General features: G+C 35.3%; 5 protein-coding genes across 10 annotated transcripts in view; 2 read left to right on the top strand and 3 right to left on the bottom strand.

The window, feature by feature from the left end:
* Positions 1–9,399, bottom strand: part of LOC125681486 (anaphase-promoting complex subunit 2-like) — a 20,102-nt gene extending 10,703 nt beyond the window's left edge. Inside the window, exons 1-4 of the mRNA XM_048921620.2 lie at positions 9,185–9,399; positions 4,836–5,277; positions 3,710–3,803; positions 2,944–3,076 (exon numbers count right to left, since the gene is read on the bottom strand). Coding sequence (XP_048777577.2) covers positions 2,944–3,076; positions 3,710–3,803; positions 4,836–5,277; positions 9,185–9,265 — 750 coding nt within the window. The 5' untranslated portion in view covers positions 9,266–9,399. The remainder of the gene's footprint in view (positions 1–2,943; positions 3,077–3,709; positions 3,804–4,835; positions 5,278–9,184) is intronic.
* A 4,238-nt stretch (positions 9,400–13,637) lies between these two features.
* LOC125681488 (uncharacterized) lies at positions 13,638–20,516 on the bottom strand. The gene is made up of 9 exons (XM_048921622.2): positions 20,362–20,516; positions 17,058–17,227; positions 16,664–16,711; positions 16,452–16,477; positions 16,131–16,256; positions 15,628–15,757; positions 14,956–15,054; positions 14,091–14,195; positions 13,638–13,946 (listed from the first exon to the last, which is right to left on the bottom strand). The coding sequence occupies exons 2-9, from the start codon at positions 17,214–17,216 to the stop codon at positions 13,659–13,661; spliced, it is 981 nt and encodes a 326-aa protein (XP_048777579.1). The 5' UTR covers positions 17,217–17,227; positions 20,362–20,516; the 3' UTR covers positions 13,638–13,658.
* Positions 20,517–25,076: 4,560 nt separating this feature from the next.
* Positions 25,077–67,746, bottom strand: LOC125681483 (NEDD4-binding protein 2-like). Of its 2 annotated transcripts, XM_056154188.1 has the most exons (16): positions 67,430–67,746; positions 62,470–64,300; positions 57,806–57,921; positions 55,043–55,131; positions 54,298–54,374; positions 51,723–51,833; positions 47,693–50,592; positions 45,675–45,791; positions 44,312–44,466; positions 42,399–42,523; positions 41,513–41,657; positions 41,224–41,406; positions 36,411–36,478; positions 34,576–34,676; positions 29,944–30,070; positions 25,077–27,571 (listed from the first exon to the last, which is right to left on the bottom strand). In XM_056154188.1, exons 1-16 carry the CDS (start codon positions 67,605–67,607, stop codon positions 27,526–27,528), a joined length of 6,369 nt encoding a protein of 2,122 aa, XP_056010163.1. In that variant the 5' UTR covers positions 67,608–67,746; the 3' UTR covers positions 25,077–27,525. The 2 variants fall into 2 exon arrangements, with proteins under 2 accessions (XP_056010163.1, XP_056010164.1); XM_056154189.1 differs by lacking the exons at positions 25,077–27,571; positions 29,944–30,070; positions 34,576–34,676; ... (1 more) ...; positions 41,224–41,406; positions 41,513–41,657 and having other exon boundaries at positions 42,420–42,523; positions 44,262–44,466.
* A 245-nt stretch (positions 67,747–67,991) lies between these two features.
* LOC125681484 (sister chromatid cohesion protein PDS5 homolog B-like) lies at positions 67,992–111,853 on the top strand. 5 transcript variants are annotated; one of them, XM_048921613.2, is made up of 34 exons: positions 67,992–68,037; positions 68,135–68,210; positions 70,494–70,611; positions 72,058–72,252; positions 76,919–77,005; positions 77,358–77,455; positions 79,947–80,073; positions 80,798–80,878; positions 81,030–81,170; positions 83,145–83,260; positions 83,804–84,044; positions 84,155–84,306; positions 85,615–85,728; positions 85,875–85,907; positions 86,282–86,379; positions 86,659–86,798; positions 89,119–89,334; positions 89,545–89,635; positions 95,374–95,443; positions 95,533–95,656; positions 95,775–95,930; positions 96,072–96,140; positions 97,385–97,521; positions 97,610–97,733; positions 100,689–100,893; positions 101,053–101,167; positions 103,763–103,895; positions 105,016–105,138; positions 105,228–105,284; positions 106,991–107,136; positions 107,955–108,485; positions 108,692–108,811; positions 108,925–109,062; positions 111,162–111,853. In XM_048921613.2, exons 3-34 carry the CDS (start codon positions 70,516–70,518, stop codon positions 111,268–111,270), a joined length of 4,383 nt encoding a protein of 1,460 aa, XP_048777570.2. In that variant the 5' UTR covers positions 67,992–68,037; positions 68,135–68,210; positions 70,494–70,515; the 3' UTR covers positions 111,271–111,853. The 5 variants fall into 5 exon arrangements, with proteins under 5 accessions (XP_048777570.2, XP_048777571.2, XP_048777574.1 ...); XM_048921614.2 differs by lacking the exon at positions 68,135–68,210; XM_048921615.2 differs by lacking the exon at positions 68,135–68,210 and having other exon boundaries at positions 68,029–68,088.
* Positions 111,854–140,337: 28,484 nt separating this feature from the next.
* LOC125681487 (actin-related protein 5-like) overlaps positions 140,338–144,179 on the top strand; it is a 25,319-nt gene continuing 21,477 nt past the window's right edge. The window contains exons 1-2 of the mRNA XM_048921621.2: positions 140,338–140,577; positions 142,416–142,504. Coding sequence (XP_048777578.1) covers positions 140,451–140,577; positions 142,416–142,504 — 216 coding nt within the window. The 5' untranslated portion in view covers positions 140,338–140,450. The remainder of the gene's footprint in view (positions 140,578–142,415; positions 142,505–144,179) is intronic.

Below are 144,179 nucleotides of genomic sequence, written 5' to 3'. Positions count from 1 at the left end.
TATAATATATTCCTACATAAAACTTCACATAAGTCATAAGCTCTCTTATGGTTTTCCTTCGCTCTAGGGGTCACGGTATGAACAAGCTTGGATCTACATTACATATATCAATGTATTGTAACCTTGTGGTTCTTTAAAAGTTTTTTCTTTTTCATTTCTTTTAAATACCTATGTAAAACATTAAACCCCTCTTGTGGAATCAACAAGACCCCAGGGGTTATGATGTGAACAAACTTGAATCTACACTACACGAAGATGTTTGCATATTAATTTGACATATTGCACCCCTGTGATTTTCAAGACAAAGATTTTTTTAAAAGTTTTCTACATATTATATTCTTATATTACATTTAAAACCCCAATGTGAGCCCACCCTGCCTCCAGGGATATTGAATGGAAGAAACTTGAATCTTCATTATATAAGGATGTTATGGCTCTGGTTCTTCAAAATATTTTTTAAAACATCCCACCTTATCATACTATTGTTTCATTATTTACTCTTGGAATGAGGCATGGTCCTTCATTTTAACAAACTTGAATCCACTTCACCCAAGGATGTTTTGTGACAAGTTTGGTTGAAATTTTGATCAGAAACATTTGACATTTTAGCTCAGGTAACCTAAAAAGTGAATTGAACATGGTCTGCAGAATCAATTTAAACTGTGAAAATCATATGGTAGAATAGTGCAAGAAAGCCAAGTCCGACAGACAGACAAAAATCTCTGTACCATAATACATCCTGTCTAAAGATGGGTGTATAAGAACACATTGCTGGACTTCTAGCACACAGTATGTCATGATGAAATGTTTTAGCATTGTAGGTGAAGAAGAATGTCATAGTGTGAACTGAATCTATACTACTGGATAAACACATTGATTTTACATATTGTGGTTCAATCTTGAGGATCATTGTTTTAAAGAGTTTTCCTATACAAGTAACTTTCCATATCACAAACACAGATATGTCTAATACAGTAAATGTACACAATCACTGTCCTCTTGAAAGTTCAGTCAACAAACCATGTGCATTTAGAAAAAAACAACATGAAAAGAAAGAAAGTGTTTAACAAAACAGTTATTGACTGTGTACTTGGACAACAGCTGTTTTGTTTGACCCTTGAACGATCTGTCTGCCTACGGCTTTGGGCAACAGATCCGTCCTCGGGTCAAACAAAACAGCTGTTGTCCTCGAACCCAGTCAATAACTGTATAATATCGATGTTGTATATTGCGTGTACATGCATAACACAACATCATAATAATTACTGTGTTGACAGTCCAAGCCAGTTTTAGTATTTGTTTTGTCCTTTTACAAATGTTACTCAAGTCATGTGCACACAATCTTTTATCAATGATAAACTGTTTCCGTAAAACCTATGGGTTTATGTGTACCAAGTTTGATGATCCTAACATTAGAAGTACCATTTTTATCTGACCCACAAGGTGCTGACACACAGACACACTGTGTCATACCATAATATAACCTGTCTATGACATGCACATAACAATATCAAAATCTTAAGTTAAAACGCTAGTTTTTGTTTATGTTTTTCTTTCAGAGTGCTCCACTGGACAAATAAAATTTTCCTATCACATGTGCATTGGAAAGATAAATCTATGACATAAAGTTCAACCATTCCTGCATTTGCTGTTTTCTTAAAAGAAAAACTGCTTGAAAAAGACATTTTATGTCAAAATACATGTACTAAACATAGCAGCAAAATGTCATTTCTTTAATGTCGTAATTCCAATTCATTATCATTTTGATTAAATTGAGTTACATTGGAATTTTTGCACAAAATACATTTAATTTTGAAACAAAAGCATAAAGGTCAAGTTTTGGGGAAAATACGGAATATCGGAACTATCAGAACCATTATTTCGTCTCCGATTCCGTTGCAGTTTTAATATTTAGTATGCCCAACGAGATCATGTTTTCTGCGTTAACTTGGGCAACTTTTCAGTAGACAAGTACTTAGTTACTTAGTATCATTCAGACATAGTGAGTTCTTGCACAGTTTAGCGTCGCTTTTGAAAGTTGAGGGGTGGAAAGCAAACGGAGAAAAGGGTGCCATAATATTTGTAGGAAAAAAAATCTTACTTAGCAAGAAAAGCAGTTCTGACAAAACCCCAAAAATCGAAAGGAGGATCCTTCAGTACATGTATGAGTTCAATTCATCAGTTCTACCTTGCATTTCCACTACCTTTCACCGCCACTATAACAAGTGACCAGCTAATAAAGCAATCTTTTCATGTACTAATAACAAACAATATATATGATAACAACGTCACTCATATAGCAAGAAAACGGGAGGGGGGCAGAAGTATGTGAGGGGGAGGGGGAGCTACATGTTGCTGCATATATGTGTCTGGAGATTGATGCATAAATTGTGATTATTCATATCATTTCATAGCAGTCAGTTGTTTTAATGACTTGAGAAAATCTCATTAATAAATACACGGTAGAAGAAATAAAACTTTTTTTTTGTGTGTTTTATCTTCGCTACCAAACATCAGAAATTTAATCCAATAACTCATGTTTTTGGTACTATGGCATTCACTTGCAACATTCTGAAAAATAATCTTCAAACCAGGCAGATATTTTTGAATCAGAAATAAGTTGTCTTTGGCCATCACTAATTTGTATGTACAAGAGTTGTCCAAGTGACGCATAATTTTTGTAATTTCTTTTTCTGAAGAGTTCCAAAAATTTCTAGTTCTGATATCCTGTATAAGAGTCTTTTTTTTACAGTCCTTTTATTTTGTCAGTATACATCATCATAGTTTATGCACAGGGGCTCATCACGAATTGACCCTCTGTATTCTATATTTACAAATATAGAATAGACGATGGCCCCATGTGGTTTATGTCTCTTTTTGCGCTAAAAATTTTACGAACTCAAGTTTTATAGTACATATTGTCAATTCTTTTGGAGCACTAACCTCTTCTAGACTTTTTAGATATGATGTCTCAAAGTTGCCTTTACATGTGTTTTCAATGTGATTCTTTATCCTTTCATGTACAATGGAGGTCACAGCCATGCTAGACACTCTCTCCAAAATACCAATATCATCACTGCAAAAGAGAATTTAGCAAGCTAAAAAATCTATAGCTTAAATTGCAAAGAAGTTACAACTGTATCTTGGCTTAAAAATGTCAAGAAGGTAAAATGGTAAAAGAGGGATTTTGAAAAGTTGAAGATACAATGTGTATAAATCACCGCATTTTCTCATGAAAAAGTAATCTACCAATTGATTATGACGTGATAACTGTGTCAGTTACAACATAATTTTAACAAAACTGATTTTTTTTCCCACTAGAAACTGCACACATTAAACATAAAGAGACCTTTACCTGCATATGTTTATAACATATATTGATATCAATTTCTGCTCTTTTTTCCTAATGCAAAACCTCTGTTGATAAGAAGATTCCCATGGCCATTGGGTCAGAGTATACACAGATTATATGAGGATTTAGTTAACCTGAATTTATTCCATTTCTAGGATCAAATTTAGGCACAAGAAACAGAATAGGATTTTGAATTCACAAACATTACCTTATTCAAACACATTGATTGAGTAAATTGCATGTATACTTCAAACATGTGAATCATGAGCAATCAGTACCTACTTTGAATTACTACAGGGGGGGGGGGGGGGGGGGGGGGGGTCTGTGTAATTTTGCCCTCTATTATCTAGTACTTACAGCTGCCTGTTGATGGTGTGAAAATTGTCCAGAATATCTTTACACACACATTCTTCTTGCTCTTTGTCACATCCCTTACACTCCTCTTCCTCGTCTGCAAAATTTCACATCACATATATTCATGGACATTTCAAATCCATTCCTAAATACTATACATATATTCATGTTTATTTCACACGATCAATTTAATGAATTACCTACACACAACTTCCACCAAAACACACATTCTTAGAAATCATTCCATTAATTTAAGAACTAAATTTCTTTTTTGAAAATACATGAGGGCATGTACTGCAATGCTTCATGCCAGCGTATTTTATGAAATGTGTTCGCACTTCATGAAAATATGCATGCCTGAAGCCTTGTAATTCATATCCTCATGTATTTTCAACAAGAGGCCCGTGGGCTGCATCACTACCCGAGTCACTTTGGCCAACATCTAAAGATTTTCCCTATATATTTGCATGTAAAACTTTGATCCCCTATTGTGGCCCCACCCCATGATTTTAACAAATTTGAATCTGCACTGTCAGAATTCAAAGCTTCCGTGGTTCTTGAGAAGATGTTTAAATGACCCTACCCTACTTTTGTGTATTAACTCCCCTTTCAAGGCTTTGAAGGGAGCATGGCCCTTCATTTGACCCCTTCACCCAAGGATAATTTGTATTAAGTTTGAATGAAATTGCCCTGCTGGTTCTGGTGAAGAAGATTTTTAAAATTTGTCAGAGTATTTTTGCTATTTTGCTGTTACTTCCCCTTGGAGAAGGGCATTGCCCCTCATTTGAACAACTTGAACCCCCTTCACCAAAGGATGATTTGTGCCAAGTTTGGTTAAAATTTGCCAAGTGGTTCTGGAAAAGATGAAACTGAAAAGTTTATGACAACAGCGACGTCAGACAACAGAAAGCTTTGATCAGAAAAGCTCACTTGAGCGTTCGGCTCAGGTGAGCTAAAAATCAAATTTATTTCTTATATATATACTTTCTACTTTGATTCTGTCAAAATTCCTAGTCATGAAAATAGACAGATTCACAGCACATTGTTCACAACATTCATGAGGAAATGACTATCATTACAATTTGTAAGATATCAAAGGCAAAAATATTGAAAAAGTAAATAAATGTACCTTGTTCTTCGTCCTCTGATGTGCTGTGGTGAAACACTTTGAAAGCTTGTGAATAAAACATTTCCACTGCAGTACAAAATTTGGCAGGCAAAACAAAGAATATGATTGATTTAATCAACAGTATGTATGCCTCTGACAAATTGTTTGTGTTAAATATTGTGGAACGTTTCCTGTTTTCCAGTATCACTGACATAGTGTTTAATCTATCTAAACAAGGCATATACCCCATTGTAATCTCATGCAGGTAATTCACAGCTATACCCAGCTGTTTGGGTAAAATGTCACACTCCTCCACATCAAAAAATTTCCAGAAGGTTTTTGCCACATTTCTTCTCAGATGCTGTTGTAGACATTCAACAAACCACTCCTCAATCATGTAGGACAACCCATTTTGTGTTAGAACATCAACAGCATTCTGAAATTCTGTTTCATTGTGTTTTCTCTATAGAAAAAATAAAATGGAAATGTGTCAAATGCCTTTTGTTTCTTCTATGTTTTCAATTATTTTATCAATTCAGTATTTGCTGCTCTACAACAGATCAATATTATTTGTAAAGTTAATACTTTATCAAAATTATTTTTTTTTCTGCTGAAAATGTAAATTAAGTTCCTGAAATGTGACAAATTGGGTTTTAATTGATGCTAATAGGTCCAAGGCCTCAGTATTTGCTAAAAGTTTGCAAGAAAATACCTTCATTGAAGGAACCTGCAAATGAGCTTCAATTTAATAGATTTTTCCAGGTTTAAAGTAATTTATCATAGTACAGAGTTTCTTCATAATAAAATTAATATTGTTTTGATAATCAATTCACAACCAAAGTTTCTGAAATTTTTTGTGATTTGTCAAAGATTTTGACCAATAGCACCTATAATCATATATATGCACATATCAAAGGTGCTCCTATTTTCAGGAATAGAACTCATATTTTTGGAATCAAGATGGAGGCCATTGATATAATATATTATGCATGATCGTTGACACCTTTTCTACGAGTTATATACAGACAACCATTGGGCAACATTCTGAAAATTTCTATTCACACAATTTAAACTGTTGCAAATGGTCATTTTATACAGGGCCCATTATCCATGAGATGATCTCTGATTTGAGGAAGATTATAAACATAGGTTATATTGTGTAATATAATAATTATTATATGCAATTGCTGCCAAGTATAGGCACCTAGGCCTAATACCGTATAACATGCCCACTGTTGTCTTGACTAAAATCAGGGCAGCAGAGTTAGACTAATTATAGTAAAATATACTGAAATATCAAACTGCCCATCCTTTTCCACATGTCCATATGTTAAAAAGAACAATACCCAAAAAAGTACATGTAAATATTCTACAGACAGGCATGAAGATTACATTCCCTTAACCTCTCTATAAGATAGATTAAATCAAATCAAAATTCAGAATCTTTTCAGGATCATAACATTCAGTAATTATGAAAAATATTAGTTTTGTTTCGTTTGTTGTTTACATCCAATTAAAGAATTTATCACAAATATAGAGATGTCATGACGTCATCAGCTTTAGATGAAATGCCATAAATTTTAACCTAAATTGATTTTCTCTTATACTTTAATATAAACTTGAATTAAACTTAAACAAGAGGTACTGTGAGCAATGCTCACTAAGAATACCCCCCGCTTACCCCAATCTCCCAAAGGGTGTTGGTAATAGGTATAAACTATCTCTTTTCTGAGTGTAAAAAACAAATGGCATGACAAACCGAACCATATTGCTACTTCGATGTCCAGTGCGCTTGACCTTTGACCTTTTGACCCCAAAATCAATAGGGAACATCTTCATCCCATGGGTAGTCCATATGTATGATATGGTGACTGTAGGTGGAAAGGATAACGCTTTAGAGTCTGGAAACCATATTGCTACTTCGATGTCCAGTGTGCTTGACCTTTGACCTTTTGACCCCAAAATCGATAGGGAACATCTTCATCCCATGGGTAGTCCATATATATGATATGGTGACGGTAGGTGTAAAGGATAATGCTTTAGAGTCTGGAAACCATTGCGTCTACAGACGGACGGACGGACGGACAGACAGACGGACAACCTGATTCCAGTATACCCCCCCCCCCCCCACAACTTGTTGCGGGGGGTATAAAAATAGTACCTTTTATTAATTTACATGAATATGATCGAGTCATGATAGAGTATATGTAAAGTCACTGAATACATTTGGCACATCCATGCATCATTTTACCCCATAGTGCAAATATATGGTGGTGGATTTAACAGATAACATTTTTTTCTATGTAATCTGCATCCCAACATATTCTCATATTCCAGGGTTTCGATCTCGACGTAGATTAGACTCAGGTATGCAGCCATGCCACCAGCAATACTTAGTTTTATTTGAACATTTGTCAAACAGATGAAACTTGGGTTTTTTCAATATCTAAAGATAGCAAACTGCTCATGTGATCACTCAGTCATTCACTATCTGGTTTTGGTCTTTATACTGCAGTGGTAGGGACTACTTGTTGCAGTTGCTGGGGTATGCAACAGTCAGCTTGTGCCAAATAATTTGCAGGCTTTAGCATCTTCAATCACACACTCCAACCATGTACTTCATAAGCCTGCCCCCAACCTCTGCTAATAAGTCATAAGGGACTTCGTATTTTGGTCTAGCTCCAGAGATCAATCTGACATACATTGTCATTGCATGGGAGCCCTTGAAGGTCTGGTGTCTTTGACTCTGAGGATTTGTTACTATGGAGCAATGGTAGACCGGAAACATGTGGAGAATTATTTCACAGGTCTTCCATAACTTCTTGAACATGCCACACAACATCTAGAGGTAATTCCTAGTTCACACCCCCTCCAGCACCGAGTATGTAACTGAGATAGCAAAAGCCAATTATGACATCCAAAGATATACCATCCATGTCAACATCACAGACTAACCTGCTGTTGATAGGACAAAAAAATTGACACATCTAGGGCAAATGTATTCATAAAAGGGACCTGCTAGTGAGGCCACTGTGCTGAACTGGCAACTTAAGCACAAAATTGAATTAGCTCCCACCCCTCTTTGACATATTGCACATGGGAATGTGCCAGTCATGCATCCCAGAAATCAGGAACTTAATTTTCTTCTTCTTGGCTCAGAGTGCTTGGTTTTCCATAGTCATCCAGGCCATCAACTTGGCCATATGCTCATCCATTGCAATAATTACAAGGTCTCCAGAACGAGGATGAAGAAAAGCTGGCCAAGGACTGACCAACTCCTACTCCATATTCCTCATTGTATTGACCATTCATACTCACATGACTCCTGGTATTGCAGTACCTTTATTACGTACTCTTTGACTTCCAGACTTCTCATGGTCCATCAAAGAACTTTTCTGGAGACCCAGTCAAATACCATCTCCAGGTCAACAACGGGAACGTAGAGAAGTTTTACTGCAATTTCTTTGCAACTGTTACACCCAATGGACAATGAGGATGAAATCTGTGTTGTATCTACCAAGCCCAAAGCTGAATAGCATCTCATTGATGTTAACCATTTTCCTGATGTAAGAGTTCAATATTTGCTTAACATGCTTCAAGACTTGGTAAGTGAGTTTAAAACCTCTGTCCAAGGCTTCATTATGCAACTCTTCACCCTTTCCCTTGGAATCTTACCTGAGTCGACTTCAACATTAGGCTTTGCAGCATTTCAACTTGCTGATCGCTTTGCAAGCTGGGCCTACATTATGATGAACTGATCTGAATGGGAAATTTATTCTGGTTGTGTAAAGTTTAGCCAGTTGACTCTTGTTTCAAGTAGTTTAAAGCAGCTGGTCAACTAAAAAGTTGCCCAGATAGCTGATAAATTTAAAGTGAGTACATGGAAAACAATGAGATAAAAAATCATCTGGTGAACTAACCATTCATTGAAAGAGTTTAATTTTGCATTAACATACTTATTAGTGAGGTAAGTTTTCTGACATTTTTGTTTCTGTTTGCACGGTGATACAATAAACTGTTTTACTGCGGAAGTTACGGTTCAGTCTAAAAAATTTGAGAACAAAATACATGAACTGAAATGAATGCAATTTATTAGATGTTGTTTGAAAAGAAGATTACATAAATTTTGTTCCCGCAAGGCAAACCGGGTAAAAAAAAATGAGAACCAAGTCGTCGCCCGGTGCGCCCAGTATGAAATAAAGGCCTAGGTTGACGACGGTCGGGTGAATACACATCTATGACTGGGCCTAGTATGAGGCACTACGTTTCTGTACAAAAATTGACTCAAACTACATTGATAGAATATCTAAACACAGTTTTACCAGGATGCAGTGGTGAAATACTAATGGGCTATATCTTGATTATCTTACATTGGCACTATTCGGCGATAAAACTTCTGTGATGATAATCCAAGCCTTGCTTACATCTTCGCTGTTGATTTTTGCCGCCATGATGGATGTATAAACCCAGAAACTTAAGACGCTCTGAAAAATTCCGGATGACAATGAAATCTATCTATGACCTAAATTCAAATGAATGTCTGGTGGGTGGACATGTTTTTTTGGTTGTTTTTTTTTTTGGTTTTTTTTGTTGTTTTTTTTTTGTTTTTTTTGTTTGTTTTTTTGGTTTACAATGGCGGATTTAAGGGGACAATCTCTACCCAATAATCCACGTTTCAACCCAAATCAATGCTTCTTGTGTCACAAAAAGACTTGACATCTGCTCATTATTTATTTATTTACGTATATTTTAGTAACTGAAGTGAAAACCATACTTTATTTGAGCATATGTGCCATTTTACAAAAATCTTGTAAAACCCTTCAGATGTTGACAGAGGTGTAAGTGAGTGTAAGGAACGATAACTCTGGGTAGGGATTGTTAAGGGGGGCGTTGAAACTTTATATATTCCCAAATTAGAATGCAGCATGTTTACTTGAAAATTCTGTTAGGTTTACACCAGATTTCATGGAAATGTAAAAATTAAGATACTGTTAAGGGGGGTTTTGACGCCCCCAACCCCCAACCCCCATCAGGGCGAACTGTGGACCTAAAAAGCGACCAACGGACCCCTTGTCTCTCAGGTATTTTTTCCACGCCCCTCTAAACTGAAATCCTATATCTAAGGCAATTTGCATTGAAGAACTCGAAGCTAGATTGATTAATGAAATGTTGAAGTACTACCGATATCATGTCGTTTCACGCTTCTTATACGCTTTAGAGATTGGCCTTCTACCGGTATACAAAAAAGCGTGAAACGATTACATGAATCGAAAGAGGGTCAGAAAGACCGGGAATTCACACATTTCAGAGAAATTATTGCCACCTAAAAAAAATATAAAGGGGGGGGGGGGTAGTAACATCCATACTTCAGGTACCTGTGCTATATTTTACACACTGCCATTACGGAGAGTACTTGTTCATAATTGTTTAATATTGATTACAGTAATCAAGACAGGGGATGCTTACTCCTCCTAGGCACCTGATCCCACCTCTGGTGTGTCCTGGGGTCCGTGTTTGCCCTACTATCTATTTTGTATTGCTTATAAGAGTTATGAGATTGATCACTGTTCGTTATCTTCGCCTTTCATACTTATATATTTTGTAAAATCTTTTATTCATGCAGAACTAAGGAAAATAGACAAGAGGCCCATGGGCCACATCGCTCACCCGAGTCACTTTGGTCTTGTCATTATTTTTAAAAGGTCTTTTTTAACAATTTTTTTTCCCATGAAAAATGTTGACCCCATATTGTGGCCCCAACCTAGCCCCAACAGATCACAACATATAAACTGAAAATGAATTCACATAGCACAGAGATGCCTCAACACCAATATATGATCTCGCTGTTCTGGATAAGACCAATGTCACAAGGTCATAGATCATGGTAAGATATATATATATGAAAACATTGTCTTAAGAAATCTCCATACAGAATATGATTGATTGATTGTATCTTGCTTAACGTCGCACTCGAGAATTTTTCACCCATATGGAGACGTCACCAAGACTGGTGAAGGGCTTCAAATTTAGGCCTATGCTCGGCGCTTACGGTCATTGAGCAGTGAGGTTTCTTAAATAGCGTGCCACACATACTGTGACACGGGACATCCGTTTTTAAGGTAATCTCCGAGGACCCGTGACATTCACACCTGATGCCGAGCGTTTGGCGCGGAGCGAATATTTGACGTTGTTGACGCTATTTCTTAATTTGTTTTCGTACTAAATTGGTGCATTTTTAAAATTTTATGGAAAGAAATGATCTTCAATTCGTATTTTTCTAAATCCCAATAACTTCATACTATGCATGAATTCGACACATCTACTTTACTTAATACTATACCTAATTGTGAACCAACTTGACATTTTACTATCTTTCTCGATATATATATATATATGTGTGTGTGTGTGTGTGTGTGTGTGTGTGTGTGTGTGTGTGTGTGTGTGTGTGTTAAAATATGACAACACGTTGTAAGACGTAAGCGCTTTCATTTTTAAAAAAATTTCTGACGTTTTACATAATTATGTTGTTATGACTCATATATATGTTATAGTCATAACAACATAATTACGTAAAACATCTGAAGATTTTTTAAAAATGAAAGCGCTTACGTTTTAAAACGTGTTGTCATATTTTATTCAATATTTTACCTATTGATTACCGGACACTGAGGCAATTTTTCACATTTGGATATATATATATATATATATATATATATATATATATAAGTACTAAAGTTCCAACAACACCCTATACCTCAAAGTGTCGGATCCGCAACATGGATACAAGGTCAAATACAAAAAAATTATACAAAGCACTAAAATGACCAACGACATGAACAACCAGATTGTCAAATTTTCGGGATGACCCGTCCCTTCTTCGGGACAAACGAAAAGAATTACATAGTGTGGCCAATATCAAGAGAGAATAATAACAAAAACTACATATAAATACATCTAGCACTACAACTACACTAATCTACAAACGTATTTACAACGCAGACTACATTTTCCTAGGCTGCTTATTCTTTGTTTTTGTTTGGAGTTGGTCCCCTTTTTTTTACGTATTCAAACTTGTTATTTACATTATCTTTCTCTCAAATTTTGTTCATTTCTTACTTCATTTACATAGTTTATTTTTATTTATTATTATTTTTTTTTTTGGTTTTTTATACACACACACACACACACACACACACACACACACACACACACACATATATATATATATATATATATATATATATATATATATATATATAGTGGAGCCTCGGTAATTCGGACGCTTCACTTTCCGGACAATTTTTCTATGGAACGGAATTTTTATACGTTATTTTGCATCATTAATCCGGAAATTCGCGTTCCGGATCCGGACGGTCATCTTTTACTATAAAACTTTAATTAATATGTACCGTTAATCCGGACGGTATTTTTTTTGAGGAAAGGTCTATGGAACATAAACTCAAATAATTGAAGATATCTTCAATTATTTGAAGATATCATCAATTCAATTATTGCGCTCAACATGCAATCAACACATCCACAATTGAATTAATGATCTCTTTAATTGAATTGTTGCTCTCTTTAAAAGAATTGATGCGCGCATTAATTCCCTTATACAAAAGCATTGTAAATAATTAAAGATATCTTCAATTAAATTAAAGAGGTCATCAAATTAATTATTTATACCGAGCTCTAAATTAATTATCGCGAGCAATATTTCCACGAAATTGATGCTCTGATCATTTGAATTGAATTAATGCGCGCATCCAATCTATTATTGCTTTCATTAATTGAATTAATGTGCGCATCAATTGAATTAATGAGAGCAATAATTGATTTAATGCGCGCATTGATGAGAGCAATAATTGAATTGAAGCGCGCATTAATTCATTGGATGAGAGCAATAATTGATTTAATGCGCGCATTAATTCAATTAAAGAGAGCAATAATTGAATTGATGATATCTTCAAATAATTGAAGATATCTTCAATTATTTGAGTTTATGTTAATTTGGCGCTCCATACACGTGAGCCTTCGGCTCAGGTGAGCTAAAAATCTCATGACATAATGATAAGTGAACACGAAATAATGAGAAAAGCACATGACAAAATGACATAAAAATGCACATGACATAATGATTAGTGTACGTCACATGAATAAAGAAGCACATGACATAGTCTTAAATGCACATGACATAATGATGAATGCACATGACCTAACGATAGTACACATGACATAATGAGAGAAGCACATGATGTAATGAGAGAAGTACATCACATAATGATGTATACATATCAATAGATAACATCAGAAGGCAGTTAAGGCTTCCATAGATTTACATCAATTACTAATATAATTAATTCAGTTGGAGAGAGCAATAGTTGAATTATTGCACGATTTAATTGAACTGATGCGCGCAATTTAATTCAGTTGAAGAAAGCAACTATTCAATTAATGTGTGCATTAATTGAATTATTGTTCTCTTTATTAAATAATTTAATTGTGCATGCATCAATTCAATTGTTGATATCATTGATTTATTTGATGAGAGCAATAATTCAATTATTACGCGCATCGATTCAGAATAAACAATGCTGTCAATAATCACAGTAATTCATAATTGAAGATAGCATTAACTATAAAGACATCTTTAATTGGATTGTTGTGCGCATCAAACGAATTGATGATATTTTCAAATGATTAAAGACATCTTCAGTTATTGGAGTTTATGTTAATTTGGCGTTCTATATATACCTATATTCACGCAGGTAAATCACACCTCCTGGAGGTGTTTCCACAAATGAAATACACCCATCAACAAAAGAATTTTGATAACCCTTTATTTCATTTAAATTTGGAACAATGAACAATCCCTTTCATCAACAGTGGTCCTTTGTCATTCAGAAACACAATCGGCCAAACTAAATAATCCACACTTGGAGCAGGCGCATTACGGGGAATCATGACATCCGGATAAAATGGCGACCCCGGTCTCACTCTGAAGGTCACTGACAATGGTCTATCTTGAACACTAGAAATCCATGCACACTTAAGACAAAGTTTAATAAACGGATGAAGTTTGACAGTCTTTAAATGAGCCTTCAAATGAGCTTTTTCTGACACAAAAAACAACTGAAAAAAAGGAGAGCTGTATGGTAAAAAATTACAGAATACATGAATACTCCCAATATTGTTTATATTTTCCACGTGGCACTTTAACAATTACTAGTATTCCAGACAAATTATTGTATTCCGTTTAGTTTTAATACAATGTACCTGTTCAATTATTGGGAATATTTGTTGGTTTGCAGATCTTCTTATCTTTGTCAGTTCCATTGATATATGGTGGCTGGTTTCTTCTGGAGGTTGTGGCACATGGATCTGTAAAAAAAAAAAAGGGGGGGGGGGCATTATAATTCGTCACATCGTTCACCTGAGTAATTGTATTTTCAACATTCATTGTGGCCCCGTCATTGTCGAGTTCATGGAGTGATGACACTCTATCTACATTACCTGGAGTTGCTTGCATATTTCTTTGACAAATTCTTCCCTTGCCGTTCGTAATTTTTAAAAAAGAATTCTTACTATCTATTCCCTTTTTCCTCTTATACAAAATTTAATCCCGTTTGTTGTGGTAATGACCAAACTGGATTCTACACTATTTGAGGATCCAGACTGGTATAGCATCAATTAGACAAATTGTACTCTTGTGTTTCTCGAGTAAAAGAAGGATGCTTTCTGACGTGTACGGTTATAATGGACCTCGTGATTCATGAGAAAATGTAGAAAGTATATAAAGTCAAGATAGATTTGATCAGGGAAACTCACTTGAGGTTTTGGTTTAGATGAGTTAATAATAAATACCTAATTATTATTGATAACGTTATCCATTGCTGTTATAGCAAGGCTTTTAGAGTAGTAATTCAAGTTAATTAAAAAAAACAACAACACTTTCATCTTTAGATCATCAGGTTGCCAAAAAAAAACACCAAACAACCCACCAACAAACAAACAAAAAACAAAAAACAACAACAAAAAACCATACCAGTATATGAACAGTCCAACTCCCACCCTTTCCCAGTAAATGTTGCCAGCGGTGCCCCACCCTAATCAGTGAACGTATCATGTGGGTGATAAATACCTTTTTTAGTAGCTGCTGGTTTGAGGTGGGGACAAACAAGGCGTCAGTCAGATCCTTCAGATGTTCCTGGGACAGGTTCTCACAAAACTCAAAACAGTCCTGTAAACACACATTTATGAATACTGGATATATTGTTGCAATTTCTATTACTCTATTCATTTTTAAGTAATAGCTTTTAAAAGAATTCCATTTGGATGCTCTCATGAGAGGAAAATTAAAAGAAAGTAATTTCTTCGTCACTCCGTGGATTGCCTTCCCTTTTTGCCATCAATTTTTTTTCTTTTAAGGCCATTTTTAATAATAGTAAATTGATAATATTTGTTAAGAAAAATGCAATAAATTAGCATTAAGTACCGAGATAATATATTTAGGTACGAAAAAAAATTTATGCGTTCATTCTACCAACTTCGCACACAACAGCAGGACTTGCTTTTGCTCATTTGCGCCTACTCAAAACTAGGTACAAGTTTGCTTGATGCAGTATGTTTTGCTTATCATACAGGCTAATGCAAGTACTTTCATACAGCGATATATTTTCACAGACTAGAACAAAGTTTTGCATACGAATACAGCTAATTTGTCATTTTTACTGTTTGCACTAAATCCATGCATATATATAAAAGTGGTAAAAGGTCTTAACAAATGAAACATTTTAGACTGTTGAATGACAACCTTCAAAATCTTCAGCAACTCCTCTATGGCCTCTCTTTCTCGGACCTTTTTCTTGTAGATGAAATATTCAAAAGCAGACTGCCACTCGGTATCGTATGTTTCTGAAAGCAATTCAGCTATATTTTCTGGTCTAAAAGACAAAATTAAATAATTAACTGCAATGCACCTAAAAACCAGGTTTTTAAAAACGAACAAACCAAACATAGATATCGAATGCCCCCCCCCCCCCCCCCCCCCCACCGCCCCCTCTAATTCCCTTAATCAAAATAAAACGTAACTGTGGTGTTCTTAGTTTCGAATTGGTAGTAAATACAAATACATGTATTGTAATTACAGATAATCTTAATTTTGCGATGTCATTTTTAAAAATTCAAGAATTAGAGCATGCCAAATGTCTTAATAAATTCGATTGCGAATCCTGTGACATAGATAGGTGAATTTCATTATGGCCACCTAGGTTACTATGTTTTAAAGTTGCGATGTAAAGTATACAGTGGTCATACCTGGCGGTGGAAACTTCCGGTGAGTGGGGAACGAGAGGATATCGAACACTCCTATCTCTTTCTAGGTCACGATTTTCAACTCGAAGTCTTTCGATTTCTGACTCTAGTTCTAGAATTTGTTCTTCGCTACAAGTATAGGAATATGCAATAAAGCAACATCTCTCTGTAGGTGTCGGGAGCATATCAAAACCACTATTATTAAATCATTTAACAGAGGAATTTATTTTCAGTATTTCGCTGTTTAAGCATTAATTGAGAAACGTGTAAAAATCTACAATATTACAATTCGCGGTTTGTGATAACTTTTCTAGATCATCTAACCTTTGGTATGTGTCTTTGTCTGTTCTCTGTTGAAAATGGAAAGTAAAGGACATTAATATTGTCAAGGTGAAAATGATTTCTAGACAACAAAATACGTGTATAGCATAGTGGTATAGTTCATGTGTAAATAATACATCTTGTTATCATGCTATTTGATTTCACTGTAAAACTGATTTTCAAAAGGGTAATAAAACAGAAAATCAGAAACTTGCGTGCTGTTTTTCCTCTTCAGTCTTGTAGTCTATGTTTTCTTCTACCCACTGTAATAAAATCACATCTTTATTTACACCGACTTGTACTCGTACTCTCTCTCTCTTTCTCTCTCTCTTGGCCTTTAAAAAGCAAAAAGCACTGTCAAAATGAGTTTGCAACAGAAGGTGTAGGTAGTAAAACGTACTCTTACACAAGTTATCATATTTCCTACATAAATTTCATTAAATTCAAAAGCTTGGGGACAGCTAGGGTGTGTGTATTACATGCTTTGCGCATTCATCACTAAGTCATCTACGTTTACCAATCATTCCCTTAGGCATTCATCACTAAGTTATTTACGTTTACCAATCGTTCCCTTGCGAATATAAGTTGTCAAACTATACGAGAACATACTATTCGCTCTGCTTCCAGAAGAGCTTCTTTGAATGGTGCGCTGTTCACAATGAGGGTGCCACCTTTGAAATTTCTCACACAGGCTACGATGGGCGTTGCCCAGGGTGCAAAGGCGTCATCTGGGCTTGCACTCTGTAAAGAGCGCAGATCGTCGCTCATTCTTCAGCTTTCTACAAAACAAGATATTTTAAAAGAGGGTTCATCATATTTTGCCATTTAGTCACGATAAACTTACTACAAACACGTTCTTGGATGAAACTGCAAATTTCGAAGTGGCAAAAAAATAAAAGTTGCCATAAAATACACTAACAGACACTAGATATGAAAGTCGATAATCAATAGACAGATGAACACATCAATCATATACAATAAGTGAAATACTCTCTGTATAACAATGTTACCAGGCATACGAAAAGCCGTATAGAAATAGCTAGAAATGTGACGGGTGACAGACCCTTGAAATGGGAAAATGACGAAAAACTTTCTTCACAAATCAAAATATTAGTTGATGCACGCGGCATTAGAAGTGAAAGTCATAGGTCTTTCGGATACAAATATGACAGAGATAGCCTAGTAGGTAGGATGACGGAGATAGCCCAGTAGGTAGGATGACGGAGATAGCCTAGTAGTATGATGACGGAGATAGCCTAGTAGTATGATGACGGAGATAGCCTAGTAGTATGATGACGGAGATAGCCTAGTAGATAGGATGACTGGAGATAGCCTAGTAGGTATGATGACGGAGATAGCCTAGTAGGTAGGATGACTGGAGATAGCCTAGTAGGTATGATGACGAAGATAGCCTAGTAGGTAGGATGACGGAGATAGCCTAGTAGGTAGGATGACGGAGATAGCCTAGTAGGTAGGATGACGGAGATAGCCTAGTAGGTAGGATGACGGAGATAGCCTAGTAGGTAGGATGACTGGAGATAGCCTAGTAGGTATGATGACGAAGATAGCCTAGTAGGTAGGATGACGGAGATAGCCTAGTAGGTAGGATGACGGAGATAGCCTAGTAGGTAGGATGACGGAGATAGCCTAGTAGGTAGGATGACGGAGATAGCCTAGTAGGTAGGATGACGGAGATAGCCTAGTAGGTAGGATGACGGAGATAGCCTAGTAGGTAAGATGACGGAGATAGCCTAGTAGGTAGGATGACGGAGATAGCCTAGTAGGTAAGATGACGGAGATAGCCTAGTAGATAGGATGACTGGAGATGGCCTAGTAGGTAGGATGACGGAGCAATCTAATTAAAATCAGATCCTAGGATACGCTTATAATCGCTACTTACGCAGAGTATACGGCGCGGATCTAAGAAGTATGATTTTAATTAGATAGGATGACTGGAGATAGCATAGTAGTAAGATGATGGAGATGGCCCAGTAGGTAGAATGACGGAGATAGCCTAGTAGATAGGATGACGGAGATAGCCTAGTAGGTAGGATGATGGAGATAGCCTAGTAGGTAGGATGACGGAGATAGCCTAGTAGATAGGATGACGGAGATAGCCTAGTAGGTAGGATGACGGAGATAGCCTAGTAGTATGATGACGGAGATAGCCTAGTAGATAGGATGACTGGAGATAGCCTAGTAGGTAGGATGACTGGAGATAGCCTAGTAGGTAGGATGACTGGAGATAGCCTAGTAGATAGGATGACTGGAGATAGCCTAGTAGGTAGGATGACGGAGATAGCCTAGTAGGTAGGATGACTGGAGATAGCCTAGTAGGTAGGATGACTGGAGATAGCCTAGTAGGTAGGATGATGGAGATATCCTAGTAGGTAGGATGACGGAGATAGCCTAGTAGGTAGGATGACGGAGATAGCCTAGTAGGTAGGGTGCTTGATTCGCAACCGAGAACTCTCAGATTCGATTCTCAATCCCAGCGCCGCATTAAACCTACGACGTCTGACAATGATCGTGACCGTGTCTTTGCCAAGCACCTGGTATTACATGTACAAGGTAGTGAAAGTAAATGACCTTAAAAACGGAGGCCCCGTGTCGTATAAATACAAACAGAAATAGACTGATGACATTGTACAAACAGAAATAGACTGATGACATTATACAAACAGAAATAGACTGATGACATCATACAAACAGAAATAGACTGATGACATTACACAAACAGAAATAGACTGATGACATTATACAAAAAGGAACAGACTGATGACATTATACAAATATAAACAAACTGGTGACATCATACAAACAGACTGATGACATTATACAAACAGACTGATGACAGTATACAAACAGAAATAGACTGGTGACATCATACAAACAGACTGATGACATTATACAAACAGAAATAGACTGATGACATTATACAAACAGAAATAGACTGATGACATCATACAAACAGAAATAGACTGATGACATTACACAAACAGATTGATGACATTATAGAAATAGACTGATGGCATTATACAAAGAGAAACAGACTGATGACATTATACAAACAGACTGATGACATCATACAAGATGGCAATATACAAATACTGATTACATCATACAAACAGAAACAGACTGATGACATTATACAAACAGAAACAGACTGATGACATTATACAAACGGAAACAGGCTGATGATATATTTTGTACACACTTTCTTCATATTTTGTAAATTACAAACGCAAAATTTAATGTGACAGTTATACTAGTCCGATGGGCCACGTGATCTGTTGTACAACTTGCTTTCGTAAAGTTGGACATAGTTTCCAAGGAATACCTTTGATATGACTTCGGGGCCATAAAACTTAGACGAACCCACTTTTAATTCTAAAGTCTCACTTTCACAGAAGGAACATATGAAAAGGTGAGCTACATTCAACCGACTTCTAAATGCACTAAATTCACGTGACGTCGCAGGTTGCAGATGACGTGATTATTCATTTTACACAGAACTACTAGTATGCACAAGTATAACTTTTAACATTTCTTATAGTGTGTGTGTGTATGAATTTAAAGAGAGATACGTCCGTTTGTATATGTTATGCGTTTTTTCCCCCTGATCATGTATCTGTAAACAATTTAAATTCCTGGGACTTACAAATGCGCATTTCTTGCCACCGTGGATAGGTTTTTAATTTTAAAAATAAAAAATACTTGCATATTTTTTTCAGGTGTTTTAAGGCTAAACCTACGTCCATATTTTCAGCTTAATATAGCTATCACATTTCACAATGTATACAGCGTTTTGCACATTTTCACAATTTTTCGTTTCATTTTCTTGGAATGAAAAGCGTACATGTATACATAATAACAAACAAACAAACAACAACAAAAGGCTATAATCTACTACCTTGATTAAGCTGATCCAGCCTTGTTGCACAAGAACACACCCTCGTATCTTCGTTAATCACGATGGCTGCCCTGGATCAGTGGGTTTTCATGCTTGATGCGTTTGTCTCTTTTCAAGACGAAATGCGGAACTTTATCTACCCCCGTCAGTAATTTGACACACCAAAAATGATAATTTAAACTGAAAGCACAATGACATGTTTACGTACACAAGGTCTGTGATTTTAATCAGACTGAATGAACGGAGTAGGGGGGAGGCGTTCTTCAGTGTCATGGAATATACCTGACCATTGGCAACTGAAACAATTTTTGTATATTCCTATGAAATGCTTTAAAATTGAATATTGCACGCGCCAACCCACACAAAAATAAAATGAACATTAATAAGACGAAAGTTGTTTGCAATCAATAGACGCTCCTTATAATGTATACCTCGTTATGAGACAATTAAAACAAGTATAATGAAATAATGCGCATAATATTTAGTTTATTCGACAATTTTTGCAAGGTACTAGATGCGGTCCTGACTATTCTCACTATGGATCCCATAGTGAGAATAGTCAGGACCGCATCTAGTACCTTGCAAAAATTGTCGAATAAACTAAATATTATGCGCATTATTTCATTATACTTGTTTTAATTGTCTCATAACGAGGTATACATTATAAGGAGCGTCTATTGATTGCAAACAACTTTCGTCTTATTAATGTTCATTTTATTTTTGTGTGGGTTGGTGAATCTCTTTCTGAATAGGAAAACATGAATAAATATCAGCAATGTTTGTCTACTCATTTCCATATATCATTACCTAGCCGAGTAGCTCAGTAGGTTAGCACGTCGAATGCTGAACTGTAGATCGCGGGTTTGAGAGAAGCAGGGATTTTAAACAATTTCAGATTGTTTTCTACTAAAACTGTATTTTTTGTCTAAATAGAGTAAATTTCAAAAGTTTTCAATTTCAAATTATTGTTGTACATATATTCCACTGATCCAGGGTCCACGAATTTCACATTTTTGGTAAAGTAAACCCTGAAAGTACATGTACATGGCCATTTTGATCGTATCACTTGTTATGAAACATCTTTGGGGTAAGAGGAGCTAAAATTTTGAAATCTGTTATTCTGGGACATCTAACAGACAAACTGTGTATAGTCATGGCGAGCAAGGAATATGAAAATCACTACCTCTGGTTCAAGGGTTTCCAACGTTAGGATGGTCAGGTAAATTACATTTCAAAAGTTTATATATCTTATAGGGGCACGATGGGCAGCGAATTCTCGAATGATTTCACTACTTTAAACCTGTACTCAGGTAAACTTCGATACGCACGAATAACATTTTACAACCAATCAGGAATTGGCTGTAAAAATATAAACGCTGACATTCAAAAACAAACGCACGTGTTACCTGTAACGTTTATAAATATATTTATGTCTGACATCTTTAAAAATCTGGCAACATATATATTTTCTTTGGTTATTGATTAAATTAACCTATATACAGGGTCAGATTCAGGAATTGCAATTAGAGGGCGCAACTTTATGAGGCAGTGGGCAGGGGCGGATCCAGGAATTGCGGTTAGAGGGGGCGCAACTTTATGAGGCTGGGGGCCTGGATTTTACAGATTTTATAGGGCTTGAAATATGTCTCCTATGAAGTAATTTTTACTATTTTCTGTCATTTTTAATGAGGTGAAATTAATAAAATGACGCAAAATTTAAGGGTTTTTGGAAAAGTTCTCCCAATAAAAGTAATTCAATATATCAAAAGATTTTGACATTATTTCCCCGAGAGTGGAAGAAATTATTGCTTCTTTTATCGTTTACATTTTTCTAAACAAGAGACCACAATTTACCTTAAATTTGAAAATTTTAGGGGGGGGGGGGGCGGGGCTGCGCCCCCTTTAAATCCGCCACTGGTGGGTCCAAGACAAAGCCCTGGTGGGGGTCCAGGGGGCGAAGCCCCCGGATTTTACAGATTTTTTAGGGCTTGAAATGTCTCCTTTGTAGTCATTTTCATTATTTTCTGTCATTTAGAGTGAAATAAATAAAATGACGCAAATTTTAAGGGTTTTGGGAAAAAATGTAAGTTCTTCCAATAAAAGTAATTCAATAAATCAAAATATTTTATCATTTATTGCTCTGAGAGTGGAAGAAATTATTGCTTCTTTTATTGTTTACATTTTTCTAAACAAGAGACCACGATTTACCTTAAATTTGAAAATCTTAAGGGAGGGGGGCTACGCACCCCCTTAAATCCGCCACTGACTGAGCTTTTAAAAGAGTATATCAGTACAGTTTTTCTATTTTGAACCATACATTTTGATAAGTCACACGGGGTTGGAGCAACCTTATATGACTTAGCATCGTTGCAAACCATGCCTATTGTCTCCACTTTTAATACTCATAGGGTGGGTACTCCCGGACTCAGTAAGCGTGGTCAGTGGCAGATTAAGTGGGGGAGGGGCGCAGCCTCTAGGCTGCCCCCTGCCTCATAAACTTGCCCCCCCCCCTAACCGCAATTCCTGGGTCCACCCCTGGTAGCTGGTTACAAATATGAACTAGTTGACTTGAAAAAATTCATGATTCTTCACATTGATTTTGAGGTGGCTTAATTTAGACACAGTTGCATCTTGGGATTATTATCTAATAACTGTTTTGAATTGGGGGGGGGGGGGGGGGGCTCATTTCAGTATATTTACATTTCCAAAGCGATTGCCTTTGATATATTTACAAATTGTAATGATAGACTCGTGAACACATTGCATTTGTTAACAATACACTTATAAATCTTGATATACAAGAAATAAATTTCATTTTTGAAAATACATGTGGGTATGACTGCAATGCTTCAGATGGTATACTTCATGAAGCACATTAATGCTATATGAAAAGTATGCCGCCAGCTTGAAACGTCACAGTTCATACCCCAAGGTATTTTCGAAAATGAAATTTATTTCTTAAGAATCTTTATTATCATCAGTTCAATGAATTTTATAATGATATTACAAGAACCATAAAATAATATGGAAATCTATTAAATGAAAGGATGTAGATGAAGCAGGGGGATTCACTATTCCCCTGTTTTGTTTTTATTATATCCAAGATTTGCATTAAAGCTAGAAAGTAAAGATAAAATAACTGAACTTAGAACTGGAAATACAAAGCACCATTATAGTGTCATAGTTTGCTGATATTGTTGATAGAAATTTATTTAGTTTGGTATGTTTTGTTTGAAATATAGTATTTTGATAATCCCGAGGATCATGATTGTGTTGTTAAACATCCTTTGAGAATATATCACTATAAGAAGTCATCACCTTTCCTATGATGAAGAGAAGCTTCAGACATTTACCTTTCCTATGATGAAGAGAAGCTTCAGACATTTACCTTTCCTATGATGAAGAGAAGCTTCAGACATTTACTTTGAGCAGTGAGGGTTCTCCTACAGACTACAGCTATTGCATCATGAAACAGAATCAAAGAACACCTGTACAAGAATAACCTTGACCTTGCTCAAAAAGTATGGACTTCTATCATCTCTCCAATAGCAGGTATTAGCCTCGACAAAATTTTATTTTCTATGATGACATTAACCTTGATAAAATAACATTGAATAATGGACATAACAAAGTCGCTTCACTAAAAGCAGTCATTGTACAGAAACCAGTCGCACAAAGACAAGCTAAGTTTAACTGACAGTTAACATCATCTAGTTAACACTATATAAATGTAAGTGTTAATGGGAAGTTAACTGTTAGTTAAAGTTAACTAATCGTTGTGCTACTGGGTCCAGGTGTAGTATCAACTTCTAATGTCTCTGCTTGACAGTTATTTCCAAGAATTTTTCCTTGCAATTTTACTTTTACCCCTAAAGTAGGTCATGGTGCACCAATCCAGCTGAAATGCAAAGTGAACATATATTCCTCCAAAAGGAAGCCCGTCAATAAATTTCAAGGCAATGTCTGTATCCGTAACTAAAACAAGGTTTTTCTACTAAGTGATTTATGACCTTGACCTTTAACTTTGAAAAACAATAGGCATCCACCACTTGGCCTAAAGAGTGCAAGTGTACTACGTTTGATGGTCCTAGCCCAAATAGTTCAGTCTGTATTCTGCCTACAAGGTTTTCCTACAAACATATACTACGACCTTGACCTTGAAAAACAATAGGCATCTTCCTCTCATCATGGCGATTGAAAGATCTTGGAGCTTACGGACAGATGGACGCCATACCATAATACATCCCATCTTTGACGGGCATACAAAAATAGCAATATTCTATGGCGACCTTGACTATTTGTTCCTATATAAACAGTGATGAATTTTGTGCCCTTATTGTGGCCTCAGGGGTCCTGGTAAAAGCAACCCTGAATGTACATTATATGATCATGCTTGTATATTAATTTGAAAATCTGTGGTGGTTCTTGAGATTTTCAAAGAACTTTCCCCGCATATTCTGAAGAAAAATTGAGGGTCATGGTATGAACATACTTGAGTATACAAGCAATATCATGTCTTGCAGCATTTAGCTTTCCTGGTTTCTTTTTAAACACCCAATCCCTTTTTTACCAGTTCTTAATTATCTCCCCTTAAAAAGGAGCACAACCCTTTGTACTCAGTGCCTGTGAGATCACATAGGGAGTTAGAAGTGCATCATTTGCAACACTCAACACTGTAGGACTCCATCCAAAAGTTCAATAAGATTAAGATATAGTACTCATGCATTCTAATTGTTTATTGAACAATTGTGCGTAGTTAAATATACATATTTTTTGTTTAGAAAAACAGTAATCACATAATTATCAATAAAGTTATGTTATATAATATGTTGTTTAACCCTTTTTTATACATGTTTTAACACTACCATTAGAAGAATAAGAGATCACAGTTACCTGATTAAAAAAGCTACCATTTCATAAAAAAAAAAATATAAAGCTTAGTTTTCAATTTGTTTTGACGTTGATTCAAATATCACTTCAAATAACAATCACAAGACTCAACAACCATTAACTTGATTTCACTCCATGTACATTCAAAAACTAATCTGACATGAAAAGTATAAATGTGTTTGTGTAAATATGAGAAACATAGAATAGAATGTGCATAACAAAAGATAACCGATGGAAGATGAAGTTGAGCCAATTCAGAATTCAGCACCTGACAATAATTATGACACTCAGTTCAAATATTACAATATACATTTATTGCATGAAGATCTTCAGTGAATACAAGTGACTACATCTTCATATCTCCCAAACATTCATGCAATAAATTGTTTATTATACAGAAACAAAGCAAGACTACAAAACTGACATTTGAAATTGGAGTCCACTCATTTATACATTGTATGTAGCCGAGATCGCCCTTATGGTAACGCCACGCCGTGAACGTATTAGAAGATAAAAACAACAAAATACAGTGATATGATGACCATTTCTCCTTGAATGCTGATTTACTTGCTTGTTTTTGTATCAACCAAAATCAGGTGATTCAACTGTGTACCAGAAACCCAAGTAAAAAATAAATATTCATTTTGTGCCTTACGAACTATGAACTATGAAAGTAATGACTCGGACTAATTGTGATATCACAATAAACTATGTTTACCTTGATGTAAAATTTACGTAAAATGCATGAGACTGCTGAAGGGGTGAAATATGATAGGGAGATTTATCCTCCCTAATGATAAAAAAGAAAGCAATCATTGTCTAATGACGTGTATAAAATGTACATATCGCTCATGCACACGCTACTTATGCTCTTCGCATAACTTGTTTATTATAAAATGAAATGCTTTGAGCATTTTGTTTTACAACTTTTATAATATGAATATCTATATCATTCGAAATATGTACATGTAACTATGCATACAATCAACATAGCCATCAACATATTTTATAATACAGGGCATGTGGTGATGTAAAAAATGTAGCAAAAGGGGGGGGGAAAAAAGCTCAAAACAACTTTTTCTCTCCAACTTTTCTATCTTTTAACACATGTATAAATGAAAGTGTCAGTTTACCACATGTCTGGTAAATTCACTGACCTGTTATTGACATGCAAGATCCAGCTACACCAAATCAGACCATTCCATATGCTTGAACAAAGCATGGATAGTTTTGAAACTCTTACCACAATTTATAGAAATACATGCACATCTTATATATATGTTAGATAATATGACACAGCATTGTGTATATACATGTATAGTACCGGGTAAACAAATATTTCACACATCTTTTACATCCACATAAAACACAATAAAAAAATCCATATAACTGGTTCTTCTAGAACAATTACTTTCTGAGTCGTATGCAATATGTACTCACTAGCAGAATGGTAATATGCACATACTAGCAGAATGGTAATATGTACATACTAGCAGAATGATAATATGTATATACTGGCAGAATGGCAATTACTTTCTAATAATTGAAGCTTCACATATTTGACTGCTTTGCATCAAAATAAAAAAAATAAATCATTTTCATTACTGCTTCTTTTCATACTACAAGAAATTAGAATCTGCCAGATCTAATACAAGATATTTTGCTTATCTCTTAAAATATCACATTGCACATGAATCATCAAAAACACTGACATCTGACTAAGTCAAATCAACATTTAAACTTTCAGTGTCAAATTTCCTGTTATAACTGTATTACAATATCATTATTTATAGTACAACCAAAGATTGACTCATTTTCCTTTTATTCATATACACATGCTCTTATTCTTATACACAGTAATACAAAACCACACCTACAACACGAGTGTACTTGTATAGTTTGTAAACACCAACAACAAATCCCAGAAAAGTTACAAATAATACCTGGTAGTTAATGTTTATAGTATACGAATAAAGTGTCAACTTTAAACAATTTATATTCATGATGCTTTGAAATCAACAATTTATGATCATGCTTTGAAATTGATACGGGTATACATGTATAATGTTTTCGAAAAGTATAATTCTTCAAGAATATCAATCATATCCATGAACTTATCTAAAATACAGGTAAAAAATAAACATAAACACATCCTACATGCATTTCATGCATGTTTTCAATGTTTATCAAACAATTTACTGATAGGTGAAAAATACAAACAAATGCAAACAGCTATCTAAGTTCTCGTCACTTGGTACAAATCAATTAATGTTCCTAAGGCAGACGCAGTTTTAACAGACCCTCACGGACCTCAGCAAAGCTACAAGCAAATATACAGTAATATTAAAATCTCACTAGGGACAAAATAAGACTCAATTTTGGTATTTCCTTGAAAACCTTTACATTTGTGAATTAAGATAAGAGGCCCACAGGCCTTACTGGTCACCTGAGTATTAGTTAAAAGTGTCACTAGCCCCAAGAACTATGAAACAATAGTTTTTTACCATATGGACCCTGCCTTTGACTTGGAAGTTGTGAAATTCACAATTTTGGTACATTCCTTTCTGCTATTACTGAACATGCATTTAATTTTTATAAATTTACATTCACTGAATCTTTTCTCTTATATTTCTTTTGAAATTGACATTACTTTCATCATTGACAATGAATTCATGTTTGTTGCAAACTAGTTCGATCCAGTTTTTTTTAGTACCACCTGTCTTCGTTATCATTACCAAATATGGAGAGTCATCAAAGTCAAAGGGTGCATTGGCTGTTCCATTTAACATAACGAATAGACCAATCATATGTTATCTTAGTACTTAAATCTAGTTTATATTTTTAGAAAATATATAAAAAATAGTTTATTCAGGTGACCTAAAAATAAAAGTGTTGCTGAAGCGGATGCAAACCATGGCAAAATATAATCACAGCATATACTACCAGCACTGCTGCTTACTAAGCTGTATTTGTGTAAATATGAACCAGGTTTTCAAAAACAGTACCTCTAATGTTTTGTTGGTTTTTCGTGAATTTTAACCCCAAGGCAGGGTTGCTCCTAAAAATACTATTGTAAATTGTTCTTAAGATTGTAATCTATCAAAACAAAAAAACCCCTTAGGAACAGGTTTGCCTAGAAGGACTTAAAAAGAAATTCATGTCAAAATGGGTGCTTTATGGGGAAAATGTTGTTTAGGCCAACTTTGAAGGTTAATTAAGTAAAATGCTTTGAGCATTTTCTTTTACAACTTTTATAATATGAACGTTAATTTCAACATTGTAGATAATGAATTATAGGTTCGAAATGAAAATACGAAAATTTCATATATATGTATGACAGAAAACAACTAAAAAAACTCAATATAAGAATGCGACTTCTACAGGAAAATTGTTCTCCTCTATAGGTATTTTCTTTTGTTACCCTGAATAGTTCTCCCCTATAGGTCTTTTCTTTTGTTACCCTGAATTGTTCTCCCCTATAGGTCTTTTCTTTTGTTACCCTGAATTGATCCTTTGACATAATTGGAAGGATAGTTATCAAGAACAAGTTAAAATGTTCAATGCATGACACAGGATGCCGACCAATAGTAATAGTTCACCCGAGCGATTCAGGTGACCAAATGAAAGGTTAAATCATTGAATTGTGAAAATTCATTTTTACTACTAATAGAAGTGAAGCTACTGAGACAGTGAGTCTACTTTATATTACTCATATAGAACTTCTTCAAGCCAAAATACATATGATACTGAAGTTTTACAAATGAAAATCTAATAAACAAGAGACCCATGTCCCAAATCATTCATCTAGAGACAAGAAACAAATCAAATGGAGTTTACACTATACTATCTTGTTTGCGTATCAATTAAACAACAAGCATTCTGAAAGTACTGCATATAAGCAATACATGTCCCCTACCGGCGCCCCCATTAATTGACGACTGTACTTAATATTCGAGGAAATGTACATCTGATGTTGTTTGACCTTAATCTGTGATCCGATACATTGGTACCAAGTCAATACCTTGTAGTTCTTGAGAAGATTTTCCCCATATATAACCAATGTTAAACTTTGAATCCATCTGTTCCCATGTTTCTTGAGAAGATTTTCTTAAGTATTGTTATAACCAATTTTAATCTTAGAACCCCTATTGCGGTCCCACTTTGGCCCAAGGGGTCATGGAATGAACAAATTTGAATTTTCAGTATATAAGTAATATTTCATAAATTTCAGCTTGTCTGCTTTCTTCATTCTTGAAAAGATTTCTTAAACATAACACCCCAATTTTAATACAGTTGAACTTCAGTATCTCGAACATAGATATCTCGAATACATGGATATATCAAAGTGAGTTGAAAGTCCAAACTACATTTTCTTTAAGTATTTTAACCTCAATATCTCAAATCCTCAGATATCTCAAATTTTTTTTCTTGGCACCATGAAGTTCAAGATAATGAAGTTTGACTGTATTTATCAATTACCTCCCCTCACCTCTTTCAATATTAAACTTTCATTTGAACTAACTTGAAACCCCTTCACCTATAAAGAATGCATTACAACCAGTTTGGTTGCAAATGGCTTGGTGGTTCTAGAGAAGTTGAAAATGTTTACAGACACCAGATGACTTGAGAAATTTTATGAGGAAAACTCATTTGAGCCTTCAGCTCATGTGACCTAAAAATCAATATATTTACTTGTAGCCTTTTTGTTTGAGCCATCGCATAACAGCTGGTCGGATTCTTGCTACACCACCCCTGCTATGGCTGCCCCTTCCTGTTATGATGAAGAGATCTTTCTTTCTATACACACTACTGGATAGATCTGCAAAACAAAGAAGATGGGGGCAATTAAATAGCAATTTTTTCCTAAATATTTTTAAAAAGTCTTTAATCACGAAGAAATAATGCTTTCCATTCTCAGAGGTGAGGCAAGTTTTAAAACTAATGCAAGACCATAAAGATGATCAAAAACAAGAGCCTAATGGCCCACATCACTCACCTGAGTCACATTGGCCCATATTTAAAGATTTTCTCTATATATTCACATGTGAAACTTTGATCCCTATTGTGGCCCCAACCTAGCTCAGGTGAGCAATGATTTTTACAAACTTGAATCTGCACTATGCCAGGAAGTTCTCATGTAAAGGTAAACTTCTTTGGCCCAATGGTTCTTGAGAAGATTTTCTCTATATATTTATATGTAAAATTTTGATCCCCTGTTGCGGACCCATCCTACCCCCAGGGGTCATGATTTAAAAAAAAAAATTGAATCTGCACTATGTCAGAAAGCTTTCATCTAAATTTGTAATTTCCTAGCCCAGTGGTTCTTGAGAAGATTTTTAAAGATTTTCCCTATATATTTGTATGTAAAACTTTGATCCCCTATTGTGGCCCCATCCTACCTCCAAGGGTCATGATTTGAACAAACTTTAATCTGCACTATGTCAGGAAGCTTTCATGTAAATTTCCGCTCTTCTGTCTCAGTGATTCTTGAGAAAAAGATCTTTAAATGACCCCTACCTATTTTTGCATTTTCGTGATTATCTCCCCTTTGAAGGGGGCATGGCCCTTCATTTGAACAAACATGAAAGCCCTTCACTCAAGGATGCTTTTGGCCAAGTTTGGTTGAAATTGGCCACATGGTTCTGGAGAAGAAGTCAAAAATGTGAAAAATTTACAGACGGACAGATGACAGACAACAGGCGATCAGAAAAGCTCAACTGAGCTTTCAGCTCAGGTGAACTAATGATATATATTTTTTCAAATCCAGTAATGTTATACCATATTTCAAAAGTTAAAAGTGGCCACATGCACAAAATTAAAGCCAAAATTTAACAGGGGTTTCAAACTAAAATGGAACCAAATTTGAATGTTTCACAAGTATTGCTTGAATGTAGCCACAGTCCTAGTATCCAAAATTGTGACAAAATCAAACTTTTGGAGCTAATTTGACACTATATGAGTGTAATTATGTAACTGCGATTTCATACTGACATAAACATTCAAGGGATTTGCAGAAAAATGGAAATGAATTATAATTATATTGTAGACTAAGGGTTTTGACTTAAGAAATGAAACTTATAATTACGCGCATTGATGAAGTTTTCCGTCCAATGTTTCGTTTGATACATGCATCAAACAAAGAATTATAAGTTTTATTGCTTATCATTTAATTATGTTTTTAAGATAGAAAAACAAATAGTTTCTCCCATCAAAAAGCTTGAATTAACGTTTCTGAAATGGCGCGTAGGAATAAATATAGGCAAGAATGAAAACAAAAACAAAACGGCATGGCTGTGCGTTCAGGTCAGGAACAGTTACTGTGCAGATTTAAATGGATTATACGCCAAATTAAAGGTGCAATGGTTAAAAGCTGAATTAAATATAAAGGAAGATAACAAGTGGTGACTGGATTTATGCTGCATCGTGTTGGAGGAGACGTTGAACACTGGTTGTGTCGTTGGAACGGTGGAATGCAATTCGGCTCCATTTCAATATTGAGGAAAACGTTCAAAACGCACTCGTTGACTGAGCCCCATATAACGCAGTTCAATTTCATTGATATTTACCAGATCAGAAGTCGCCACTTGCTCCGTCATGTTATCGATCTCGTAAAGCAGACGATTCATACCGGGAACTCGTGTAATCTGTCTACTTCTACCAGTAAGTGGTCTACGTCATCAAATTGACTATTCTGCCACGTCATCGCCTATGTATGTTGTTTCTTTAAATTAATTTGTATTTTATTCATATCTTTAGTTGTGCTAATTTTTGATAGCAATGAAAAACAAAAATCAAACAAATGCATTTCGTTATATATAATGCTTGTGTGGAAAATCCCTTTCTATAAATAGCGCTAAAATTAGAACGGGGAAGACGAATTCCAGACAAAAGTAGTCCCGCGTGCTAAGTGCAGATGAACTCTGAACGAAATTTTGACAGAGAAATCAAACGAATTTTTCAACCAATCAGCATCGTTTATAAGTCATCACTTTAAAAGTTATTAAATGATTAAAGATTGGACTAAATAGGGCCTTGGTGTTCCTAATTCCTTAAAAGTTTTAAAGTTTAAACTTTTTCATTTCAGAAATATTAACAAAAAAGTTCTACACCTTATTGTTGGTTGGGACATTGGCACAAAGGGTTATGAAACACACTTGTCTGACTGGTTGAATACAAAACCCTCTCACATATAACAACTGCTCACCCTGAGGATCAGTGACATGCTAGTGCATGAACCATAGTGCTACTCAAGACACCCTAATTCCTTCTACAATGCACTGTTTTCATGTGCAATATTATGGGTACTTTCAAAACTGTATCAAATAATAGTGTTGGATATTTTCTGGAAATAAAATAAAGTAAACCTTTGTTTTTCCAGAGAAAATCAACATTCTGACTAAATTTGCAGAATTTAACCCAAAATTTCTAGGGGGCTTCAACATTTAGATCAATAATCAGGCAGTACTAGTGTTTTGAAAAATCAAGAGAATATTTCAGGACAACATTTGTTGTTGTTTTTAGCTTTTCATAAATTCAATATGATCATCATCAGGTAAAGAATGTTAGTATATTATACACATACTGTTAACCGTTTAATCTGATACTACATTGTGAATATCCACCATATTTCTATTCCAAATTATGTTTTTTCCATTTCATATCCAGTGTAATATCATATCTATCTCCAAATCTATCATAAGATCAAAACAATGTTGCCTCTCAATCAAATACTCAAAATGACTGACATGCTTAGTCAAGTGCACTGCCTGCCTACCATTTGCATGTAAAACTTTGATCCCCTACTGTGGCCCCATCCAACCCCGGAGGCCATGATTTGAACAAACTTGAATCTGCACTATGTCAGGAAGCTTTCATGTAAATTTCAGCTTTTCTAGCCCAGTGGTTCTTGAGAAGATTTTTAAATGACCCTACCCTCTTTTTGTGATTATCTCCCCTTTGAAAGGGACTTGACCCTTCATTTGAACAAACCTGAAAGCCCTTCACCCAAGGATGCTTTGTGGCAAGTTTGGTTGAAATTGGCCCAGCGGTTCTTGAGAAGAAGTCATACATGTGAAAAGTTTGCGCCGACAGACAATGGACAAATTTTGATCAGAAAAGCTCACTTGAGCCTTTGGCTCAGGTGAGCTAAAAAGGACTTTAAATTTGATTGAATGGACATTATATGATGCTGATTAAATTATAAACCGGGACCATATAATGCATTTATTTTTGAGGCACAATCAGATATTTTAATGGCAAAGATCTCTCTCACTCAAATGATGTGTACGCAGTTGTGTACTTGTGTATAGGCAGCTACGCGCCTGCCTACTACCCCCAAAAAATGCATCAAGACACAGCAATAAGATATAGTGTATCTATCAAGTGTAAGTTGCTGTATAAGAATACAAGAGGCCAACTGAGCATTTACTAGTTAAAAGTATCACTACAAAATCTACAACAATATTTCTGTTCTGCATATCTAAGCTAAATTCTAATATTCAGTAGCAGTATAAAACAAGATGTGTTCTTAAAATACAGGTGCCCCCAAAAGTGCCCAAAGTAATGAAAGACTTTACATCGCTATTTTGAACCCACCATAGAGTCAAGAGGCCTGAGGTTGTGAAATTCACAATTTTCATGCATACCTTTCTGCTTTTCCTAAATATATATTTAGTTTTTTATACAGTGTCAGCAAATTTAATGAACAGGTCTTTCAAATGATATGGACAATAATCACTATGATAATATTGGCCCTATCCTGGAACCAAAACCCCTACCCCTGGGATCATGAAATTTGCAAGTTTGGTAAATGGATACCTGCTCCTTCTAATTATCCATTTAGTTTCAATTCAGTATCAGTAGCATTAAAGACGATTTGATTTAAATGTTTTATACATAAACATTATATACGCTGTACCAAGTTTGGCCCCACCCTGGAGTCAGAACCAATGGAATTTACAATTTTGGTAGAAGCCTTAATGCTCTACATGACTATGCATCTAGATTCTTCTTACAGATGTGTGGTTGTAGAGAAAAAGGACTTCTGAAAATTGGTAAATTTTTGGCAGTTTTTGTCCTGCGCCTATGGCCCTAGGGGACAGGAATCCTGAAATTTCCAATTTATGTCCCCCTTGTCCCTTAGATGCTCCATACCAAATTTGAAAAGAACTGGAATGGTAGTTATCAAGAAGTTAAAAATTTCAATTGTTAATGCAACGGATGACGCCAGACACAAACCAATAGCAATAGATCACCGGAGTGACTCAGGTGAGCTAAAAATCTGAAGACTTTTCAATGTGGGAGCACGGTATGGCATTAACCTACTTTTCAACTGATCCTCTATAACATTTGTAAGAACTGTAATGGCCTCATCAACATGTAAACCATGAAGATCCAGAGTAGACTTGGTCTCAAGATACTCCTCTCTGTAATAAAATATCAAATGTCAGACAAACCATATATAGTATACACATAATACATCAACTGAAAATTCATAAATTTTTGTGGAATTTCATTCCCATGGGATATCATGATATGAACATATTAGCAAATTCAAATCCTTGATAAAAAAAGTAAACTGAATAACATCTTTTCAACCATCAACCAAGTCCCCACATACAAGTGAAGTGGGATAATATGTTGGGTATATTGAAATCTTGAAACAGCAATGTAAAAATATGGGAATGCAAAAAAGGCCAATGGGCAACATCACTCACCCAAGTAATTGCATTTTACAACGTATAACATTTAATCCCAATCATGGTCCCACCCTGGCCCAAAGGGTATTGGTGTGAATTTGAATATATACTACAAAGGAAGTTTGCCTATATTTTCAAAGAATTTACTTTAATATATAATCCTATGTTAATCTTTGAATCTCTTTGGTGGTCCAGTTTATTTGTTGATGAAAGACACCTGTTGATTTTGCTTTAAGAAAACTCAAATTTCTGCATTTCTTAAAAAAAAATAAATCTCAGTCAACTTTCTTGCTTAAGTTGAGTAAACCTAAGGTTTCTTCTGTAGCAGGCTTAAGTAAGAAAATCTTGATCAAATATGTCGATCAATAACAAAGGACAACATCATTGTCTTTAACATCATTGGCGAGTAGTTCATAAAAGGTTTGTAGACTGAGAGCATCCTTTAATTTTTTTTTCCTAATGTGAATTGTTTAGGCATTACGAATTTATAGCACTAGTTTGCTTGCCCTTTTCTAACAGGGGAAACTATGAGATGTGCTCTTCAACTCCTTTTCCAAGTCCTTGTAACATTGAAGTTTTTAGGCTATTTTCCAAGTCCTTGTAACACTGAAGTTTTTGGGCTATTTTCAAAGTCCTAGTAACACTGAAGTTTTTAGGCTAGCAAGTGGCAGGTTTTATCTAATGATTTTGAACACCTTTGTTTCTCTTTCCATATGCAGAGCAGTGAGAGATATATCTTGTGGCTTGTGCAAGCTTAACTGCCACGTGTGGGTGATATCTCTCTTCAAGATAGAAAGGTGTCAGTTGATGGTTGTTCAAACACTGATGAAGGTATTTTTGCAGTAAGGATTTGCATATGCTGGTTCCTACCAGTGTGATTTCTAAGGAAGAACTTATTTGGACCTCTGTGTAACATTTGGAGTCATGCGCTTGATTGACTGTGACTTCCCCCATTATAATGCTATCCCCGTTACAATGCCAAAATTGTTTAGGTACAGCAGCCTTATCCCTACAATAGGATCAAGGATACCAGTAAAAATGAAACAAGAGGTACTGTGAGCAATGCTCACTAAGAATACCCCCCGTTTACCCCAATCTCCCAAAGGGTGTTGGTAATAGGTAAACCTTCAGTATTATGATCCAAAAGGTATCTAGGAACACAGCATCTCCATGCGATGAAAAAAGCCATTAAAGAATTTAAATGGAAACCATATTGGTACTTCGATGTCCAGTGCGCTTGACCTTTGACCCCAAAATCGATAGGGAACATCTTCATCCCATGGGTAGTCCATATATAAGATAAGGTGATGGTAGGTGGAAAGGATAATGCTTTAGAGCCCGGAAACCATTGCGTCTACAGACGGACGGACGGACAGACAGACGGACAACCCGATTCCAGTATACCCCCCCACAACTTGTTGCGGGGGGTATAACAATATATTCTTAACATGGTTTTCATACCTCTTGCCTAAAATCATTTGTGCAGCATTTTCATTTGCCTCTTTAATCTGCTTTGTATGCTTGTGGCCCTGGAAATGAAACAAAGTAATTTTATCCTGAATGCACTGTTAATGTACTTATATAAGATATACAAATAATCAACAATTGTTCTTAGTATGTTAACTACATACAAATAAAGATGCATTTCAATTTTCAACTACCTATTCCTATAGTGATGAAATGCCCACTTAGAAGCATCAATTCTACTGGGAAGAGCATTTGTAATGATATATTCATATAGCAACTGAGTTCCTTCCGTAACCCATTACTAGGGGCTATTAATTTCATGATACTACTTACCAGGCTTTTTACCCATTATAATTATCCAAAGCTTGTTTACGTTACAAAATGCTTTATTTCCAATTTTGGGGCCCAGTATAGGGAAATCATTTTACCATTTTACAAACAAAGGAGTTAATTAGAACATAATCAAGTTACTAGACTTAGTACATATAATATCTAGCAATACACAATAAATGTTTGTTATATATATAATGATTACATTAAAGACTCTCACAAAATCCTAATTAAAATACGTAAAATGTGAAAAACATTGGGTGTTCAAGTAGCGCAGAGGTAGCGCTCTCGCTTCTCACTGCTGCGACCCGAGTTCGATCCCCCGTGATCGGCAGTGGTTGTATGTGAGAGGGTATGGCGGTTGCCCACTTGGACACGTGGGTTTCCTCCCACATAAATTACCCCTAGTGCAAATACCCGTGCATCAAAGGACCCCATTGGAAATAAGCTTTTGAGCTTTCATGGGTTATCCTTGGTATCTATGTATGTATGTTTGTATGCATATATATACCGAATACACGTTCATTTATTTAACTCTTATTGTAACCCTCCTTGGGAGTGGGGGCAGGTTTGCAATAACTTGAATTGACATATTAAAAGCAAAGACCTTTGCAAATGAAATTGATAAATTGTTGTTAAGAAAATTAAAGAAAACAAGAACAATGCTCACACTGCAAAATATGCCAGTTCAATATATTCAAATGTTACTTCAAGATGGCTTTCATTAGTGCTAATATGACTTTGTTTAACATTAAATTGAAGAAAAATTTCACTCTAATAAGCAAAATTATAATATTACTTTTGAAATCAAAATATACTTGGTACCAACACCATGGGGAACATGCACACCAAGTTTGATACTAGCCTTAATAGTATTTTTTACCTCAAAGACTGCCTATGAAAATATAACCTTTAACTTTGACATTGAGAAATACAAGGCATCTTTCTCTCAACTGAGGCAACATCTGTACCTGGTTTGATTTTATCCTCCGTATAAGGTGCTGAACAGACAGACAACAGACAAACACACAGAAACACTGCAACATACATAATATAACCCATCTATGATGGTTGAATATGTACATCACAGTTGATCATCCAAGCCTTATTATTTTGTTTTGTGCTTACCGGGGTATTAAATTGACCATGTACATGTACATTTAACATCAAGCTTTGACCTTGAAAAGCAAAATAAAGGCTTGTTCCTCTTATCATTGTAACTTTTTATCTCAATTGCCTCTTGGGCAAGTAAACAAACTTTCACTTGTCTGATTGAACAAGAGGCCCACAGGCTATATCATTCACCTAAGTTAAAAGTATCACAAGTGCTAAGGGCAAGGAAATCTAGAAAAAAAAATTCCTGTTCTGCACATCTATTAAGCTAAATTCTAATATCTAGCAACAGTATATAACAAGGTGTGTTCTTAAAACTTAAATGCCCCTGAAAGTGCCTATACCGATGAAAGGCTTTACGTAATATATGTAACATTAACACGATATGACTAATTTGGACTGTCCTAGAGTCAAAACCGTAAGGTTGCAAAATTAACAATTTTGGTACATCCTTTTCTGCTTTTCCTAAATATGCATTTAGTTTTTAATACTGTATCAGCAAACAGAGATCAAATGATAAAGACGATAATCACTGTAACAAATTTGGTCCCACCCTGGAACCAAAACTGTTACCCCCATGGGATTATGAAATTTACAATTTTGGTAAAGGATGACCTACTCCTTTTGAATATTTATTTAGTTTCAATCTAATATAAATAGAATTAATTAATTCAGTTGTTGTTCAAGTGTTTAACACATATACACTTTATAATTTATAAGTTTTGGCCCCACCCTGGGGTCAGAATCTCTACCCCAGAAATCATGAAATTTACAATTTTTGTAGAGACCTTCCTACTCTACATCACTATGCATTTAGTTTTTCTTGCATATGTGAGGTTGTAGAGATCTTTGAAAATTTGTCAATCTTTGCCCCTCTCTTTAGGGTGCAGGAATCCTGAAATTTACAATTTAGGCCTCCCTTGTCCAAAAGATGCTTCATACTAAATTTGAAAAGAATTGGAATGGTGCAGGAATCCTGAAATTTACAATTTAGGCCTCCCTTGTCCAAAAGATGCTTCATACTAAATTTGAAAAGAATTGGCATGGTAGTTATCAAGAAGATAAAAATGTTCAATTGGTAACGCATGACGATAGAAAACAACCAATTGAAATTTTTTGCAATTATAAAGTGCAATTTTTGAATGCAATACCGACAATGGATGACAGACACTGATCAATTGAGTAAAGCAGACATATGTAGATCAGTTTTTAGAGTTTTTGGCACCACCCTTGAGCCCTATGGATGCAGGGACCATGAAATTAACAAGAGGCCCAGGGGCCTCATAGGTCACCTGAGTATCATGTAACAACCTTCCAATGTTTGAATTAGGTTTGTGTTTAAATATAAGAATTTTACTTTTGGATGGAAGAAACATTGAATAGCTATGTGGTCAGCCCCGCCTTTGCACCAGAACCCCTGACCCAGGAGCCATAAATTTCAGTTTTGAAAGAAGCATCCTTGATCATCATTATCATACTATTAGTTTGTCTACTTAATACCCAGCAGCAGAGGAGAAGATTTTCAAAGAAATAAAATGCATTTTCACTATATGATCAATAGGGCCCCACCCTAATACCAGAACCCCTGACCCAGGGGCCATGAATTTCACAATTTTGAAAGAGGGATCCTTGCTCATCATAACCATGCTATTGGTTTGTCTACTTAATACCCAAGGACAGAGAAGAAGATTTTCAAAGAAATAATGCATTTTCACTATATGACTTATAGAGCCCCACCATAGCAACAGAACCCCTGATCTAGGGGCCATGAATTTCACAATTTTTAACAAGAGGTACTGTGAGCAATGCTCACTAAGAATACCCCCCGCTTACCCCAATCTCCCCAAGGGTGTTGAGTAATAGGTATAAACTACCTCTTTTCTGAGTGTTGCTACTTCGATGTCCAGTGCGCATGACCTTTGACCTTTTGACCCCAAAATCGATAGGGAACATCTTCATCCCATGGGTAGTCCATATATATGATATGGTGACTGTAGGTGGAAAGGATAACGCTTTAGAGCCCGGAAACCATATTGCTACTTCAATGTCCAGTGCGCGTGACCTTTGACCTTTTGACCCCAAAATCGATAAGGAACATCTTCATCCCATGGGTAGTCCATATATATGATATGGTGACTGTAGGTGGAAAGGATAACGCTTTAGAGCCCGGAAACCATATTGCTACTTCAATGTCCAGTGCGCTTGACCTTTGACCCCAAAATCAATAGGGAACATCTTCATCCCATGGGTAGTCCATATGTTTGATATGGTGACTGTAGGTGGAAAGGATAATGCTTTAGAGCCCGGAAACCATATTGCTACTTCAATGTCCAGCGCGCTTGACCTTTGACCTTTTGACCCCAAAATCGATAGGGAACATCTTCATCCCATGGGTAGTCCATATATATGATATGGTGACTGTAGGTGGAAAGGATAATGCTTTAGAGCCCGGAAACCATTGCGTCTACAGACGGACGGACGGACAGACGGACAACCCGATTCCAGTATACCCCCCCACAACTTGTTGTAGGGGGTATAAAGAGGCATCCTTGCTCATCATTACCATGCTATTAGTTTGTCTACTTAATACCCAGAGACAGAGAAGAAGATTTTCAAAGAATTTCTACACTTTCACTATATGACCAATAGAGCCCCACCCTAACACAAGAACCCCTGCCCCAGGGGCCAAGAATTTCACAATTTTGGTAGAGGGCTCAACGCTCATTATAATTATGCCCACAGTTTGGCTTCTTGATGTCCAGGAGTAAAGAAGATTTTTTAAAATTACACTCATTTTGATGGTTTTTGCCCCACCCCTCAGGCCCCAGGGGGGCAGGGACCACGAATTTCACAATTTTTGTTCCCCTCCACCCACAGATGCTATATGCCAAAATTGGTTGAAATTGGTTCAGGAGATTCAGAGAAGAAGTTGAAAATGTTCAAATGTTAATGCACGACGAACGACGACGGACAAAAACAGATAGCAATAGGTCACCTGAATGAATTCAGGTGACCTAAAAATTTATATTCCCCTATCCGAAAGATCTTGCATACCACCAGTTCAGGGAAAATTAGCTACCTCTTTTTTGTGAAGAAATTTAAATTTTCAAAAGTTTACATATGACAATCGATGGAAACAGAACATAACTAATTGATCACCTGAGGGACTCAAATTACTGAAAGTTTGAACTCACAAAACTTGCAGAGGCTGCTGCTTCAGTAGTAATCTATTTGTAATAAACTTCGTATAGTATAAAAATTGAGCAATTATACCCATGAAGCACAATGGCATACAAAAGGAGAACTTAAGCCACAGATTAACATGTACAAAGATTTATATTTTTACCTTAATCTTAACACAAACCTGATTGGAGTAAAACTGGGCCACTTGTTTCATGCCCCGTCTGTAAGCTTCTTGAGCTTTTTGAAAACATTCAAGACGCAGTCTATAATGTAGATTGGCTTCTCCTCTGATATCTTCATATTCTGGGTTTTCAGCACTTTGGAATTCTTTCTTTGCTTTTGGACGATAGGAATATGAGTCAATCTGTAATAAAAAAATCTAAGTCTTCATGCAATAATTGGACGATTTGCATTTCATCGAATTTTAAGCAAAATACTTGATAATGTGCCTTTCAACTGAAAATAATGACCATTTCTTGCAGACTTTGCTGTTTGGCTGCTTCTATCAATTTTCTTTCATACACGTCTGCTGCTTCTGCTGTCATCACAGTTTTTGGTGGCTCATTAGATCCGAGTGACCCCCTCACTGCTCTTACTGTTTCCTCATAGCTGAAGCTGTAAATTATCATAGAGTAAGCTTTTGGAAAATGCCAAATCTAAACAAAAGAACTAGGGGTTCACTTTATGCATAAAATGGCCTTACTCATTTTCCACAACAAATTCCCACATGCACTGAATTTTAATTTAATAGAGACTTCAAACTTTTGTAAGCTATAAAGCATTTCTTCAAAGGAGTGAATTTATAGAAAGACAATGTGATTTGTAAAGTTTTTGACTTTTACGGGTAATCAAAATGCCATATTTTAACAATTACAAAGAATTTAAATATAAAACAGTCCTCAATCTAAAATACCATTATGAATCAAGGGATTTCACTCTTAATGACATTTTTTTTAAAAAAATAAACGTATAAAAATTGGATCACATGTTGTTTTCTATATAAAATGTTACAGTATCTTATATTTTTGTTTTTTTTGCAAGTGCAAATTTGAAAAAATGTATATCTAAAATGATGTACTTTGTGACATACTGTACATAATGTTATAATCATAGATTTTTAATCATAATCCACTTTCTAAATATCTTTCGAACCAAAAGGTAAAAATCATCAGCTTTTATTGTTTTGAAAATTCACAGGGCCAAATCAGGCTCTCTGTATGCTTTTGTCCTTTCGTTACATCTTCCATAACCTGAACACAAATATAATCCAAATGTAAGACAATTACACATGTCAATACAACCCAATAATTTGGTACTTTTTAAAATTGCTGTTTGTTTTTATATTTGAAAACATACCAATTTCCTTGAAATATTTCATCTATGACAGATGGATCAATAGCTGGGAATTCTTCATAAAGCTTCTGCCTTTTCATTCTATTACCCATGGTATCATGATATCCTGAGGCCTTTAAATCTTTTTTCTGAAAAGTTAAAAAAAAAATTAGTAATTCATGAAATATTCCACCTAAGCTTTTCTGATAAAAGTTTGTCTATAAACTTTTCTCATTTTTCACTTCTCAAGAAACCAAACATGGCACAAAACATTCTTGGATCAAATATAGTGCATAAAAGCCCAAGAACCACAAAGATACTTTTTATCAAATTAATTTTCAAGAATTAATTGAAGTTTGCTCGAATTATGACACATGGAACTGCAATAGGGGTTGAAAGTTTTATGAAGAAATATTAATATCGCAAATTCATTAAAACCACAAAAGTACAATTAGTCAAACTACTATACAAACAGATGTAGATGCAAATTTGTTTACATTATGTCCTCTTGGGCTACAATAGGGGACAGGAAGATGTAGGAAAATTAGTCATGTAAATATGCAAGTATCCTCATGCAGTGTAGATTTAAGTTTGTTCCAATAGGACATTTTTTGTTCAAATGTAATCTTTAATTTGACTGATGATGGAAGAAGAGTAATAAATCAATTCTTCAGTGTTGGAAGTTGATTTTGGTGTGGATGTTGATTTGACATGGAAGTTTATTGTATACAGGTATACAATACTCAAACCTCTTTATACAATTCTTTTTAATGAAACTGAAATCATTTCAATCTAAAAGATCTAAATACAAAGTATTTGTTGGAAAATGATTAACATAAATTTTGTTGCTTGTAAATAAATGCTGTAGATTCCTTATTTTATGTGAGTGCTTATTATCGCGAAATGACTCATGGACATCAAATCACGAGAACATAAATTCGTTAGTGTTCTATTGATCAGGAATTTTTGCATGTAATTTGGCAATATAAAATTAAAAGCGAGTAATTTTATTTTGTGAATGATTTTTCTCGTGAATTTACGCAATAATAAATTCCTCGCGTATAATTAGGAATTTACAGTAGTGAAAGTATGGAAACATGTGATTTTACATTACTGCTGTTACAGGTATCAATATAGAAAACGATTCTTCAGACGATTAAAAATAATTATGCATACACAAGTTATATCTCCTGGATCAACCGGGAAACTGAGAATTGAGCATTAATAAAAGTTTCCAAGTGGGAGTGGAAAATCTCCCAGATCCCGTCACTAAGACTAAAATTCAAATAAAAGAATTCATTTCTTATTATAACCCCATGTTATTTTGATTGACCAGATTATACATGCATTGATAATCAGCTACCAGTAATCATTACGCTTCCGGAGAATTTCTTTCTATATATTCAACACCTTATTTTCACATAGAGCATGGCTATACATACAATCACTATTTCTTTGCAAGGGAAGTTGTAATAAATCAAAATTGCAACATGATCTACAATGATACATTAATTAAGAGGCTATACAGCTATGCAACAGAGAAACAGGAAACCAAGATCGGATGGACAGACGTACAGACATTGCTGTACCATAACACATCCCATCTAAAGACAGTGTATAACAAGTGTGAACATAAAACTGCACGAAAACAAACTTAGAAAAGAAACAGTGAAAATAACCAGCAAATTTAAAGCTGAATAGTCTCCAATTTTCAGTAACCAGTTCAGTTTTAAAGCTGAATAGTCTCCAATTTTCAGTTACCAGTTCAGTTTTAAAGCTGAATAGTCTCCAATTTTCAGTTACCAGTTCAGTTTTAAAGCTGAATAGTTTCAAATTTTCAGTTACCAGTTCAATTTTAAAGCTGAATAGTCTCAAATGTTCAGTTACCAGTTCAGTTTTCAGTTCAGTTTTCAGTTACCAGTTCAGTTTTCAGTTACCAGTTCAGTTTTCCTTCTTTCCTCCAGTAACTGCTCATGCATTATTGCAAGCATTGACTCTCGAGCAGGACGTCTGTCACGTGATTCCGATGCATTTGATTTTGTCACGGAGGAATCATTCATTGTTGATTGTAGCTGCTGCGCTAAGGCCTCATCTAAATATTAATAAGGCTTCATACACCACACATTCTTACCATATAACATTATATTTGATTTACTTTCTAACCACACATTCTTACCATACAATACTAAAGCGAGATCTTCAAGCAGCCCAGTGGGCAGCTCAAAAATTAAGCTCTAATGGTAACATATGTATAAGACAAAATTAGCCAAAATGATCAAATTAACAAAATCCAGTACATGTATTTTCAATATATTACCAGCTCTATGACCAGAACCCTGTGGCCATGAATTTCACAATTTTGGTGAGGGCCTCATGCTCTTCCTCAACATGCATTCTGTTTTCTGTAGTTCAAGATGTGCAGGAGTACAGAAAAAGATTTTCTACGATTGAAGTACATTTTCACTATATGACCATTTTGGCCTTGCCCTGGAGGCAAAACCCTGCCCCGGGGAAAAATATTTGGTTGAGGTGAGGGCTTCTTGCTCTTCCTAACCATGCATTTGATTTATCTTCATGGTGTGCAGGAGTAGAGAAGAACACTTTCTGAGATTAACTACACTTTCACTATTCCACCATTTAGATCTCATTCTTGAGGCAGAACCCCTGCCCTTGGGGTAATGAAAAACACAAGTTTTGTAGAGAGCCCTATGTTCTTCCTAACCATGCATTCAGTTTTTCATCAAAATGTGTTGGAGTAGAGAAGATTTTAGAAAAGTTAAGCTATTTTTAGCAGTTTTTGCCAAGCCCCTGGAGTCCCAGGGGTACAATGATTATGAAAATCACAATTTACGTTCATCTTATATTGAATAGCTTACCAAATCTGAGGACAATTGGCCAGGTAGTATTCAAGAAATTTCAGTTAAAAATATTCAGTTGTTAGTGGATGATTCGAGACGATTAATGAAGACCCATCACAATAGGTCACCCTCGTGACTAAGGCGACTTAAAAATGTCATTTTCTGCCATTTTAGGATTTTAGCATTCCTCTTTTAGGGAAAATGTAAACTATTTTGGATTGAGAATTTTCTGGATCCATTACTTTGCTTTTGCTGCACTCATTCTAATGGTAGCACCATCAACATACTATTTTCTATGATATTGACCTTTTCCTGAATTGATTCTTTCATTCAGCCTTGTGATCATACTACCTATACAACTTTTTATAAAGAATTAGTTTTAATATAGACTAATCCATTGGTTTGCATTGTTTCAATTTTGTGCCTGTGATAACAATTGTACCTTCTGAAATCTGCTGTCGTCTGTTGACATGATTTTCTACATGTTCAGTCCTCAGACACTGATGAAGTCGCTGAGCGGTTATGTAATCTACTGGAATTGTTAAAGCTTCTGCTGTTTCTATGGGAAAGAAAAATGATCCTATACTGTAAACTCTTACATAAAAGTTTTTCTTCACAGATTACTTCACAATAAAATTGATACTACTAATTATTTTCAGCAAAGTAATGGAGTACTAAAATCAAATCTATTAACTGTCAGACTGGCACAACCACAAACTACTAAGGAGTCCCAGAAAATATTGTGACCTCATAAAGAATAAAGTGCACCACTAGGATACATGATACACCTTTCTGGAATTACATGTACATAATGTATATCTATGTCTGCATGCTTGAAGCCACAAGCTGTGACACTATCAATTGCAATTTTGAATGAGGTCACAGTGACCTACTTAGGGTCAATCCCCCTTACTCCCCAAGGTGCATCGACAATATGATCCAGACACAACATGTATATGTATAGACAAGCTGTAACGCTGTAATTGCATTTCCAAAATGAAGCTGCAGTGACTTAATTTTCATTCGTGCCCCCCCCCCCCCCCCCCCCCCCCCCCTAAGATGCATCAACTGGCCACATTTTGATGGTTCTAGGCCTCACAGTGTGCAAGATATGATCTGGACCATGATATGAGTAAGTATAGCAATATAGTTAAAAAAGAAGGCCACAGTCATCTAATTTTTGGTTTACGATGCACCTTCTTTGCGAGGTGCATCAACTGACCAATTATGACAGTCCTAGGCCTCAACGGACAAGAAGCCAATGGGTCACATCGCTCACCTGAGTCACCTTGGCCCATATTTAAATATTTTCCCTGTATATTTGCATGTAAGACTTTGATCCCTATTGTGGTCCCAACCTACCCTCAGAAGCCATGATTTTTACAAACTTGAATCTGCACTATGTCAGGAACCTTTCATGTAAATTTGTACTTTAACTAGCCCGGTGGTTCTTAAGATTTTCCCTATATATTTGTACGTAAAACTTTGATCCCCTATTGTGGCCCCATCCTACCCCAGAGGTCATGATTTTAACAAACTTGAATCTGCACTATTCAGGAAGCTTTCATGTAAATTTCTACTTTCTTGGCCCCCTGGTTCTAGAGAGAGAAGATCTTTAAAAAATTTCCGTACATATTTGCATGCAAATTTTTGATCCCCTATTGTGGCCCCATCTTAACACCCACCCACCCTCTGGGGGGGGGGGGGGGGGGGGGGGGGGGGGCATGATTTCAACAAACTTGAATCTGTACCATGTCAGGAAGCTTTCATGTAAATTTGTCCTTTACAGTTCTTGGGGAAGATTTTCTCTATATCTTTGTATGTAAAACCTCCAGGGGTCATGATTTTAACAAACTTGAATTTGCATTGTGTCAGGAAGCTTTCAGGTAACTTTGTACTTTCATAGCCCAGTGGTTCTTGAGAAGATTTTTCCTATATTTATGTAAAACTTTGATCTCCCTTTTGTGGCCACATCCTACCCCCAAGGGTCATGATTTTAACAAATTTAAATCTGCACTAAGTCAGGAAGTTTTCATGTAAATGTCAGGTCTTCTGGCCCAGTGATTCTTGAGAAGAAGATTTTTAAATGGCCCCACCCTATTTTTGCATTTTTGTGATTATCTCCCCTTTGATTATCTCCCATTCATTTAAAGAAATTTGAAAGCCCTTCACCCAAGGATGCTTTTTGCCAAGTTTGGTTGAAATTGGCCCAGTGGTTCTGGGGAAGAAGTTGAAAATGTGAAAAGTTTACAGACAGACAGACAACAGGCAATCAAAAAACCTCACTTAGTTTTCAGCTCAGGTGAGCTAAAAAGCTCACAGCATCAATAGACCTAGGCCTAACTGTGTGAAAAATATGACTTGGACAAGAAAAAGCTAACAGATGGATGGACAGACAGGATAGCCTGTACCATAATATGGGCATTGGCCCATCCTAAGACGGACATATAAAAAGTGTACCTGGGGTCAATTTTCCAATCGATCCAAAAAGACTTAAAAGAGCCTGCACAAAGTCATTTGGAAGTTCAAGGGACAGTGTCAGATTAGCTGGGGACTCTGTTCCAGGAGTAGACACAATCTGACTTTCTGTGGGACAAGAAATGTCTGACACCCCTTCAAATACACCACTCTGTGGAGAATCTATATATAACAAATTCAAGCTCTGATCTGTTTTTGATTCATGTTGTATAGAAATATTGTCAGATGCAGACTCTCTCTCACTTTTGTCCAACAATTCTTGTAGAATCTTTTTTGTGAAGTCATCATCTTCAATAAATATCTCATCACCCTCATTCTCTCGTGAGAATTGATGATGTATTCGAATGTTTGATTCATATGAAAGCAGTCTCTTCTGAGAGTTTGCAATCAGCTGATTTTCAATGTCCTCTTTAGTTGCAATATTTGTGTCTTCCAAGAATTTTACACAAATGTCCAAAAGAAGAGCAGGTTGTTTGAATGGCTCCACCATACTAACAGTTGATGAACTTCTCAATTTGACAGGTATGGTTGGGGACTTCGGCATTCGTTGTAACTTAAATATCGAGTCTAAATATTTTTTTTTGTCCTCTTGACTCAAAGATAAGTCATGAAAATTCCACTCCAGAATAATGTCTGCTGCCCACTCGACACTGTTATCACAGTTCTGTAAAACATCTTTTAAATGTACTTCTGGGATTGTGGGGAAACTGTTTTTCAAAAATTCAATATCTGCCTCTAGCAGATCTTCTGTCATGGTACTACGATGTACTGTCATCACTTTACTATTTCTAACAGAATTTTCGGGAGAGTTACCATCAGTTGAATATCCTTTCCAATCCTTGCCATCAATAACACAAAGATCCCCACCACTACTGACTGTCATTTCATTATTAAGTTCATACATTATTTTTAAATCCTGTGGTGTTATTTCTGTTTCAGAATCCACCGTTATGGTTAATGAAGTTTCTTCTGGTTTCTCAATATTTTCATACTTTACATCATCAAGCTTATCCACTTTAATAGCAGTCCAATCACTTACAGAAAATTTGGCTACATCACTATCATTAAAGTATGGGAATCTGGCTGCCATTTTTCTCCTGCTGTTTTTCTTTACAGCTTGGGTTTTATCTTTTTCAAGAACAACATCCTCTTGTAACATTATATTGCTCTTATCACAGACTGATGAACTTAGTCCATTAGGGGTAGCCTGGGTGACTTTCACAATTTTCTTTGAGATGGAGGTTTGATGCTCAGATGAAGATTCATTCAACGATTTTGATATATGGGATGTATCTGTCATCAATTCAATTTCTCCATCACTGAAGGCACTTCTGGAGACAACATTCTCTGTATCTAACACATCATCATCTTCCTGTATAACCTGCTGACTTCGGTGTGTACGTCTGATTACGCGTCTCTGTCTGCGGGGTTTCTGATCTTTTGTGTCTTCTTCATCTTCCCATGTGCCTGCAGACACCAAAACATCAGTTTCACTTTCTTCATTACATTCTTGTTTTGTCCAGTACAACACTTCTGATGCTTTAATGTTACTTAGTTCTGAAGATACATCACTCCCTGAAATAGCCTCTGTCACCTGTCCAGGGTCCATTGGAATTTCATCACTCTTTGAAATTGCCTCGGTCACTTGTCCATGGTCACTTGGAATTTCATCACTCTCTGAAAATGAGTCAGTCATCTGTCCACAGTCACTTGGAATTTCACTGCTCTCTGAAATAGCCTCGGTCACCTGTTCACGGTCCATTGGAATTTCATCCTTCTCTGAAATAGCCTCGGTCATCTGTCCACGGTCCATTGCAATTTCATCACTCTCTGAAATAGCCTCAGTCCTCTGTCCACGGTCCATTGCAATTTCATCACTCTCTGAAATAGCCTTGGTCACCTGTCCACGGTCACTCGGAATTTCATCACTCTCTGAAATAGCCTCAGTCATCTGTCCACGGTCACTTGGAATTTCATCCTCTCCTCGTAACTCTGTACTAGTTAAATCATCTGAAGTATTCTTGGTATTGTGTACCATGTTTTCAAACAAATGCTCAGTTTGCTGATCTTTTGAAGTATCCCAAACATTTTCGTTTTCATGAGAATTTGCCACTTTCCCATCATCAATATCATCGTTTTCATTTGCAGCATTCCCATCTACGTCAATATTATGATCATTCACACTATTTTGAGACAGTATTCTTATTTTTTCTTCAATCATTTTCTCCACTTGTGGGTGCTGCATGGGATCAATAGGCATGAAAAGGATGAGAGATTTAAGTTCATTTACTACCTTATCCTGATCACTATCGACATTCCAAGAACCCACATTCTCAGAGATAAGATCATCCACTATCTTCTCTATATTATCTTTTTCAGCTGTTTGTGTGTCCGTAACTTTTGTTGAGGACTGAGAAATTGTACACTCTTCCACAGTTGCTTCACATGTGTCCTCTTTCTGTTTAGCTCCATACGAAACTGGTGGTGACATAAGAGTTTTTCGCTTTGAGATAATTTCCAGTTGTTTGTGCAGGTTGCTGGTTGACATTGCTAAATGAGATCTAGCAACATATCCTATATTAGTCGGGGTGGGGCTGTATCTGCTATCACTTAACTGGTCAAATTCTTTTTCCATTCTCTTCTCAGAATCTGTATCACTACCTGGAGTGGTACACTCTAGCAGCGAATCACCACTGTTTTTTCTAAATTTTATCTGGTGGTCATTCTCTTTAAAATCCTCAGGTCTTGTTAAGAAAACCTCATGATCTAATGAATCCCTCCTAGGTGAACTGAATGGACTTCCCCTCCCAGGCTGAGAAGTTTTAAGCTCAGGAAAATCTGCTTGGGAAAACTCTACATCCTTTGGTTTCTCCCCATTTTCTCTGTACAAAAATTTCAGCATTCCATCATTAACACATTCTATATACCATACATTTAAAAGTGTACAATTCTCATATCATGATCAATATTGGCATGATGTCTTTGAGACAATTTAATCAAATAATTTTAATCTATTATTTGCATTTTTATTTGGCTTCTTTGGAAACTGAGAGTTTGTATTTTACCTTGAAAACTAATAGGAACCCAGATCTTATACAAGATACCATTCTTGAAAATTTGATAGATATCAAATAAACAAAATGAGTTTGTAAAACACTAATGCCCCCATATGGCACAACTCCAAGGTCATGAAGTCAATGGGCTGTGTAGAGACTATTCTTAGCAACCAGGGGAAAGCAGTGGCCTGTGAAAATGGGCAAGTGGCATGTGTGATATGTGTGGGCATAGGTGTCTGGGATGAAATATCAATGCAAGTAGGATGTGAATGCTGAGATAATTGAGATAGATGAGCACACCCCCAAAAATAAAGAATGTTGAGATAATTGAGATAGATGAGCACATCCCCAAATAAAAATTTTTGACACTGGAAATGAGGTGGTTCCGGTACCAAAAAAAAAAAGGGGGGGGGGAAGGGTCTTGCCAGAAGGAATACACACACGAAATATAAAAGCCCTAGCACAAACCATTCAAAAGTTATGGCCAAGTTTCAGTTTTCCATAAGGTAGGTCAAACTCCCAAGTTCAAGAGATTAAAAACTTTGTTGAATGAAGAAAGGTCTTGTCAAAAAGAATACACATGTGAAATATAGCTGTATGAAAGCCCTATCACCTACCATTCAAAAGTTATGGCCAAGGTTAAAATTTTTCAAAAGAAGGTCAAATCCCAAGGTAAAGATCACAAAGTCAACAAATTTGGTACCAAAAGATAGGTTTAGTCACAAGGAATATACATGTGGAATAAGAAAGCCCTATCACCATGCATGTGAAAGGTATGGCCAAGGTTAGAGTTTCTGTAGACAGACAGACAGACACACCAAAAACTATATTCCCCCATATCTTCCATTATGGGACGTAAAAATGCTGCCTAATTTTTGTACACAAGGCCAAACCACTAAACACATACATGCATGAGGGAGTGAGTTACTGTATCAATGATGTATGAAAAAACTTACATTTTACTTTTCTTCAAAGGTAAACCTAAGACATGTTCTACAGTTAAATCTTTTTGGAATCTCTCTTTCATCTTCTGGATATGTTCCTTTCGTACGCCATGATCATTTCTCCTAAGAAAAGAACTAATATGTGAGTGACTATTTTCTACCCCCCAAAATCAAATGTTAGTTTTTTGATGGGAAACATAGAGCACACATATACTCCAACACAATTTACTGATACAGTGGACTCTGTTTACTGATACAGTGGATTCTGTTTATTGATATAGTGGACTCTGTTTACTGATACAGTGGACTCTGTTTACTGATACCGTGGACTGTTTACTGATACAGTGGACTCTGTTTACTGATACCGTGGACTGTTTACTGATATAGTGGACTGTTTACTGATACAGTGGACTCTGTTTACTGATACCGTGGACTCTGTTTACTGGTACAGTGGACTCTGTTTACTGATACAGTGGACTGTTTACTGATACAGTGGACTCTGTTTACTGATACAGTGGACTCTGTTTACTGATACAGTGGACTGTTTACTGATACAGTGGACTGTTTACTGATACAGTGGACTCTGTTTACTGATACAGTGGACTGTTTACTGATACAGTGGACTGTTTACTGATACAGTGGACTCTGTTTATTGATACCGTGGACTCTGTTTATTGATACCGTGGACTCTGTTTATTGATACCGTGGACTCTGTTTACTGATACAGTGGACTCTGTTTACTGATACAGTGGACTGTTTACTGATACAGTGGACTGTTTACTGATACAGTGGACTCTGTTTACTGATACAGTGGACTGTTTACTGATACAGTGGACTCTGTTTACTGGTACCGTGGACTGTTTACTGATACAGTGGACTCTTACTGATACAGTGGACTCTGTTTACTGATACAGTGGACTGTTTACTGATACAGTGGACTCTGTTTACTGGTACTGTGGACTGTTTACTGATACAGTGGACTCTTACTGATACAGTGGACTCTGTTTACTGATACAGTGGACTGTTTACTGATACAGTGGACTCTTACTGATACAGTGGACTCTGTTTACTGATACAGTGGACTCTTACTGATACAACACAATTTACTTATACAGTGGACTCTGTTTATTGATACCGTGGACTCTGTTTACAACACAATTTACTGATACAGTGGACTTTGTTTATTGATATAGTGGACTGTTTATTGATACCGTGGACTCTGTTTACTGATACAGTGGACTGTTTACTGATATAGTGGACTCTGTTTACTGATACCGTGGACTGTTTACTGATACAGTGGACTCTGTTTATTGATACCGTGGACTCTGTTTACTGATACCGTGGACTGTTTACTGATACAGTGGACTCTGTTTACTGATACAGTGGACTCTGTTTATTGATACAGTGGACTCTGTTTACTGGTACCGTGGACTGTTTACTGATACAGTGGACTCTGTTTATTGATACCGTGGACTCTGTTTACTGATACAGTGGACTCTGTTTACTGATACAGTGGACTCTGTTTACTGATACAGTGGACTGTTTACTGATACAGTGGACTGTTTACTGATACAGTGGACTCTGTTTACTGATACAGTGGACTCTGTTTACTGATACAGTGGACTGTTTACTGATACAGTGGACTCTGTTTACTGGTACCGTGGACTGTTTACTGATACAGTGGACTCTTACTGATACAGTGGACTCTGTTTACTGATACAGTGGACTCTGTTTACTGGTACTGTGGACTGCTTACTGATACAGTGGACTCTTACTGATACAGTGGACTCTGTTTACTGATACAGTGGACTGTTTACTGATACAGTGGACTCTGTTTACTGGTACCGTGGACTGTTTACTGACACAGTGGACTCTTACTGATACAGTGGACTCTGTTTACTGATACAGTGGACTCTTACTGATACAACACAATTTACTTATACAGTGGACTCTGTTTATTGATACCATGGACTCTGTTTACAACACAATTTACTGATACAGTGGACTTTGTTTATTGATATAGTGGACTGTTTACAACACAATTTATTGATAAAGTGGACTCTGTTTACAACACAATTTATTGATAAAGTGGACTCTGTTTACAACACAATTTACTGATACAGTGGACTTTGTTTATTGATATAGTGGACTGTTTACAACACAATTTACTGATACAGTGGACTCTGTTTACTGATACAGTGGACTCTGCTTACAACACAATTTACTGATACACTCCCGCATGTAAACAAATTGTTTCGCGCCTCACTATATACGAGAGTTCTCCAAAGGGAAATAACTCAGGTGTATCTTGAAACCGGTGTATTATTAAAGTATTCAATTTGTTTGATTGCGTTTACCAGATAGATAAAGAGATAATTCAAAATAAATCAAAAATATTAGGTTGATGACTATGTGATCGCACAGAACATTGATGGACAGACAGACAGACAGACAGAGAAAAGTGGCTGCTAAATCCACAGCTGCTACTGATGACCAAAATAAAAATAATCATCAAACAACCAATAGTTTCCTCAGGGGGAAAGAGTGCATATATTGCAATGTATAAAACAATCTGTCTTCATCATACCTTGTCAACTCCTTAACAGAATATTTCCATGGTGTATTTGGCTCCAATATTTCCATTTCATATGAAAATGCCTTCCCCTGGAAATTAACCAAAACAAAACATAAAATCCCTGTTGAACCATTCATTTCAGTTATTGGTAAGTGCTTCACAGAAACTTTATATACTGATAATTGGATTTAATTTGTTAATTAGCTTACCATCGATTGAATAAAAGTGAAAATATGAAGAGCAATGATAGCTGTGAAATTACACTTGAAAAAAACTTCCCATAGTCTAGTTTTAGAGAATTTGTAGTAAGCTAAGTGTGATATGACTAAATTTATTACAGCGGTTTTCGAGAAGAATACATTTATCAATAATCTGTACTAAAAATATATTCAATTTTTTGGTCAATCATTACCTTAATGTGGCCCTTCATTTGAACAAACTTGAATCCCATTTACCTTAAGATGCTTTGTGCAGAGTTATGACAGATGACAGACTGATTATTGATTATGGATGATACAATAGCATAAAAATTACAAAATTGTGTTTATAAATTTGACTTTTTGAGATAACCATTTATGCTGACCAAATGTGATGAAGGTGCTAGAAATATACTACCATATACAAGATCTGAGAGATGTACGCATTTCTTAGATGCTCTGATCAGTAACAACTATAAACAGACAACATATAATAAATATGCATTATCTGCAAAAATAATAAAAAGGAAATTAATAAAATGTACAAAATTCTTGTTTACTAGTTTCAGGTATGGTTTGAATTCCCAGGCTTGAGTGTTAGTGTTGTCTATAATTACAGGGGTTCTCCTCTCCTCCATTGCTGCTGCAGCTGTAACAGAGAAATTTATCGGTTTATGTTGCTGATCAAATTTCTAATATTAAAACCAGGACATCATCACTATGCTGAACATCCTAACAATGAATGCCAGAGCTCTACATTATCTTATCACTGAGCTGAACATCCTAACAATGTATGTCAGGGTTCTACACTATCTTATCACTGAGCTGAACATCCTAACAATGAATGTCAGGGTTCTACACTATCTTATCACTGAGCTGAACATCCTAACAATGAATGTCAGGGTTCTACACTATAATATCACTGAGCTGAACATCCTAACAATGAATGTCAGGGTTCTACACTATCTTATCACTGAGCTGAACATCCTAACAATGAATGCCAGGGTTCTACACTATCTTATTACTGAGCTGAACATCCTAACAATGAACGTCAGGGCTCTACATTATCTTATCACTGAGCTGAACATCCTAACAATGAATGTCAGGGTTCTACACTATCTTATCACTGAGCTGAACATCCTAACAATGAATGTCAGGGCTCTACATTATCTTATCACTGAGCTGAACATCCTAACAATGAATGTCAGGGTTCTACACTATCTTATCACTGAGCTGAACATCCTAACAATGAATGTCAGGGTTCTACACTATCTTATCAATGAGCTGAACATTCTAACAATGAATGTCAGGGCTCTACACTATCTTATCACTGAGCTGAACATCCTAACAATGAATGTCGGACATGTACAAATCAATATTCACTTGTCTACGAATTTTTACACTGGTACCATACAAGCATTAATATACCCTGAATGCTAAGATATACGACTTAAAACAATGAAGTTATAGTACAAAGGTAACTGTCACAATATCAGAATATCTCAGCAGAAAATTAATAACAACTTATTCAATGGGTGCTGCTGCTCATCACAGTCACAAGAACGCATCAATTGTATTGGTGTATATTTGTATCTTACAGGGTGACCTACATATATGCATGCTACTAATCAAGAGAAGTCAAATTTGTCTTAACAAATCAGAAACCACAGTATGTGAGCAATCCATATTCTTTGTTTACATCTTTGGATTGTTATATTATCCTCATATGCTCCCATGAAATCATCACATGACTGGCAATTTGACATCAGCTTGATTGTTACTACATGATATCACAGCTATAAAGATCTTAAAGGGGCATTAGCTGTAATTTTGTGACCAAAAATTGAATTCAATGAAAATTGCTCTATATCAAATATTTTAAAAGTAATAACAGCAGTATTTAATTATTTTAAACACTTTTTAACCTGAAGCAGGAACATGAATGTGAAATGTTGATGATTAAATAATTATTGTCTTGTTATTGTTATTGTAATTCTTCCTTGTATAATTCTTTACACTAAAAGTGGTAATCTAATGTAATTTTATTAGGTTTCTCTTGTTTTTGTTCAAAATAGATGCTTTTATTAGCCATACATATATATATTACTATGCCATTGAGAGATTTTGAGAACTGATTTGGAATACAGCATGCACCAGTGTTTTTCATATGCAATCAATTAGGCCACCTAATGAATTTTAATTTGCAGCCCTTAGGCCAATCACTGGATCCTTCATGATTTGATTCAAAGTTCAGAGATATTGCCTTACTATTCTGAGCTCTAATCATTAAATATTTCCCTTCCTGGTGGGAACATTTGTTTATTGTCATCGTCAACAGTGTGGTTGGCAAGCATTTCGCCATTTTAACAAAGAGTAATTGTCAACTAAATGCTTATTATAATCTAGCTTTCCTATGAAAAAAATTCTATCAAAAACAAACCCTGGAATGGATAAAAATATTAATTCTGAAATCTTTGAACTAACTTGAATCTTCATCATACCAGGAAATTCCATACAAGTTCCAGCATTACAGGTTCAGTGGTAGTTGGGAGGAATTTAAAAAAAAAAATCCTATCCTATTTACATTGTTTCTTAATTATCTCTCTTGACCCTTTACCAAATGATGCTTTGTGATAAGTTTGGTTGAAATTGGCCTTTTGGTTCATAAGATGGTGAGGCAGACACACAAACTAATTCCAGTATACCCCCCAACCCTCCAATCAATCCACCATTTTCATCGTGGGTTGCATAATATTTTTAAAAAATCCTCCAAAATGCCAAAAAAAAAAAAGAAAAAAAAAAAAAAGGCGTCATCCTCTTGTGATAGAAACTCTTCATGTTAAGTTTCATTGCTATAGCTTAGTAAAATTTTACAATATGTGACCTGACCCCAAAAATAAATAGGGTCCTCCTAAGTTTTACACAATATTCATGTTATTAAAGTATTGAAATATCATCTGGGAGCCTTCATGTGAAATCTCAAATGGTACCATATTTAATATATAATGAGCAAACCAAGGACTGCAGATGGAAAGACCTCAAATTTGCTTTCACTAAAGCAAGGGACATAAATAGAGTCACAAGAGGTTTTTCCATTGAAGGCAGAAGACCCTACTAACAGATCCAAAGCTCACATGTTATTAACATTTCAACAACTTTAAGAGAAATATTATTCAATAAAAATAAGAGATAATTTATAAACAAAAGATTTTTATTAACATGGTGATTCCATTGTAAACCAAATATGTGGCCCCCACCTCATATACAAACATCTGTACATCTTAATAGATTAATTTACCAGCTATTCAAATTTGAATATATACCTCTTTTTTGACTCCAGTCATGAGCATCCGCAAGTTTGCTGACATCATAGTTGTACATTCCATTCTCCATGAAGTAATCATCTGTACTTAAAATTACTCCATCTCCAACCAGTTCTCTAAAAGTGTATATATGTAAGTTCAATTAAAAAATTATCATTATCATCCAAGTCAATCTGTTTGCATAATATTCTGCATGAATAATCTTGATAGCAACAGTTTATGCCTAATAAAATTAAATATTTAATTAAGGTAGTACTCTACATCATCATAATGGCTGACTTCCTTTAAAAACATGGATGAAAAAATCGATATCAGCAATATTTGGCTTTTCCTTTACGATTTAAATACCTAGCTGAGTAGCTCAGTAGGTTAGAATACCGACTGCTGACCTGTAGGTCGGAGGTTCAAGTCCAGCAGGGGTTTTAATTTTTTTTCAGATTACCTTCCACTAAAACTGTATTTTTTGACAAAATAAAGTAAATTTGAAAATTTTCAACTTCAAAATATTGTTGTACATATCCTCCACTTTTCATCTACGTTAAATTTCTCTGGTGTAGCACACCTCCTTAATAAAAAAATATATAAGAAAATAGAATTGCGTTTCGCATTTTAATAATTCAATATTCAAAACACATCAATGAAGATGTCTTTGTCGCATCTGTATCCTCAGTCTCAAGTTCTATTGCCGTGTGAGGAACAATCTCACATACAAATTCTGAACAATGAAACATATATAAAAATAAATATAGTCTTTAACATTATGAACTTTATATCCGCGTTTCTGTTGAATTATGATGTCTAAAATCTCTTGTGTGTTTGAACAAGAGGCCCACAGGCCTTATTGGTCACCTGAATACTAGTGAAAAAGTATCACTACTTCCATGGGCTATGAAATCTAGAAAAAATTTCCTGTTCTAAATATCTAAGCTAAATTCTAATGTTCAGCAACAGTATAAAACAAGATGTGTTCTTAAAACTTCACTGCCCTCAAAAGTGCATACACTGATGAAAGGCTTTAAATAATAGGTGTACATATTAGCATTAAAACATCAAAAGATATGACTAATTTGGACTCATCTTAAAGTCATAACCCTGGGTTGTGAATTTCACCATTTTTTGTAAATCCTTTTCTCATATTCCTAAGCATGCATTTAGATTTTATACAGTATCAATTTTGGTAAAAGACTACCTGCTCTGTCCATTTAGTTTCAATTTAGTATCAAAAGCACTAAAGAAAATGTTATTTAAGTGTTTTACACATAAACACTATATAACAAGTTAGGCCCTGCCCTGGGGTCAGAACCCCTACCCCGGGGATCATGAAATTTATAATTTTGGTAGAGGTCTTCCTGTTCTACATCACTATGCATTTAGTTTTTCTTACACGTGTGTGGTCCTTGAGAAGAAGATTTTTGTAAATTGGTCATTTGGGGGCAGTTTTTGCCCTGCCCCTAAGGCCCCAGGAATCCTGAAATTTACAATTTATGTTCCCCTTCTTCCAAAGATGTTTCATACCAAATCTGAAAAGAATTGGAATGATAGTTATCAAGAAGAAGTTAAAAATGTCTATTGTTCACACACTAAATAACTGACCATTTGGCCCCACCCTGATACCAAAACCCCTACCCCTGGGATCATCAAATTTACAATTTTGGGAAAGGACTACCTGTTCTTTCTAAATATCTATTTACTTTCAATTTAGTATCCATAGAACTAAAGAAAATGTTAATTAAGTGTTTTACACATAAACACTATATATCAAGTTTGGCCCCGTCCTGGGGTCAGAACCCCTACCCCGGGGATCATGAAATTTACAATTTTGGTAGAGGCTTTCCTGCTCTACATTACTATGCATTTAGTTTTTCTTACATGTGTGTGGTTCTTGAGAAAAAGATTTTTGAAAAATTTTCATTTTTGGGCAGTTTTTGCCCTGCCCCTAAGGCCCCAGGGGTGCAGGAATCCTGAAATTTACAATTTATGTTCCCCTTCTTCCAAAGATGTTTCATACCAAATCTGAAAAGAATTGGAATGATAGTTATCAAGAAGAAGTTAAAAATGTCTATTGTTCACACACTTAATAACTGACCATTTTGGCCCCACCTTGATACCAAAACCCCTACCCCTGGAATAATCAAATTTACGATTTTGGTAAAGGGCTACCTCTTCTTTCTAAATATCTATTTACTTTCAATTTAGTATCAATAGCATTAAAGAAGATGTAATTTAAGTGTTTTACACATAAACACTATATAACAAGATTTGCCCTGCCCTGGGGTCAGAACCCCTGCCCCGGGGATCATGAAATTTACAATTTTGGTAGAGGCCTTCCCGCTCTACATCACTATGCATTTAGTTTTTCTTACATGTGTGTGGTTCTTGAGAAGAAGATTTTTGAAAATTGGTAAATTTTGGGCAGTTTTTGCCCCACCCCTAGGGTCCAAGGGGTGCTGGAGTCCAGAAATTTACAATTTATGTCCCCCTTGTCCCAATGATGCTTCATACCAAATTTGAAAAGAATTGGACTGGTAGTTATTAAGAAGAAGTTAAAAATGTTCAATTGTTAACGCACGACGGACGAAAACCAATTACAATAGGTCACCGGAGTTTACTCAGGCAGCGATTTTTTTCTACCCACTGGTACTGGTACCGGTACCCATTCCATTGGGAAAAATAGTGTCAAAATCGAACAAATTGGGAATTTTCTACAAATGTTTCAGCAAATGATTTTAAGTAAAAGAAAAGAAAAAGAGAACAAAACAAGAAGTATTCATCTCTTTACAAACTTTTCACGGTAATATTTGCTGTTGTGAGACATAAGGTATCGCTGTAGGCTTGTTTTAGAATCGTCGTAGCTCTACAAAACACGCGCACTGCCATGATCTGTACTTTCGATTTAATACTGGAAGTGAACATTTTAGTTAACTTGTACAACGTTTCAGACTAAGTAGATAACGATGTCAGCGGTCTATTTTTTGGCAAGTAAGTTGGGAATTTTTTGTCTCAAAATTGGGAAAAATCAACGGTTTTTGGCATGGGAATGGTACCGTTTATCGGTACCAGTCATATAAGGATAAAAATCGCTGTCAGGTGACCTAATAAAAAGTCAAAAACTTCATTATTGGATATTTTTGTACAATTGGGTGAATGTTATTTTTCAATACCAGTAAATATCATAATTTCTATCTCTTGCAGTGAATCTGATGAACTCCATTACAAACTGTATGTCTTAAGGGGCATGGACACGATTTGAGCTGAAAATTTTCTAATTTTATTTTTCCATTTTTATTGTTTACAATGCTTAAAATGGTCAACCAAAATTTGAATATCAGTTGTTGAGTTACAAGTGAGATACAATACTCATAATTCAAAGCTCATGCCATGTTTTTGTTTACATATAGATTGCTTAATAGAAAATAGCACTTTAAAAACAAAACAAGAGGCCCAGGGGCCTTATAGGTCACCTGAGTATCATGTAACAACCTTCCAATGTTTGAATTAGGTTTGTGTTTAAATATAAGAATTTTACTTTTGGATGGAAGAAACATTGAATAGCTATGTGGTCATGAAGTACATGTGTCATTTTTATGTTCAATCAATAATCCTTTTTAAAAAACCTAGGTCTGAGACATCATAAAGAAAAGGGTTATTTACTCCTTAGATAAAACCAATATAAGAAGATTTTCAAAGAATTTCTACATTTTCACTATATGACCAATAGAGCCCCACCCTAACACAAGAACCCCTGCCCCAGGGGCCATGAATTTCACAATTTTGGTAGAGGGCTCAACGCTCATTATAATTATGCCCACAGTTTGGCTTCTTGATGTCCAGGAGTAAAGAAGAAGATTTTTTAAAATTACACTCATTTTGATGGTTTTTGCCCCACCCCTCAGGCCCCAGGGGGGCAGGGACCACGAATTTCACAATTTTTGTTCCCCTCCACCCACAGATGCTATATGCCAAAATTGGTTGAAATTGGTTCAGGGGTTTCAGAGAAGAAGCTGAAAATGTTCAAATGTTAACGCACGACGACGGACAAAAACAGATAGCAATAGGTCACCTGAATGATTCAGGTGACCTAAAGAGTTGTGCCAAACACTAGAAACTATCAAATTGTGTTCAGAATTAACTTATAAATTGATAAAATCTGCTTCAAATGAAATTTTTACTAGTATATTTAACCTATGTAAACAAAAACATGGCATGAGCCTTGTTTACATAACAAAGAATTGTGAGCTCTGTATTTCCCATGTACTTTGATATCCGACATTAAAATTTTTGCTGACCATTAGCAATACCTAAGTTAAGTACTCTAAACATTACAAATGGAAAAATAAAATTTGAAAAATTTCCATTTCAAATAGTATCCATGGGCCCTTAAATTATATGAATCTCGCTCTATAAAAAATATAGAGAACTAGAATTAATTCAGTCCACAATATTTCACAATCAAAAATTTATACGCAAAGTAAGCCTAAGTTATTAGTCAAAAATAAATTAAGCTACTTTTGTCATGTTTAGTTGAAATTGTCCAAGTGATTCTAGAGATGAAATCTAAACACTTTGTAAAATTCACAAAGACGATGTGATAGACAAATTTTGATCAGAAAAGCATGTTTTAGCTTATGTCTCAGATGAGCTAAAAAGAGAATACACTGGCTTACTTTGCTAATGTAGATTTTCCACTTCCTGGGAGTCCTCTCAAAACAATCAACATTATAGCACCAGTGGTAATCTTTTCCTTTACTCTTTCTATCTCCTTCTCATTTAACTCTGTGGAAGATTTGCTACTCCTCTGAACAGGCAGTACTCCCCCTGGTGGTAGAAAGGGTGGACCTCCTCTTGGTTCAGGAAAATTGGGAAACTGCATCCAACGTTGCCTTCCCCTTGGCGGGGGACCCCTTCCTCCTCTAGGCAACCAAGGTGGGTGTAATGGCATTGCAAATGGAGCTCTTGGTTGTCGAAACCCTGGTACAAACTGATCAGGAATTCGAGGTTGTGGAATGGGCATTGCTCCATCCACTGGAGGTTTTCCCATTTTTGGCATCACAAAATAAGGTTGCCAGCTTTCTGTCTGCTCATCAGCTTGTTCAATATCATCTTCTTTCTGCAATCTTGGAACAAATTCTTTTGCAGTGACAGAGAGTTCGAATGATACAACTGGTAACTGCATTTCTGTGGACTTTGGCCGCTCTATTGCTTCATCGCTTTCTACATTTAACAGATCACAACTGTCTTGTGAAGCATTTGCAAGCTCTTTTGACTGGTTTGAAGTATCTTTGATTTGACTCCCTCCATTCAGATTGCCACTTGTCCCTTCCTTTAATAAACTGTCGATATCAAAGTCTCCGGAGTCATGTCTTGAATTGAAGGCACTTTTATTTGCAAATGAATATCTTGATGTCCCAGGTGTAGAGGACGGAAGAAAGTTAGACATGTAGCTACTTTCATGAACATCTAGACTCTGCTTTCTTCTTTCATATCCAGTTTGTGGCCACAAACAAGATACAGGTGCTGCACTTTTGCCCATTGAGGGGGATATTTGAGTTGATATTTGAGTTGATAACTGTTTTGCACCGAAGACATTAAATTTTTCTTCCCTTGGAGTTGGTATCCCATTGTCCACAGAAGTAGTCAAATTGAGAGCACCAGCAAGAATTGAATGTCCAATGCCCTCAGAAAATTGTGGCACTATGGATGGAGTAGATACTTTCTTTGAAGATGAATTAAAATCCAGTTCTTCTTCAAAATTGTCATCAATATCATCTAAAGAATTATGTGAAGACTGTAATTTGGATGATTTTTTAGGAGTGAGTTGTGATGAATGTAGTTCTATATCATCACTGCTGTTAAAATCATGAAATGATGGGAAGCTATCGCCAAGAACCTCATGATATTTATCGCCAGGTTTTTTTCGTCCTAATCGAGAGTCTGAAAATCCAGAGTTTGTAATTCGTTTTAAACTTTTAACATTTTTCTCAACTTTGGATTGTTCCAATGGACTTGTATAGTTGCCAGGTGATAGAGAATTATCTCTAGATTTTCTGTTTAGCTTTTCACCAATTACACCTACATGCCTTGGGCTAGTTTCTAATGAGGTTTTAATACCAGCTGATGTTCCCAAATTATACAATGATGAGTTTGCCGATTGAATGTATTCATTATCTTGACTACATTTATTGTCAAATTTAAAACTGTTTGAAGACTTGACTTTTTGTGGACTCATAAGTGGAGATTTATTATCTGACCATTGTGCGTCTGCACGAGTTGGAGTTTTTTCTCTCGTTGATGAATGTGGTCTTTCAGACTTCTGTGGTGAGCCCAGTGCTGGAAATTCTGAGGGCATAAGATTTTGTGTTGACTGTTGTTGGGAAGACTTATTCTTCTTATCAAGACACAAGACATCTCTGGCTATTTCTGCTAACTTGCTATTTTTCTTGGTTGCATCAATCGGGCTTCCACACATGTTGCACAATGTATCAATGGCTTTTTCCACTGGAAAAGAACATAATATCATGTGATATAAATATATAATATGACACTATATGATCCATATGTATAGTAGGTGATTACAGGAATTTTCCTACAGCTTGCAAGGGAAGCATTTTTCATTGTTTGGAAGCCTGATCTGGCCAAAAATTTCATAATTTTGGTAGAGGCTTCTCTCTTTATCCTTACTATTTATTTATTCAGTATCCACTCAGTTTAATGTTCAATAGTTAAGGAAACATTTTTAAGGAGGAATAACACACCTGAGAAATCTGAGGAAAGTAGAGGATGCACAATGATGTTTGAAATTGAAAAGTTTCAAATTTACATATAATACTTAGTTAGGCCAAAAAAATTCTGTGTTTCTGGTAACCCAACCAATACTACTTTTGATCCCCCGACCCTAATTTCTTGAACAGGTCAGCAAAGAAAAAAAAAAACATTCTTAAATTTTTGGGTTTTCCGGCATCAGTTTTGTCTTTAAAGGAACTTTAATCATTCAGCAAAGTGGAGGTTAAATTCTATACAAAACAAATCGCCAGTAAATAAATGCCAGTTAAATATTAATCCAAGATTTCTCTGACTCTTACCACCCCTTTTATATTGTGACATGTGAGTGCAAATTTCATGCGACTTTGGGCCTACGGATTCTTGGGAATGTGACCAAAACTAAAAATTCAAGCTACTATATGAAATTCATTCTGACCTGGATTTCTTGAAGAAGAAAAAAAAAACTAAAACAAAAACTTGTACTTAATCAAATCTGAGATTTTACTAAAATTTTGACTTCTCAAATAAAAAAAAGCTCAAAACTAAAGTTCGAGATTTTTTTTTAATCCATTATGTGTAAATATAGATGATAATTGGATGTTTTGTAAGTGATAACCACTTTTCCAAATTGTGGCATTGAAATTGGCTGCCACTGATGTGCTAAAAAAGTAAAACAGGGTGACAGACAACTGTGTGATGTGTTCTGTCAATAACATCCTTCAAATTGAATCATTTCAAAAAATGACCAAGGGAAAGCAGAAGGATGTGTAATTCATACAATTATCTACATTACAATTAACGTCCCAGGGGGTGGGGGGAGGGTGTAGGTTAGAATGCAACATATAGGCTACACATATATAGATCTAGTCTAGAGTTGTTTAGTAATTCAAAGAATTGCAATAAAGTGACAGTTTTCTAAAAAAAAAACTTAGCTGAAACAGTCATATTAATCCTGACATATGTAAATAAAGGACTCAATTTCGTTCATAATGAAAAACCAGTCAAATTCCAAATATTTTGTGATTTCAATGGACGAATGTTTCATCTACAATATAAAAAGCAACTCACGAATATTACCTGTTAATAAATTGACATTTATATTATTTTACTTTAACTAAATGCAAAACTACATGGAAAGATCATGCAAAGGTGGTTTCTATTTTAATTGCTAAATAACCCATTAACCCCCACCCCCAGCTACTCACAAGCACACAAAGTACTCATGACTTAAAATCATATAAATTTCAATAGCAATATATCTCAAGAAAAATTTGTGGTATACAATGTAGTCAGTATTTTTGGGCAGATTATAATGCATGCACATTTACTTTTGTCCATCAGTACATTTCTTTTCTTGCCAATACTCTGTAAATTCATGCTTTTAGATTTCAACATATCTGCATTTTTCTCCCGTTAAGTTAGGTCAGCAGCCGGTGTGGTGCGAGTGAAAGATTTTTTTTTATGACATATCCCCCTCCCCCCAAATATGCACGACAACAAATTCAATGCCTTCCCTTTAACATGATTTCCTTCATTTTCTTAGCTTTATCATGGTAACAAATTCATGGAAATCTTTTAGAAACATCAGAAACTTCGAGCGTGGCAATGCGCTACCACAAGATCAGTATACAGTGTTTTCAAACACTTTAATGGTGAACAGGCACATGATGAAAATATGGCATCACCCATAAATGAGGTCGGAGAATTGTTTATAGGCCACAAGCCACAACAGGCATTTAAGTAAGCATAGTGGTTAAAATCCTTAATGCAACGTCCACTCAGAGCCTATAGTTACTTAGGAATGTGACAGTTTAAACAATTTTACCGAGTCAGTAACAAATCTAATTACTAAAATCTGCTCACATATTCGCTACACCAACATCTAACCAACATAGTATTAAGGTTCACAATCTGGGGATTCAAGATTTAAAGTCAACCACAGCTAATTTTGAAAGTTGAGAGAGTTTAACATCTATGTTTAGGCCAAAAAATAATATATGTGTTTCCTATTTCACTCCCCCAAAATTAGGTAGGGTAGGTAGGTAAACCATTTTATTTGAAACCTTAGTTTCTAATATATGCTTTCAATACAGGTATAAATACATTACTAATACTTTTGACACATTTTGAAGATCAATAGTAGTTGAAATGTAAATCAGAAAAACTTGAATGCAAAAAGATAAAAATTCTGGACTTTCATTTTCTTTTACATTCATGTATATCATCAATAAAATATTTAGGGTCGGCAGCAAAAAGGTAGGAAGGATTGGGAAACCGGAAACGCATATATAATTTTGGCCTTATTTGTTTTGTTTGTATATGCCATTGTGTATATATTTGAAATAGGATTTTTACAATATACTAATAAAATGTTTCAAACGATTGACACAAGATTAAATGTGATGTCATTCTAAGTGGTGCTGGTGTGGGAAAGTTTATTTCTTTTGGGACACTGATGCTGTAGAGAGGGCATAAGCAGTCATCAACTTCACCAAAGTGAGCTAAAATCACATTTTCCAATTACTGAATACTCATGCAATTCTTTTCTAAGAAGCTGCCAACATAATTTAGTGAGTTTTCCAAGAGATTCCAATACTTCTTCCTATAATGTATTTGGCTTCATCCGGAGCATAGTCGTACATGGATTTATACATTTATTAATGCATTCATTTAAGTGAAGGCGTCACTCTTATAACAAAATCAAATAGATCTGTAAACTTTTGCTTTCATGCGCATGCATCAAAACAAGTACGTCAATTTGATCTAGATCTAGATACAGCAAACCATGTAGGAACCAAACCCACATAATGAGACATTTATTTGTGTTACCCTTTATGAATTGGTTATTAAAGAATAATGACACACCATTCCATTCCAATTCCTGAAGGATAATATACACAACATCTCCATCAACCTTTCCGTCAAACATCTCTTGAACATGACGAAAAATCTGGTCGTTCACTTCCTGTTGATTTTGAAGATCTGAAAGAGGTGTTTGTGTCTTGACTAGATTAACTTCTCTAGCTTGACTTTGCCTCTTCATTTCAATCACCACTGTTACGTTACGTCTGAATTCAAAAACATCGTCATCTTTGATGACTGAAACGTATGTTTACACTACCCTCCCTCAACGTGGTCTGAATTGATGTTGACTGCGCAGATGCTATGCGCATAGAGCAGTCTCCAACTGAGTTATAATACACGCAATCTGATTTGTTGATGGGCACAACGTAAAAATATGTTAGCTGCAGTGATTTACTTACTTCGGCGGTGGTATATAATTCTCAAAAATAAAGTTACATGTACATTAATCGTACATTTCTTAAAAAGATTAGTCTGTAACCTGAAATAGAGAAATATGGCTATGTTTACAGAAAATTATTTCAGACAATTGACCAATCAAATGAGCCCTTTCGTCAGGTAATTGAAAATGTATGTAACCTCTCATATGGAGGAATAGTTGGCGCCGTTTGGTAGTATTCTTTGTTGACATCTTTAGCTAGCGTTATTTTAACGTATTTTAAGTAATTTTATATTTCATCACATATATTTTAAAAATTATATATGTAGATCGTACTTTGAAGTGTAGTGAAAAGCGATTATTACCATGCAGCAAAGATCTTGACGTTTTACAGTGTTTCTCCGTGTAAGTCTTTCAAAATGGCCGAATGCACCAGTAAATAATTTTTCGTAATAAAGTAAAAGTCATGTACTTAATTTTAGATTTTCAAAATAACATACATAAATGTTTGACATATCAAAACGTACAGTTACTAAATTTAGCAACTGCACAGTTTTTAAAAAGGAATGATCTACATTTAAAGTTTTATATAGATGTACTTGTATGGGATTATTATATACCTATTATTTTAATTATGCCTTGCCTCTATGGTGGTCAGACGGCTGCTTAGTTGGTAGAGCACTTGATTAGAGATTCAGCAAGCCTAGGTTCCAATCCTGGTCTGGTCTGTTGCATACACTCCCTTCATGTTACTTTTGGTGATGTAGAATATTGATAGATCATAGATGGGTGAAAATGGTCTGTTCGCCCTATCTACCTGTTCGCATGAGTCCTTTTGCCCAGAGTCCATTCGTCATAATTCTCGTTCACCCTATATCTCGTTCACCCTGTACCATGTTCGCAGTTCTTTTGTCATTTCTTATTTTGTTTTCTTTTTTGATATATTTTTGGCAATAGCTATGCAATACAGATACCAATTTTTATTTCTGTCCAACGAATAAATTGGCTTAAATTTTAATTTAATTCTGATTTTAATGTTTATTAAAGACGTAATTGGTTGTTGCTAATTTTAATACTGAATAACTTCTTTGTTTTTGTTTTTTAACGATTCACGCAATGTTTTGAAAACAATTAAAGAAATTGAAACATTGATAGGCCCATCATGGAGATGAACAGGGGATGAACACTGGTTTTATCTATGAAGAATATTTCGGGTCAATTAGGTCTTTAGTGTGAACGTATTCTTCTATACTGTGAACAAATGCAATGTACAGAAAAAATTAGTGAAAAATCTCAATGTTTTATATATTACATAAAAATAGTGGGAAAGGGAATTAGGGCAAACGTCATCAAGGGCAAATTGAGTTTTAGGGGGAACGAACATACAATCTGAAAATACCTGCCAACAGGTTTGGAAATTACAGCACACCTGACTGCCCAAGACTGTCTTTCTCGGGCAGGTGGGTATGAAATTTCTTAAGAGAGCCCAGTGATCGGGCTAATTTTAAAGCCAGTATACAACAATTGTCGAAAATGAGCCCTATTAGTAAATCCATTTGTTTGAAATGATAAATATCACAAAACAACTAAAAATCAGGACTGGTAAATTTTGATAAGGCTGGCAACTTTTGAGTTCAGTCAGTCTTGAGACTTGGCTCTATTTCATTGAGTTTCCAACCATGCTGCCAGGAGATCTTGGGTTGATGTCTTAAACAAAATGTGAAGACAGTTAGGAGGGAGGAATGTGACAGTCAGACAGGTTTGAACACCAATACCAGATAGCTCATATGGTAGAGCAGCTGACAAGAGTGTGAGATTTAGGAGGTCCAGATTCAAATCCTGGTCTAGTCCATTGCATTTTCTCCCTTGCTATAATTACTCCTACATCAAAATATACTACTTTTGCCATTATAAATTTGGATCCATCGCAATGTCTTAATTTAGCGATATAACTTTAATCATCAAGTTATTAATAGATTTATTTAGCTTATTTGATATATATATATTTAAACTAGAGACAAGGTTTCACTTTGATTAAAGTATTATTATTAAAAGGAATTGCCATCAACAAGTTCTTCAAAGTGTCTTTAAGAACTGACAGTGAAAAAAAGTTCAAATGTTTTAGGCTATATTCAGTAATCATTGTGTTTACAAACTATCATTTTGCATTTTGAATATACCAATTGAGACCAATTATGGTAAATAAAATGTTCATTTTACAATGCTTCAGCACTGTCACATATAATTAGTCAAACTGTATTAAAAGACATAACATGCATAGTCACATTTAATCATGAGGTATTCTCGATAGAAAAATATATAGGAAAAAAACATAAAACTATGTAATAGATACATTTAATACTTTGTACGTAATTTACTTATGGACTGGCTGGTTTACAGCAGGACTTGCAGACTCTCTGTGTAGTTGGTCCTGTAGTCAACTTTGAATCCTTTGGCTAATTTTTTACATTTTGATAGAGCTTTGGTGAGCATTGTGGTTGAAAATAACAGGTGGGACCTGATGCATAGGAGAACTAAAGCATCCACTGCAACAATGTATGCTTTATTTAAATAGTTAATTATGAATTGCTTGCATGTGAATAAATTTATAGGATTTTAAAGATTGAATGGTGCATATAGCTTACATAATATAATTATTTGATATATAGTGAAATTTACAATTTACAGATTTTCCTTATAAAATGCAACAATGACAAGTGTTGGGGGTAAAAAGGTGTTCTATCCATCTGGTTGCAAGGAAGTCAACGAAGAACTGGGGAAAGATGAACTGGTCAGGAGACTCAAGGTATGTTTGTCTCATTTACTGTTAAATAAGCAAACTTTAAAGTATTAGTTTTGTGAGTAAGTCAATGATTGTTTTCAATGAAAAGAAGCAAAGTGTCTTAAAAGAGGGTGGCTTTTATGCTCACCTGAGTTGTAAGAAGATCAAGTGAGTTTTTCTGAACAAAATTTGTCTGTAAAATTTTTGCTTGTAATTTTCATATTTTGTACTTCTTATAAGAATTTCTGCCACAAACCATCCTTGGGTGATTCGGATTTGTTTAAATTCAGGATAATGCTCTCCTAAGTGCGGTGTTTTAAAAATCAGATGAGGTATAGAAACCACATAGAAAAAATAATGTGGTTTTTGTTTTCCAACCTACCCCATGTTTCAATTCCCGACTTTAATTTTTTAGCTCACCTGAACCAAAGGCTCAAAATGTGGGCTTTTCTAATCGAAATTTGTCCGTCATCTGGTGTCTGCGTAAACTTGTCACATTTTCATCTCCAGAACCACTGGGCCATTTTCAACCAAACTTGGCACAAAGCATCCTTGGGTGAAGGGGATTCAAGTTTCTTCAAATGAATGGACATGCTCCCTTCAAACGGGAGATAATCACAAAAAAGCAAAAATAGGGTGGAGTCATATAAAAATCTTCCCAAGAACCACTGGGCCAGAAAAGCTGAAATTTACATGAACGCTTCCAGATATAGAGGAGATTCAAGTTTATTTAAATCATGACCACACACACACACACACACACACACCCCTCGTTGGGGTATGTTTGGGGCACAGTAGAGGATCAAAGTTTTAAATGTGAAGGTATAGGGAACCAAACATGGCACAAAGCATCCTTAGATGAAATTTGTTAATATGAAAGGCCATACCCATCTGCAAGGGCAATTGATAATTAATGAATTTGTAGCCAAGTTTAATGATTAATTATCGTTACCTTTGAAAAGTTTTTTCTGAACCAACCTGCTGGTTGAATAATGGTAGTTTTGCTCTAGCTTGTTTATTGCTTGGAACTGCTGCTCAGGTGAGCGATATGGCTCAAGGGCCACTTGTATACTGAATATTCCTATAGTAGGAGTTTTGGGTCCTTTGAATGATTTTTAAAATTTTATGCACACAAGTCTTGAGCTTTGGAAAATGTGATGCATTGTACTCAGGTGACCATTAAGGCCCCAGGGCCTCTTGTTAAGCACAGTACATACTTGTTGAAATTGTTAAATTTTCATGCTAGAAATAGTGATTATGTTAATTTTGTATGTGTTGAAATGTCTTGAGCAATTGCATTTTAATATGACTGTACGCAAATTTCTTGTACAATAACCCTAAATTCACAAATTTGGTATCTTTGGGGGGAAGAAAGATTAATATATAATACTGAATCGTGCTAAATACTGTAAAATAACAAAGTTGTTGCTAATTCAGACTTGTTCTTCTTCTTATCCACTTTTCAAATAGCTCCTTGCCAGGGCTTTTCAAGACATGGGTCAGGATGACAATGAGCAGTACAGTGGCTTGGCTTTATATCTAGCATCAGATTATTTCATGGACCATCAAAGTAAAGATGTGCGCCTGCTAGTGGCGTGTTGTATTGCGGATGTGTTCAGGATATTTGCACCAGATGCACCTTACTCTGAACCTGCCCAACTCAAGGTAACCATTTGGCAGATTGATTTTAAAGGGACTGATTCACTTTTTGAAAGAATATTTTTCATTTTTTGGTGTTAAACATTGAAAATATAACTTGTTTAAGGTTGCTCACTACACCTTAATAAAGTTTGCCAATGCAGTACAAAATTATTTAATCATGGAAGATATGATATGTACAGTGGAACCCCGTTATTACGTTCCCCCTTTAATACGTTAGTCCGCATATTACGTTGGAATTTCAAAGCACAAAACCATTTCTTAACAAACCTATATAAAATAGACCTCGTTATTACGTTGTCCTAAGATGCCGGGACTCGGTATTACGTTGTAAAAATTTCGACAAAAACGTAATAAATCCCTAATTATTCCATGGTGATTCTCAAAATGATAAGCCATTCACACCTTGACTGCCTGAGGCAGTCACCACTAAATTTCCTGGTCTGTTTGGGGATTAGAGACGCTTGACTGATCACACTTCAATAGATCTAGCGACATCAATACAGGTGAATACCCTGTATCGAAGCCAGTGATAAACAATTAAGTAATGTTTATTTAGATATTGTACTCTATGAAATTTACTTCATTTTTCATGTTTTGATAATCAAAGAAATAATTTCTCAACCACCTGCGTGTTCCGCATAGTGTGATTACCTTCGCTATTAAAATTCTATTTACGGACAGCTTTGGTACCAAACATGAAAGACAAGATTTATCGTAGCAATGTTAAAACCGCTTGGGTAACTTCTTGGACATAGGTGACTAAAGGTGTTCAATTAAAAAATTGTCCGTTGTTTGGACATGCAGCTTGGGTGTTCGTAAATCTCATCCTTACATACATACACCAATCAAACTGTCCTGTGTTATCGGCCGATTCTTGCACGGCATTTACCTCAGTGAATATTCTAAAATCCCTTGATGCGCACGTGATTTTAGTGCCATCATTTAGCGTTGTAAATGAAATCTTTGTGCATCATTATATTTTTTTTTATGTGGATTGCGCTTAAATTGTTCTCCGTGTTTATCGTTGGTGAGAAAAGTGTGTAAGTGTTCGGTATCGTGTGCGTTTTGTGTGTCTATAGTTTTGTTGTTTTTTGGGTGGGATTTTTTTTTATTGTGTTGTGTAATTAGAGAACTTAATAAAACCAATGTTTTGTTATTTCTTTTAATACGAATGTTGAATACGAACCGGAACGAGTTATTGAGAGAAATTTACATGAACGCATTGTTTTAAAGTTGAACAAAATGGCGGTCCAAACGAATGCAGAAAAAGCAACGTTTATCAAAACATCCTTATGTATCCTACACCAGAAATAAAGAAAAGGGATAAAAACTTGAAGAATTACGGACATTAAAGATAAGATGTTAATAAAACAAAGTATCAGAGTCTTTTAAACAAAGAAACAGTAAAGATATATTCACACACCCCTTCACGGAGTACCAACGGATGATATACAATTTCCAAATGATATTTTTAACGGATTTCACTGGGATCGTTTATTGTGTTGCCCCCGGTATTACGTATTTTATCGTGACAAAATGGAAAACGTAATAACGAGATTCCACTGTAATATTTACATATGTAAATGGGAAAAAATATGCAATTTTGGAGGTTAAAAAAACTTGATTGTCAAAAATTTATTTCAATGAATAACGCAAAAGACAGAAGGATTTGAACTCTGGATCTACGGGTCAGTAACCTGATACCTTATCCACTGAACTACACAGATACACAAGCGAATCGATCGATTCAAGTAATTTCACAAACCATTTAAATCGTCATCTGACATAGTGTCATAAAAGGATATTGTGAACTACCTTAAAGTTGACAACCAAAATTTAGACCTTGATGCAAGGATAAGGGCAATATTTTAGCTTTAACTCTGTGTAATATAAACAAGATGCGAACTTTGATTATGTTTACAAACAAATTATTGAATTTTGTAATTTGAAGCAACCTGATTTTGCACAGACACAAATTTAACTTTTAATGGTGCATTGTACCTAAAGAATACTTTAAATGTGATATATATCATAAACTTGATTCATAACCATGCATTTTCAAAACTTTGTAAACAATAACATACCCCAGTCTTTGTTTACACAACAAATAGACTCTCTAATAGGCTTCTGTTAAAATGTATAACTTCAACTTTTTTTGTGAAAACCTTTAAAGCATATCAGACAGTACACTTTGATCATTAAATTGAAAAAAATAAAATAATGGGGGGGGGGGGGGATTGTGAATCAACCCCTTTAAGATCAATTTGACCATTTCTGAGATCAACACGTAGCCAATGAGGAGTAATTTATTTCTGTATCTTGTTTAGTTTTAAAAAAAATTACCAGTAACTGAAATGTTGTGTTCTAAGGATAACTAAAGAAAGAAAAACAATCCAATCAATACAGATAGGATTTAAATTTTTGGTATCCATTGCAGCATTGTTTTCATATACTGGATGGGAATGGTATTGATACCAATTGAATTGGGGAAATAGCATCAAAATAAAACAAATTGAGAATTTTCTTTCATGCCAAGAAATGGCATTTGTTTCCAAATGAACACTGAATATACCATATTTTAAAGAATAGACAAGCATTCATTGTTTACAATTTTGCAAGTTAGTGCCATTTTATTTACCTCTACTATATTCAAGAGAATGTAAAACAAAACTAAGAAAAGAGCCCTAGACTTGGCAGCTTGTTACTGGGCATTTTTATGCCCCCGAGATTGAAGATGGGCATATTGTTTCTGTCCTGTCTGTCATTCTGTAATTCTTTAATTGCGTCATTCTGTAATTCCGTCATTCTGTCTTAAACTTTAAACTTACTAATATTGGGTACCAAAATTTTTTACCCTGTGACCTTGACCTTGGGGTTTGACTTACTTTTTTGAAAATTTTAACCTTGCTAATAACTTTTGAACAGTAAGTGCTAGAGTGTTGATATTTTATATGAGTATACCTTGTGACAAGACCTTTCTGTGGGTACCAACATTTTTTACCCTGTGACCTTGACCTTGGAGTTTTACCTATTTGTAAACTTTAACCTTGCTAACAACTTTTGAACAGTAAGTGCTAGAGTTTTGATATTTCACATGAGACTCAGTATTCCTTGTGACAAGACTTTTCCGTGGATACCAAAATATTTGACCCTGTGGCCCTGACCTTGGAGTTTGACCTACTTTTAAAAAAATTGACATTGGTCATAACTTCTAAATGGTAAATAATAGAGCTTTCATATTGCACATGAGCGTTTCTTGTGACAAGATCTTTCTACTAGTACCAAGGTATTTGTCCTTGTGACATTGGCCATCTTTGAAATCGGCCATTATCGGGGGCATTTGTGTTTCACAAACACATCTTGTTTAGCCTCAGAATTGGGAATAATCTATAGTATTGGAATGGTACCATTTATTTACTCGTATATCTCTGAATGAGCTAAGGGCTATTCCAGAAATAAATACATGGGGGGGTCGGGAGGCACCTTTTGTATATACCAAGCACCCATAAAAAAAAAAAAAAAAAATTACCCCATGACCCATCAAATTAATAAACTCATTTTACAATGACCCATCTAATAAAAAAAAAAAACTAACCAGACCCACCACAAAAATATTTTTAAAAATGAAAACGGTACAAATCTCGCAAGGTTTTCGGGACAAACATTCTAGTCAATGACGCGGTAATGCCTGTGCGACATTGTATCACAGTAGTTCTGAAGAAACGATGTCACATCAACAATCAAAGGCATCTATGGCGGGAATGTTGGAAAGACTGGGAGTCCAAACGATGCTATTATCATAAAATGGGTATGGATATGTTTTTCCACGAATCGTTCGTCTTCTAATGGAGCCCGCGCCCGGAGGCCTCTATATCACCATCACACCGATCTGACTGATAAATATAACGCGTCGGTACCCTCGTATAAATCAACTAAGGTTTGCCTATTTTTATTAGAAAACGGAATACCTATTGGTTTCAAAATATTCCCAAAATCGATGCACTGTAAACTGTAATAATCTACAGAACAGAGTTCGCCGCCATCACGTCCAAAGGGACCTTACTAAACGCACCTCTAATTTGAAGAGTGCCGTAATGGAAAGTTATGCGCTGCAAAGAGCGACAACTCGAATAGTTCTATGTTACTTCCGATTTCGAAAGCAGCATTTCGAAAGTACGTTTTCAATTTTCCCTCCGACATTTTGTAACCAACACGACAAGAGCGACAATAAAAATATTCTGAAAACTCAACACCCACGTGGCACAAAATAAAACAATAGAAACTACCCACTACACATAATAAATACTTTTTTAACAGTCCAACCACGGACCAATTAAAATATGAAAAAATACGACCACCCACACAAAAAAATATCGTTTGCCGCCCGACCCCCCCATTTTATCATTTCTGGAACAGCCCTAAGCTAAGTATACGTAACTGTGTGTAGTCACTCAGTTGACAGCGAGACAAACTTTTTATCTTAGTCGTAAGATTTTTTATGAAATGGCCACCTGATGTCTTTCATATAGAGTATGTGACAAAATGTTCTCGGGTGTTATGATACCATAACTGAATGCTTATATCTTTCATATAGAGTGTGCGACAAAATGTTTTCGGGTGTTATGATACCATAATGGAATGCTTATATCCTTTTTATATCCTTTTCAAGGAAATCTTCTTGTTCCTCATCAAGCAGTTACGAGGATTGGAAGACCCTGATGCACCATCTTTCAAAAGATATTTCTATTTATTAGAGGTAATATGAATGACATGCTAGAATGCTAAAATAAAGTATATCACTTATGTCTAAGGAATAGCAACATGCTTTTGCTCTGAAATGTATTTCAAGAGTATGAGAGTTGTCAAAACCATCGGTCAACTCCAACTTAGCAGGTCCTACATCGGTCAACTCCAACTTAGCAGGTCCTGCATCGGTCAACTCCAGCTTAGGAGGTCCTGTTATATGCAATTATTAACTTACTTTATGTAACATTAATTCCATTCTTGATGAAAAGCATCTGATACATTATGTGACATGATTTATGATGTAAAAGAGTGGCACAATTTATTCAAATGATGCAATTCAACCTAATCTCTCCCATTTGTAGAATTTGGCCTGGGTGAAGTCGTTCAATATTTGTATAGAACTTGAGGATAGCCAAGAGATTTTTTGTAGCCTCTTCCAGTTAATGTTTTCGATAATCAGGTATGTATCAAAGAATTTCAGATGTTAATACAAGTAAACTTCGGTCTCACAAACACCAATATGTCGAATACCACGGATGCCTCAAAGTGAGTTTTACTAAATTCATGATTTTGAAAAACCCTGGTATCTCAAACACGGAAATCTTGAATACCTGGCTTATCTTGAAGTAAATTTACTGTCCCAAGTGCTAACAACACATGCGTTATCTCGAAGTCCCAAGAAGTTTCTTACTTCATTGAATTCACACCTGAAGTATACAATCATCCAGTTATGCAAATTTTACAGTCTGTTGGATGTTTCTGTTAAGTCAAGCGTAGGCTTCATGGGACCATTGCCGATAATCACTTCTTATTAGCTCCAAGCTGTTGATATGGTAGCTTTATTTAATTATGCAGACTGGATATTTGGAGGTGATAATGAAATATACACTTATACGTAAGATGACACGATAATTAAACAAGCAGCTTGGGGACAATATACTAAAATAGGAATTTTAATTTTGTCGTAATACACGCCTACACATGCTATTATAGATCAAAGTAAACACTGAACACATCAAAGTGATATCAAGAAATTAAACAATCAGACTTTATGATTTAATATAAATATCAGCACCAAAATTCATAATCTTCAGTACCAATGTTTGTGCTTTGGACAGTGAATCACAGTGAGCTAGTGCTTTTATCTATTGAATTGTCTGACATTTTATCAGATGTAGTGCTTAGAAGACTATACATGTACTTGTTTTGAACAGTAGCTTAATTCATCATTCATTATAACTGTAGTGATTTTGTTTACGTTTATTATTAATAGCAATTTCAATATATTACTATAGAACGATATTTTCCATCTTGGTCATTATCACAATGATCGGTTTATCATTTACTAAGCATAACACAAATCCGGGTATCAGAAGTACTGAACGTGATAACGGTGATTATCGCTATGATAAACGACCGAAATTCGCACAGGGGCTAAGCCCGTTTTGGGCCCGAACTCTGTGATACCATAAATATAGAAAGGGGTCTAACTCTGACACAGATAAAAAACTAACCACTCGCTTCAAATGCCTAAAAAATCTTAAACTAGGTAAGCTATGCGTAGTTTGTCGTTTTCCTTGCATAGATTAATGTTTTAACTACTTGCATGCCAAATCTCAAGTCACTGGTTCTTAAAATAACAAAGATATACGTCATCGTTCTCTCGATTTCACTTCTTTATTTTCACTAGGACATTTACCGGTCCAGGTCACGGAGTCGTTTCTCGCGTATGACAGCAGCGAAATTCAGACTAGTATGAAAGATTTCGGACCTGTCAATTAAAATTTCACATCAATTATACGCTACTTACTTCCTCATATTTTAATAATGTTCTTTGTGTAGACGTTACATGACTCATTTTTCCTCAGCAGCATCAACTGTTGACAAGAGCTGCCGTTTTAATGAACGCACTAAATACCCGATAGACTTAAAATCTCAAATACCTTAAAACTGATCAAAACATTATTCTTGTGATATTGCACTTAGAGAAGAAAATTGAACATTATTTCTTTGCTTTTTTAATGTTTTGTTTTTGTTTATTCTATTTCATTTAGATTATTATCACCCATTTTCCCCTTCTTTAAAGTTTTAGACATTTCGGGTATTTAGTGTATTCATTAAAATGGCAGATCTTGTCAACAGTTGATGCTGCTGAGGAAAAATAAGTCGTGTAACGTCTACACGAAGAACATTATTAAAATATGAGGAAGTAAGTAGCGTATAATTGATGTGAAATTTTAATTGACAGGTCCGAAATCTTCCATACTAGTCTTAATTTTGCTGCTGTCATAGGCGAGAAACGACTCCGTGACCTGGACCGGTAAATGTCCTAGTGAAAATAAACAAGTGAAATCGAGAGAACGATGACGTATATCTTTGTTATTTTAAGAACCAGTGACTTGAGATTTGGCATGCAAGTAGTTAAAACATTAATCTATACAAGGAAAACGACAAACTACGCATAGCTTACCTAGTTTAAGATTTTTAAGGCATTTGAAGCGAGTGGTTAGTTTTTTATCTGTGTCAGAGTTAGACCCCTTTCTATATTTATGGTATCACAGAGTTCGGGCCCAAAACGGGCTTAGCCCCTGTGGAAATTCGTAAAATGTAACTTGCAGTATCAAATAAATTCATAGATATACTAGATAACTACAAATGCAAACATATTTTTAAAAAAATAATCCCTTACTTCAAACTAAAACTTATACCACTTAAGGTGTGTTTATCTGTCAAATAGAACAGAAACATTACACAAAATTGGTGTAGAATTCAATAACTTTGATTTCTTGAATCCTCGGATATCTGGAAGTTTTTCTTCAGTCCTAACAAGTTCGAGATATCAAAGTTTACCTGTATTTGATATTGTATTGAAATGATTGTAACAATTTTTAAGGTACTAAATACAATACAATGTACAAAGTAAAGACTAATCAATCGTTATTTTATTACAGTGAGAAGCACTCGAACAAGGTGAGGAACTTCATATTAGACATGATGTCACCGCTGATCACAGAGGCTGATGCTGTCTCTCAGGAACTGCTGGATATCATCCTTATTAACATCATTGAACCATACAAGGTGAGAATCGGGTCATTATTGAATGTATCTGACCAATTAGTGATAATCATTATAATCCTTATAAACTAGGGGTGTAGTAATATACACGATACAGAGCTCGTTCTGATAATAAGCCATTAAGTTGGGATCGACATTAAATGTGATTGTCTACAACATTAGATTTAATTGTTCATAAAACATTGCTAGATCATGTCTGATAGCTAGTAAAAGTGAATTTCATGGAACAAATTGGCTGGCTAATACTTGTAAGCTCTACTCATCTGTAAGTGCAACTACTGGTAGAACAAAATTATTTGTTCATTTATTTGAAACCATCACCACAAACTAAACTGCACAGATAAGATGGACAATGGTGACATTTCTGCTCATCTAGAAACTGCAATGTCAACAATATATCAGCAACAGTAAATTTGACAATGTACTTTTTTAAAAATCTGAAAAGAACGGTTTTATGGATGTCTACTAATTGGATATTTTAGAATACTGTGAAACATATTGATTAAAGAGCTTTTTTCTGCTAATGAAATTTTACAAAATTACGAACATTAGATTTTGATATCGCTCAGTTTGTGCTGTGGAAAGTGCAATCTTACATATTAATCGACATGCAACACTTTGGATTTATTTAGTGGTTTTGTTGTGTGATGCATGTACATTGATGACCGTTAAGGCCTAAGGACCTCTTGTCTGTAGAGAATTTCTTCTAGAATATATTATATTTCAGACACAGAAAAGGGTAGCATATCAGCTTGCCAAAGATTTGTTAATAGGAACCAGTAATGCTATAGAACCGTTTATCCAAACTGTGAGTATTTCTTTCATGCTGCATGTACATGTATTTTATTAATAAGGGTTTTAAAACTGTTATGGAAAACAATGACACATTTACACTATTTTTGTTGAAACATCCTAATAAGAACTAATTCATCCACAATTTGATTTACGTGTTTTTCTAGTTCTTTAACAATGCCTTGATGTTGGGGAAAACTTCAGAGAGTGAGATGTCAGACAGGCTGTATGATCTCATCTATGAACTAAACCAAATATCTCCAAATGTTTTACTCTCTGTTTTACCACAACTGGAATTTAAACTGAAGGTAAGGCCTCAAAAACTCAATAAGCTGGTTCTGAGTCACTGGAATTAAAACTGAAGGGTAAGGCCTCAAAAACTCAATAAGGTGGTTCTCAGTCACTGGAATTTAAACTGAAGGGTAAGGCCTCAAAAACTCAATAAGCTGGTTCTCAGTCACTGGAATTTAAACTGAAGGGTAAGGCCTCAAAAACTCAAGAAGCTGGTTCTCAGTCCAATCCTTTTTTACTTACAAGATGTACAATATCTCAGAAAATTTGGTTGCAAAATTGTAATTAGTCTTATTATTGAGAAAACTACTTCCCATTTTAATAGATTCCTGATCTGATGTAAAGCAATGGTTGTTCTACTAAATACTGTATAATTAAATGCCCAGGACTTCTAACTTGGGATGGGGGTGTACATTCATAACATGCATGACATGTACATGTGACTTGAATTAAATTTGCCAACATAAAATGATATTGGTTACATCATCACGGTAACAATGTAAGAATGAATACTAATTAATATAATCCAGCTGTTGTGTATTGATGCCATAATTTTTGTGTTGGTCTTTTATGTGTGTGCAGGGATTAAAATTAACCCTTTAGATCAAGAAGCCTAGCAGGCTAACAATCTTTCAAAATTTCATAGCCCATAATGATATTTACTAGCCCAATTGAAAGAGTATCACCCCCAGGAGAAAGTGTCCCATATTAATAACAGAAAGTCATTTATACTGTGTAAATGTAGGACCCAAACATGCCATTTATAATTTTGTTATTTGTTAATTTTTCAGATTGTGTAGATATTCATTATGTGAATCATCATAATATTCATAAATCAATACATAACCAAAGAAATTTTTTTTGATGAGAAATTGTTTATTGTTGACATTGTAACCAGAGGGTCAGTGCTTAGTCACCTCTACCAGTATTTATAATGTAGGTACTTTGATTGAGCAGGCAACCATTAATTTGTTAGACATCCACACAATTTCTGGTGTTTTCAAAGAAGTTTTATTATGACTGCATGGCACCTTTCACACAATCTTATATGAATCTAATTCAAGATTTTTATTTGCACAACCCAGCACCAGTGCAGTTGTAGTAAAAGCTATGAAACACAACTGTCCTTAATTTTTTATGGAGATTATGAAAATCTAATGACACACATCTACTTACCTCATCAGAATACTAATTTTTCAATGTTCTGAATGATTGAATCTCAAGGCTGAAATGTTAGAAAATCCTATGAACATGATAGAGGTCTGTGCTGTTTACCCCGAGTCCATAAATGGGCCTGAAGTGGAATACTCTCTTTTTCAAAACAGGAAACAGTATAGAAGTCATATTTGCCAAATATGAACCTTGGATAGGAGCAATTTCATTTATGACATGATTTTTGTCTCCGAAATGTTTTTTTTTTTTTTAAACATGGTTTTACAAATATGTTTTTACTTTAAAGTATTCAATTATAGAGGATATATCTTTTTTAATGCTTTTTCATTGATTTGTATTAAAGTGCAGGAATAAATTTTTATATTCATCTGTGATTTAAAGAATTCTTGAATATCAATTGGTGACATAGAATTTCTTATTATGAACAACAATTGAATGTGAATGTTTTATACAGAGAAGCATTTTCCATGAATTTAATTTTTTTTAACTTTAAAAACAAGTAATAAAACTTCTTGAATTTATGTCTCCCCATTTCTGGGGGGGGGCGAGGTCATTGTTTTTGTATTCGTTTAAATTTTATAGCAATTATCATTAACTCAAAATAATATTTTTCGATTTTTCCAGTAACTTTTTCTGGTTTATAACCACTTAATGGTATTCAAACAACAATGCTGAAGTACATGTACATATGCTTGGAAATGCTGTATGTTTTATATTTTACAAATTTAAGTACTGTACAAAGTTTAGGCTAGGTAAAATGTAGTTGATTTCATCTTCTAGTTGATTGCTTCTAATGTGATGATATACATATGTTTCAGAGTAATGTAGAGTCTGAAAGGAAGAAAGTAACAAAGCTGCTTGCAAAGATGTTTGCTGACCAAGGGTCAGCCCTTGCTGACCAAAACAAAGCTCTCTGGAACTGTTTTCTAGGAAGGTGTGGCATTATCTTCTCACAGACCCTTTTCTGATAGAATTTTGTCCACAAAATCCTATCAAATTTAGAAATCTTTTTATATGACATAAAAATTTGATATTTGACACTTTTAACATGGTTATAGTTACACTACAGGGATGTCTGAAACTTGAAATACTTCAACAACAAATTATAAATGTTACTTTCTTTCTCAAATATTGATTAGGAATATTTTGTCAAAATTTGGAAAGATATGATTATTTACTTATTTGGCAGAAGAAAAAAGTCTGTCTGAATATTGTTAAATCGTTGTGTAAAGAATGTTTAGTGTTCATATTGTAGCTCTGGTCCCATTTTCCCTCCTGTCTCAATCCTCTAGTGCATGTACATAGCGAAAGTGTTACTTCACAAAGATATAGATGCACATTATATCCTTAAAATGCACTAAATTTATATTGTATTTAAATATGAAAAGATGCTTTAAAAAATTCATTGTGCCAAATAAGAATGTATACAGAATGGAAAAACTGATGATTGTACATGTATTTGTTCTTATATTTGTAGGTTTAATGACATTAGCATTCTGGTAAGGCAGAAATGTGTGTCACAATCCCAGTTTTTCTTGCAATATCATCCTGAACTTTTCAAAGATATTGTAGAGCAACTGAAAGTTCGCCAGCATGACCCAGAGGAAACCGTGAGGATGGAAGTAGTGAATGTTATTTTGACTGTTGCTAAGAATGACTTTACAGTGTGCACAGAAGAACTGCTGAGCTTCATAAGGGAGAGAACTTTAGACAAAAAGGTCAGTTTCAGTGAAGATTTTCTGCGCAAAAAACATTTATGATGAAATATAAACTTTCTAAGTTTTTTTTACAAAGCTTCGAAGTGTTCTGAGTAGAACTGTTGTTTTAGTTTCAGATCCGCCAAGCTGCACTACTTGGCCTTGGACAGTTGTACAAAAGATTTGTTTTAGCTGAAGAGTATGACAAAGTAAATGTTGACAAAATATCCTGGGTCAAAGACAAAGTCTTTCATGCCTACTACCAGAGTAATAATGAAGATAGGTGAGATTTTTAGGACACTTTAGTGACATATGCAGTCTGTGTTTTGCATAGCATATTAACATTTGAACATTTTGAACTCTGGTACTATTAGATCAATTTTCGTACACCTACATGTATCATAGATGGGTGGTATTGGTATTTTGGTGTGGTGCAGTGAGTCTCTCCGACAACATCTTGTGGGTCAGATGAAACATTAGGATCATCAAACTAAATACATGTTCCCAATGATTAGAGGAAGAATTCTATTTTTTGCAAGGTCAAACTTACAGGCAGAAAACAAGATAAAATCAGCACTAATAAGGCTAAGGTGATGTTTCCTCGGCAAAGCTTTTATTCTTTTGTCACAGATGTGTATTTTTGTTTTTATTTAATCTTTCACGTATTCTGTTTCATTTTATACATACATGTACATGTAGATATCTATCTTGCAAACCCTTTAGCATCTAATGTAAATAATCTTGCCGCTGAAACTCTCACCAGGGCATAGATTGCTATTTTGTCTTATTTCACTTCCATTTGAGGTTCACTGATTTGTGTATTGTTTATGTTAGTACTGGTACAATTTTCTTTGGGGGGAAATGTGATTGCACAATGCTTATTCACTGAAACAAGATTAAGGCTGTTTAAATTGGAAACAGTATGACCTGTCAAGTATACAAACGTAAAGTTGTTGAGGAAGACAAAGATGCAATATGAAAAAAAAAATCAGAAGAAGGAATATATTGAGAATTGGAAAGAGGGGTGGGAGTGGCTCAAGTTTGATGAAATGACATGCAGGATTTGCATTGACAATGCTAGTAGCACAGGTGAGAGAGCAATGAATTTATAGATTTAGCCAATGGAAGTTTTGCATACAACCGAGTAAAGGAGCGAATGTAGTAGTTATTGGCCATATTGAGAGGAAAAAACCCAGTGAGTGTAGTCATCACTAGGAAAAACAGGCACAAACATACGATAAATATTCTCGGCAGCATCAGATTGGCTTACTTTGTATCCTGGTCAGTCTGAATTTTTTACAACTTTGGTTACATGAATTATGAGCCAATCACTGATTAAAAAGTTTGAAATGTAGTTTTGAGGCCACAATTTTGCTATAGAGATACATTCGATGAAGTGATTGTTTCTTGATTACAAAAAACCTCTGTAACACCCATTTGCTGCACTCATTGCACCATCAACACACAACACTTCTTTTATAAATTGTCCATTAATGATTTGTATCATGCTTGAGTGACAATCAAGGCTCATGGGCCTTTTGTCTTTAAAAAAATATTTTAAGTAGAATTATAGTAATTTCTAACATTTCAGACTTCTGGTTGAGCGTGTTTTCAATACATGCTTGGTCCAATATAATGCTGAAGTGTCTGAAAGAATGAAACGACTGTATTTGTTGTATGCCACAATAGATGATCATGCTGTGAGGTAACTTCACATTAATTACTCATAAAGATAGAGAAAATGGGATGTTTAGTATTCAAATATTAATGTAAATTTGAATTTGCATCATTCTTTGTTGAAGATAGTGTTTTTAAAAAAATAATTCAGTTTGTTATTTTCTCTTTTTACAGAGCATTCCATGAAATGTTGAAGAACAAAAATCTGTAAGCATTTGAGTTAATAGGATATTTTTATGTACAGTATTTTGCACTATCATAATGTACTGTGTTTTCATTAAATTTTAAGGGCATAAAATTTCATGTATTTGTCATAAAATGCACTTTCTTCTGTACATAATTTCATGGAAAGTTACTCCATGTTCTTAAATGAGCAAAAACAAGTGCTCTCTTGATCATTTGATTGGCCACAACCACGAAATCAACAAAGATCAGTATTCAGTTTAAACTGATGAAACCACAGTATTTCATAGGTCATTAGCAAAGTTTGTTGTCATGTTCATTTTAACGAGAGAAGGTGATGTTTGTTCAATCACTCACAAATTTTGTCTTTACATTCCATTACATCATGTTTGATTTAGTGTAAAAGTCATGGTGTCACAGTTGATTGAAGCCATAGAAGTCAACCTGGAAGGAGAAAAAAGCATTCCACTGAATCGCAGGCTTGCAGCCATATCAAGTAAATGTTTGTTATTGTCACTATCAGATAAAACAGACAATGCACAATCTTTGTTTAGTCCTAAAATATATTAATTACTTGGTTCTCCTCAACATCTGATGCATACCAATGTAAGAGCACATTGAGGTTACTTGGTGATCCTTGATAGGGTATGATGCTTGCTGAAAAACAACAGTGTATGCACTGTATATTAAACAGAGATTTTGTAATTTTATGTGTGGCTAAGACATTTTTGTTAAGTATTTTTGTATCAGAAAATAAATATTTGTTTTTGTACAGAAACACTGCCAGAGCCAAACAAAGCGACTGATCATATGAAAAAGTTTGCAGTGCTTGTAGAAGATGACAAAAGAATGCGTCAGTTTGTGAAAACTTTAGTTGGACCAGATTGCAACTCTAAGAAAGCTCAGGATTTAGTGGTAGGATTTTATTTCTAGTGACAATATGTTAAAGGTTTTGGTCATGTTATAGTACATGTATGCTTTTGTGGGAAAAAATCTGGATTTCATTTTGAATTGATATTTCTTGCTTGTATTATGTATTGTAAATTACAACAACAAAAAAAGCATGGATAAGGTGTTTAGAAGAGTTATAAGTTTAATATACTTGAAGTCGATGGTCAGTCAGACCCCTGTGTTTAGTTATTATACATTCAGTTATTCACCAATGCATACTGCCTACACGATTGTCTGTGTAACTTTAATTGTCTTTGTAACTTTAATTGTCTGTGTAACTTTAATTCAGACCCAGACTTTATTGCCTGTGGCTTTCCAGTCTGTAATGTTGCCTGGCGATTTTTCTCCTTGCAATCTTTGCAGACCTGCCACACGATTTGGGGGGTTTTTTTTTGTCGGATTTAAGTCCAGTGAGGTGTCAGGCCATTCCATGATAAGTCGTGATTCTGTGTGAACCAATCCTGAAAGTACACTGCTATGCGGGGTCTTGTATTGTCCTGTTACAGCATGTACAGCAGATAGTATGTCAATATTGGAATGCAACTGTCCCTCCTCCAAAATTTCACAATGTTTTATAGCAGATAGATTTCCATTCAGAGAAACAAGTGGCATCAAACCCAACTTACTTATTCCACAATGTTATAGCAGGTGAAAAATTCTACATCATTTTCTGACAATGTTCAAACTTTGCTCACCTTTTTCTAGTACACCTGTAAAACTGAAAACTGCTTTCATCTGTAAAAATCACATTGTTCTAATCATCATTTTGATGTGTGGATGCACCAGACCTCTCATTTATGTTTTTGGTTTTCGGTCATCAGTGGCACCTTCTGGGGCACGGATTTAAAGTAATTGCTCCTATTGATAGTCCATTAAAACACTAAAGGTGACCCTCTCTGCACATAATCACTTTTGATTGCTATGATGACCACTGAGAAGAAGCAGCAATTTGTACAGCCCATTTACTGTCGATAACGCCCAAAACTTTCTTCCACCCAGATCCTAGACACCAAATCTTGACTTCCCTTCACAAAATCTCTTCAGATTATCAGACACTGTACGTGGTAGATATTGGTTTCTGTCTTGATTTGATTCTGCTGTCATATAAAGTAAGGAGACACACTCTGTTGTCCATTTCTGAAATCTCTGTTTAATACCTGGAAATCTCTCCCAATATTCATAATGTTCACAGATGAATAAGATAATTACCGGGTTTTTATTTTTAACAATCAGCAATTTTTAAAAGTAACGTAAAACATCTGGATTTTTTGCACAATACATGTACTATATACAATGGGACCTCATTTTTGAGTTTATGGTTTATTACATTAGACCATGTATTATGTTTGAATTTAAAAGGACAAAACCATTAATTTCGTAACAAACCTATATAAAATACACAAAATTGATTGATCATGCTGGATAGAGGATCAGTACTGATGAATACCTCGTATCAAAGCCATTGCTAAACAATGAAATAGTGTTTACTTATTAATCTCATTAAAATTTGACAGCTTGGATATCAGAAATAATTAAGACAAAACGTAAACTGTAGCCATGTTATCACAGCTTGAATAAACTCGTTGTAGACACCAGAAACAAACATCATATTTTGGGTAAACTTGTGTGATCAGTGGGGTTTCCCTGCAGGTAAATAATTCAAGGCACACAGATCGCAAATTAAAAACAGTTTATTTACAAGCACCAGCACACAACATCCTGCATTTACATAGCATCTCACACGTGTTTTCCGGCCACTGTGTCATCACATGAATATATAATAATGTAGTACTAGGCGCGGATCCTATTATTTAATAAACACTACAATTTCATATTGAACAGTGTTATTTTAAAATTAAAAACAAAGCTTTAAAAAAGAGTAATCAATATAAGTGATGTTTTGTTTACCATTTGATGTACAAATGTTGAGTATGAGCAAGTTCTTTGGTGAAATTTTTATGAACACATTATGTAAGGAAGCGAAAGTTAAAGAAAATGATGGAAACAGATGATTACCAAAGTTGATTAAGATATATGCATGATATGCTAGTAAGAAAAAGAAGAGGATGAAAAAAAATATGGACATTTTAAGATTTGCTGTAAATAAATTCAAGTGCCAGTCTTTAAACTAAGGAAACAGAATAAAGAAATATTCACCATCACCACTGGCAACCTTTATTACGATGTCCTCAGTGTCTCATTTCTTTATTGAAAAAAAATGAGAAACATAATAGCAGAGGTGCCACTGTATTAAAATTTACATGTAATTTGAATTTTTAAACAGAAAGAGATACTGAAGAAACTAGGGGGACCTGGCCCAGGGCAGCACAATTTGTTCTACAACACCATCAAATCTCTAATGGAGCGGATAGCTCCTGTCATGTTCGACGCTGCTGCCATTGAGATGTTGGTTAAACATGTGGATGAGACTGTGCGAGGACTCGGTATCATCACAGATGGTATTGATGCAGCTGCAGAAAAGGGAGTTCGACTTCTTGTGGTAAGTCAACCACAACAGATATGTTTAATAGGTGACAAAATATTAGTCCCAGTCTTTGTCTCGTTAATGTTCAGAAATTTCATTCATTGTTTACATATTTTACCAGAGTTTTAGAAATGCTGCACATTGCTTGACATTAAAATGAATCTTTAATGGAATATTTCCAGAGTTTCGATATTAAAATGAAATTTTTGAAATTGAATATTTCAGGCATTATCCAGTGTTTATCCACATTACTTCAAGACAGAAGAGACTTTTGAACTTCTGTTGTCTTTTCTAAAACATGATGATGAAGCTGTGGGTGAGTTTTCCAGATATGTTGGACAGGAAAAACATGTAGATTGTTATATTTGCTTTGATCATAAGATCAGCCATGATACATCTATTTGATCATTACTCTTCACACACGTCTTCTGATCATCAACACTAGTGTTTCTGAAGAATTTTTTTTTTTTTTTTTTATATATATTTATTTTTTTTTTAAACATACACACAGTATATATATATACATACATTCTGCAAAGAAACTTGTACAAAATGTTTAGAAGAACTATCAAAGGTATATGTATATATTATTTTCTGAGAGAGAGAGAGAGAGAGAGAGAGAGAGAGAGAGAGAGAGAGAGATGAATTCAGTCATTATTTAATATATTTTAAAAGGGTACATATATATTGAAATTTATAAAAAAGATAATTTTCAAACAAAAAAAACAAAAAAATAAACAACAACAGCAAACAAACACTCAATGAAATAATTGATTCCAGCGGTTCCAGCAGGTGTCAAACAAATCTTTTTCACCATTTTTATATGCAATATGTCTTTGAGTTTCATAAAATGTGTTCATTAGCGATATCGCAACATTTACATTCAGTGTCTTCCCTTTACACCTCATAGTATAGATATAATATTTCAGCCAAAGAACAAGATTATTTTGTATAGTTTTCTTTTCATCCAAAAAATCCAAAAATAAAATTATTTTTTGTTATTGATATTTGAAGATTGGTCTTATGTTCAAAACAAACTTCAAATTCTCTTAAGAAATGCTGAACACTATCACATTCCCAAAACAAATGTTCAATTGCTTCTTCTTCTATCTGACAGAATGTACAATTCTTATCATCTCTAATTTTGATTTTGAATAAGTATGAGTTTGAAGCTAAAATTTTGTTCAGAATTCTGTATTGAAACCACTGCAGTTTACAATTACTTGTAACTTTAAAGGGCAGTCTGAAGATCATTTTCCATTCTGTGTCATTTAATTCAAATATTTCATTCCACTTTCTTTTACCAGTAGGTTCTGTGCAGTTTTGATTGAGAAGAGTATAAAATTGTCTTGATTTTTTGCATCGTAGAAGAGTGTATATATTCGACATAATCAGAGGGTTTGTTAATTTAATTAATTTTTTATCAAACTTGACTTTTTTCATCCATGCTTTAATAGCATTTATGACACTCATATATTCTAAAAAATTGATTTTTACTTTTGGATAAATGTTACAGAAAGATTCATAAGTCAGGAACAAACCCTCTTCATCAATAAGGTCATTAAGGTATTTAATATTATTGAGAAACATGGATTTATTAAGAAATGCTTTCCCACCCACAAGAAAGTTAGAATTGTAAAATATTGGAGTATCTACTGTTACTGTAAATGGATTTTGTTTAAGCTGTAGCTCAATCCAAGAATCAAATACATCAACCCAAAATTTGTTTTTCAGCGATGTCTTAATGTTTTTTATGTATTCTATTCCACATGTAGTAACTTTATTAAGATCTAAATTTGGTATAAAATTATGTAAACCCCTATCTGAAAAAAGGAGTTGTCTCATCCAAAACAATTTTAAAGAGGCTATAAAAGCCTTTACATTGATCATTTTTAACCCACCATCCTCATATTGCTTTACGATTACCTCTTTTTTAATTCTATGTTGAGAATGGCTCCACAAGAAAGAAAAGAATAGTTTATCTAATTCTTTACAATAGCTGTCATCAGGATTTGGAATTGCCATAAAAATATGATTTAATAGAGGCAAGACCAGAGTTTTGATAACAGTAATTTTTCCTATTGGTGTCAAATGTCTTTTCTCCCATTGATTTAAGATTGATTTTATTCTGCTTAGCTTTGGCTGATAATTTAGTTTTGACATGTTCTGTAATTCTACATCAAAATTAATTCCAAGTAGAGTAAACTTACAAGTCCCCCAATTCAGATGAAAGTCTTTAGAAAGGGTATCCTGACTATATTTTTTTGATCCAATCCATACTGTATTGGTTTTTGAAAAATTAACTTTTAGTCCTGACATTTCAGAGAAGTGTCGCAATACTTTTATTGTTTCTAGAAGAGATTCCTTGCTACCATCAAGTATAATTGATGTATCATCGGCTAGTTGTGAAATTTTCTTTTCATTGTTATTTATAGTTATACCTTTAATACTTTTATTTTCTCTTATTTGTATAGCTAAAATTTCTGCGCAAAGAAGAAAAATATAAGGTGATAAAGGATCACCTTGTCTACATCCTCTTTGAATGTTGAAAGATGCCGAGAGATTGCCACCTTGGTTAATAGTAGATATAATGTTATGATAGAATAATTTCACCCATTCATGAATATCAGGTCCAAACTTAAAGTAAGTTAAGGTCTTTTGTATAAAATTCCATGAGAGGGTATCAAAGGCTTTCTCAAAGTCAATAAGTAGTAAAAGACCTGGGATTTCTTCTTCTTCAGTATACTGCATAATATCATAAATTAGTCGAGTATTTTCTCCTATATACCTATTAGAAATGAAGCCAGTTTGATCAGGATTGATAAGTTTATCCAAGTAAATCTTTAATCTATTTGCAATGGTACCAGAAGCTATTTTATATATAGTGTTCAGAAGTGTAATTGGACGCCAGTTTTTAAGATAGTGTCTTGGTTTGTCTCCTTTAGGTAAAAGTGTAATAATTCCATGTCTCTGTGTTATTGACAGAGTGCCATTTTCATATGCATAGTTGATAGACCTTACAACAAATGTACCAAGGTATTTCCAAAAAACCTTAAAAAACTCAGCTGAGAACCCATCAGAGCCTGGTGATTTATTTGCTTTCATTTTACTTAGTGTTGTAGAAGCCTCCTTCAATGTAATTTTACCTTCTAAAAGCATAGATTCCTCTCTGGATAACTTGGGAATATCCTCATACTTTAATTCCGAATTTAAGTCAACTATGTTTATTTCCTGGTTAGGTATTGAATATAAATTGTCATAAAATTGCTTTGTTTCATCCAATATTTCAAACTGGTCTTGAATTATCTCCCCACTATCTTTTATAAGTTTGGGAATTATCTTACTAGTAAAATTTCTTGATTCTAAACTACAAAAATAATGTGTTGGTTTTTCTCCTTCTTCTGTCCATTTTGCTCTGCTTCTTACATATATTCCTTGAAGTCTATGGTTTCTGAGTTTTTCCAGGTTTTGTTGTTTTTCATTTAGTTCCTCTATATTGTGTTCAGAACTATTTTGTTCTAAAACCTTAATTTCTTCTATTAATTTTTTTTCTTCTTTCACTTGTTTATTTTTTATATATGCAGAGTAAGAAATGCTTTTTCCTCTTATTTCCATAAGTAAAGTTTCTAGGAATAACTGATCGTTAATTGTGAAACATACATCTTCATCTGACACTGTATCAAGATTATTAAAATCATAAACAGGAACTGCATATTGTTTTTTCAAATTCAAAATAACCTCTCTGATACAATCTAGATATTCCTTATCACCAAGTAAAGAATTGTTGAATTTCCATAAGCCTCTTCCCTTTTTAAAATCATTGAAAGTTAAATTCAGTGTTATCATAGAATGATCAGACCTGTAACTTGGTTCAACTGTACATGTATTAAGACAAGGTAGCAATGACTCGGACATGATAAAAAAGTCCAATCTACTTTGTTTAAATGGGTTTTTCTTTCTCCATGTGTACCTGCGAAGCGATTCATGGAGTTGTCTAAAAGGATCCATATAGTTATATCCTTCCATAATTTCTAGTACTTTTTCTCTAGCCTTTGGGTTATTTATAGCAATCTAGTTGTGGATTTAATACTAAATTGAAATCTCCACACCATATGATATTGCTACAGTTCATTTCTTCAATGGACTGTTGAATATTTTCATAAAAATTTGGTGAATCAGTATTTGGACCATATACTGTACATAAAACAACCACATGACCCTCTATACATACCTTCAGTATGTGATAATTTCCATCTTTATCACCCTTTTCCAAACATACTTTAAAATCAAAATTGTTATTAAAAAGTATTGCTACCCCTCTTGAATTCGAAGTAAAGGAACTAAAGTAGCATTGGTATCCCCACATATTTCTCACATCATTCACTATTTCATTGTAAAAATGGGTGTCTTGAAGACAATATATATTATAGTTTAGACTTCTTAAATAGTTAAAAATATCTCTTCGCTTTGCGATATCGCCTAGACCTTGACAATTTACAGATAATATTTTAATTCCCATCAATTATTGAAAACAAGGTGTCGAGACCTGCTGGAAGCTGAACCGTATTAAAATAAACGATTCCCTGCACGCATGTATACAGACTGAAAATGAGGGAGACGATAGTAAAGAAAGCTAAGAAAGAGAGAAACGAAAGCATATGAAAGAAATAAAGCATTAAAAAATATATATGTAATGACAACTAGTTCTTGTTACTCTTTTTTTTTTTTAAATACAGGCAAGTGTCCTACTTGGTTATTTGTTTTGTCCAATATAAACCGGAAGATCATAGAAGGGGCATAAGTTCCAGAACAGCCTCGTATATATGATCGGAAATAGTATTCCCGGAAAGGAAGCTCATCGTTTCACGTTTGCTATTTTTTCCTCGATTTCGTCAAAGATGTCGAACAACACTCGCTTTTCTCCAATTTGTCCATACACACGGCCGTTGAAATACCAAGCTGATTTGACATTTTCGTTTTCCAACAACGTATTAATCAGTTGCCCATTAAGTTGAGTCACATCGTCACAGAGACGAATTCCATTCTGGGTGGGTTTTTTCACTGTTGATCGATGTTTCATGATTATCAATTTTAAAGAATTCTTAGTAAGTTTCATAAGAATCGGTCGTTGATAACCTTTTCTGCCAGGAATTCTGTGAATTGCTATAATATCGTCGTCTGGTATTTCCACACCTGCATTTTCTTGAATGATGTTTTGTACCAATTCTTTGACGTTTTCCCCGGGTAATTCTTTCACTCCGTGAATTTTCACATTATTTTTCCTAGAATATTGTTCATTCCAGTTGGCCTTACTCATCGCTGATCTAGCTAACTTCTTTTGTTCATCATTTTCCACAGACATCACATGTATTTGGTCATTTAAACCCTCGATCTCGGACCTTTGTGAATCTATAATGTCCATAAGAACTTTGTGCTTTTCCTCGATAAGTATTTCCATCTCTTTCTTATGGTCAGACATAACTTCTCTGACAATTGACCCAACAATGTTTTTAATATCATCAATGTTTACTGTCTTACCAACATTTTCTTTGAGGGATTTTAGATCCGCCTGTATATTCTGTAAGACATCGCTATTGCCGGATTGTTTTTCTTGTTCATTTATACTTGTATTCACCGATTTCGTTCTGCTGGTATTTGCAGACTTATTTGATCTGGTATTTTGAGAAGCCATAGTTCATATGTACGGTGGCTACAGAAAGACTGCTAATCATCCGACGAATGCAATAGGAGAAATATCTGAATACTACTCACTCAATGTCCACCAGTTTTACGAACTACTAAATATTGCATATACATACCAGCACGTGTCCAAATACATGTCTAACACTGGCAACAATATATACTTATAGTCTATATCACATCAATTGTCGCCTAACATTAATCAAAGACACGTAGACACTTGCCTGAACTACGGAGCACCTAAACGTGTACCACACTCTGGGCCATTACCGGAAGTCCTCTATCGGAGTCTCGTTTCTGAAGAATTTGCATTGGTCAATACACTCGGTATTCATTGACAATTTTTCTTTTTAGCGGATCTTACTATCCAGATTTTCATCAATGTTGGGAAACGTTTGCAGTCGGAACACCCAAACATTTACACGCAAGTATTCTTTTTTAAAATGTGAACAAATTATACACTATCTTTTGCAGAAATTGTTAGATTTTTAAACAAAACTTTTAATTCAACAGAGTTCTTTTACCGATACTTCAAAGATCTGCAAAACTTGGCAACCCTAAACAAAGCAAACATGCCATCAAGTGTATTTCAATTGTTTGCCAGAAGAAGGAAGCTATTCTCAGTCAAGTATTTGAGGTATTTTTGTATTACCAGGTCTTTGAAAACAAAATATACAGATATAAACAAATCTGTGATATCCAGGAAATTAACTTTACGAAAAAATTAAAACTTTATTTTCAATAATTATTTTCAGCATATCAAGAAATCTCTTACACCCGAGTCAGCAAATTTTATCACCTCCATAGTAGCATTAGGACATGTAGCCAAACTGTGCCCTGTACAATTCGCAGCAGACACCAAGTCTATCGTCTCTAAAACCATCGTCAAAGACCTTCTTATGATGGACAGGGTATGTTGTTTTCATAAAATGATCACACTTTTCTATATTGTTAAGATTTTATATTTGTTAAAGGAAGACAATTTCATTGAAATTTTATGTACATGTATTACCAGAAATAAGTGTCCCTGATGTTGATGTTTCAATTTGTAGACGTCAGGTCCTGATACAACAGAAAGCTGGTACTCCGAACATCATGTCACAGAGGAAACCATGGCTAAAGTAAGTCTACACTATCATGTACATGTATCTTGAGTTATTTACAGAGACAGTGAAACAAGACAACACAGAACTGCTGTACTATTGTCTAAATCATGTAACTTGATTGAGTATTCTTAAAAATTTTACAGTTTCACTCGCGATTTAGTAATGACAGGTGACAGAAAACCACCCAATTCCTCCACTGGATATTTTACGTATTGTTGCATGTAGCCAATACCTAAGGTCAACTGTAAGCATCTTTGTGTAATATTGATTCAGATGTCTTCAAACTGCAACTTCCATGAGCAGGGTTAAAATAGGGATTTTAGAGTTTTACAGAGGAGTATATAAGAAAAAAATTTGTGAAATCTTTTTTAAGAGCCTCAATGGTAACCTTTGTCAAACTGATATGAAAGATTCATCATGTAGTGTAGATTCGTGTTAGCTCACATCAGGACATCATTTGTAGAGTGGTACCACAGTGGCAGTTTTGGCCTAATAAGACAGCTGTAGTTTTAGGACTAAGAATTTGTTTGAGGGAGTGGACAGCATTTTTCTCTCTTATGTGCATGATTGATATAATTCAATTTATATTTTGATGGGCAGTTACAGTGTGCAAATATTTAAAAACAAAAACAAAACCCAAACCTGTGCATGGTTTGTATCAAGAGTGATTACATCATAATCACTCTCTAACAATCAGCTTACACATTAATGTTCATTGGGAGAACAAATGCAGACAATTTGAGAAGGAAAGCAATTGTAAAAACAAGGTTTCAGGTGGACAAAAATGGTAACAAAGTAAACAATGGATAGTTTTGGTTTGGAAATTTAAAGATGGTTTCTCCCTTTTGACTAGTAGTTAATTTTATTGTTCCTAATTACGGATTATAAAAAGTAAAAGGTGTATATATGATACTGTATGTATTTAGTATGTGCAGTCAATTTGGTCCAGTTTGAGATCAAAACATTGAATCTGAGCAAGTTACATTTTACATCTGTCTCATGTCTGACATTCACTATTGCAAAGAAGTGATTTTATTGCTTGCAGTTATATAGTATTTGTTAAATGTGAAGAAACATACTGCCATGCACTTTATTTTTGATCATGTTTGTGTTGGGGGTAGTAAAAATCTGCTACCCAACACACATTTAATTCGGGAACAGCCCCTAGGTATTGTTGCAAGTTTTCCACTATGAGATGTTTTCAGTTGGATTCCCACAGAGAAGTGTTCTACAGTGAGGAAGTGTTTGTTGTATTACAGCTGCAGGCTATGAAGATGCTGGTGAGGTGGTTAGAAGGTTTACAGAACAATGCTAACAACTCGGGGACATCGACATTGCGACTTCTCTACACAGTCATCATTCATGAAGGAGACCTCATGGAGAAGGGCATGATCAAGTAAAGAAAATGACTACTTACTAAATATTGTCCATGAAATGTACTGTTGTGAAGGAGCTTGTTTAATGTGAATGTTTTGATATTGCAGCAAACCGGAGTTGGCTAGACTTAGGCTTCAGGCAGGATGCTGTATGTTGAAGTTAGCAGAATACAAATGTTATGGAGATTTGATTACAAGGGAACAATTTCAAGCTTTAGCTCTGCTAATGAATGTAAGTCCTTTCAAACTTTGTGTAGGCAATGTTGCTGCATCTTGGTTGGCAATTATTTTTCATAAATCAGTATATAGTTTCACGATTATTTGCACATTAGCAATGTTTGTTTCCTCATCTTATTCAGTTAAATGTTTCATACATCTGGGTAAATGGCATGACCCAAAATGTAGTTGTATCGCTTAGGCTACTTAAAATCTGACTGCAGTTGAATCGCATAGGAAATGGGTTAAGAACAACAAGGGTTCCATTTGCCATTTGACATTGAAACATCTAATGAAATATGCAACATCTTGCTGTAGTTTAATTTAAAGTTGTTCACGTTATGACCCCCTGGGCTAGGGCAGGGCCACAAAATAAGAATTAAGAAAAACTCTGTGTAGATTCCGAATTAGTGCACATGACCTATGAATTGAAAGAGGAAGATATGAATTTGTAAAAAGCAATACTGGACAGAAGATTCCTCTAGATAGAAACAAAAATATGTGAATTATGCAACCTAACTTGTATAGAAGATGAATTTCATTTCCTCACTGATTGTCCATTCTATGTTGAAGAGAGAAATGTGTTTTTTCATGATATATATACAAGCTCAACGAAAACTTGATTTATTTCACAAATAAGGACGAATTTACTTGGTTGATGATTAATGAAGACAAACCAGTAATTGTCAAATTGAGTGAATATTTAGTTAAAACTTTCAGAAAAAGAGGTGATGCTTTAAAACTGCCAAAATCCTTCTAGTTTATTATTCATATATTGGTATAAACCTGATTTGCAAATCATATATGTATGTAGGCCTACTTGTTTCCCCCATATGCTACATCCACATGTAGTTTGAAGTTAATGTTGTAATCTTTTCTGAAATTTCTTTCTTCGTGTTGCTGTTATGCCCTCGAGGCCCAAAATTGGAATAAACTTATCATCTTCTAAGTTCCAAGGTTTTTGTAGGAACATGTAGGAAATATCTTAGGGCTATTCCAGCAAAAAAAATATGGGGGGGAGGGAAGGCACTTTATTTTTAAGACAGCCACCCATACAATTAAATTTTCCTCTGCTACCACCACCCATACAATTAAATTCTCCCCTGCCACCACCACCCATACAATTCAATACTTTCATTTAACGTAACAAATGGATCAACCATATGATATTTTAGAACTTAATTCTAGTTTATATTTTTAAAAATGCAAAAAATATAAACAATAAAATGTCTTTCTTTGTTGTTTCATCGGGAGACAAAAGTAGCAATCATTGCAGAAAAAATTACATATTTTGGTTTCCAATGCAATTTTGGTAGGGAGAAAAAAAGGATGATCTCAGCATATAAAACGAAAGAATAAATGCAATTGATTTTGTATACTCTGGAAACATGCGAGTTGTAGAAACCTAAGCTCTGTTTGCTTATTATAAACGAACAGTTTCACTAATGATGTGGGATATTGTCATATCATTTCTGGACTAGATGTGCATGTCCTTTTTACTCATGTCATGATCTGGGTGCTTTGCTTGTTAATTGTTGAAATAACAAGAAGTTGTTTTTTTAATGATATAAAACTAAATAAAATATGAATATATTATATCACTTTAAATTTAAATTCACATATATTGTTACTCTCTTTATTGCTTTTAAAAGACAAGTGTCTTATTACATCAGTTACAATATGTATACTTAAAATGGCATTGTATAGTGGTGTACAAATTCAAGCAAGCAACGGAGAACTTTTCAACGAGTTAGGTTTTCTCGCAACTTAAGTGCAAGACATAGATATTTCCCTAAATTACAAAGTGTATGCATATAGATTGTGACGTTTTTCCTTTGACTTTTCCCCCTACAATCTCTCGTAGGCCTACAGGAAACTCGCGAATATTCCATTTAAAATTTCAGTCCCAAGCATAATATTTACCCGATTTATATCGCAATCAGGCAAATTTTCCACTCTGTTAAACGTAATGATATAACAGGTGGGAGATTTCATATCCGAATTACCCCGCACATCTCAAAGTCTGTCGAAATTCACACCTTCGGAAACAACGGTCGTGATTCCCTGATCCTTGATTTTGTTAAATAAACAACAACTCGGGTTTTGGTAATTAACCTCACACGACGCTGCATGTTAATTACACGTTAACCAATTGATAGCTTGGGTATAATAATTGATTCAGAGTACCGATTAAAGAAGATCACCTCCGATCTATTACTTGTGTATTTTAAAACGAAAGTGTTAGGAGCGATAATTCCCAGAATAGTCATGCTCGACTGAAATCGAAAGTAGGAATCGCGTTGTAATCGAAAAAATGGACAGTCGTTTCGTAAAGGTGAAATTACACGAAAAGGTTGTAAAACTCATGATCGTTGGTTGCGTTAGACAGGTGGTCGTTTAGGACAGGTACAATAGGTTGGGTAACGCCTTGGAGGGGAAAGGTTTACGGTAACATTGAGTTATCTGCCCATTTATCAATCTTTTTTCCGTACTTAAGTTAATGTAGAATGGCTCCGCTTTTCTTCTTCTTTTGTAATAAAAGAAACGTAACGTGATGCGTTTTCATTTTTATCATAATTCACAGGCACCCATGTTTTTTATTTAACCTGGGAGACAACCACCCATACAAATATATTTTCCCAAATCACCCCCACCCATCCAAAAAAATATCGGCTGCCGTCCCTCCCCCCCATACGTTTTTTGCTGGAATAGCCCTTATGAAATTTATTGGTAACCAGCAAGGTAAATTTATTGGTATTTGTTAGCTCTAGTTGATCTGCGAGCTTCCTCATGTGCTGCAGTTGAGCATTGTGGCCCCTGGACCTTTTGTATATAATGACCCCTATTAAATGATTATTTATGAAATACTGATTGCTTTATGTAATGACCACTATTAAATGAACATAAATTGCTGAATGCTTTTCATGCACACCATACATGTATTTTATAAATTTTGGTAACTTTTTTACAGGATAGTTGTTACCATGTAAGACTGAACTTTGCCCTGAAGTTGAACAAGGGGTTGATTATGCTTAGACTTCCTCTGGAATACATGAGTATATTCAGCCTTGCTGCTAATGATCCACTGAAAGAAAGGAAATCACAAATCAAAAACTTCCTCCAAACAAACATATCAAAGAGGAGGGATTACATCAAACAGAATCTGTCAACCGGAGGTATGTTCTATTTACTGGCATTTTAAGAGACATTCAAAATCCATCAAACTTTAGTATCCACTCCATTACTAGGAATGAGGATTTAACAATGTATGTGATGAATTCAAGGAGGTTAGAATTTCTATTTATCAACAATAATAGCTTTATTTTCCTTTTCAGTCCGAGTGTTCCAATTTATGCCTGAATATTCCATACCCTTTGCAATTCATCTCCTGGCACATGATCCAGATCTCCAGTCTCATGAACATGTAGAGATCCTAAAGAATATCAAAGAGTAAGTCCTACACGAAGCATGATGATCATGTAGAGATTCTAAAGAATATCAAAGTGTAAGTCCCACACAAAGCATGATGATCATGTAGAGATCCTAATTAATATCAAAGTGTAAGTCCCACACAAAGCATGATGATCATGTAGAGATCCTAAAGAATATCAAAGAGTAAGTCCCACACAAAGCATGATGAACATGTAGAGATCCTAAAGAATATCAAAGTAAGTCCCACACAAAGCATGATGAACATGTAGAGATCCTAAAAAATATCAAAGTGTAAGTCCCACACAAAACATGATGATCATGTAGAGATCCTAAAGAATATCAAAGAGTAAGTCCCACACAAAGCATGATGATCATGTAGAGATCCTAAAGAATATCAAAGAGTAAGTCCCACACAAAGCATGATGATCATGTAGAGATCCTAAAGAATATCAAAGAGTAAGTCCCACACAAAGCATGATGAACATGTAGAGATCCTAAAGAATATCAAAGTGTAAGTCCCACACAAAGCATGATGAACATGTAGAGATCTTAAAGAATCTTCTCAAGAACTGCTAAACCAGAAAAGTCAAGACTTGTATGAATGCTTCCTTGTATTTACAATAAGGATTCAAGTTTATTCAGACCATGAACCTAAAGGCCAGGTAAGGGCCATAATATGGGGTTCAGAGTTTTACTAAAGAATATATATGGAAAAGTCTTTTAAGAATTGCTTAGGAACAAGGATACAATTTGTGGAAATGATATGCAAGCATCATCATGTAGTGCAGGTGTCTATTTTGAGGGTTGTTTTTTTTTTTTTTTTTTTTTTATACAGCTGCTTGCCCATAGGCAAGTACTGACTATAAATCCAGGATTTTGATTTTCTTGCATGATTTTTCTGTCGAACTTCTCCTACATTTTTCAAGTGAGGACCATCTTATTTTGCTGTTTATATGCAGATACTGAGGATGTACATGTGGCAAGGATTGATTTTCTGCAATTTTTTAACACATTGTTTTTTTAAAATTTTTTTTTTTTTTTTAAATTGGTTGTTGAACTTAGTCCCTTTTGAGGAAATATTACATGGTACATGATTTGTCCATCTAACTCCTCCCAAAATTTTCAAGTGAGGACCTTCTTGTTTTACAGAGTGTTTGTATGGGTATTAAAGATGTTCATATGGCAAGAATTTTGATTTTCTTTAATTTTTGAGAAATTACAGGTTGAACTTAATCCGTTTGGAGTAAATATTACAGTGACAACATGGTTTGTCCACTAGTCAGTTTTCAAGCTAAGGCTTTGGTAAAACAACTTAAAGAGACACTACAGCTCATTATGCGCAAAAATCATGAAATGACAATTTTCTCAGGGCTTTCTCATTTTTTGTTGCATTGTTGAATGTATGAACTTTGCGAAAATAACACTTATCTAAAGTTAAAAATTCTTGTTTTAACATAAAAATTAATACTTTTTGATGACCTATACAAAAAATATCGAGTCTCCTCCTTCGGTCTTCAGACACATGCGAATAGACCGTAAACAGTGCAGCATGTCGTTCAGTGAGAGAAAGTGTGGTGGATAGATCCAGAATTTTGAAAGATTCTGTGAGAAAAGAGGTAAAAATAAAATGAAATAAAACTCGTACGTGAAATAAAATTGACCTTGGGATCAGTATGACCGTTGGAAAACAAAGAGCTAGGAGAAACGATTGTAACTCAGTGGCGGATCTAGGATTTCCGAAGGGGGATGTGAAAGTTCAATATCAACCAAAGTAATGGGCCATTCTGGGTGCAAAATTTGGAGTTTCCCTCACAATTTGTGGCGAAAAAGGGGAGGGGAATCCTGCACCCCCACCCCCACCCCCCCCTAAATCTGCCACTGGGACACTGCTTTAAAAGTGTTATTTTTATCTGAACACGACACGTGTTAACTAGTTGTAAAAACATCGGTCAATAGGAACATGGGAGGGTTTCTGTTGAAATAATGATTTATATAATTATTTACTTATTATAATGAGCAGGGAATAATTTTATACTTGAAAGGTGAGTGTGGACCCCTTTGAAGGGGAATTTAAATAATTTCTTACACAACACCTTCGCTGTCATTCAAAACCACATGATGTAAATAACCATTCAAAAGTCCGAGTCAGCATGAAGAAACCTTTGAATTCCGGATGATTTTCAAAGTGCAGTTTAGAGCAAATTGATGCATTCAAATTGTTCAAAATTGTCAGTATCGATATGATTTTTATCATTTTATTAATACATGTTTTTAAAAGCACTTTATTAAAATGTGGAAAATGAGCTGTAGTGTCTCTTTAAAGATGTGCATATTGCAAAGAATTTGACTCCCAACAATTTCCTAATTTTCATTCGTGTTTGGAAAAATTACAGGTTGTTGAAAATAGTCATTCAACCAGTATTGAGCGGTTTTAACCAGTATTGACTACTGGCGCGGTCAATACTCATATTGACCACTTTTTTGCCAACCCTGTGAGCAAGGTGGCTCTGGTGAACATTGGCGACTGGGTCTCTTGTTCTTTTTCCGTTGAAACTAGTTAAATTATTGTTGATTGCTTGCAGTCTAGTTTAGTGTACATTGTTTATACTGCAGGTGCCTGTGGTTCATCATTGAGCCCCTCATCAGTAAAAGTGAAGACTGCAATTACTCCTTCTTTAGAAAAATGTTGGAGAACATTAAACAGTGTAAGGATGCTCAAGATCCAGAAGATGAAGTAACTAACATGGTAAGTAACTAACATGGTAAATAACTAAAGTGAGGCTGCGTATTCTCATCTTTCTGCTATGAAGTGCTAGAATATTTGATACACACTCTAGATATCTTTTCTCCAGATTTATTACGTATCCACTGACATTGATTAATATGTAGTACCCCAAACCATAAAACTGCAAAAACTGCCCAAAGGGAACCAATTTATAAAATCTTCATTGATCAAATGTATGTGTAGTAATGAAAAGTCAAAAATTGTATATGATCTTTTAAACCACTATGTTTCTGGAAACTCCACACGCATGTATCTTTATTTGTGTATGTTAAACTTTTTGATGCCAATAAAGTTATTTATTGTTCTTTTAGTAATAGATGTTGATATATGATTATAACTTTAGAGAAGGTTTTAAAATGTATTTATTATACCCCCCGAACGAAGTTCAGGGGGTATATAGGAATATGTCCGTCTGTCTGTGCAGATTTGTGTCCGGGCCATAACTTCTTTGTTCTTTGACTTAGGCATACCATATTTGGCACACAGGTGGATCACCATGAGACGATGTGTCGAGTACCTTCATGACCTCTATATGACCTTGACCTCAAGGTCAAAATTAAAGGGTTTTTTTACTATGGATTCGTGTCAGGGCCATGACTTCTTTGTTCTTTGACATAGGCATACCATATTTGACACATGAGTGTATCACCATGAGACGATGTGTTGGGTACCTTCATGACCTCTATATGACCTTGAACTTTGACGTCAAGGTTAAAATTGATTATAGGGTTTTGACATAGTCATACCATAAGACATGGGTGTATCACCATGAGACTATGTGTCATGTACATTCATGACCTCTTTATGACCTTGACCTTTAATCTCAAGGTCAAAATTATAGGTTTATGCCATGGATTTGTGTTCGGACTATATCTTCCATTTTCTTCTACAAAAGCATACCATATTTTTACACTCAGGAAAGAGGTAATTTATACCTATTAACAACATCTTTTGGGAGATTGGAGTAAGCGGGGGGTATTCTTAGTGAGCATTGCTCACAGTACCTCTTGTTTATTTTGACTTTATTTCTAATGCTTCATGGATTGAGATTTTTTTATCATGATAACACTTGTCTTTCCAGAAACTATATGCAGTGTGTGATATGGCATTAGGTTTGCTGGTGAGCAAAGCCACAAACATTACTCTAACAGACTCCAATCTAGAGCCAGTCCTTCCTACCAAATGTTTTGTCAAGCAAGCAAAGGTTTGTGCCACCATTAACTTAACCTTATCAGTCTGAATGTCTTTTTATGTGTTCATCAGGCATGCAAGTGTGTATATTCTATTTTTCAGGGATATATGAATACCAAAATGTATGTACCCAAAGAACTAGTTACGGAAGGAATCAAGGTCAGTTCAAAACAACTATTTACTGGGTTTAGAGTAAGACAATAACATGAGCTATTAATCAGCTAATCATCACCAAAATGACATGGGACTCAACTTCCTAGAGAAATGGCATATTTACGTTCCTTCAACATTTTTTTTGTATCGTTATTCTTATTTTTCTCAGGCATTTTTTTTAGCTCAAGTGAGCTTTTCTGATCGCCTATTGTCCATCGTCTGTCTATCTATCTTTAAACTTTTTACATTTTCAACTTCTTCTCCAGAACCACTGGGCCAATTACAACCAAACTTGGCCAAAAGCATCCTTGGGTGAAGGGTTTTCAAGTTTGTTCAAATGATGGGCCATGCCCCCTTCAAAGGGGAGATAATCACAAAAATAGGGTGGGGTCATTTAAAAATCTTTTTCTCAAGAACCACTGCCAGAAGAGCTGAAATTTACATGAAAGCTTCCTGACATAGTGCAGTTTCAAGTTTGTTCAAATCATTGCCCCCGGGGGTAGGATGGGGCCACAATAGGGGATCAAAAGTTTACATACAAGTATATAAGGAAAATCTTCTCAAGAACCACTGAGCCAGAAAAGTTGCAGTTTATATGAAAGCTTCCTGACATAGTGCAGAAATCATAACCCCTGGAGATAGGATGGGGCCACAATAGGGAAAGTCTTTTAAAATCTTCTCAAAACTACTGGGCCAAGAAAGTGGAAATTTACCTGAAAGCTTCTTAACATAGTGCAGATTCAAGTTTGTAAAAATCATGGCCCCCGGGGGGAGGATGGGGCCACAAGGGGGATCAAAGTTTTACATAGCAATATATAGGGAAAATCTTTAAAAATCTTCTTCTCAAAAAACTACTGGGCCAGAAAGTTGAAATTTACATGAAAGCTTCATAACATAGTGCAGATTTAAGTTTATTAAAATCATGGTCTCCGGGGGTAAGATTAGGCGACAATAGTGGATCAAAGTTTTACATACAAATATAATGGGAATATCATTAAAAATCTTCTGAAAAATCACTGGGCCAAAAAAGTTTACATTCACATGAAAGCTTCCTGACATAGTCCAGATTCAATTTTTGAAAAAATCATGGCCCCTGGGAGTAGGTTGGGGCCACAATAGGGATCAAAGTTTTACATGCAAATATATAGGAAAAATCTTTAAATATGAGCCAAGGTGACTCAGGTGAGTGATGTGGCCCATGGGCCTCTTGTTTTATCTGGGAGTGTGCTTGGAAATTACACAAGGCATTAAGATAAAACTTTATTTAGGATGATACATGTAGTATTGAATCTGTGGGTGTGCACAACGAATGTCATTTTGTCTGAACATGCATGCTCATGCATTTGATTTTAGTACACTAAATTTGGAGTCGGTCTAACTTTTTTGTTTTTCAATGAAATTGTGTGAGATTTATGTTGTAGATCTGTAGGTAGACTTTAAGGCTCTAAACAAAAATCAATTGAAATTTTATGTCGTAGAGGTTTCTTGGTACTCTTTACTGTCTGCTGTGCTCAATTCGGGAGCCTTGTGGCTGATGGAGGAGGTCTAAACTATGGGCAGTGTCTTACAAACGCATTGTTGGTATATAAATAAGAATAACATGGTGTGTTTGAATGAAAAATGGAATAATTGTTGGAAAGTGCTACCTTTGCACTTTATAAGATTTGAAAAATATGCAGAGTAATTACTAATGTTTTAATCTGTGTTTGTAGAGGAAAGGTGTTCATGATTCCATATTGGCACCAAGTGAACCAGAAATTGTAGCTTGTCCAGGACCAGTTGTAAACCCTCTTCCTTATACTCCACGGGAAAAAATCCCCAAGCCAACAAGGACCAAGAAAGTCAAGAAAGATCAAAGGTAGACTTATTTTACGAGTTGCTCATGCTTAGTGCCTTGTGCATAAACATTTGAACAACTTCTCAATATAAACTACTTGGCTAATTTTAAATAAATTGGTTTAATGATTATAACATGGTTTTAGATTAAATATAAAACTGACTAGTAGAAATAGCCATTATTGAATATAAGTGGAGATCAAAATTTTGAGGATTAAGTAGATGTTTCGCATACTAAAGACTATGAAAGATAAATTACCAACCATTTAGTAATACACTTGATTTTTTGGAAGCTCTGGTCTAACAATGAATACTCAACAAAATGTTATAATTATGATTTCAGCTATTGCAATACCCTTTTATATCAATAATATTAGGGCAAGATCAAAAGTTCGATGTTTGACAAAAAACTAAATTCACATAGTTTTCACCAAGACCCCTCCCACCCCCCTTAAAACTAAAGATGATGAATGATTACCAAGTAAAAACATGAGAGTATGAATAACACTCTGTATATCTTTTCTACTGTTTATTCACAAATGAAAGTGTGAAACTATTACATGTAAATGTTCCTTAAAATGTAATATTATTATGTGGTTTTTAACAGTCACTAGTATTTTTTATTTTACCGCTAAAGTGTAATCAATGTCAGATGACAAAAACATATGGGACATTTAACCCAATCCCCCCCACCCACCCACCCACCCCCCCCCCCCCCCCCCCCCCCCCCCCCTTAACTATTTGAATTTAGATTTTTATCCAACATCGATCTCTGGATTTCGCACCTTATATATGTGTATACTGTAATAGAGTATGATCAAGTGTAATGATATTCCTCAGTGAACATGATGTTGACATGGAATCTCATGTGAAGAGTCCCAAAGAGAAAACAAGAAGACCCCGTTCCAAAAAGGAAAATATAGATTCTCAGGAAGACAACCAATCCTCAGGTGTTGCAAAGAAGCGGGGCAGAAAAGGTGCAAAGAAAGAAAACACAAATGACCAAAAAAAGCTGGATTCAGACTGGGATTCTTCTGCAGAATCTCATGATCTCAATGCTCAGTTTAGCTCCTCGGATATAGAGGAAAATTCTGAACAAGAACAAACTGAATGCGTTCCAAAACGTCAAGGAAGACATCCTAAGCAGACTAATTCAAACTCATCTTCGACTAATTCTTCCCCAAGGAGGGTACGAAATAGTGATAATGTGACAAAAGTGAAACAGATTAATGGTGCTTCAAAAAAGACTTCCAATACTGAATCTCCAGCTAAAAACAGTCCCAAAGTTGTTAGTTCAGGGAAATCACGGAAGAGGTCTGCACCAGCATCATCATCAGAATCATCTCCAGCTAAAAAAACTCGCAACACAAGGTATGTTTCATAGAGATGAAGGTCAGGGGAAAAGGACCTGTTGAGAATTGTTCATTTTGTCAGATTTATCTGGATCTCTGTTTTATGGGTTATATAATTCAATTAAAAAATATTTGTGTGAAGTAGGTAAGAATTAGTTCTAGGTATCATTTTCAACAACAAAATCAGTTGTATTTTGTTAAGTTGGATTCTAATTTTATGTCCAGGGCAGCACCACGTAAACAAGACAGCTCCGAAAGTGAACCTTCATCACCGGTCAGTATGGAGTCATCACTTGTAAAAAGTTCACCTCGTAAAAAACCAACCTCATCACCCGCCGCATCTAGGTAATCCACTATTAAAAACAATTTCATGTATTTATGAAGTCATTGCTGACCAAATCTTGTGGGTTTTTTCAACACATTTTCTGTTTTCTAATTTTGTTTTGCAATTTTCGTAGGAAAACATTAACAAGAAGTAAACTACATTCAGAATCTGAATCTGAAGGAAATAAAACCCCAGTAAAAGGCAGGAAAGGAACAGCAACCAAACAGCTTAAAATTGAGCAGTTCAGCACTAAAGCAACCAATCGCAATGTGTAAGAGCACTTCTGTTATGTTCAGAATCATTTATTTATTAGCTCACCTGAACTTTTGTCTGGTGTCCATCTGTAAACTTTTAACATTTTTGACTTCTTCACAAAAACCATGGGGCTAATTAGGGCCCCGCATGAAATGCAGGAACCCTGTCTGTCCGTCAACATTTTTTATGTAACTTTTTTTCCCTTATGTTCTCTTTGATGATAAGCCTTCAATGGGTCCAGGGCAAAGACTCATTTCGTCCCCAGAAGCTCTGGGTTCTAGCAATTTGAAAGAACACAATTTTAATTTGAAACCGCATATATATTTTGATAACTACAAAGACTAAATGACGTCAACGATAGTAAACAAATTTAAATATCTGAGGCAAACTTGGGTGAAAAATATCACTGAAATTTTGTTTGTTTGTTCCCGACCATAAGTACTTGAGATATATCAGAAGTATAAATGATAAGTTAATACTGCTGAATATATGTACAATTATAGATAGATAGATTAGATCTATCTATCTATCTATCGATCTATACAATTATATATATATATAGAGAGAGAGAGAGAGAGAGAGAGATAGACACTAGATGAAAATCACCAACCATGATATTACTGGAAAATTATGTGTGTGCCCAGGCGTTTTGGCATCAATTGCAGCTACGCATGTATAGTTAGGTCAAGGTCTCTGATTTAAAAAAAAAACAAAAAAACATTGATCCACTACTTCTTGTAACAATTTTATCAGCAATTTCATTTCCTTGATTTATCATTTTAAAAAACTACAAATTCAACACATGTACAGTTAGGACAACATAACACAATTTACTGCTATATATATTAACAAAAATCATAATGATAATATGTCCCAATGAAAATCGGTAGACAATTCTGAGATCACGCAGTGCTTCATTCGGCACATGATCCGTGCAGTTTCTTGGGTCAATAATATTCAACAAACCACATGCTACAAACCTTAAAGGGAAAGGCAACCCTAACCACATTGTTGCTTATATGAACAAACTTCAATGACGGTCATCCTATAAATACAAGTCTGCACACTTCAATGACCTTTTTTTTCAATCACTATCTGAATATTCTTGAAACTTACTTGTTATTACTACTTTAATTTCTGTATTTTTGCATACTGTGTTTCACATGAAGACGTAATTAACAAAATTGTGATAATATTTGACAAACAAGAATGTAAGTTTCACTATAAACTGAATTATGAACCTGACTTTGAGCACACAACTCTGATTGAGGTATTCTAGTATTAGAAGTTTCATGCGAGACACAAATTCAATGTTTAATGTCACTTTGAAAGATGAACTTGTTGCATCAACAACAGGCAGATTTTTAAAGAAGCACACGTATACCATTTACATACAGGACTACATAAATTTGTGTGATCATCAGGTTCATGGGCCCTTTGAATTCATTTCCAATGGATTAGGAGTCGTTACAAACATACTGAACATGTATTTGGTTTGTTGTCATTAATGTTAGCGGACATACTGTACATGTATTCGGTTTGTTGTCATTAATGTTAGTGGACATACTGAACATGTATTTGGTTTGTTGTCATTAATGTTAATAGTGGACATACTGAACATGTATTTGGTTTGTTGTCATTAATGTTAATAGTGGACATACTGTACATGTATTTGGTTTGTTGTTATTAATGTTAGCGGACATACTGTACATGTATTTGGTTTGTTGTCATTAATGTTAGTGGACATACTGTACATGTATTTGGTTTGTTGTTATTAATGTTAGCGGACATACTGTACATGTATTTGGTTTGTTGTCATTAATGTTAGTGGACATACTGTACATGTATTTGGTTTGTTGTCATTAATGTTAATAGTGGACATACTGTACATGTATTTGGTTTGTTGTTATTAATGTTAGCGGACATACTGTACATGTATTTGGTTTGTTGTCATTAATGTTAGTGGACATACTGAACATGTATTTGGTTTGTTGTCATTAATGTTAGTGGACATACTGTACATGTATTTGGTTTGTTGTTATTAATGTTGGGTTTTTATTTCTTTATATGTATACACATCTTTCCTTAATACAAATAGTCTTTGCTTGATTACAGAAGAAGGGCCAAAACACTGGCCAATGGAACCTCAGATGGAGACAGCCAGGAGAGAGAATCACCACGAGCGACTTCAGCATCAAGGAGAGGTCGGGGGAGAAGGAAATGACAAACTGTGTCTTAAAGAACTCATAGTTAATAAATGGCAGCTCTTGTTTTTACCTTTATGAATCTTCTGTGGTTGTATCAGGAACATCAAATCCAGGTGTGAGAGGGTTCACCGTCAGGAGCACGAGTAATTGTTCTACAGCATGTGCTAAGCATGAGTAATTGTTCAACAGCATGTGTTAAGCATGGCTGAAGTCGGGTATTCCTTAGCTCATCCGTGATTGGAGTGATGTGTTAACGAAACCTGACCATGATCTGGAAACATATCCTTACATAAGATTTTACCCAGGAAGATGGTTCTGTCCACTATCAAAAGTCAGTAGGAACAGTTATGAATTAAAATGGGATAAAATAGTGAAAGTTTTTGTCTAATGGGAAACCTAGAAAATCTAAATGTTCTCAATGGTACAGAATGTACAATGTCATGTAATACTGTCATTTTATCCCAAGAATATTTTTGTTATTTATTTGTGATAGTTTGTATTTTAAATTCATAAGATACATAGATCATGTGTGGAAATACTGTTTTATGTCAATTTATACTTGCATTTACAGCACTATGAATAAAATCTTGAAGTACATTGGAGACGTTTCTCTGTTGTTACTCACAAAGTCTATCCTCTATCAAACAATCGCTGGCCATGGTCTACAATGATGCACAAAATAATTTTTCACATATATATATATATATATATATATATAATGTATTTACATTCTATTGTGTTTTTAGTTCACCTGAGATTCGGGTGGCCTATCGTTATTTGTATCCATCCTCATAACTTTTGAATATTGGAGACTACATGACCAATCTTCACCATAATTGCTGATTAACATTTGTGGGGATGAATTTTATGATCCATCCAAGGCCTGTGGGTTAGAGCTGTAACCTCGGAAAAATAGTTCAATACTTCTGGATATCTCGCATAAAAAATTGGGTGCATGGTTACAATGAATATAAAGGCTTCTACCAGAAATTTGTAATTCTTGGTCCCATGGTTTTTTGTTTTCACTAAGCTGTAGATGGATGGTACAGTGGAAATGTATGATGGAAACAAACTTGGTATATGATTATATGGAGGCCCTCATAAAAATTGTGAAAATCATTGCCCCTGGTTTCAGACTCCAGGGTAAAGCTACATGGATCATATAAATATGAATTTTATTTTCTACTACTGAACATCTAGGAAACTCTTGGTTCATCGTTATATTGAGCGTGGAGGCCTCTACAAATTTGGAAATTCATGACCTCGTTCATCTTTGCAAGCCAAGTGTCCGATTAGCTTACTCTCATCTAGATGAGAGTAAGCGAATCGGACACTTGGCTTGCGAAGATGGACCTCGTGGAGTACTAAATGAACCATATGATGAAAATGCATTAAAAAAAATTCAAACCATCTTTTCCATACTCGGCATATAATACAGATAGATACTGAGTGTGAAGCTGTAATCGGTTCAAAGCCTGGACTAAAATTGTTAAGTCTGGTACATGGGTAAAAAAAAATTGGGCCCAAGGATGGGGTTATTATATATATGGATCATGTTGGAAAAAATTAAGTATTCTCTACTAAATCTACTGAGCAAATAGCAAACAAAATAAAGTGATCCCCTGTGTATAAGGTTAAGGTGGTACATGTAGAAAGGAATATTTTCCATCTTCTGTCCGTCCATTGTATTTTGCATGGTATAAAAGAGGCATTAAAATCCCTATTGGGCACAAACGTTGCTTGATAATTACATATGTAGTGATCTTAAACCAATGTCGAGATTCATAGTCTACTAAAGTTAGAAGTGTTGGTGCTTGCCACGACTTTGTAATACGGATGCATTAGCTCAAAGGGTCCCTTGTAAGCAGGGATATGTATTCTATTTAGTTCTGAACAAGGTCAATGTCTCTAACATTAAAAAGTAAGTGATTGTTTAGGCCAGAACTCTATATCATGAGACTTGCACTCTATAGGATGATTTTTAGCTCACCTGAGATGAAAGCGGATCGGATCGTACTCTCTTGGCTAGCGAAGATGGACGATTCCTTGCAAATGAATTTCGATCATTCAGCTTTGAAATCACCCGTTTACGAACATTTGACGGCCTTACTAAAGGGAGTGGTGAATTGAAATAAGAACATACAGAAAGAAAGCAATCATATTTTTATAAACATGCTTAGTGAACAACATACAATTAATTTTAGAAGAGCAATTTCACAACAAACGCAGTGTATCGCTTGTTTGAGTATCATTACATTCACTGTCCACCGTTCTCACTGACTCTTTCTTTTGAGGTTCAGGGTTATGGAGCGCCAAATTAAAACAAACTCAAATGATTGATTGATTGAATATTGTTTAACGTCCCTCTCGAGAATATTTCACTCATATGGAGACGTCACCACTGTCGGTGAAAGGCTGCAAAATTTAGGCCTATGCTCGGTGCTTATGGCCTTTGAGCAGGGAGGGATCTTTATCGTGCCACACCTGCTGTGACACGGTACCTCGGTTTTTGCGGTCTCATCCGAAGGACCGCCCCATTTAGTCGCCTCTTACGACAAGCAACGGGGTACTGAGGACCTATTCTAATCCGGATCCCCACAGGATCAAATAATTGAAGATATATCTTTTATTATTTGAAGATATCATTTAAAATTCATTTGTCATCATGAATATAAGATGGTATGGCCACTGTTCACTCTCATCTTTCCTGATTTTAACCAGCGACATTCACTCACTCCTAGAATGTCAAGTCCATATCTCTGCATTTCATCGGCAACCTGCGCTGTCTTTGATGTTTCAAACATTGTGCGAACATTCCATGCCTAGATCATTATATGATGTTAAAGTATACAGAGGTGCGGATGTCAACAGTGACCACTACCTGTTGAAAGCTACCATCAAACTGAAACTATGCAGAAATCACCAACAGCAAGGAATGAAAAGGAAATTTGACATAGATAAATCAAAAATCCCAAATATTAATAAGGCGTTCAATTTGGAATTAAAAAACAGATTTAAAGCACTTGAAAACAACCCTGATGATCAAGATAACATTCAAGGAAAGTGGGACACCATCAAAGAAACATATGTTGAAACAGCTGCAAAAACTTTGGGTTATAGAACAAAAAAGGAATGGCTAACATCAGACACATGGGAAAGAATAAGTGAAAGGAATAAACTGAAACAAAATATCATAAGCACAAAATCGACCAGATTACAAGAACAAATGCAAATTTCATATAGAGAAAAAGACAAAGAAGTGCAAGAAAAGACAGAAGAATGCACCTTGACAACCTTGCAAAAAGAGCAGAACATGCAGCTTCTCATGGAGAAATGAGCGTTGTGTATAAGATAACTAAACAGCTATGTGGTAAAAATACAACCCAACCAGCTCTTGTCAAGGACAAAGACGGCCACCCACTATCGACAGATCATGAACAGGCCAAAAGGTGGATCCAGTATTTTCAAGAGGTATTAAATTGCCCAGAACCTGATGAACCTACTACTCCTGTACCTGCTGAGGAAGACCTGGAAAGAGACCTCGAACCACCGACATTGAAGGAAGTTAAAAATTCTATTAAAAATCTTAAAAATGGGAAATCACCTGGCATTGACAACATCCATGCTGAAATGCTAAAATCAGATATTGTCACATCAGCAAACAAACTACTGAGCTTATTTGTATCCATCTGGGAAAACGAGACTATACCATCTGATTGGAGTAAAGGACTTATCGTAAAACTAGCAAAAAAGGGAGACCTCCAAATGTGTGATAACTGGAGAGGAATAACATTGCTCTCAGTCCCCAGTAAGGTATTCTGCAAAATACTTCTCAGCAGAATAGATGAAGCTATTGATGATAAATTGAGAGAAGAACAAGCTGGGTTCAGAAGAGGAAGAGGCTGCATAGACCAGATTTTTGCCATTCGTAATATCATCGAACAATGTATTGAATGGAAAATGCCACTATACATCAACTATATTGACTTTAAGAAGGCATTTGACAGTGTGCATAGGGATACATTGTGGAAAATAGTTAGATCATATGGAATCCCAATGAAGATCTGTAACCTTATGCGAGCATTCTACGAAAACTTTGAATGCAGTGTCATATTAGAAAAGAACATCTCCGAATCCTTTAGTGTCAAATCTGGAGTTAGACAAGGATGTATATTGTCACCTATCCTCTTATTAATAGTCATTGATTGGATCCAAAGAAACAGCACAGCAGATAAGAAGAGAGGTATCCAGTGGACTATGTTCAGCAACCTAGAGGACCTAGACTTTGCAGACGACCTTGCAGATATCTCAGGGAACAAGACCCATCTACAAGAAAAAACAGATCAGCTGAACAAATTTGCCAAACAAACTGGTCTTAACATCAACACCAAAAATACCAAGGTGATGACAATAAATGCTCCAGTGGAACCTGTGGTTTTAAATGGAGAACCGCTAGAGGAGGTCGAGGACTTCATCTACCTAGGAAGCATACTTAGCAAGGACAACGGTGCTGGGAAAGACATAAAGGCAAGACTCAACAAAGCACGTGCAGCATTCGCCCAACTCCAAACCATCTGGAAATCAAACAGCTATAGTCTGAGGACCAAAGTCCAACTTTATAACAGCAATGTGAAATCAGTCCTCCTGTATGGGTCTGAATGCTGGCGTGTTATAGACAGTGATATGAGAAAAATTGAGGCCTTCCACAACAGCTGCCTTAGAAAAATAAACAGAATATTTTGGCCAAACAAAATCAGTAATAAAAACCTACACCAAAAGTGCAAAAGCAAGAACATCAGCACAGAGATAAAACAAAGAAGAATGAGATGGCTTGGTCACGTAATGAGAATGCCCCAGAACAGGATTCCCAACGTAGCTCTACACTGGACACCACCTGGAAAGAGGAAAAGAGGCAGACCATGTACCACCTGGAGGAGAACCGTAACATCAGAACTTGAGGAAATGGGCTACTCATGGGGACAGGCACAGTATATTGCCAAGGACAGAGCTAGATGGAGACAACTTGTTGAAGCCTTATGTCCCACCGGGGTCGAAGAGGATAAGTAAGTAAGTATTAATTCATTTGACACGCGCAACAATTCAGTTAATGATATCACTGTGCGCATTAACATAATTGTTGATAGCATTAATTAAGTACTTATTCTGCTGAATTGATGAGTGCTATGATTGAATTGTTTCTCTCTTCAAATGAATTGATGCGCGCATCAGTTTAATAATTTTGTGCAATAATTGAATTTATGATATCTTCAAATAATTAAAGATATTTATTTGAGTTTGTGTTAATTTGGCGACCCACGCAGAGTTCTGCCATTTGCTTGGATCATCTCATCGTCGGAACCCACGGGTTTTCTTTCCGTTACATTCCATTCAACTGTGAATGCTGTGTAACGGAAAGAAAACCCATGGGTTCGGTCGATGGGATCATTCGAATTTACCGTTTCTTTCTTTGAACCAGACACCGGCAAAACAATTTCTGGAGCCATTTCTCCTATCCCTCGTGCTGAGCAGTCGCTGATCCAGTTCCCTAGCTGACCACATTTGTAGCAGAGGTCCTTTTCTTTCGTTTTCTTTCCTTTCTGAGGACATTTTGGACACCAGTGCCCCATTTCTCCATAAGTAGCTCGAGTGGGTCTGGACGTGTTTGGATGCTGGTCCTGCATTCTCCTTTAGGCTTATTTTGCGGAATGACCCCAGTGTGATTATCAATCCCCTACCGGTTTGTAAAACCGAAGGGGACCAGGCTTGATGGGTTTTTCTTTGTATAAAAATTCCGTCCGTCACTCTGTCTGTTAGTCAGTCTGCCCATTGGTTTTTCCAGACCTTGCGAGGATTCATTTGAAACTTGCAGTGTGATTCGAATTTCGTTATAAAAGCTAAAACTGCCATGGACAAATGGTGTGTTTACTGTATATTCTGAACTGTAATTTTTTAGACGGTGCGCATGTGTTTGGCTGTACCTGTAGTTGCCTTAAAAACCTGTAACCAACTCTTGTCAATAGAGGCAGTGCCTCAAGTGTGTTTGGCTGTGGAGAATGTGAGTAAATGATGATGCAGAGATGTCAAGCAAGAGTGAGTACCCTGAAGATGAAATGTATACTAGGTAGTGCAAATCATTGATGGATGGGTATGGGGTAGGGGTCTGACTGTCATATTCTCCATATACTGTAATGTTGTTTTAACTGTCTAATAGTATCTGAAAAAAGCACACGATTTAATGGTGGGGATGGAGTGATGTACTACAAATCAATACATTCGCATCTCTATATGGAAAATCGAGAACATTTGTTCAAAATCGACCCTGTATTGACGGTTCTTTGTGAAATCAAACTAATTTCGGAAATTTGCAGAACTTTCAACTTCATCGGGTGAATGCTCACTTAATTGCAACTTAACCAGAGTCCAAATTGAGATTTTCGTGTTTTTTATTAAGTCTTTTCAAAACACATACTGTTCCTCGATTTACCTCGAATCTTGAATAAGTGTCCTATATATTTACTGTCTGTCAAGATTCCAATACACATATCGATCATCATGTGCATATCTAGGGGGTGGGGGTGGGGGTGTTCCGGACCCTGGAATTTGCAAGCAATTTTAAAGAAGACAGAACCAAATAAAGATATATCATGAAATAATTATGTACGCAGTGTTCTCGAGGAATACACGTTTGATTTACAATTTTATTCCTACTCGATGTTAATTCGGCGTATTTTTCTATGTATGGTATTTTACACCTTTCATTATTTCGACTACAGCAAATTCTGGGAAATGGAAACCTTTGACTGCTACTGCATTGTCAAAAAGTTTAATATAATATAATCGGCTGGACATTTGTTGGTGAAGGCGTCAGTCCAAATATCCAATGAGACGAATCTCAGTCGATATCAACCTTAGTACAGTTGAGATTGTCAGTACTTCGCTCATCATTAGAAATTGACCGAAGAGAATTGTACAATCATTTATCAGACAGGGACCAAAGAAGGGGGAAACGGTAAACGAGTACGACATAGCCGAGTTTGGAACAGAAAATTTGAAAGGGTGAGGGGGGGGGGGTGGTAATAATTTTAAAAAATATGAACTACTGTATCAATACACATTCTGCATACAGAAAGGTATATTCAATATTCTACAAAATAAGCCGGCATCGGGATCGATCGTCTAATGTGTTAAAGGTATCACACCGGTGATTTATGGAGCGCCAAATTTACATAAACTCAAATAATTGAAGATATCTTCAATATTCGCGCAACAATTGAATTAAAGATCTCTTCAAATAATAAATGATATTGCGCGCATTAATTGAATTGATGATAACATTAATTCTTCAGCTGAATTGATGCGCGCTTTAATTGAATCAATGATCTCTTCAAATGAATTAATGATATCAACAATTACATTGATGCGCGCTACAATTCAATTGAAGAGAGCAATAACTGATATAATGCGCGCATTAAATCAATTGATGAGAACAATAATTGAATTGATGCGCGCATGAATTCATTTGAGGAGAGCAATAATTGATTTAATGTGCGCATTAATTCAATTATTGCCCTCTTCAATTGAATTAATGATATCTTTAATTCATTTGAAGAGAGCAATAATTCCTTTAGAGAGAGCAACCATATAATTAAAGATATCTTCAATTCAACATATCCACAATTAAATTAATTATCTCTTTAATTGAATTGTTGCTCTCTTCAAAATTGTTCATTATCCTTTCATTATACATGGAATACCTTAAAGAGGTCATCAAATTATTTATACTGAGCTCTGAATTAATTATTGCGAGCAATATTTCTACGAAATTGATCCTCTCGTCAATTGAATTGAAGGGAGCAATAATTGAATTAATGCGCGCATCAAATCTATTATTGCTCTCGTTAATTCAATTGATGTGCGCATTAATTCAATTGATGAGAGCAATAATGGAATTGAAGCGCGCATTAATTCATTTGATGAGAGCAATAATTGATTTAATGCACGCATTAATTCAATTAAAGAGAGCAATAATTGAATTGATATCTTCAATTATTTGAGTTTATGTTAATTTGGAGCTCCATAGTATTTGTCCAATCAAAATGAACTTCAATTGTAGTTCCATATATCTAAAAGAATTATTTTGTTTTTCCCTGCGCGATTCTTCGCGTTTCCTCTTCTTGTTTTCTCTTAATATTTGTACCAATGATTAGGAAATTTTGTGTAATTTTCAGAAATAAGCAGTTGTGAAAAACATGTGGATTTGAGGGTAGTCTTGTTTGCGGGTAAATACTTTCGAAAATTCTGCGTAGCATGTTGTTTTAACAAGTGATAAATTACAACTTTCTCTAACAATTCATTCCAAATATGTTATGATATCCTTCCTTAGAGATCAAGTGCAAGGGGAGGGGGGGGGGGGGGGGTCGGAATTTGTAATTTTTGCCATTATGCATTTTTACACCAAGGTTGTGGAAAGATTTAATGTACAAAAATAATTTTCAAAAATGACCAAATAAGCCGGTATGGGGCTATTTTTAAAGTGTTTTAGTTGAATACACAAAAACCATGGCCGGCAAGCATGTAGGTTAGTTAATCCAAGTATGTAACCGTGTTATTTCTCAGTTTCAGTTACTCAGGGGGTGTAAGTTATGTTTCTCAGAAATGTATACCTCAGTGTTGTACTCTTTGTGTAATCTTTTTATTTTACATTTCTCTCTATAAAATGTATCATTGTTTCCCAAGCAGTGGTGACGTCTCCATATCAGTGAAATATTCTCAAGAGGGACGTTAAACAACAATCAATCAATCAATATACGCGATCATCCCTACATTATTATTTCCGTTTGTAGACTTCAGAATCTCTGTGTCAGACACCTGCATGACTATTAGTTAAAAATGCCTTCTTCTCCGTTAAGGTGTAAAATTCAATTTTGAAAATAATGAAAAATAGAGTTTTTTGGTTACAGCGTTCTTTATCGTTTTTCCAAAAAATAAATATCTTGAGATCATTTAGGTATGAATGGGAAATTTTTAATGCTACTCATTGCTAAGATATGTTATGTCAAATAACCATATTCCAGACAATAAAAACAACTAATCCGATTAAAATAAGCTCCTCGGTCCGCTCCTTTATTTTTATTGTTTTGTTGTCGCTACACGAGGTCTCGAGTAGCGAAAAGTAAATAAATAAATAAAAATAAAGGAGCGGATCGAGGAGCTGACTTTAATGAGATTGTAAAAACAACAGATACGCGTACGCGACGGGGGTAGGGTTTTAATCTGTTCAGGCATTAGATATCTATTAAGGCCAATGGATGTTATTAATTTTTTTCAAGTATTATGCATAAACATAGATTTGCTTACATATGCACATCAATAATCAAGCAATATACTTTACCTGAAAATACAATAAATACGAAGGGGGTTACTGGAATCTCCGCTATACCCCAGAAAAACCACTATACACAGAAAAAAGTACACTATACCCAATACTGCGATCACATACCCAGGGAATCCTCTTAGATGGGTTGAGAAATGGTTATCTGGAAAAAATGGTACACTGAATTGGTACCGTTACCGTTATACAGCCAATTCATAGAAAAATCCAATACATCCGGCGCCATTGCTTGTGACGTAATATTAATAGAATCCTTCATTAGTACGAGTGTGGGATAGGGAAATTCCACCGAGGGGGCAAGATTCGCAGTCTAGGACGAGGCTTTGCCGAGTCCTAGACAGCGAATCTTGTTCCAGAGGTGGAATTTCCCTATCCCACACGAGTAAATAATGAAGGATTATTTTTCTCACATTTTACCTACAGTTTAGTGTATAAATTTAGGAGCTTTGAGAAAATTCTAAATTATCAAAATCCTCATTTGAACTTCGATGCAAAAACTAATTAGATAGGCAGAAAGAGCATACCCGAAAATGGTTTACACTGTAAGTGTAAACTGAAAAACCCAAGGTTGTCCGTCAGAAAGCTATATAAATTAAAATTCAAAGATAACAATGCAAAATATTTTATATCATATACCTAGTAGTGTATCAGCCCTGATACACCTATCTTGGCTAGGGTGAGACAGCTGCAAGTAGGTAGGGCTGTCTCGCCCTAAGGGCCGAGATATCTCTGTCTCGGCCCGTTGTCAAGGGGCTGTCTCGCCCTCAAATTTCAAATGGCTATTTCTTCTATTAATCTTTTGAAATCTAACATAACTACATGAAAAAATGATGTTAGACACAATTTTTTTCAAATATAATACTTTCTTCCACGACAAAATTTAATTTAAGCAGAAAAATTAAATAAAAACGTTTTTGAAAACAGCGCTAAATTGTAGCGAGTATCTAAGCAAAGGGGGGTAACCCAAGTAACAACTGTTTATTTAGAACAATAATTATAGGTTATAGACTTTGTATGGGAAAATATGACGACCGAGGTTTTTGGCGCGTAGACGGACCGAGCTTGCGAGGTCCGTTCGCGACAAAAAACGAGGTCGTCATATTTCCCATACAAAGTCTATAACCTTTTTATTATATACTTTCAATTTCATTTAGAAACTAACAATAATTTTATTTTTAACAATAACTTTATCGGTTTAACTGAGTAAAAGATGAAAAACACGAAAAATTTGAAAATTAACGGCGTAGAAATTTGATTGTGACGTAATGTTTGCGGGCCGGAATGTTTCCGGGCATATATCGTGTGATATATGCCCGCAAACTTTTAAAGAAAAAAGAAGAGATGAAATTGAAAGTATATAATAACACGTTTAACTTCATTTCAAAACAATCAACGTTCTAGGCGACAGAAAACAGTAGGAGGATTATGGAGGGTGATACTGAAGCATTATTAGAAATTCCCGGTCCTAATGGAGATCAAAATGTTAATTTACGGCAATTTTGATGTAGAAAACTGCTTTAAAACGATTTCTGAAATCTAAAATCCCGAGGACTTGGCAATAAAACGAGAAAAGCAGAACCAATATCTTCCGACGTTTTTCAACGACTTATAGATGCTAAACAGATGGAAAACGGTAAAAAAACAAAAAAAACAAAAACAACTTACTTCAGTATAAGGTAACATTCCCTAAGCAAATAAATAGCAGCATCAGATCTGTAGACATTCCAGTTCATACGATGACGCCACGTAAACAAAGTTCTACAACTCTTACAAATTATATGAAAAATGAAAACGGGCGAGTTTGGTAAATCCGAAAAAAGAAATCAAAATAATTCACTTAGTATTCATTAGTAAGTCCCTAGGAGCTGCTTAATAGTATATACATGTACATGAACAACACAGCGATAGATATGACGAGTTTCTCAGCCAAGCAGTTCAGTTAATTGAAACGTCCAGATTCTAGACCACATGAGGGGATGCCCGTGATTAATCATCCAATTATCGTGACCAGCAATAGAATAAAGCTACAAAACCCAGACTTTAGCATGTTTCACAATGCCAATAGTACTGGAAACATAACAATTAAAGTAAACTCACTGAAGGAATAAAATAGTCAAATATCGTTGTACAGTATATCATGTATTTATGTTTGGGTCAATGACACCCCCCCCCCCACCCACCCACCCAATTTAAAAAAAAAAGTTTATCAACTTGTTGTGTTTTAGGTATATGATATAAACAATATCACACTCTAATGTTGATCTCGGACCTGGGATTGCCCCTCGAGTGATCTCGGCCCTCGCCCTACGGGCTCGGGCCGAGATCAACTCTCGGGGCCAATCCCAGGTCCGAGATCAACATTAGAGTGTGATATTCTATATATATCATATACCTAGTAGTGTATCAGCCCTGATACACCTATCTTGGCTAGGGTGAGACATATAGAATATCACACTCTAATGTTGATCTCGGACCTGGGATTGGCCCCGAGAGTTGATCTCGGCCCGAGCCCGTAGGGCGAGGGCCGAGATCACTCGAGGGGCAATCCCAGGTCCGAGATCAACATTAGAGTGTGATATTGTTTATATCATATACCTAAAACACAACAAGTTGATAAACTTTTTTTTTTAAATTGGGTGGGTGGGTGGGGGGGGTGTCATTGACCCAAACATAAATACATGGTATACTGTACAACGATATTTGACTATTTCATTCCTTCAGAGAGTTTACTTTAATGGTTACGTTTCCAGTACTATTGACATTGTGAAACATGCTAAAGTTTGGGTTTTGTAGCTTTATTCCATTGCTGATTTTTATTTATTTTTTCGGATTTACCAAACTCGCCCGTTTTCAATATTTCATATAATTTGTAAGAGTTGTAGAACTTTGTTTACGTGGCGTCATCGTATGAACGGGAATGTTTACAGATCTGATGCTGCTATTTCTTTGCTTAAGGAATGTTACCTTATACTGAAGTAAGTTTTTTTTTTTACCGTTTCCCATCTGTTTAGCATCTATAAGTCGTTGAAATACGTCGGAAGATAATGGTTCTACTTTTCTCGTTTTATTGCCAAGTCCTCGGGATTTTAGATTTCAGAAATCGTTTTAAAACAGTTTTCTACATCAAACATTGCTGTAAATTAACATTTTATCTCCATTAGGACCGGGGATTTCTGAAAATGCTTCAGTATCACCCTCCATAATCCTCCTACTGTTTTCTGTCACCTGGAACGTTGATTGTTTTGAAATGAAGTTAAACGTGTTATTGTTCTAAATAAACAATTGTTACTTGGGTTACCCCCCTTTGCTTAGATACTCGCTACAATTTAGCGCTGTTTTCAAAAACGTTTTTATTTAATTTTTCTGCTTAAATTAAATTTTGTCGTGGAAGAAAGTATTATATATGAAAAAAATTGTGTCTAACATCATTTTTTCATGTAGTTATGTTAGATTTCAAAAGATTAAAGAAGAAATAGCCATTTGAAATTTGAGGGCGAGACAGCCCCTTGACAACGGGCCGAGACAGAGATATCTCGGCCCTTAGGGCGAGACAGCCCTACCTACTTGCAGCTGTCTCACCCTAGCCAAGATAGGTGTATCAGGGCTGATACACTACTAGGTATATGATATAGCTGCATGTAGGTAGGGCTGTCTTACTTACTTCAGTATAAGGTAACATTCCCTAAGCAAATAAATAGCAGCATCAGATCTGTAAACATTCCCGTTCATACGATGACGCCACGTAAACAAAGTTCTACAACTCTTACAAATTATATGAAATAATGAAAACGGGCGAGTTTGGTAAATCCGAAAAAAGAAATCAAAATAATTCACTTATTTCCAATTTTAGTATTCATTAGCAAGCCCCTAGGAGCTGCTTAATAGTATGTACATGAACAGCACAGCGATAGATATGACGAGTTTCTCAGCCAAGCAGTTCAGTTAATTAAAACGTCCAGATTCTAGACCACATGAGGGGATGTCCATGATTAATCATCCAATTATTGTGACCAGCAATGGAATAAAGCTACAAAACCCAGACTTTAGCATGTTTCACAATGCCAATAGTACTGGAAACATAACCATTAAAGTAAACTCACTGAAGGAATGAAATAGTCAAACATCGTTGTACAGTATACCATGTATTTATGTTTGGGTCAATACCCCCCCCCCCCCAATTTAAAAAAAAATGTTTATCAACTTGTCGTGTTTTAGGTATATGATATAAACAATATCACACTCTAATGTTGATCTCGGACCTGGGATTGCCCCTCGAGTGATCTCGGCCCTCGCCCTACGGGCTCGGGCCGAGATCAACTCTCGGGGCCAATCCCAGGTCCGAGATCAACATTAGAGTGTGATATTTATAGGTTATAGACTTTGTATGGGAAAATATGACGACCGAGGTTTTTGGCGCGTAGACGGACCGAGCTTGCGAGGTCCGTTCGCGACAAAAAACGAGGTCGTCATATTTCCCATACAAAGTCTATAACCTTTTTATTATATACTTTCAATTTCATTTAGAAACTAACAATAATTTTATTTTTAACAATAACTTTATCGGTTTAACTGAGTAAAAGATGAAAAACACGAAAAATTTGAAAATTAACGGCGTAGAAATTTGATTGTGACGTAATGTATGCGGGCAGGAATGTTTCCGGGCATATATCGTGTGATATATGCCCGCAAACTTTTAAAGAAAAAAGAAGAGATGAAATTGAAAGTATATAATAATCTATATTTACTTCACCGTGTAACGTAAATCTTCACAGTGTAACGTAAATCATAGAAAATATATGACGTCACAATCAAATGACGTCGCAGCAGTGTGAGACAGAAAAATCTCACATGGCTGTCTCACATGGGTAAAGTCAATCTCACACTGGTGATTATGTGAGAAAAGGTATACCACGCCCGATTAAATTAAAGAGATACATAAATAAGGAAGTTAGCCATAAGGAAAACATGAATTTGAAGTTTATTTAAACATTCATAGTTTCCATATGTTCCCAGCTCTAGCCACGTGGAGGCCTCCTTTCTGTAGAGCCATAATTTCTTTCTTTTTTAAATGAAAAATTTAAAGCCAAAGGACCAAAATCATGAAGAACACAACATAGAAAAATTTAAAACACATAAAACATCTTTAAATTTACGTTTATAAACAAGAAATCCATTTATAATTTATTTTTTGCTTATGTTAAATAAAAAATATTGAAACCAAAGGAAACCAAACTATAAAGAATATAAGAGACAAAAATTTAAAACATCTTTAGTTAATTTACATTTACAAAGAAGAATTGCATTGGCATGTTATTTTCTGCTTATGTTAGATAAAAATATTAAAACCAAAGGAACAAAAATATTTAATACGAGAGACAAAAATTAAAAATACACGAAACATCTTTAGTTTTACATTTACAAATAAGAATTTAATTGGTATTTTATTTATGTTAAATAAAAATATTGAAACTAAAGGACCAAAAAACCACCAAAATAAATGCAAAGGTAAAAAACTTTAATGTTTTTTAAATGAAACAATGAAATATTTTAGGGCCTTGACCATAAAAAGAACAGATCAATAGATGAAAAGAGATAGGAATATAAACACTTACTGTAATACCATAAAAAATATTTCAATATTACATAATTAGAATTTTTTTTTTAAAATAAAACAATCCGTTTCATATAAAAATCACTAAGATTATATATTTCATTACGATATCCTTGTTTGGGAAAAAGAGGATGCCAACAAAAGCCATTACAATAATAAAAAAAAATAAATAAATATTTAAAATTTTAAAAGACCATATGAGATTCATAATTGAAAAAAAACAACATTTGTAACATTATATTAGCATAAAAAAAATAGTTATGCAGCTAAAGGGCAGAACATATGAACATTCAAATTAACAAAATGCAAATGGAATGGGTGAGTAATAAGCCTGGAAGTAACCCTACTCTAAGTTCTAACCTACACAAGATCAAGCTGTATTCACTGGACACACCCGTCTGGCGGGGGAGGAATAAGCCTGAAAGTAACCCTGCTCTAAAAGTTGTAACCTACATAATATCAAGCTGTATTCACTGGACACATCCGTCTGGCGGGGGAGGAATAAGCCTGAAAGTAACCCTACTCTAAAAGTTCTAACCTACACAAGATCAAGCTGTATTCACTGGACACACCCGTCTGGCGGGGGAGGAATAAGCCTGAAAGTAACCCTGCTCTAAAAGTTCTAACCTACGCAAGATCAAGCTGTATTCACTGGACACACCCGTCTGGCGGGGGAGGAATAAGCCTGAAAGTAACCCTGCTCTAAAAGTTCTAACCTACGCAAGATCAAGCTGTATTCACTGGACACACCCGTCTGGCGGGGGAGGAATAAGCCTGAAAGTAACCCTACTCTAAAAGTTCTAACCTACATAATATCAAGCTGTATTCACTGGACACACCCGTCTGGCGGGGGAGGAATAAGCCTGAAAGTAACCCTACTCTAAAAGTTCTAACCTACATAATATCAAGCTGTATTCACTGGACACACCCGTCTGGCGGGGGAGGAATAAGCCTGAAAGTAACCCTACTCTAAAAGTTCTAACCTACATAATATCAAGCTGTATTCACTGGACACACCCGTCTGGCGGGGGAGGAATAAGCCTGAAAGTAACCCTACTCTAAAAGTTCTAACCTACATAATATCAAGCTGTATTCACTGGACACACCCGTCTGGCGGGGGAGGAATAAGCCTGAAAGTAATCCTACTCTAAGTTCTAACAATTTACTAAGTGAGGAATATAAAAGCCTGAAAGGGTCAGGAAATGTAACTGATCTATTGTGATTTAGGTTTTTTGAAGTTTGTAGTCCTGTCCACTATTTTACGTTTCGTTTGTCCTATCTTTTTTCCTAATGTTCTTGGTCGAAGTATGGTCATTGTCCCGTCTGTGGAAGTTATTGTACGTTTGTCTTGAGATATATGCTGTTGAAATCTCTTGCACAGTCTATTTCGTTCATCATTTGTCTTGGTTACCCATACCGATTTTGAAACACCAAAACGTTTGTAAGTTTCCCCCAGTGTAAATTGTCCTACCCCTACCAGTGATTTCTTAAGGTCTTTGAATTGAGACTCTATCAGAGTTGTGAGAATATTTATAAGATCCAGTAGTGCACATGGTTTTGATTTCCAATCAATGGCTTGTTTCAAGACATGGTTTAAGGATTCATAATTATTACTTGTCCATGGCTCATCAATTAAATCCTGTCTGATTGGATTATTTACTTTTTCTTTGAGATTTGTTCGAAGTTTTGTGTAATGTTTTAAGAATTTGTCTGACACCTCCTTAGAGAGGTCTTCGACTTGTTCAGATTTATAATCAAAACAAATGCTGTCATCAGCATTGATTAACCCGTCATCACTGAAAATGAGATCTAATATTTTTGTCTATCTGTCTTGTCTACACTATCGTCAATTAGTTTTTGCTTTGTATTTTGATACAAATGCCGTTTACAAAGAATGTGGTTTGACTCAGGAAAACACTCAGTTATTGCTTTAACGAGAGCTTTCTCCTCATCTGAACCAAATATCAATTTCGACTTGTCCGTGTCCGAAAGTTTAGTCCTTAAATGGTGAAAAAAAATTACTATAAGACTCAAAGTCACTGTTGTCATGAATGAATAAAGGTCCAAGAAATATTGGCGGTGCTTTAGTTCTATCCTTTATCACCCTGACTTGCTTATAACATGTTGCAGTAACATGCATGTCACATAGATTAAATGTTTTGTCCACACCTAAAATTGTCTGTCCACTACAGCATAAAGTTTTAATGTCAGCAATTTGGTCGTCAGTGTAAAGAACTAAACATGGTGCTTTCCCCTGATCTCTTATAATAGATTTTACTAAAGAATGGCCTGATGCCACTGAACTGTCAATTTCCCTGATGTGGTCTGCAATATTGCGTCTGTGTATGACATGTCCTGATTCATTTATTCTTCTTCTTTTTTTCATCATGTTTTTTCTTGTCATAAACCTGATTAATACTGGATGGCCCACTAAGTATTTCATATTTGGCATTTAATTCATTAAAGACTTGATTTGGGGTTTTTTTGTTTCAAAAGATCTGAAATTTCTTGCATTACAGCAGGTGGTGTACGAACGTATTCTTGCTTATATTTAGAATTTCCATGAGGGGCCAGGCCAGGGAAGCAGCCCAAATACTCTACTACGAAAACATTTGTGGAATTAAGCCAAGAAATGCGTCTTTTGTAAGTGGAGTCCAGTTTAAGGGTTGTGTAATAACGACGAAGTGTGAACAGTTTAGAGAATTCTGGTTGTGGGTCAAAAGGAATAAGCTTGATTTTGCCGTTCTGTTTAGTTCTGGAATGGTAAACATTGTTTTTGAGATAAATGATTTTGTTGTCCCCTGAGTCCTGCTGAAGAAAGTTAGTGTTTATTACATTCCCTTTCGTCCAGACCCCACGGTCATCAGGGAAACAATTGCGTTTGTCACTTTGTATATTGCCATTATTTTGAACAACAAAATATACATTGTTTTTTAAACCTTGAGGAATTGTAGAGTGTGATTCTGATACTGAGTAGGAATGCAGCACATGTAATAAGTCATCTTGATTTAAAAATGATTTGTCTAGGCACCCATTAGCTAAGCTGTGGACAGACTCGTTAACAGTGAATTTTGTGTCATTTATCAAAGAATTGTCTAGGTCTTTCAACGATTCACTAGACTCATTAATGTGGACAGGACTTGCTGAAAAATTATTTTGATTTTGGTCAACTAGTTGCGACTCTTGTTCATTAATTGTCACAGATGAAATTTCAGAGGACTGATCATGATCACAAGTTTGGTTGGTGTTATTTAATGAGGGGAGATAATCTTTGTTTTCTAGTGAATCAGGGGATTGCAGATTCTGTTTTCCATATGAGTGGTCTAAGGTGGTGGTAGTGGTAGGAGACAGTGGTGGAAATTCTGATACGGATGAAATATCAGGAGATCTAAGTACCCCAGGAGATGTTGGTGAAATATTCAACACATTTACTGGAGCAGGTGACAGCAGGGGGACAAAATGATTGGTCACCCAGTAATCAGTTTTTGAAGGCACCATACTAGACCATAGGATATTGATGGTGTGTTTGCTTTTTAAAGCCCGGGGTTGAAATTCACAGTTTAATATGGAAAATGGTGGGTCTAGGAGACCATTTACTGCTGGATACAGAGACTTAATACATCTAGATATCACAGAGGCAGCAGCATGAATACACCATGCACTTGAAAACTTGAAGTTTTGACCACAATCCCTGAGTGATTCCTCATATGGAGGACATACAAATGCTAATTTATCCCCTTTGTGGCTATTTATGTAATAATATTTGTGATAAAACATTTCAAGACAAGTCCTGACCCTTACCTCAGAAGCAAGTTTTTGGTCACCCTGAATAGCCATTGAGATGGCGTTAAACAAACAATTCCCATTTCCCTTAACCGATACAGGCACAAAATCTGACTTTCCGACCAACTGAGAGGCCACAGTGTCTCTCTTCATTGTATAGTCAAATTTAAAACCTGGTCCTGAAGTCAACCTTTTAGGTTGTGCACGCATAAAAATGATTTCCATCCTAACCCCCAATTCAAAAATCCCAGAGTGAATAGCCGATTCTAATCTGTTTAGAGACTTATCATAATCAAACACCTCAAACTGGTTCTCACAACATTTAGAACAAATATATTGTAATGTGGAATTTTGCAAGTAGTTAAAATCAGTTTTGGACAATCCCTCACAGTTGTGGTGAAACCAATTATCACAGGTATCACAACCTACATTTTTATACCCATCACAATTTTCATGGCAAATGCCACAAGGATAGTCTACAGCAACTGATGACATTATTTAGGATTAATTTTGCACCACCAAAATCTGAGTCTATTTTAATTAAAGAAATCTTTAGACAATCTAACGATTCAAAAGCAAAAAATTTAAATTTAATGTGTCTATAACAAAACTTGGAAATTGTGGTTAACACTATCTACAATAGTACTAATTGATATAGCAAAAAAAAGGCCAAACTCACCCAAAAGGACACCTGTCAGGGTACAGCAAAACTGTGTAAAGAAAACTAATAATCAACTTTTATTTATATGAAAATATAGGGACCTGCCAGTTGACATTCAGGGACCTTCCCTGAGGCTTCATATTTACCAGCCAGCCTTTAAATTCTTTATTTAGCATTTTCATTTGCCTTCATCTTTCCTGAGGCTTCATATTTACCAGCCCTTCAGCCCCCTAATCCCACCTGTACCTGTTCTGTATGGATTCCTATTCACACCTAGTTAATGACACTTGGTACTCACAAACTTTTATATTTTCTTGTTTCCAAGGAGTTGAAAGTGAAAATTATAGAAAATTATATTTAGAATTTTTCTATTCTCTCATTTATCTGTCTGTGAATATGTTTTATACAGGACCACAATGTAAACTAGTCATTTGTGCTAATTGTGCTATCCTATCTAAATAAAGAATTCATTATTATTAGTATGATATTTCACACTTAATATTTTTTATTAGATGAAAAAAAAACACCCCACCTTTAAATTCTTTATTTAGCATTTTCATTTGCCTTCATCTTCCCTGACACTTGGTACACACATAAAAAATTCTTTTCTTGTTGCAAGAAAGTTGAAAGTGAAAAGTTTAGTTAGTCAGAACAAAAAATAACATATGGCATTATGATATTTAGTACTTAACTATTAATAAAAAAAAAACCAACAACTTTTAACGTCTTTATTTAGCACATTCATTTGACTTCATCTGCTACTTGACAAGAAGCCAACTAAATAATTAGGGGTTCTTTGATTACATAGGACCTGTACTTAATGAGAGACTCTGAGTGATTTAACAAATTGACCAAATGATATATAATTAAACCACCAAACACTGATCAAAGATCTTTATTAGATTAAAAACTTTAAGGTGCTAATTGTAAGTATTATGAGACACAACAAGCATTGATCTACTGACAGAAAGTCACAAGACAAAAAGACACAGGACAAAAAGTCACAAAACCGGTAGGACAAAAAGTCACAATGATGATTTTAAATCAGATAGGACAAAAAGTCACAGGACAAAAAGACACAGGAGAAAAAGACATAGGACAAAAAGTCACAGGACAAAAAGTCACAAACGTGACTTTTGATTAAAAAGCAGAATTATATATACACCCATTCTGTTATAAAATATAGAATGCCGATATTCATCGATACCAATATTTGTATTTTGTGCATAAATAAAATGGTGTTTTTCTTGTTTTTTGACCTCAGGCATCACCATTTATTTAATATCCACAGATAAGTTGGTTTTTTAATCTGATGGTACCCAAATGCTCACTAAAGCCATTGTTCTGACACCTGATATTTCTTACAGTGGATGTGAGGTAGAAGGGAATGTATGTCATCATTCTTATTGTTATTTGGTTTGCCACATATAGCACTTTCAGTTCATTATTAACTAATAAGAAACAAAAAATCCTTAACTTGTTTATATAGCAATTTTAATGACAGTTCACTAAATCCCTCTTGTTTTGACAATAATCTGGAGTGAAAGGAAGCCAACCCTAATAGATAGTTTTCATATGACGTATTTTGACCCCGAGTTATTACCCTTGGCCGCCATCTTGTAGGTCAAACTGGTGGATTTCCATCTTTAGGCAACCAATTTCAAACATGTAAGGCAGAAATATATGTGGGGAAATCTTTGCAATATTGCAATTATGAAGTAAAAAATGCATTAACAATTGTATATTAATAAGAAAAACAGTTTATCTCCACCTCAGTGACCAGAATAACAAGGCTGATTTTGGTTGAATAATGAAGGAATCCGGGCATGTTAACCTACAATATGGCGGCCAATGGGAAATAACTCTTGCTTAATCGCTTCGATGGAAAACCATCTATTCTGCCATCAGATTTTGTTTTGACAACCATCAATTGAAATTTAATATGTTAAATTATTATTTATAAACAATGTATATCCTGTACATAATGTTATCTAGGTGGGCGGTAAATCTAGTACTCCCGACTGTCCCCGATTGCGATGTTTTATAGATTGTATTAAAACCGGCTAACAGAATAACTTCATATTTCTTGGGAACAATCTTTATGTCCAAATTGATTCATACAATTAAAAAAAAAAAACAATATTAATAGGTATAAATACTTAAACTGGAGATGCAGCATACTCAAAAGCGGTAAATCTAGTACTGTGTTTTAAATGCCAAAACCGAAAACGGACATTCTTCATTCTATGCATGATTTTACGAAGAGAATGATGTTTTTTAAACGATATTAAACAAATCTTTGTATCCAACAAGAAGTATTGTTTTCTTTCTCACGGTTATTATACTTATATATACAGGTATTTATGATCAAAACATGGTACAATCTAAAATAGCGATCACATGTTCAATTAATACTTTTGATATGTGTAATTATCACCTCATCTGCGTCAGTGATATCGACAAGAAAGATAAAATTTAATCAGGATTATTCCAGTAACTGTACATCTTAATGAAAGTGGACAAAAAAAAAATCTCTTCTTCTGTGTAAGAACTGTTGTATTTCAACAAAGTTCCATTAATTCGAGATACCATTAAAATGCAAAGTTTTTTTAATTAATAAAATTTTTCATTATTAGGCATTGTTTTGTCTCTCTAAATTATGGCAGAACTCTTAGCCAAATAAATTATGTGTTTCCAGGCTCTACGACGTGGACGTGGTTCTACCTCAGAGCCCTTATTTTTTTTTATTTATTATTTTTTTTTAATTTCTGAATTTAATTACACGTGTTACAGAATGTCTATGAAGAAATCTATTTAACATATGACCCGATTTGTTATATTTTTAAAGTCAAAATAAAGTTCTGTTTTTAATTTTCGCAAAAAATAATTACAAAATAATTAGATTAAGATAAAAGATACGGCAATCAATTTTTGACAATAACAGAAAATATTATGGTTTTGTTGGGAAAGCAAGAAACTTTGAAGCTGAATTTAAAAAATGATAAAATATTTGATTTTTATTACATCATATGATATTTTGAAAATTAAAAAAGCTGTTACTTTTTAGTGTAGCGGAAATGGCCGAGTAGTTACGATTGCTCCTGTGAAGTTTTGCCTTTCGTTCATCAGGTTTGTTTTATGTATTCATTACATAATAGGTGCTGTGTAGGAACTTCACTATTTTTAGATCACTTTTGGTCAGTAGTGTTTTTATATTGACCAATGAAAAGAGAGAACCAGGGGCAGTTGATGCTAGAGCGGGATTCTGCAGTTGTTACTGGATAGGAGAGGACGCATTGTTAAGTAGCTACCCACCCTCCATCCCCATCAATCTCCTGGGTTCTTTTTGGGGCTACTCAGCGTTCATTCCTTGGGAATTCTACCACAAGTCTATGATAGGTTCTTTCTCGTATATATATATATTACTTTGGTATGTGTGTGTTAATGAAATGTCTTGTATATAATGGTATTACTTAGCCTATATAGTGTTAGTGGTTGTTTAGGTATGATATACACTGCACTTTATCTTTGATGCCCGCTGGGATCGGCCTTGGGCAGGTTCTTGTCTGCTATGATGCCTGCTGGGAGCGGCCCCAGGTATGTTTCAGTCAACTATATGCTTGCGGGTATCGGCCTGCTCTCGTTTCTGTTTAGTAGTACTTAGTCTGCTTTGATGCTCGCTGGGATTGGCCCCGGGCATGGTCCAATGCTTGTATGCCTGCTGGGATCGGCCCCAGGTCATCTTTGGTGCTCAAAGCCCGCTGGGATCGGCCCCGGGCTTGATTTGTTGCTAAGGCCCTGCTGGGATCGGCCCCGGGCACACTTTGTAATTAGCTTTATACATAGTTTTCTAATTAGGTCAGGTTTGATAGTTATTTGGTTAGGATAGTAATGAGTAGCCCCCAGAACGCCAAACTTCAATTTATGTTTCATGTGTGGAATTTTATACAAGAGGTATTGATATGTCCATGTATGTAGTTTTTATATTTAGGGTACCGGTTTTCATGTGAACCCAAATAAACTCTAAACTTAAACTCTATTGGTTGTTTATAAATATGTAGTATAGTAAACCAAATGACCACAAAGCTTATTTTTATTTTATATCAATAAAAATATCTCTCTTTTCAAAAATCTAATTAATATATTTTTACAATAAATATGATTAAAGGATTAACAATTTCATAATAGTTAAAAATTATTATCAAAATCTAAAGTTTGAAATTGATATAGATTGTCATAGAAAATATAAATTTTACATATATATTCTTAAACTTTACAAAAAGAACAGATATGTTTTCAAATATATATCAAATTCATTATTTTCTGACTTTCTTATAAACTGTGACTTTTTGTCCTGTGACATTTTGTCCTACTGTCATCAAATTTTTAATTGTGACTTTTTGTCCTGTGTCTTTTTGTCCTGTGACTTTTTGTCCTGCGACTTTTTGTCCTTCTTTCATAAATTTTCTTATTGTGACTTTTTGTCCATGGTCATTTTGTCCGTGACTTTTTGTCCTGTGACTTTTTGTCCTGTGACTTTCTGTCCTACATTCGTACATGTCATGGAGTAACCAATTACGCATGCAGTCACTTCAAAGTGATGATATTGAAAGCAAGCCAATTAGCTGAATTATGCATTCATAATAAATAGGAAGATATCAGTATTAGAACCTCAGTCACATTTGACAACTCAACACAGCTACTAGTGCTCTGTGCTCTGCCTCTGTGGAATTTCAACAGTCTCCTTAGTGCTAAGTTTTCTTTAGTATCACATTTTCATTTTCTATTATATAATCATGGTTTCCGTAACAGCTCCCGTTCTGATCGCAGGTCATTCCCAGACTAAGTATTTTGACCAGTACGTGTCTGATTCTAATACTGATGTTTTGTCATTTTCAGGTTATCGCATTCATCAGAAGTTTGGGGAGATAGAGCCTATCATCAAGGCTTACCCTGTCATTGTTCTACACCTTGGTGCCAATGACATATCCCGCCGTTCATCCATCCAGGACTTACTGCATGACTTCCAGGATCTTACAAGGAACATCTGGACATCAAATCCATCAGCCCACATCCTCCTGTCTGGTGTCCTTCCCCGTGTCGAGAACGAATTCCCTGGGACAACGCCGAGACCCGAGTTCATCATGGAATTCAACCACAAGGCCAACCAACTCAATCAACGACTGGCGGCTTTATCTTCCAGAGGGAAAATTGACAAGCTATTTTTTTCATAATACATCATATTTCAATGACGATACCTCAAAATAAATGACCTCCAGAAACCTAAAATGTATTTTAAATCATGGCTTAGATAGTGTACAATCGATAGAATATTTGAATAGCCACTTGCTACTCAGATGCCCATTATACAGAAGTGTGTAACAAGTAACGTTAACCAGAACAAACAAGAGGTGTAACAGTTTGAAAACAAATCTAATCTACCGGTATATTTGAACACCAATAACATTCATATATTATAATATACATTTGCAAAGTACCAACAAATCCTTTAAAATTACGTTTCTTATCTTCATAAATTTTCAGAAAGTCTATCTTTTAATTCCAAAAAATCTCAGAATGCGCTTTCTCCATGTTTTCCGTGGTCGCACCACACGGGGTTCTTCCGCAGGAGAAAGTCCCGTGGTGCAGATAAACCTAAACTGTAAAGGCTTTGGTTTTGCAGACTTGGTCTCCTCTTCTGTGCTTTGGGTATCAGGTGCAAGTTTAAAGCTTTCTACGCTTGATTAAAACAGTTTTCGAGGAATGAACTTGCATGTTTTCTCGGATTCTAATGCAGTAAGCTCCCCAGATTTGTCTAGTCTACCTGTGAATGACTTGGTTTTCTGTCTTAACTCTTGTAATTTCACAGGTTTAATTAGTTCGGCATGTTTTTGTAGACATTCGTTGTCCTGGCAGCATCTGAAGTGTGAACATTTTTTGTTTCTACTATAACCCTGTTGTCATCCTGATCTAGTTTCTGGACTGTTAGGTCTATATCTTGGGGAACTATTGTACATGCATTTTCTATAATACTCGGATGTATGTTGCAACATCCTCTGTTTTGATATCAAGTTCTTCGCTACTGATCTCGGGAACAGAATGTGTGATTTGTCCGTTCTCACCCTCCTCATTCAGTATAGTCCGTCCGCCGTGAATGGTTGCTGGGTTAAACACTGCCTTTTCAGTCTCCATGCTTTTCTCAAAGATATTTCTTTTCATTTTCTTCGGTGTGTGTAATTACACAAAATAGTCCTCATCAGCCCACGACTATGGCACGCCAAATTCACAAAAATGAGCTAAACATAGTGTCACAGTTGATAAACTAGGTTTATCGACTGTAAACTATAGTTTACCAGGGCCGTAAATTAACCTTCAATTTGGAGGAGGCAGGAAATTAGGCGGGGGTCTGGGGGCCGCCCAGGCCCCCAGACGCTGAGCACATTTTGTGCACACTGAACACGTTTCGTGCAAAATCCTTGATTCTAGGGCCTTCTAAGATGTTACTTGACTAACTCATTCTAAAAGAAAGATTTGGAATGCTTTTTAAGGGAGGTATCATGTTCTTAGTTATTGGAAACAACATAAATTCTAATGAACTTTAAATTTTAATTTTTTTTGGCTCAAAAGTTGGAGGAGGCAGCTGCCTCCTCCGCCTCCATGTAATTTACGGCCCTGTTTACGGACCGTAAACTATAGTTAACGACGTTAATCTATATTTCACATCTGTAAACCATAGTTAACAGATAATCTATGTTTCACAAGCGTAAACTATGATTAACAATGAAAACAATCATTAGCGATTGCAAAACATAGTTTATCTGATAAATACGGCTTCACGATTGTAAACTACGGTTTACAAGTCTGATAAATATAGTATCACAATTTGTGAAACTAGGATTAACAATTGTGAACTATAGTTAACGAATGTAAATTATAGTTTACAAATGTGAATCTGTATTTATCAGCAAAATCTATTGTTAACGTTTATTTAAAGACAGATAAACTTGGATTAGCATTTGTAAACTATAGTTTACAACCGTTAAATATAGTTTTACGGATGAAAACTATAGTTAACGAATCGTTAACTATAGTTTACAGTTCGTAAACTATAGTTTACAGTCGATAAACCTAGTTTATCAACTGTGAAACTATGTTTAGCTTATTTTTGTGAATTTGACGTGCCATACACGACGGCAAAAATGAATTAACATTTGCATTATCAGCTATCAAAACTTCAGTCTTTGATATGGTATCCTTAACCTGTTCATGAGGTACGAAGTCATTCCTCACTTAAGTGCTTGTCTCAGATAAAACCATGCAAAGCAGTCCAGAAGCACATGTTACCAATCCTTGTGATATTTTACATGGAGAATCACCTATGGGTTCTATCTCCATTTACAAAATATTTCAGTGAAATATCCATGCATGTTCTTTTTATACAGAGCCACCTAGTCCAGGCATATTGGTCTCAATTATCAAGCCAAAATACAGCTTTTTCAGCTATTTTCGATACCCGAAATAAAGATAACTGAGATAGGCAGTCCAATTCTGGACAGACTTAAAAAAGTACCTCCTCTATGCTATAAATCAAACTAAAAATGAGGTGAAAATATTTTATCATAATCGAGTACCGATGCCTTTATTATGGGTACCCCCCAAAAAATAGCTGATTCAGCATTTTTTCCTTATGTTCGGAGCCATCAGTCTTCCAAGGTAGGCCAAGTTTGAGGGTTTTGTGTTCATTTAGTAAAAGCTCTGTCATATATGGCCAACTCATAAAAATATTGAGCTCGGCAAATAATATTGTCCATTTCGTCAAGGGATGCGAAGAGACTACCATTAGGAAATCTGACAAATATAGCTACTATTTATGGCAATTTTCATCTATTTCTCATTATTTGCCAAGCTCCATAATATAATTCTTAATATATCCCAAGTATCTAAAAAATATGGAAATACTACCAATTAAAATAGTTGTCTACCTTACACGATACAGGTGCTCAAAGTTGACTAACAATGAACATCTCAAATAGTAAGCCATGTTTGTCGCACCCCCCTTTTAATGCGTCAAACATGAAAAATCATCCAATAGTCGCAAATGATACATTAAACTGTATATTTCACCATATCAATAAGTTTTAATTCATAACACTGATATTAACTAATTCAATTTATCGCAAAAATGGGTAATTTTAAGCCATTTTCTATGTAGGGAAGCTATAGGGATTGACCGAAATGCAGTTTGCTCGTGTTACTATAAATAGAATGAACTTGACCTATATTTTGGTCTCACGATTGACTCACTTTAGACCATACATAAAAAAAATATCATCATTTTTGGAAAGTTTTGACCCCCCTTCTGGAATATTTTTCTGATTTTGCCTGTTTTTCTCTGAGACAAGCACTTAAGCACTGTCGTCAACCATAGAACTGAAGACGTTTCCATACACCATCCTTTGATTTTCCATTTGCATTCCTTTTAGAATGTATCGCCTGCAAGAAAGCGCACAGTAGTGACAGTATATGTTTGGTCGCAAGGGGGGGGGGGGGGGGGGGGGGGATTTGTTACGTCGTACACATTATGACGTGTCATACACTGTGACGTTATATGTTTATTGCAATCAAGGGCCCTCGCCTCGGGGGGCATGTACAGGTTTTAAACAAGCAATTAATTATAACAATGAAAATAAATAACAATCATTCAGAAGTACTACCGATAATACTGACAGAGTTCACACTTCTGCACTGCACATATATGGAGCGCCAAATTAACATAAACTCAAATAATTGAAGATATCTTCAATTATTTGAAGATATCATCAATTCAATTATTGCTCTCTTTAATTGAATTAATGAGCGCCTTAAATCAATTATTGCTCTCATCAAATGAATTAATGCGCGCATCAATTCAATTATTGCTCTCATCAATAGATTTAATGCGCGCAATATATTAATTATTGCTCTCTTCAATTGAATTGTAGCGCGCATCAATTCAATTGTTGATATCATTAATTCATTTGAAGAGATCATTAATTCAATTAAAGCGCGCATCAAATCAGCTGAAGAATTAATGCTCTCATCAATTCAATTAATGCGCGCAATAATTCAGAATTGAAGATAACATTAATTATTTGAAGAGCTCTTTAATTCAATTGTTGCGCGCATCAAATGAATTGATGATATCTTCAAATAATTGAAGATATCTTCAATTATTTGAGTTTATGTTAATTTGGCGCTCCATACACATATATATAATTATATACTGATTACAAACAAGATTTAAATTAACAACATGCCAAGAAATCCCGTCCGGTCTGAATTCGTTGACCTCAATAGGACCATATTACATGCTGATTAATAGTAGCCGTCGCGGTCACTGATTTATAACATTTTTCTATACCGGAGATTTTGCTAGGAATTTCTTGGCATGGAAATCTTGATCCGCGTATATTATCTTACAATCCTCATGCAGTATATTGCTAAAAGAAGAAGAAGAAGAAGGGTGGGGTTACTATGAGTAGATACATAAGCAATTTACTCAATTTTTTTTCAAAAACATGAGATAGATAATATGACCATTCGTTTTCCCGGATTCTTCTTTTGATTTACAGTCATGGTTTTAGTTTTATTGATACTTTAATATATCCGGTATAATTTCAATAAATGGATGTTATTGTTGTTAGTTAGCACATGCATGTGCAGAATTTAACCCTTTAGACGCATACTATTTGTGCATGGTGTAGAACTAAAGATGGCAGATACCAAGAATAGGTCATATGGAATTTTCTCCTTCAAAGACGAGAAAACTCTTCCAGATGCGGTATTTGAATACCCCAGTAACATTGCCAGTAATAATGTACCACTTATAATTGACAATGGTAAATTCCAAAAAGGCTTACTTGTGCTTATCAATATGTCGTACGGCGTGACCGTGTTTGAGGGCAAAGCAAAAAGTATTGGCATTAATATGTATTCCGGCGTGACTGTGTTTGAGGGCGAAGCAAACAATGTTGGCATTAATCAGGTCCAGTCCAAAGACTATTTCTACCTACATAGGTACTTATAGCTACGTAGGTATTTAAACCTACTCCAGGTAGCTATTTTTACCTACTTTTTCCTTTACTTGCATTTCGTGGCCAAATGCAGGAACGACGCAATATGGCGTGTACCAAATTTCTTGATTCACTTACACTGACGATGAATAACACAAAAATATTGGACAAAAATGATTACTTTCTAACTTTTCAAATTTGCATCAATAACAGCACCCAGTTCCATTTTCTATGAGTTTAGGATCAAAGCTACGTGAGAAAAAGTGTAGAATTTCTAACAAATCTGTATTAATTCTAAAGTTTACCTTCATGCAGTTTTACATTAAAGGTTTTTGGGGCGAATTTTCATGCATTTCCTCTGCATTCTCCACCCTCGTAAAGTATTCAAATTTACACTCTGAATTTTGCCGTGCACGTGCACAACTAGTCCGAAATATCTAACATTTTCCTGGCTTTTTTATGATTTTGATATTTACCGTGCCAGGAAAACATCAGTACCGACGCCATTACGTAAACTGGAAATTTAATCAGATATTTCGGACTAGTGCACAACATGATACATGAAATGACTGACCTGTTTAAAAGATGCGCTTTAATTATTATTTATTTATATTTTCAAAAACAGGTAAAAGTAGGTAGAAGTAGCTACTTTAAGTAGGTTTAAATACCTATGTAGCTTTTCAGTATAATTTTCAACAAGCAAGTTGTGGATTAGAGGAGGACTTTAAACCCTACAGGAAGGGATATAGAGGGGGACTTTGAACCCTGCACAGTGGGGATTAGTGGGGGAGATCGATCAATTAAATTAAGGTTGATTTCTGAGATTTCTGTTTTCTGATCCATTGTATTTTCATAACCAAAACCTGCCTGGATCCACCCTTATGTTGGCAATAAAGGAAATGAGCAACTTTTTGGTTTCTGTCTGCATTTCAGCAATATCTCTTATTCATATAGCTTTCTTATTTTTAATGATTATTAATGACCTAAGTGAACATTTTTTTTATGCCCCTGAGATTGAAGATCGGGGGGCATATTGTTTTTGTCCTGTCTGTCATTCCGTCATTCTGTCTGAAACTTTAACCTTGCTAATAACTTTTGAACAGTAAATGATAGAGCTTTGATATTTCATATGAGTATTCTTTGTGACAAGACCTTTCCGTGGGTACCAACATTTTGACCCTGTGACCTTGACCTTGGAGTTTGACCTACTTTTTGAAAACTTTAACCTTGCTAATAACTTTTGAACAGTAAGTGGTAGAGCTTTGATATTTCACATGAGTATTCCTTGTGACAAGACCTTTCCGTGGGTACTAAACCTTTTGACCTTGACATTTGACCTACTTTTAATTTTTTTTTACATTGGTCATAACTTCTAAATGGTAAATATTAGAGCTTTCATATTGTACATGAGCATTTCTTGTGACAAGATCTTTCTACTGGTACCAAGATATTTGTCCTTGTGACCTTGTCCATCTTCGGAATTGGCCATTATCGGGGGCATTTGTGTTTCACAAACACATCTTGTTGTATATTAGGATTGAAATCAATCAGTAAAATTGGTAGCACAACTGATCAATTTTCAATTATGGTAAATGGGTATCAAATGTGTTGCTATTGCTAGTCATTAGTGGCATTTGTGTTTTACAAAATTTTCTTTTGTAAAGGTGTTTACAAATGCAGGGCTGGATGGGCAACTTTAGAACAACCACAACTTACTTTTAAGAATATCACTGCAAAACAGAAGGGGAAAAAGGTAAATACACTATAAGTTTGTTAGATATATGAATTTGAAATTTAGATAATATGGATCCTGATTTTTCACATTTTTAGAGGGATCAAGTGTATTCTATACCCCTGCTTTGTAATACCTGCCAACCTCCAAAAATAGAATGTTGGGTCATAACAGGTGACACCATTTTTCATGCTCCACATATACATCTCACTGTATCGTGCGCCCCATTGTATCGTGCTATTTTTTAAAATTTTTGTTGATTACGCATGTGCAATGCTTCCTTTGCGGCAGGTTATTTTTGGAATCAAAACATGAAATCACGTTGTTGAGTCAGACAATATATTTTGAATTAAAGTTTATGTTATTGGTAAGTTTCGGCAAAATAAGTTCAAATAATGCAGAAAGTATGTTACAGCATGTGAGGGCTGATAATACCTTCAGTAAAGTTCTACAGCTCATGGCTTAAGAAAAACACCCTACATAAGCTTGTGAAGTGTGTATCATGTACTGTTTTCTGTACTCTTGTTGGTTTGAGGAATAATTCTGCAAGATTTACAAGGCTGTGTCAAAGGTTATTTAAAATGTTTATGGTGTAACAGTTCAAATATATAATTTTTAGGTCACTTAAGTCACTCAGGTGACCTATCGTGATTTGTAGTTTGTCATCATCCATTGTGCATTTGACTATAATCAACTTCTTATCTGAAAATACATGGTTATTTTTTATCAAATTTTGTATGAAACATCTTTAGGGTAAGGGGAACTTAAATTGTGAATTTCATGGTCACTGCACTCCTGGGGCCTGAGGATTGAAGTCAAAACCTTATAAAATGATGCAATCTTTAACAATATTCTTTATCCAGGGACATCTAGCAGACAAATTATAAAATTCATGGCGCCTGGATCAGAGGATCTGGTGCTAAGGCAGGGATTAAAACCTTAAGGTAGCTCACTACATCAAGAGGTATACATTTGATGGTGATTCAAATGGTTTATTCGATCGATTTGCTCGTATAGCTCAGTGGATAACGTAACGACTTACTGACCTGAAGATCCCAAGTTCAAAGCTGTCAGTGTCTTTTATATTATTTATTGAAATAAATTTTGAAAATCATGCTTTTTTTTCCAAAATTGCATTTTCCCCCTTTTTAGGTCACCTGAATCATTCAGGTGACCTATTGCTATCTGTTTTTGTCCGTCGTCGTGCGTTAACATTTGAACATTTTCAGCTTCTTCTCTGAAACCCCTGAACCAATTTTAACCAATTTTGGCATATAGCATCTGTGGGTGGAGGGGAACAAAAATTGTGAAATTCGTGGTCCCTGCCCCCCTGGGGCCTGAGGGGTGGGGTAAAAACCATCAAAATGAGTGTAATTTTAAAAAATCTTCTTCTTTACTCCTGGACATCACGAAGCCAAACTGTGGGCATAATTATAATGAGCGTTGAGCCCTCTACCAAAATTGTGAAATTCATGGTCCCTGGGGCAGGGGTTCTTGTGTTAGGGTGGGGCTCTATTGGTCATATAGTGAAAATGTAGAAATTCTTTGAAAATCTTCTTCTCTGTCTCTGGGTATTAAGTAGACAAACTAATAGCATGGTAATGATGAGCAAGGATGCCTCTTTAAAAATTGTGAAATTCATGGCTCCTGGATCAGGGGTTCTGGTGTGTTAGGGTAGGGCTCTATTGGTCATATA

This window comes from Ostrea edulis, chromosome 2, assembly GCF_947568905.1.
Source record: "Ostrea edulis chromosome 2, xbOstEdul1.1, whole genome shotgun sequence".
In the NCBI taxonomy this organism is placed as follows: Eukaryota; Metazoa; Mollusca; class Bivalvia; order Ostreida; family Ostreidae; genus Ostrea; species Ostrea edulis.
This window is presented reverse-complemented; position numbering and strand designations above follow the sequence as displayed.

Excerpts from the sequence above, each read along its gene's own strand:
- LOC125681488 (XM_048921622.2), bottom strand. The coding sequence starts at position 17,216 with ATGAGCGACGATCTGCGCTCTTTACAGAGTGCAAGCCCAGATGACGCC. Across the intron at positions 16,478-16,663 it reads CTGAAGAGGAAAAACAGCAC|AGAACAGACAAAGACACATA; the intron begins GCAAGTTTCTGA and ends CATTTTCAACAG. Across the intron at positions 13,947-14,090 it reads TATTCCCAATAATTGAACAG|TTGTTTTTTGTGTCAGAAAA; the intron begins GTACATTGTATT and ends CCTTTTTTTCAG.
- LOC125681483 (XM_056154188.1), bottom strand. The coding sequence starts at position 67,607 with ATGAAGAGGCAAAGTCAAGCTAGAGAAGTTAATCTAGTCAAGACACAA. Across the intron at positions 54,375-55,042 it reads TCAAACCATACCTGAAACTA|GGGAAGGCATTTTCATATGA; the intron begins GTAAACAAGAAT and ends GTTAATTTCCAG. Across the intron at positions 34,677-36,410 it reads CAAATGATTTTAGGCAAGAG|AGAGGAGTATCTTGAGACCA; the intron begins GTATGAAAACCA and ends ATTTTATTACAG.
- LOC125681484 (XM_048921614.2), top strand. The coding sequence starts at position 70,516 with ATGACAAGTGTTGGGGGTAAAAAGGTGTTCTATCCATCTGGTTGCAAG. Across the intron at positions 85,729-85,874 it reads ATAGATGATCATGCTGTGAG|AGCATTCCATGAAATGTTGA; the intron begins GTAACTTCACAT and ends CTCTTTTTACAG. Across the intron at positions 97,522-97,609 it reads ATGGAGAAGGGCATGATCAA|CAAACCGGAGTTGGCTAGAC; the intron begins GTAAAGAAAATG and ends TTGATATTGCAG.